This window comes from Oncorhynchus clarkii, chromosome 32, assembly GCF_045791955.1.
Source record: "Oncorhynchus clarkii lewisi isolate Uvic-CL-2024 chromosome 32, UVic_Ocla_1.0, whole genome shotgun sequence".
Classification (NCBI taxonomy): Eukaryota; Metazoa; Chordata; class Actinopteri; order Salmoniformes; family Salmonidae; genus Oncorhynchus; species Oncorhynchus clarkii.
The window spans coordinates 18,545,989-18,665,640 of record NC_092178.1 but is presented as its reverse complement, the minus strand read 5'-3'; the positions used below and the strand labels follow the sequence as shown (position 1 = coordinate 18,665,640).

Here is a 119,652-nt window from a genome sequence, read left to right as displayed (position 1 = left end):
TCTCTGGTACAAGTGGGACGGTAGCGTCCCACCTCGACAAGAGCCAGTGAAATTGCACGGCGCCAAATTCAAAAAACAGAAATCCCATAATGAAAAAATTCCTCAAACATACAAGTATTATCCACCATTTTAAAGATAAACGTATTGTAAATCCAACCACATTGTCCGATTTCAAAAAGGCTTTACTGCGAAAGCACATCATGCGATTATGTTAGTTAGTCATACCTAGTCACAGAAAACCATACAGCCATTTTTCCAGCCAAAGAGAGGAGTCACAAAAAGCAGAAATAGAGATCAAATTAATCACTAACCTTTGATGATCTTCATCTCCATTTCACTGGCTGTTGGCGAGGTGGGACGCTACCGTCCCACATATCCCAGAGAGGTTTTAAGGCGCGTGCACTAAGTCCAGACGAAAAGTTTTAAAAAGTAAAACATGCCAAACAATGTTTAAAATCAATCCTCCAGTTGTTTTTGTCATAAATAATCAATAATATTTCAACCGGACAAAAGCTTTGTCAATAGGAAAGGAGAAACAAGAAAGGCGCGTTCCCGATCAGGGGCATGGCTGATGAATGTAAATTTTCACTGGCCACTGATTGAAAGTGCTGCATCTCCCTCATTTTTTAGGAGTAAAAGCCTGACACAATGCCTAAAGACTGGCCACATGTAGAGGAAGCCATAGAGACCGTAACTGGGTCCTAAGTCTTTCAATGGAAAAACAGCCTCTCAAAATAATAGTACTTCCCGGTTGGATTTTTCTCGGGTTTTCACCTGCCATATCAGTTCTGTTATACTCACAGACATTATGTTAAGTTTTGACAACTTTAGAGTGTTTTCTATCCAAGTCTACGAATTATATGCATATCCTATCTTCTGGGCCTGAGTAGCAGGCAGTTTAATTTGGGCATGCTTCACATCCAAAATTCCAAATGCTGCCCCCTACCCTAGTGAAGTTAAAATAAAATAAAAAAGTGTTCATTCAGTATTGTTGTAATTGTCATTACTTTAAATAAATTAAATAAAAAATTACAAAACGGCCGATTAATCGGTATCGGCTTTTTCTGGTCCTGGTCGACCTTTAACATCTCCCTCATTGTCCACCCAATCAAAGGATCTGAGAATGAATCTAGTACCGAAAGCATCAACTACAGCTAGCTAGCGCTGCATAAAATGTGGTGAGTAGTTGACTCAACGAGAGAGAAAGATAATTTGTTCAAAACTGACAAACTAATTCCTTCAAAAATTAGCTAGCTAGCTAGTTTAGCCTATTCAAACAGAGAGGGATGCTATATTAGCTAGCTGGCTCTGGCTATCCAACACTGGAACTATTCCAAGTCAAGGTAAGCTTTTGGTTTTTATTAGATTATTGCCACCGGGGCCCGCCACTTTAACTGCTAAACTGCTTTTTGATTGTAATACATGATTGTAGCGGGTTTACGAACGCATTAGATCTAGTAGCTATGTTGACTATAACGTTAGCTAATATGGTGACAACAGTGTAAGGCTGTGTGTAGTAGTTACCAGCTATGATATGAAGGTTTGGCTTGAAAGTTTTTTTTTCCTGGTCACAGACAGCTGAGGTGCTATGCACTTAGGTGCACAAGTGAAGGGATAAGGTGAGAGGAGATTGCGTAGATGCGAGAAGGAATAATACAATGAGCAAATGATCATGCTGTTTGTATGTGGCTGCCATAAAAGTGAACTGTATGTGTGTGTGGGTGATCAAGGGTGTCTTCATTCCGCCGAGTCGGTTGAAAAGACACAACCGGAACGGGGGTAAACATACCTGAATTTGTCCAATAGAAACTTTAGTTTGCAACTGCTGGGCTAATGATTACACCCTAGATTAGATAGATGCAGGCAAGAGTGTGCAAGGCGGTATTGAATGTCACTGTCTGTCACCTTGATTACTCTAAATTTCTCTCTCGACCTACGTTGTAAACTTTAATTTGTAGACTAGGTTGTAACAACCTCATGATGGGTATAGGGAAAATTAGAGTATCATGTAGTAGCTTAACCTATCGATGTTACATTGAACTGGGGGAATGGAATATGAATGACAGTCATCCAATATGCTCTAATAGAAATAAGGCTGTGTTCATTAAAAAAAAAAGTTGTAATCTTAAAAACAGAAATGCTTTGGTTATATTACATCATCTGGTGTACAATGTGTAGCCTAACCTTGTGTAATGGAAAACACTAGCAGTAATGTTAACCTCTCTCAGAATTAAAAAAAAATGTAACTTGACAAAACTTGGCAGTTCTGCCTGTTAGAAAGGGTTGAAGGTGCAGTTTCAGAATAGTGATCTGTCCAAATGTTGACAAGTAAGACATAGGCTACAGGGTTTCCGTTAGGAAAATGTGAGTGGCACCGGACATTTGCAATATTTAAATTGACCGGACATTTGAGAAATCTCCCGTACCCATTTGCATTGGATGCGTAACCTGATCAGGAATCACATTTCAATTATGGTAATTAATATTAACAGAACATGCAAGTTGAGAATGCAATGATGTGCTGTCCTTCTTACTGAAATCTGAACTTTGAAGATGTTAGAATAACTGTCCACATGAACTTTTCCTCAGCCAGCAAGACGAGTGACAAACAGCAAAATCACTAGTCTATGTCAATCTACTATCCCCCATAGTAGAAAAGTTTACATATAGTATTGGTCAGCTTGTTGAGAAATAGCCTATTCCAAAACAGACTGTGGTGGGAAGATAGAGTCCAAATTCATACTAACAGTTGGCCTAGGCTACAAACATACAATTATTTTAGAAAGCAATTGGTCTGATGCAACAGATCAGAACCGTTAGCTTAAAATGTTGATAAACTATAATTTCTTCACATTATAAGCGCAGCAAGGCAGTAGTATGTGCAAATGTTTGTTCCATAATGCAATTAGCAGGAAAACACAATTGTCAAAAGAGCACTGCAGATGTGAGCAGTTTCATGTGACAGATGAAAATATCCCTTCGAAATGTAGAAAGAGAGGAGATCTAATTGGCTACTTTAAAGCAAGGTACAACATGCCTCATGATATGTATTAATACATTCAGGTTTAAAAATAAATAAAGTATATGTTTTCAAAAATGCATAGCCTACTGCCTCCAGATCATTACAAAGTGGTGTGCGACACGCTCATGAAGCCTGCCTTCCGTTGCCATTTGAGAAGCTGCAGCAGCTCTCGCCTGTCTGACAGATATTCCACTCAGACTGTATGGGTGTGATAAATAAGATACATAATCAATATACTGTAGCCTAAACACACACCAATTTAATTCCACTAAATTATGCAAATTGACCTATAAGCATGACCCGTCAAATGTATTTACATCGACTGGTATTTCCACAATTGAATAGGCTAAAAAGCAGTAATACCAAATGCTAATTTTATTTACCGGCTTTCCTATTTCTGTATTGGCCAAAATCCGACTATTACTGCCTTATGGAAACCCTGGCACTTTACTACATGCATGACATCAAAAGATGGGTCTTAAAATATGATTTTCCAAATATAAACTTGGCTATGGAGCCCTAATATACAGTACATACAGTATAGTCCAGGGGTGCCAAACATAGAGCCCGGTACAATCAGGCCCCTCGGTGGCTTGAGTAAAGCGTATTTTAATTAACTCGGCTCTTTCTGAGTCCTCCTCCTTGGTAGTGTGACAGTCAGTGTGACACTGGTCATTCTAGTTTTCAGGTATGTCGTAGGGGTGTGCCTCATAGAGCTTGCTGATAAGGGGATATTTATAGTCTCCTGACAGATAGACAGATCATTGTCCTAATCTATAAGAGCATGTAGACATCTCATTGAAGACGTGTCATTTTAAACTTAAGAACACAACAAGGGAAAAGGTGATTACATTATATACGACAGCATACGCTGCATTCAGCTTTGACAATACTCAAATGTTGTAAAGTACTTAAGTAAAAAAATACTTTAAAGAACTACTTAAATAGTTTTTTGGGGTATCTATACTTTTCTTTACTATTTATATTTGACAACTTTTACTCCACTACACTCCTAAAGAAAATAAAGTACTTCTTACTCCATACATTTTCCACGACACCCAAAAGTACTCATTACATTTTGAATGCTTCGCAGGACAGGAACATGGTCCAATTCACACACTTATCAAGAGAATATCCCTGGTCATCCCTACTGATCTGGCAGACTCACTAAACACACATGGTTTGTTTGTAAATGATGTCTGAACTGTGAGATGTAGTAGGGAGTTATAGTTTCCAACAGGCCAATATTTGACCGTTCAGAGCATAACACATGGTAATTGCCTACAATGAACATAATCCATTGTGCATCTACACTACATGACCAAAAGTATGCAGACACCTGCTCGTCAAAAATCTCATTCCAAAATCATGGGCATTAACATGGAGTTGGTCCCCCCTTTGCTGCTAAAACAGCCTCCACCCTTTCCACTAGATGTTGTAACATTGCTGCAGGGACTTGCTTCCATTCAGCCACAAGATCACTAGTGAGGTCGGGCACTGACGTTGGGTGATTAGCAGTCAGCGTTCCAATTCATCCCAAAGGTGTTCTTAAGGTTTGAGGTCAGGGCTCTGTGCAGGCCAGTCAAGTTCTTCCACACCAATTTCAACAAACCAGTTCTGTATGGACATTGCTTTGTGCATGGGGGAATTTGCTGAAACAGGAAATGGCCTTTCCCAAATTGTTGCCAAAGTTGGAAGCACAGAATATCATTGTATGCAGTAGCGTTAAGACTTTCCTTCACTGGAACTAAGGGGCCTAGCCGGAACGATGAAATACAGCCCCAGACCAGTATTCCTCCTCCATCAAACTTTACAGTTGCACTATGCATTGGGGCAGGTAGTGTTCTCCTGCCATCCAACAAACCCAGATTTACCCATCGAACTGCCAGATGTGATTCATCACGTTTCCACTGCTCCAGAGTCTAATGGTGGCGAGCTTTACATCACTCCAGCCGATGCTTGGCATTGCGCACAGTGATCTTAGGCTTGTGTGCGGCTGATCGGCCATGGAAACCCATTTCATGAAGCTCCTGACTAACAGTTCTTGCACTTCCCTTGCTTCCAGAAGCAGTTTGAAATTCGGAGTATTGCAACCGAGGACAGACGATTTTTACGAGCTTCAGCACTTAGTGGTCCCGTTCTGTGAACTTTTGTGGCCTAACATTTTGCGGCTGAGCCGTTGTTACTCCTAGATGTTTCCACTTCACAATAATAGCACACAAATACAGTTGACCGGGCCAGCTCTAGCAGGGCAGAAATTTTATGAACTGACTTGTTGGAAAGGTGGCATCCTATGACAGTACCACGTTGAAAGTCACTGTGCTCTTTAGTAAGGCCATTCTACTGTTCTAATGTTTGCATGGCTGTGTGCTCGATTTTATACACCTGTCAGCAATGGGTGTGGCTGAAATAGCCGAATCCACTAATTTGAAGGGGTGTCCACATATTCAAAACTGATAGAGACATACCCCAAGCGACTTACAGCTGTAATCGCAGCAACAGGTGGCGCTACAAAGTATTAACTTAAGGGGGCTGAATAATTTTGCACGCCCAATTTTTCAGTTTTTGATTTGTTAAAAAAGTTTGAAATATCCAATAAATGTCGTTCCACTTCATGATTGTGTCCCACTTGTTGTTGATTCTTCACAAAAAAATACAGTTTTATATCTTTATGTTTGAAGCCTGAAATGTGGCAAAAGGTCGCAAAGTTCAAGGGGGCCGAATACTTTCGCAAGGCACTGTATGGTGTACTTCTCCGGTCTGTGTTTCTTTTACCTCTGCTACGTTAGGTTAGTGTGGGGCAGACATGGAGAGAAGAAAGCGCGATCGTGAGGGCATATAGAGAGCAGCTGTTGCTTCAGAAGGTATTTCTACCTGACAATACATGATCTAAGTGATTGATAGTTGCAAATCAGTAGTCATAAAAGTACGCCTTATGTACTCTGAAGAACTACAAAACGGCCTATTTCTCAGGACCAGATGCTAGAATATGCATATAATTGACAGCTTAGGATAGAAAAAACTCTAAAGTTTCCAAAACTGTCAAAATATTGTCTGTGAGTATAACAGAACTGCTATTGCAGGCGAAACCCTGAGGAAAATCAAATCAGGAAGTGCCTCTTATTTTGAAACCGTTGTGTTCCTATGCATCCCTATTGGCCATTGAAAGGTATATCAACCAGATTCCTTTTTCTACATATTCCCTAAGGTGTCTAGAGCCTTTAGACGTAGTTTCACACCTTTATGTTGAAGAATGAGCGTAAACGACTACATTCCGTAAGTGGACAGCTGAGGGCTCTCAAGAGTGATTCTTGCGTAAAAGACAGAGGTAGTCATTTTTCCTCTAGCTCCTACTGAAAAGCCAATTGTCCCGGTTGATATATTATCGAATAGATATTTGAAAAACACCTTGAGGATTGATTATAAAAAACCTTTGCCATGTTTCTGTCGATATTATGGATATAATTATTTTTTTTTTGTTGCCGTTGTCGTGACCGCTATTTTCGGTGGATTTCTCAACATAACGTGTCCAACATACGGAGGTATTTTGGGTATAAAAATAATAACATAACATTTGCTGTCTAACTGGGAGTCTCGTGAGTGAAAACATCCGAAGATCAAAGGTATTTGATTAATTTGATTGCTTTTCTGATTTTCATGACCAAGCTTCCTGCTGCTAGCTGGACATAATGCTATGCTAGGCTATCGATAAACTTACACAAACGCTTGTCTTGCTTTGGCAGTAAAGCCTAATTTCAAAATCTGAGATGACAGGGTGATTAACAAAAGGCTAAACTGTGTTTCACTATATTTCACTTGTGATTTCATGAATATTAATATTTTCTAGTAATATTTTTTTGACCGTTGCGCGATGCTAATTATTGTAGTTGATGACAATTCTCCCGGACCCGGGATGGGTAGTTCCAAGAAGTTTTAAGCAGCAATGGGCAGTCACTACTAGAGGTTGACCAATTAAATCGGAATGGCCGATTAATTAGGGCTGATTTCAAGTTTTCATAACAATCGGAAATCGTTATTTTTGGACACCGATTTGGCAGATTTTTTTTTTTTTTTTACACCTTTATTCCATCTTTATTTAACTAGGCAAGTCAATTAAGAACACATTCTTATTTTCAATGACGGCCTAGGAATGGTGGGTTAACTGCCTCGTTCAGGGGCAGAACGACAGATTTTCACCGTGTCAGCTCGGGGGATTCAATCTTGCGACCTTATAGTTAACTAGTCCAACGCTCTAACCATCTGATTACATTGCACTCCACGAGGAGACTGCCTGTTACGCGAATGTAGTAAGCCAAGGTAACTTGCTAGCTAGCATTAAACTTATCTTATGAAAAACAATCAATCATAATCACTAGTTAACTACACATGGTTGATGATATTACTAGTTTATCTAGCGTGTCCTGCGTTGCATATAATCGACGCAGTGCGTATCGTTGCTCCAATGTGTACCTAACCATAAACATCAACGCCTTTCTTAAAATCAATACACAGAAGTATATATTTTTAAACCTGCATATTTAGCTAAAAGAAATCCAGGTTAGCAGGCAATATTAACCAGGTGAAATTGTGTCACTTCTCTTGCGTTCATTGCACGCAGAGTCAGTGTATATGCAACAGTTTGGGCCGCCTAATTTGCCAGAATTTTACGTAATTATGACATAACATTGAAGGTTGTGCAATGTAACAGGAATATTTAGACTTATGGATGCCACCCGTTAGATAAAATACAAAACGGTTCTGTATTTCACTGAAAGAAAACGTCTTGTTTTCGAGATGATGGTTTCTGGATTCAACCATATTAATGACGTAAGGCTCGTATTTCTGTGTGTTATCATGTTATAACTAAGTCTATGATTTGATAGTGCAGTCTGAGCGATGGTAGGCAGCAGCAGGCTCGTAAGCATTCATTCAAACAGCACTTTTGTGCGTTTGCCAACAGCTGTTTATGACTTCACTCCCGAGATTAGGCTTGTGTAAGCGATGTGAAATGGCTAGCTAGTTAGCGGGGTGCGCGCTAATAGCGTTTCAAACGTCACTCGCTCTGAGACTTGGAGCAGTTATTCCCCTTGCTCTGCATGGGTAACGCTGCTTCGGGGGTGGCTGTTGTCGTTGTATTCCTGGTTCGAGCCCAGATAGGAGCGAGGAGAGGGACGGAAGCTATACTGTTACACGGGCAATACTAAAGTGCCTATAAGAACATCCAATAGTCAAAGGTTAATGAAATACAAATGGTAGAGAGAGAAATAGTCCTATAATTCTTATAATAACTACAACCTAAAACTTCTTACCTGGGAATATTGAAGACTCCTGTTAAAAGGAAGCACCAGCTTTCATATGTTCTCATGTTCTGAGCAAGGAACTTAAACGTTAGCTTTCTTACATAGCACATATTGCACTTTTACTTTCTTCTACAACACTTTGTTTTTTTATTATTTAAACCAAATTGAAAAATTTTCATAATTTATTTGAGGCTAAATTGATTTTATTGATGTATTATATTAAGTTAAAATAAGTGTTCATTCAGTATTGTTGTAATTGTCATTATTACAAATAAATAAATACAAATCGGCCGATTAATCGGTATCGGCTCTTGTTGGTCCTCCAATAATCGGTATCGGTGTTGAAAAATCATAATCGGTCGACCTCTAGTCACTACCATCATGGAACTTTTAGGTAGTTTTATCCTGTGTTACAGCAAAAAGCACTAATAGCTCAGCAGGGTTAGGGGAAAGATTAGCTAACATGTAATTTAGTAGTTGCAAAGTAGCAAGTAGTTGAAAAGTTAGTAATGAGCTAAAATTTTAAAAAAATGTCCGTGATGAGATTCAAACATAACCTTTGGGTTGTTAGAGATTCGAGTTATACGCCCACTCGTCCACTCCGACTTACCACCCTCTCGTTTTTGCTTTAAGTAACCCCTCTTATGTAACCATCCCAAAAATAACACATCATACTAATTTGGTTAATCCAGATTTACTTTTACTATGTTACGTCTATTCTGAGACTAGGCTGGACTATCAGTGACTGACAGAAAAACTGCTAATGCACAACCAAATTTCGAAATGCCACATTCTGTAGTATAATGACGTTATTCTAACTCGCAACAGTAAGTTGAGAGCCCAATTGAGTTCCTAAAAAACAAGAGAGAGAAAAGGGCAACCACCAGTTGCCCATCCCTGCAATAGGGTTTATATATAAAATATAACATAACATATAGTTAGCTAGCTGAATAAAATCAACTCCATAGTGAAGGAAGCAGGAGTTGAGTTTAATCAGCGAACATATAGCTAACAAGCTAACGCTTTTATGGCACGTGTAGAAAACACAAGACATCACCAACCTCTATTCAATCGGTTATTTTTCATCTGTGTCTTTGTTGGAGAAATAACGAAGGCGTCAAATCCTGCTTAATTGGGGATAACCTGCACACGTAGCTCTACACAGCTCGCCGACAATTCCACCAGTGAATAGTCGTTCGCGAACGAACGGCTATTCTTGAGTGGCTCTTTTGTGGTGAATGTCTCGAAGCGAATCGCATTGGCGAAAGAGCCGTGTATTTGACTCCCTGATGTGCATACTGCTACTACTGCTTTTTTGAGCTCAAAACGTTTTTCTGCAGATAAGTTAGAACATAATGATCTAAAAATAGTGAATCCTCACTGCAGAAACAATAAATAGTTGAGCAGCGCTCAATCAGGTCCACGCTGATTTGTTTCAGTGCGTAAAAAATATGTACTTGTTTTTTTTTGCAGGCCATATAATAATTTGGCCAGGTGAGTTACCATTTTATTTGAGCGCGCATTTCACTATCTGACATAATGGTATCCTACCTTTTGGGCTTTACATTGGAGATTTGCTCATTTTTCTTCGTTCCAGCAAAGATTTGTATAACTAAGCCAAGATAGACCGGAGCCTGTAGTTTCCAATGGGAGAAAAGTAATCATAGGGCAGACCCAACCACGAGCTAGTAAGATCCTATTGGCGTGTTCTAGCATTTATTTGCATATTTCAGTTATGGAACGCCTACTCTGTGAAGTGCACATGTGCAATAACTCAATTCCCCTTGCACTCCTTCTAAACAACGCAATTTTATTTTTACTTTGTCAAAGGATACAGTCTAAAAAACGCAGTCCCCTATTTGTTACAGAGTCTATATTTTTAAACAGACAGCTGTATGGAGATTAAATGTTTAATCGATGAGAAAATGTGCAGAATGTCAGCCAAAATCTTCTCTCACTCCCGGCAACTGTGCTTCCTCTCATCACCATATTTGGTAGTGAGTGGAAATGCCAACCGGATGCTTCACATTTAAACATCCGGTGATGTGTTGATCTAGATCGATTTTTAAGCGTTTTGAACCAACAGCGGTTTGGGAGCCAAATGAGCCGGCTCTTTTACGTGAGCGGAGCCGGATGAGCTGCATTGACTCCTATAGCAGGATTAATTTACGCTCCTCCTGCTCAGCGGATGCTCGCAGGAAAATACATAATGAGCATAGAGAAGAACAATACATGTTGAGAACTGATCATTGATGGCATGATGCATGAATGACTGCAATTAATTGATTATTTAATGTACTGATGGACACAGCTTTGTAGAACCAAAACATACACAGCCTCTGCTCAATAAACTCTAGAGCAGTGGTTCTTAACCTGGGTTCGATCGAACCCAGTCAGTCTCAGGGGTTCGGCGGAGGTCAAAGACACACATCCGACTCATATGATTCATGATGACACGCCCGCTTGGCCATCATTGGTTGCAGGTGATCACGCTACATCGCTTGGCCTATCTGTGCTGCAGGGAATTTGGTGCGCTCAGTAGTCGACTTGTGACTGTCGTGATGGTACGTCTTGTGATTTCTTTCTTAATATTTTAATCCCTTCATACTTACTATGTCGAGCAAAAAAAGAAAGTGGTTGGACGAATATGTACAATATGGATTCACATGTATAACGGAACGTGATGGGAGTCAGCGTCCTAACTGCATGATTTGCAATGCCAAGTTGAGCAATTCTAGTCTAGCCTCGGCAAAACTAAGAGAACACTTCCTTAAGCTACATGGAGATAGATGGAAAATACAAGAACACAACGCTCGCTGAATTCAAGGTGAAGAGAGCCAGATTCGATGAAAAGGCTACTCTGCCTGTTCTTGGCTTTGTACCCATCAACAAACCGATCCTCACAGCATCGTAGGAAGTTGCTTACCTGATCGCAAACCAGCTGTGTTGAAGATGGCGAATATCATGCTGGGAAAAGAGGCTGAAGTTAAGTTATCCCAAATTCCTCTTTCAAATGACACCATCAGCGACAGAATAGAGGACATGAGCAAAGACATCTTGGCTCAAGTAGTTGTGTAACGGATGTGAAACGGCTAGCTAGTTAGCGGTGTTCGCGCTAAATAGCGTTTCAATCGGTGACGTCACTTGCTCTGAAAACCTTGAAGTAGTAGTTCCCATTGCTCTGCAAGGGCCGCGGCTTTTGTGGAGCGATGGGTAACGATGCTTCGAGGGGTGACTGTTGTTGATGTGTGCAGAGGGTCCCTGGTTCGCGCCCGGGTATGGGCGAGGGGACGGTCTAAAGTTATACTGTTACAGTTGCAGATCTGATTTCAAGCCCGGCAAAATTCAGCCTTCAACTCGATGAGACCACAGACGTTTCCAATCTAAGCCAGCTTGCTGTATTCGGGCGGTATGTGAAAGACGACGTGATAAAGGAAGATTTTTTATTTTGTAAGCCTCTTACAACAACAACTAAGGCAGCCGATGTGAAGAAACTTGTGGATGACTTCTTCAAAGACAACAATCTTTCGTGGGATATGGTTTCTGCAGTTTGTTCGGACGGAGCTACAGTCATGCTGGGAAGAAAGTCTGGTTTTGGTGCGCTGGTGAAAGCCGATGCACCACACATCATTGTTACGCATTGTATTCTGCACAGGCATGCGTTGGCAACAAAAACCTTGCCTCCAAAACTGGCAGAAGTATTAAAAATTGTAGTGGAATGCGTGAACTATGTGCGAACTAGTGCTCTGAGGCACCGCATCTTCAGTGCGCTGTGTAAAGAAATGGGCTCTGAATTCGAGGTACTTCTGTACCATTCTAACGTTTGGTGGTTATCCCGGGGACAGGTGCTGAATCGTGATTTTGCCTTGCGTGTGGAATTAGCCCTGTTTTTGCAAGAGCACCAACATTGTCATGCAGATTGCTACAAAAATTCTGAGTTCATTCTCATTTTAGCGTACATGGCTGATATCTTTGCAGCTCTCAATCATCTCAATCAAAAGATGCAGGGCGGTGGAGTCAACATCATCGAAGCGGAGGAAAACCTGAAGGCTTTTAAAAAAAAGCTACCGTTATGGAAACAACGAACAGAGAACGATAACTTCGCAAACTTTCCCCTGCTGGACGACTGTGTAAGTAAGATCGAAGATGTATCTGGAATCGGAGACATTTCTGTACCCGCGGCTTAGATGAGCTTGCAAAGTCTCTCGGCGGATACTTCCCTACAACAGAGTCATATCCAGCATGGGTGAGACAGCCATTCACATTTAGTGTTGAGACAACAGATGTCAATGATGAATACCTCGATGAAATCATTGAAATTCAGCAGAGCCAGGTTCAACAGCAGCTCTTCAGAACAACAACGCTTTCAACGTTTTGGTGTCAACAAATGGTAACGTACCCTGTTATTGCTAAGAAAGCTCTGGAGATTTTCATACCGTTTGTTACAACATATCTTTGCGAGCAATCCTTTTCGAGGATGCTGGACATAAAAACGAAGAAAAGGAACAGACTTTGTTGCGAAAATGACACGAGAGTGGCACTTGCCAAGGTGAAGCTGCGCATTTCTGAACTGGTCTCTGAAAGGCAACAGCAGAAGTTACACTGATTTGCAGCAAATATTCATTATTATGTTTTTGTTTTTGTGTGAAAATCATGTTTTGATGATTTTGTTCTTTGAACACAGTGATGTTGATGCACGGTTCATTTTGTGCACCAGTAAAATATATACCTATGTTTTGAATTTGAAAAAAACACATTTTATTTTTCCAATTAAGAAGGGTTCGGTGAATGCGCATATGAAACTGGTGGGGTTTAGTACCTCCAACAAGGTTAAGAAGCACTGCTCTAGAGCGAATTGTTTGGGGGGCTGCAGTTCGTGAACAACTGCTTATCGTATTGCCTGGCAACACAAACTCCTATTTCCCAAACACTACACCACGCTCACGGACGTTAGTTTTTTTTCTGCGAGAAGTATCAAAGATAGAACACATAGAGACCCAGATAACCTGCGCCTGTTTGGGTGATAAAAAAATACTATTAACATTTAAATGAAATTATTTAAGAGTCCTGTGTAATATTTTAGAATGTTGATACTTTGTGCAAGGCAATTGATAAGCATTAAAAACTTTGTGGATGGAACTTCCCGAGTGGTGCAGAATTTCTACAGATGCTGGTTCGAGACCCGCACAATTGGCCCAGCGTCGTCAGAGTTAGGGTAGGGTTTGGCCGACGGGATGTCCTTCTCCCTCAGCAATGTCCTTCTCCCTCAGCGCTGTAGCAACTCCTGTGGCGGGCTAGGCGCATGCACGCTGACATGGTCACCAGGTGTTTCCTCCGAAATAAAATGTTTTTTTGTGGATGGATATAATTTGTATTTATAAAATGTGTAATAGTAATATTACAAATGATTAAATCGGGTAATTTTGTATACATTTATTTAAATTTGCATTGGGCCGCTTCTGGGGGGATTCTGGTAAGATGCCGGCAAAGTAGGCTGAATTTTGGTAGACGGAAATGGCCCAATATACTTGGGCCGATTCTGTGCTGTCATTCATTTTGATTAAGGGCCGAGTCCGACACCCGATTCTGGGCCGATTCAATCAGTTTCGGTCCCCCTAATGAGGGCCGCTTCTGGACCGATTCCTCATTGCTAGCTGGGTGTGCAGTATTTTTTTATGTATTATTTCTTACATTGTTAGGCCAGAAAATCTTAAGTGTTAATTCATACAGCCGGGAAGAACTATTGGATATCAGAGAGACGTCACCAGCACAACCAGCACTACGACCAAGAATACAACTTTTCCAAAGCGGATCCTTTGTCTCTACCTCCCAGGGCATTTGAACTGATTCCAGAGGTCAACCCAAAACAATGCCGTCGGAGGAGAGGATGCCAGAGCGGTCTTCTAGTGAGGCTTTGGATGCGCGCACACCACCCACCCTTACCGAGTATATTACTCGCTAATGTCCAGGCCCTAGTTAACAAAGTCAACAAAATTAGGACAAGAGTTGCTTTCCAAAGAGATATCCTGGATTGTAACATACTCTGTTTCACAGAGACATGGCTAGCTGGGGACATGCACTCAGAGTCCAGACAGCCAACAGGATTTTCAGTGCATCGCGCGGACAGGAACAAACATCTCTCTGGTAAGAAGAACGGCAGGGGTGCATGTTTCATGATTAACGACTCATGGTGTAATTGTAACAACATACAAGAACTCAAGTTATTTTGATAACCTGACAAAGAATTCCTCACAATCAAATGCCCATCTCCTCGGTTATCGACACAGCCGTGTATATCCCCCCACAAGCAGATACCAAGATGGCCATCAAGGAACTTCACTGGACTTTATGCAAACTGGAAACCATATATCCTGAGATTGCATTTATTGTAGCTGGGGATTTTAACAAAGCTAATCTGAGTAAAAGGCAACCTAAATTTTATCAGCATATTGATTGCAGTACACGAGCGAGTAACACACTCGTCCACTGCTACTCTAACTTCCACGATGCATACAAGGCCCTCCACCGCCCTCCTTTTGGCAAATCTGACCATGACTCCATCTTGTTGCTTCCCTCCTATAGGCAGAAACTTTAACAGGAAGCACCTTCTTAAACAGGTCTGACCAATCGGATTCCACGCTTCAAGATTGCTTCGATCACGTGGACTGGGATATGTTCCGGGTAGCCTCAGACAATAACATTGACGTATACGCTGTCTCGGTGAGTGAGTTTATAAGGAGGTGTATAGGAGATGTTGTACCCACTGTAACTATTAACACCTTCCCTAACCAGAAACCCGTGGATTTATGGCAGCATTTGCGCAAAACTGACAGCACGTACCACCGCATTTAATCATGGCAAGGTGACTGGAAACATGACCGAATACAAACAGTGTAGTTATTCCCTCCATAAGTCAATCAAACAAGCAAAGACTCAGTATAGAGACAAAGTGGAGTCACAATTCAACGGCTCAAACACGAGACTGTCTGTAGACCCTGACACATACAATCACGGATTACAAAAAGAAAACCAGCCCCGTTGCGAACATCGACGTCATGCTCCCAGACAAATTAAACAACTTCTTTGCACGCTTTGAGGACAATACAGTGCCACGGCCCGCTACCAAAGACTGTGGGCTCTCCTTCTCCTTGGCCGATGTAAGTAAAACATTTAAACGTGTTAAACCTCACAAGGTGTGTTTACGGACATATTCAATCAATCCCTATCCCAATCTGCTGTCCCCACATTCTTCAAGATGGCCACCATTGTTCCTGTACCCAAGAAGGCAAAGGTAAGTGAACTAAATGACTATCGCCCCTTTCATTATGAAGTGCTTTGAGAGACTAGTCTAAGATCATGTCACCTCCACCTTACCTGGCACCCTAGACCCACTGAAATTTGCAAACTGTTTCAATAGGTCCACACACAATGCAAAAGCCATCACACTGCACACTGCCATATCCCATCTGGACAAGAGGAATACCCATGTAAGAATACAGTTCATTGACTACAGCGCACCATTCAACACCATAGTACCCTCCAAGCTCATCATTAAGCTAGAGGCCATTGGTCTCAACCTCACCCTGTGCGACTGGATCCTGGACTTCCTGACGGGCCGCCCCCAGGTGGTGAGGGTAGGAAACAACATCTCCACCCCACTGACCCTCAACACTGGGGCCCCACAAGGGTGCGTGCTCAATCCCCTCCTGTACTCCCTGTTCAGCCTGCCTGTGTGACCATGCACACCTCTAACTCGATCATCAAGTTTGCCGATGACACAACAATAGTAGGCTTGATCACCAACAGCGACGAGACAGCCTATAGGGAGGAGGTGAGGGCACTCGCAGTGTGGTGTCAGGAAAACAACCTCTCACTCAATGTCAACAAAACAAAGGAGATGATCGTGGACTTCAGGAAACAACTAGAAGTAGAACTAGAAACACAAGCATTTCGCTAAACTCGCATTAACATCTGCTAACCATGTGTATGTGACCAATAAAACTTGATTTGATTGAAACAGCCATCACTAACACAGAGAGGCTGCTGCCTACATACAGACTTGAAATCATTGGCCACTAACACTTTATTATTCATGCCACTTTAATAATGATGTTTACATATCTTGCATTACTCATCCCATATGTATATTGTATTTTATACCATCTATTCCATCTTGCACATGCAGCTCGGTCATTGCTCATCCATATATATGTATGTATATATGTACATAGTAGCAAAATGCTTGTGCTTCTAGTTCCGGCCATGCAGTAATATCTAACAAGTAATCTAACAATTTCACAACAACGACCTTATACACACAAGTGTAAAGGAATGAATAAGAATATGTACATAAAAATACATATGGATGAGCGATGGCCGAACGACATAGGCAAGATGCAGTAGATGGTATAGAGTACAGTATATAAATATGAGATGAGTAGTGTAGGGTATGTAAACATTTTATAAAGTGGCATAGTTTAAAGTGACTAGTGATACATTTATTACATCCAATTTTTTATTATTAAAGTGGCTAGAGATTTGAGTCAGTATGTTGGCAGCAGCCACTCAATGTTAGTGATGTCTGTTTAACAGTCTGATGGCCTTGAGATAGAAGCTGTTTTTCAGTCTCTCGGCCCCAGCTTTGATGCACCTGTACTGACCTCGCCTTCTGGATGATAGCGGGGTGAACAGGCAGTGGCTCGGGTGGTTGTTGTCCTTGATTATCTTTTTGGCCTTCCTGTGACATCGGGTGGTGTAGGTGTCCTGGAGAGCAGGTAGTTTGTCCCCAGTGATGCGTTGTGCAGACCTCACTACCCTCTGGAGAGCCTTACGGTTGTGGGTGGAGCAGTTGCCGTACCAGGCGGTGATACAGCCCGACAGGATGCTCGCGATTGTGCATCTGTAAAAGTCTGAGAGTGATTTTGGTGACAAGCCAAATTTCTTCAGCCTACTGAGGTTGAAGAAGCACTGTTGCACCTTCTTCACCACGCTGTCTGTGTGGGCGGACCATTTCAGTTTGTCCGTGATGTGTACGCTGAGGAACTTAAAACTTTCCACCTTCTCCACTACTGTCCCGTCGATGTGGATAAGGGGGTGCTCCCTCTGCTGTTTCCTGAAGTCCACAATCAACTCCTTTGTTTTGTTGACGTTGAGTGTGAGGTTATTTCCCTGACACCACACTCCGAGGGCCCTCACCTCCTCCCTGTAGGCCGTCTCGTCGTTGTTGGTAATCAAGCCTACCACTGTAGTGTTGTCTGCAAACTTGATGATTGAGTTGGAGGCGTGCATGGCCACACAGTCATGGATGAATAGGGAGTACAGGAGAGGGTTGAGAACGCCCCCTTGTGGGGCCCCAGTGTTGAGGATCAGTGGGGTGGAGATGTTGTTTCCTACCCTCACCACCTGGGGGATAGCCCATCAGTCAGGAAGTCCAGGACCCAGTTGCACAGGGCGGGGTCGAGACCCAGGGTCACAAATAACAGCTCCAATATTCTCATGACTCTTTCGAGTTTTCAGTTCCTTGTTCGACGGTAGGTGGCCATGTGTGCTCTGGGCATTACTGACTCAAATTAACAAAATTAGTCTAATGATTCGTTATTTTTACTGAACAAGTCGAAAAGATCAGAGTCAGTAAAAAGACCTGAACTTCCCATCACTAGCTCAAGTGAAGCAAAAGTACCACCGCTTGCTGGTGCTGGTTCTTCTTCTTTGATAATTTGGCAGTCCGCAAACAAACGTTACAGCTGCATGCCGCCACCTACCGTACTGGAGTGTGTTAATCACAGTTCACAGACTAAATTAATAAAGAACCAAACAGAATCACACTACTACACGGGCAGCTACTATTGGCAACAGTTCAACAGAGTATACTGAGAGTTCTTCTGTTAGTCTTTGACATATCTCCATATCAAATTGAGGAATGTAAACGCCTGCTTCTGTATGACCACTATCGGTTGCTGGCTCCATACAACTTCCTGGTAAAAAGGCCTACGCAGATTTAAATTGGATTCAGGAGTAATAGCCTATGTATGCTGACAGACAACTAATTGAAATCAAACGTGTTAAAAATGTATTGCGATTCCATTGAGTGTTCTATTGTAGGCTACAACTACAATCCTATGTTACAATTAAGATGACTATAATAAGAATGTATAGGACTGCTGGTTGCTATGCAGTTAAACTTGACCATCCAGCGGCAAGAAAAACAAATGAAATACAGAATAGTATCCAGTGGTGAGAAATGTAACAGTACATCACCACAAGGTGGCAGCCTTGTATAAGGGACTGTTGACAACATTCACAGACAAGTGGACATTTTTGTCCTCAAGGTGTCGTGTACATTATGTATGGTAGATATGATTTTATGTCCAAGTCATAGTATTCCAGTCTGGTAGATTTCCAGTAAAAATTCTTTAGCAAATACCCATTGGTTCAAGAAGTATTATAAATTGGGTGGTTCAAGATCTGAATGCTGATTGACTGACAGCCGTGGCATATCAGACATTATATACAACTAATGTAGCCTATGACAACAACTTTCACCTTATCAGAAGCAAACATGCTCTTACAGAGCGTGGCTTTAATTGAAAGAGGAAGCTGTGGTTAGCTCACTTTGCCTATCTATCAGTGGGATTGACCTGTGGTTTGACCTCAGTGATGGGCCCTTAAGTGACTAAGACTTTACTATTGTGGGACTGGAATATGGTGTGGTGGTGTCACTATTCCCACTCCCAGTTTGTATTCATTTGATTTCCCCTGATAACTGATGTTGTTGTGTCGCTTCATTTGTCCGTCTAATGCACTGATAGCTGTTGTGTCCGCTTCTTCATCTACAAGACCTTCGGACTTACTCACGTTGACCTAAAAACAAACCACCCTCTAACGTTAACATGACTTTATATTACGCTGGTACAGTTTTTCAGAGATGCTGGTGATGCAGTTTATCAGTATGTGTGTAGATACATATCTAATATTTAGTCTTCAAAATGCCATGTATGAAAGTGGAGTTTAATAATAAAGAGACAGAAGCTCTTTGGTTATTAAGAGTTTTTTTTAAAGGTGCATTCAATACAGTGTTCTTCCATACTTCTACATATGAAGGCTCAAGCATATTTACACAACGTATATAGTACTTAAAAAAACCCTAATACAAATAATCAGCTTTTTTATAGCAGCAAAATAAACTAAAATAATATTTACAACTTTCATGACAAGGTATATAGTACACTGAAAACACTCTGTTTTCCCCATGACTAAATCTTTAAAGTAACATACATGATTCATTTCATTAACAGAAAAAAATACGTATATGCAACTCACATTGTCCTAAAATCAGATGATCTTATAAAAGGTATCTTTAACATAATGAGAGATGAATAATAGCATTTTCCAATCAAAAGCAACAACAGGGAAATTGATTTTAAGAACTAGGCCTATACGTATTCAAAGATATTTCTGTGTAAAAATATGTACAATTAAATGTTGGTAATGCAGCGCGATCTCAAGCTTTGAAAGTAAAGTGAATTGTAAACCAGATGATTGTGGAGACGTAGGAACAGGAAAAACTGAGGTGAGATTGAAATCTAACACGCACACACACACACACTCATTCGCACACACTCATGTGTTTCAAACACATTCCAGTCCTCGGATTATTGTAACATGCCTCTCTTGCATTTGTTACAACTGTAAATATCTCTCTCTTTATTTGTATATCTTTAAATAAAGTGAAAGTGTCCATTTAACAAGAAAATATCTAAAAATAAATATCCACAGTTTAGATTTTTTTTCTTTTGCAAGATTATTCTTTTTTTTTCTTCAAACTTTGTATGTGCAAGTTCTGTGCAATGTAAGACCCTCTACCCATCACAAAACAACAAAGATTTTACATTCATTACTTTTTCATTGTCACCTGATGGAATCAAGGAAACTCCAACTCCCAGCAGGCCTTTCAACATAGGCCACTATCTTAACATTCCAGAGTCAACGGCAAGAGGTTCAGGAAAACTTTCATACACTTCCTTGTATCTTAGAAACACTCAAGTTGCACTTCAAGTATTCAACAATGTGTGATTCTCTTAAAAACCAAACCAATACTATGCTTCTTTAGCTACGAGTACATGGTTGTTGCTTTTCTTTTTCATATAACTATGATACACATAGGCTACATCCACCCAGGCAGTCTAAAAGTTCACCTGACCCCAGTCTTAACACTTCCACCCTTGCTTACTGAGGCAGAAAACATTATTGCAACGATTGACAGATTTGTCAAAAAACTTGATGCTCCGTTTGTTTTCACTTCAAGTTTGGTATAAATCTCCTCGACACTGAAAAGATGTCAGCTTATTGTTTTTCAGTTTTACACTTATTAATACAGGTTAAATTACACTTGCACAAATCTACCTCTATGGATTAACATGTATCCTAAACGAGAGACGACAGAGCGATGTACTCTAACTGTCTAATATAATAAACACGTAGTAGAAGGAAGCCATATCTCGTATACGGTAAGTATTCCTGTAGAAACACAGCCAACCTGGATAGTTTTTGGGTCGTCCCAGCTCTAGAGAGCCCTAAGAAGGCTCTGGTTAAACCTCCTGGGACCTGTCACAGCAGAGACACATGGACCTGTAAAGCCATAACCAGCATATACGCTCAATGCAACAGACACACCAGCTGGACATTTAACCCCAATGAGTTTTACAGTGGAGCTCTACTTCCTCCACTTGCTTCCACCCTCAGCCCACCATGTCTTCTATACAAGAATGAAACTGAGCCCCCATTCCAGCTCAGGGTATACAGTGCATTTGGAAAGTATTCTGACCCCTTGACTTTTTCTACATTTTGTTGTTACACTCATCAATCTATACACAATACCTAACAATGACAAAGCATTTTTGCAAATGTATAAACCCCCCCTGGAAATATCACGTTTACATAAGTATTCAGAACTTTTACTCAGTACTTTGTTGAAGCACCTTTGGCAGCGATTACAGCCTCAAGTCTTCTTGGGTTTGATGCTACAAGCTTGGCACACCTGTATTTTGGGAGTTTCTCCCATTCTTCTCTACAGATCCTCTCAAGCTCTGTCAAGTTGGATTGGAAGCGTTGCTGCACAGCTATTTTCAGGTCTCTCCGGGGATGTTCAATCGGGTTCAAGTCCGGGCTCTGGCTACTTAAGGACATTCAGAGACTTGTCCCAAAGCCACTCCTGCATTGTCTTGGCTGTGTGCTTAGGGTCGTTGTCCTGTTGGAAGGTGAACCTTCGCCCCAGTCTGAGGTCCTGAGCGCTCTGGAGCAGATTTTCATCAAGGATCTCGCTGTACTTTGCTCCGCTCATATTTCCCTCGATCCTGACTATTCTCGCAGTCCCTGCCTCTAAAAAACATCCCCACAGCATAATGCTGCAACCATAATTCTTCACTGTAGGGATGGTGCCAGGCTTCCACCAGGCATGAGATTTGGCATTCAGGCCAAAGAAGTCAATCTTGGCTTCATCAGACCAGAGAATCTTGTTTCTCATGGCCTGAGAATCCTTTAAGTGCCTTTTAGCAAACTCCAAGCAGGCTGTCATGTGCCTTTTAGTGAGGAGTGGCTTCCGTCTAGCCACTCTACCATAAAGGCCTGATTGGTGGAGTGCTGCAGAGATGGTTGTCCTTCTGGAAGGTTCTCCCATCTCCACAGAGGAACTCTGTCAGAATGACCATAGGGTCACTGCCCTTCTCCCCCAATTGCTAAGTTTGGCCGGGCGACCAGCTCTGGGAAGAGTCTTGGTGGTTACAGACTCCTTCCATTTTAAGAGTGATGGAGGCCACTGTGTTCTTGGGGACCTTCAATGCTGCAGACATATTTTGGTACCCTTCCCCAGATAAGTGCCTCGACACAATCCTGTCTCGGAGCTCTACGAACAATTTGTTCAACCTCATGGCTTGGTTTTTGCTCTGACATGCACTGTCAACTGTAGGACCTTATATAGACAAGTGTGTGCCTTTCAAATCATGTCCAATCAATTGAATTTACCACAGGTGGACTCCAATCAAGTTGTAGAAACATCTCAAGGATGATCAACGGAAACAGGATGCACCGGAGCTCAATTTTGAGTTTCATAGCAAAGGGTCTGAATACTTATGTAAATAAGGTATTTCTGTTTTTTATTTTTAATACATTTTCAAAAATGTCTAAACCTGTTTTCGGCTTTGTCATTGTGGGGTATTTTATTTAGATTGATAAGGAAAAAACTCAATTTAATCAATTTTAGAATAAGGCTGTAATGTAACAAAATGTGGAAAAATTAAAGGGGTCTGAATACTTTCCCAATGCACTGTATGTAGGCCATGCAGAGCCAACATGGCAGGTTAGCATTTAGCTAGGGCTGCTTCCGAGCACAGCCCAACTCGCCACATGGCCCAAACTATGCAGCAACCAGGTTTCTAAAATGTAAACAGACTACAAAAGTGAGAGGATATTACTCTTCTTTTAAGACCCATTACTTCGTTTTCAATCAGTTAGAAACTGAAAATAGAAGACCTATGTGGTAGGAAAAGAGCCAACTTCAATTCCTGCACAGTTTAAGTTCTGCTTAGGGGCTCCTCCCCCAACCCTCCATCTAACCGCACTCCCACATTTGACAAACATCTAGCTAGTTTTAGTAACATCCTCAAAAAAAGGACAACAGCTGAAATTGTGCAGCGAGTGACACAATCCATTAACATTGCTTTTGAAACAAGAGAAAGAAAAATAAGTAGTAGTAAGGGAAATTAAGCGCAAAATCTGTTTCTTCTCACTGAGACAGAAAAGCGCTCCTCAGCTTCTCTCCTTTGTTTGGTATGCACTCCTTCGTAACTCCAACGCAGCACTTAGATTCTTTCTCTTGAGCATTTTCTTAAAGTGTTTCTGTTCTCCGTCAATGGTAATGCCCTTGAGGACGTGATCTCCGAAGGATTTATACTGAAAGGTGGAAAATAGGATCCTTAGTATAAATTACTAAAGAGGATAAAGATATCTATGTGTAGATATAGTGTAACTGGTCTTAGTATGTGACAACTTAGTATGTGCTAAAATAAAATAAATAAGATAACTATTTACCAAACAATGCCTTCTTTCGCTCCTCACTTTGGAGATGCTCTCCTAAAGAAGAAATCTCCTCCTTATACCTGTGCCGTTTCCTCTTAAAGCCACTAAAAACCTTTAAAGTCAAAAAGTAAAACATCAACCCTGTAAATTATACCGGGCCTGGCCACATTTGGTGATTACAATGTCCTTCTGCAATATCATGTCAAAAATATATAGAGTAAAATAAACTAAATAAAATGTTCAATCAAAAGGAAGAGCAATTTTCAGTATTTTCAAATGATTCACTTATTAGAAGAATAAAATATCTCTTAAACTATTTTTGACCCATGAATGGAAGTGCAAGAGTGAAGTGCATGTCTTTTCGAGAGATCCCAGTTCAGCGTGTGAACGACGGTCGGTCGCGTGTGTATCCATTGTCCCCTGATCTGTCCTATCCAGTCGGACCGCCTTGATGGCGGCTCCTGGTGGCCCTGAGAGGGAGAGATGATTGTCCTCTCCTCGCCACACCACAGTCCTGAGACCGCGACACATATTAAATGAAAAAAGTAAAAATGAAACTTTAAAACATCCTGGCCCATGTGTCTCAGAGAAAGAGCAGGTCGGTCAAGCCCATGCCATGCAGCACAGTCTTCGGTGGCGGAAAAGGGAATGTCAGTTTTTATTTATATTTTTTGTTGATGTCGTTTGCATTGCTATGGTAACAGTAACCCCCTCCATCACAGAGTGGATTCGCACTCCACTTTACACGTAGTGGTGGCGGCGCCTTTCTTGGTCAGTTTTAGAACACTGGGTTTCTCTGTGCTGCTGTTATCAGAGGAGGACCCTGTTAAAGCTTTCTGCTCACCCTTGGCCTCCGCATCGCCGTGGCTCGGGTAGATGACCAGGAACCAGGCGGTGAGGAAACCCAGGAAGGAGCCGCCGGACGCCACCATAGGGATGACCCGCACGCTACCTGTGGCGTCCACCGCCGCGCCCAGTGCCGATGCCACTAGGATCTGGGAGATGTACACCTGGCATGACAGGATGGCACAGTCGATGCCGAAGCCCCGCTTGGAGTTCCCTGGGCTGTGGTGGATGTACTGGGAGAGGGGGAAAGAGAGAGGGGAAAGGGGGGAAGAGAGAGGGGAAAGGGGGGAAGAGAGAGGGGAAAGGAGGGAAGAGAGCAGGAGAGAAGGGGGAAGAGAGCAGGAGAGAAGAGACATGGTATCAAATAATTGCCAAGTTGTCATTGTAAAATACAATGTTTTTTTAACTGACTGACTTGTACCTGGTTAAATAAATTATAAAACATTCTTTAGAGATTTGTATATAATGGAGCTATGATATTAACCTGTATAACCTGTTCCGGCATGTTCTGATGGAATCTGGCCTTTAAATGCTCTATTAGTCTTGGCATAGTGACATAAAGGTTTACGTTTCTGGATCTTTTTATGGCTTGACACCACAGCATACAGCCTGGAGGTTATCATAACAGTCAGCAGATGAAACATTACCACTTTCTGTTGGCATCTTCAAATCTGTCCTCTTGGATGTGGGCCTGCAATAACGTCCTTCAGCAGATGTTACCTCTAATGTCTAGTGTATGTGATTTAAAGTGTATCTAATGAGACATCAACTACGTACCCTATGTATACTAAACAACATCTTGGAACATGTGGTTTAAAAAAATCTTGACACCAAATGTTGTATGGATTGCTGCCAATGATTTGATTAACCTGATTTTAATTCACACTGTGTGAAAAGTGAATAGCATTTCTTCTGAACATCATCTGTTATATAATTGATCCAGTCTACTAACTAACCTGTTATCAGCATGTTACTAACTAACTAACCTGTTAGTGTGTAACTAACTAAGTATAAGTAACCTGTTATATCAGTGTGTTACTAACTAACTAACTAGCTAACCTGTTATATATGTGTGTTACTAACTAACCTGTTATTTCAGTGTGTAACTAACTAACTAACCTGTTATATATGTGTGTGTTACTAACTAACCTGTTATATCAGTGTGTAACTAACTAACTAACCTGTTATATCAGTGTGTAACTAACTAACTAACCTGTTATATCACTGTGTAATTAACCTGTTATATCAGTATGTTACTAACTAATTAACTAACCTGTTATATCAGTGTGTAACTAGCTAACCTGTTATCTCAGTGTGTTACTTTATAACTAACCTGTTATATCAGTGTGTAACTAACTAGTTATATCAGTGTGCAACTAACTAACCTGTTATATCAGTGTGCAAGTAACTAAACTGTTATATCAGTGTGTAACTAACTAGTTATATCAGTGTGCAAATAACTAACCTGTTATATCAGTGTGTCACTAACTAACCTGTTATATCAGTGTGTAACTAACTAGTTATATCAGTGTGCAACTAACTAACCTGTTATATCAGTGTGTAACAAACTAACTAACTAACCTGTTATATCAGTGTGTAATTAACCTGTTATATCAGTGTGTAACTAACTAACTAACTAACCTGTTATATCAGTGTGTAACTAACTAACTAACTAACCTGTTATTTCAGTGTGTAACTAACTAACTAACCTGTTATATCAGTGTGTTACTAACTAATTAACTAACCTGTTATATCAGTGTGTAACTAGCTAACCTGTTATATCAGTGTGTAACTAGCTAACCTGTTATATCAGTGTGTAACTAACCTGTTATATCAGTGTGCAACTACCTAACCTGTTATATCAGTGTGTAACTAACCTGTTATATCAGTGTGCAACTACCTAACCTGTTATATCAGTGTGTAACTAACTAACCTGTTATCTCAGTGTGTTACTAACTAACTAACCTGTTATATCAGTGTGCAACTAACTAACCTGTTATATCAGTGTGCAACTAACTAACCTGTTATATCAGTGTGTCACTAACTAACATGTTATATCAGTGTGTTACTAACTAACCTGTTATATCAGTGTGTAATTAACCTGTTATATCAGTGTGTAACTAACTAACTAACTAACCTGTTATATCAGTGTGTAACTAACTAACTAACTAACCTGTTATATCAGTGTGTAACTAACTAACTAACTAACCTGTTATATCAGTGTGTAACTAACTAGTTATATCAGTGTGCAACTAACTAACCTGTTATATCAGTGTACAACTAACTAACTAACCTGTTATATCAGTGTGTAACTTATTAACTGTTATATCAGTGTGTAACTAACTAACCTGTTATATCAGTGTGTAACTAATTAACTGTTATATCAGTGTGTAACTAACTAACTAACCTGTTATATCAGTGTGTAACTAATTAACTGTTATATCAGTGTGTAACTAACTAACTAACCTGTTATATCAGTGTGTAACTAACTAACCTGTTATCTCAGTGTGTTACTAACTAACTAACCTGTTATATCAGTGTGCAACTAACTAACCTGTTATATCAGTGTGCAACTAACTAACCTGTTATATCAGTGTGTCACTAACTAACATGTTATATCAGTGTGTTACTAACTAACCTGTTATATCAGTGTGTAATTAACCTGTTATATCAGTGTGTAACTAACTAACTAACTAACTAACCTGTTATATCAGTGTGTAACTAACTAACTAACTAACCTGTTATATCAGTGTGTAACTAACTAGTTATATCAGTGTGCAACTAACTAACCTGTTATATCAGTGTACAACTAACTAACTAACCTGTTATATCAGTGTGTAACTTATTAACTGTTATATCAGTGTGTAACTAACTAACCTGTTATATCAGTGTGTAACTAATTAACTGTTATATCAGTGTGTAACTAACTAACTAACCTGTTATATCAGTGTGTAACTAATTAACTGTTATATCAGTGTGTAACTAACTAACTAACCTGTTATATCAGTGTGTAACTAATTAACTGTTATATCAGTGTGTAACTAACCTGTTATATCAGTGTGTAACTAATTAACTGTTATATCAGTGTGTAACTAACTAACTAACCTGTTATATCAGTGTGTAACTAATTAACCTGTTATATCAGTCTGTAACTAACTAACCTGTTATATCAGTGTGTAACTAACTAACCTGTTATATCAGTGTGTGTACTAACTATTATAGATCCTTACCTCTTTCATCTCATGGTATTGTCCCAGGAGTACTAACTAGTATAGACCCTTACCTCTTTCATCTCATGGTATTGTCCCAGGAGTACTATCTAGTATAGATCCTTACCTCTTTCATCTCATGGTATTGTCCCAGGAGTACTATCTAGTATAGATCCTTACCTCTTTCATCTCATGGTATTGTCCCAGTAGGGCATAAGGGCAGTAGGAGATGCTCATGGAGATGATGCCCATGCTGCTGATCATCACCATGGAGACATAGACGTTGGGGAAGATGGCCATGACGGCCGTACCGATGGAGAAGCCCAGCGTACCCAGGACGTAGATAACCTTGATGCTCAGGTCAAAGTTGTCCAGGTACTTCTGCAGTAAGGCTGAAATAATACAATATAATAGTTTATAAACAAGGGGAGGCCAAATCATTTTATAAAGCCCTTTTTACATCAGCAGTTGTCACAAAGTGCTTTAAAGATACTTAGCCTAAACCCACAAAGAGCAAGCAATGCAGATCAGAAGCACAGTGGCCAAGGCCTGAACCTACAAAGATGCCTAGATTTCATATGGCCTCGTATAAAAGTTGGTTTATTTACAAGAGAGGCGACTCCTGTAAGTCTTATCCACGCTGTGGTTCAACTAGACGACATTCACCATGATTAAGTGACCAGCAATTAGTAAAGATTTCCTCTTGTGACTTACGCTGGGTGTTTAGGTGCTGGGTTGCTGTGCAGTTCTTTGTGAATAGTCCAATTATAAAAAGCACTACAATTTATTTTGACTAATTGAGTGACTATCACTTGCGCAGATCATCTCAGCTCACTGGCTTGTCATAGTCTAACCGTCCAGCATGCGAACAGAGCGACAGATAGCACATCGACTGCAGACTGAACACATTGTTTAGAAAGGACTTTATGGCTGCCTCAAAGCACACAGACCTGCACAAGCCTGTGTCTGGGCCCTGTGCGCTCAGCCTGGTCTCATAGACTAGACGCAACATAGTAAAAGTTAATCCAGGACACTCAACTTAGTATGATATGTTATGTTTGGTATGGTTACATAAGACAGATGGTTACTTAAAGGAAAAAAAAGTAGCGTGGGTGGGCGTATAACGCGAACGTCTAGCAACCCAAAGGTTGCAAGTTCGAATCTCATCACGGACAACTTTAGCATTTGCGCTAATTAGCTACTTTGCAACTACTTATCGTGTTTTAGCTAAGCCTTCAACCTAACTCCTAAACTTAACCCTAACCTTAACCCTAGCCTAGCTAACGTTAACCAGCTAGCTAACGTTAGCCACCTAGCTCAAATTCCTAACATACTGTAGTTTTTGCAAATTTGTAACATATTGTACATTTTGCACATTTGTAACGCTTACCATACGAAATGTAACATATCATAGTAAATGGAGTGTCTCAGATTTACATACAGAATAAAACAAAATGCTCTGAGACCAGGTTGGTGCACTCAGTTATTGGTCACTTAATTCATTTGTTAGTTTATTAGTTAGTTAGTTCATTTGTCCATCCTTCCATTCATTCATCCATCCATTCATTCTACTCAATGACTGGTCAGTGACCTGAGCAGGAGGCAGCGGTCAAGGCATAGATGACCAGCCCCCAGCAGCCCATCTGAACTCCTTTGTGGTAGTTCTGCAGTTCCGTGGAGTTAGCGGGAGCCTGGAGAGAGGAGGGAAAACAACAGCTTTAGTTAGGGATAGAGAATGGGAGGCCGGTATCCCAGAGGTTAGAGAGAGGCGGGCCAGCAACCAGAGGGTATCCGGTTCAAATCCCAGGTCGGCAAAAAATATCTGGTGGGGAGTGAACTGGCAACCGGAGATTGAGTTTGTGTGATTAATAGTTATTTATTTGCAGAAGACATCAAAAAAAGACATGTACATTTATGTCCAAATAAATACTTTGCCCACATAAATACAACAGGCTATATAATAACGTGGCATATTGGTCCTTGGCGTCCCAGTAGCCTTACCGTGGGGTCGCCGTGATAGATGACCTGGCCCATGAAGTCAGTGTAGAAGACGGCCTCAGCGATGATGGAGAACCAGGTGAGGAGATGACAGACACAGAGCCTCATCAGCTCTGGAGGCATCTTCAGCATGGACAGCCACAGCAGCCTGACCGTGGTCTCCGTCTCCCCCTCCTCACTCTCTGTGTCCCCGCTGGAGTTGGTGTTGCCTGACTGGTGTCGCGCTCTGGGGTTCTGCTGTCTCCTCTTCTGTCTCCGCTGCACCTCGTAGATGTCGTTCAAGCTGCGCGAGGGCTTGATGAGCAGCGCGGCGTTGGCTCGCCGGTAGCGGTAGCGGTGGGAGCCCACGCGGCCGTAGTAGGAGAAGGTGCAGGACGGCTGGCGGTAGAAGATGTGTCGGCGGTGCCGCATGGAAGCGTTTGTGCTGGCCGAGTTCTTCATGACCATGTGGGCATGCCCGTTGGCGCCCTGGCCCAAGCCGTTGGCATGCGCCCGGCCATTTGGCGTCTTCTGCTCGTTGAGCTGGTTGTTGAGAAGCGCCTCTTCCCCATCGCGGTCCTGCTCCTGCAGGAACTGTGACAGCCGGCAGATCTTTTTGGAGGTTTTGAGGAGGTCCTGGCTGCCTGTGCTGCTGCTGCGGCGTGGTGGAGAGCCGTGGTAGGACGACAGGCGGTCAGCAAAGATGGAGGGCTCGATGTGAAGCAGGGACAGAGCGTCGTGGTCAAGGTGATCCAGTGTGGCGTCGGCCATTTGCAGCACTGAGTCCGACTTGGACCTCACCATCTCCACATCCAGGAAGTCCATGTCCATGTCGTGCAATGAGCGCCCATCCTCTTCCCCATCACCATCCCTGTAGAACTCATAACGGTCGTAACGATCACAAGGGTCGTAGATGTCGTCCTCTCCAATGAGCTCCATGTGGGGGGTGTTGTGGCCATGAAGCTTCCCTGGGGAGCAGTTGGCCTTGTGGGCCGTGGAAGAAGCGGCGTCGGCCTCCTCGTCCAGCCGGTCCTGCTGGGGGCTGTACCGCTGCTCTTCAATGCTGAACAGATGCAGCGCCACAGAGATAGTGAACAAGATGGCGGCAAAGAAGAAGAGGATCTGCTCCTGGGACTTGAAGATTGAGCCCAGGAATGTGTGGGTCCAGTCCAGACCGCCTAGCGCGTAGCCCACTGCTCCCCCACAACCTGGCCCAGGCACACACATGCAAAATACACAAACACACAATTAGCATCTCTAATAACACAACATAGCATGGATCTCCGTTTCAGCTGAATTTCCTGTTTGAGAATATTCAATTTCTTAAAACTTTCACAGACATCACAGACAAAGGTATGGGCATGGAAACATCCTGAAATACAAGGTGAGTGCTACTAAGACGTGTGCTGTACCAGAGGAGAAGGCGTGGATGTTGAGGGCCATGTCTTGTTCTTCAGTGTCTGCCACATCTAGTAGGTAGGCCCTTATGGGACCCTCTGTTGCGTCTGCACTGAAGTCCAGCACTACTACACCGAGCACCGTCAGAACAATCCCTATGGGCTGGTTATTTGGCACGTCGCCGACGGCAAGTCCTGGAACACAACCAGAGACAGAGTTAGTATCCTAGCTGGTACAACACCTTCAGAAAACCATAGGCCTAATTCACAGACAGAAAGTTCGCCACAGAGACCACCACATCCTGCCAATCCAGTATACATATTGATAAGATATATCCATCCTAGTTACTTTGCAGCTCTGCAACTATGAGAACACAGCTGGATCGAGATATTCACATGTGAATCAATACCCGAATGGTGGATTACAATTATGGCATGCAACTGCCTTCTAACACACACACACACACACACCACACACACACACACACACACACACACACACACACACACAAAGGTCAATCGTAGCCGTATATGGTATATTCCACCTCAGAGGCCAGGAAGAACACAATAAGGTTGATTGGATGATCACCCTCAGGGCTACAGCGAATATCTAGATTGTTGCAGTGTGATGAAAACCTAACTCCATGTATTGAAAGCAGTAACCCCCTCAACATACTCTCAACATTTCATGACTAGAACCAAGGAAATGTTTTCAAAATAGCTTCTGAACTTTTGAAAATGGTATGTTCGTTAATGGTAAAATATGGCAAGTTTTTTTTCTTAATTTCCTGAAAATGTTCTGTTTTGTAAATAAGAGGTTTTCATCCAACAGCGACAATATGATACCTTGTCAGTGTATACTCTTTAAAGAGACTCCTACACTGGTTCACGCCAATGCAGAGTTATCAGTACAAGCTGCACGCGTGAATCAAATGTATCAAAATATCCTCTAAAAATAAACACTAGCCAGAAAGGTTGTGCTTCACTGGTGTAAAACATTGTTCCTGTAATGTAAGTGTCATTAGTGTCATTGCAAATCTGGCCTACTGTGAATTATTTCACTGGGAATCTACACTCTTAGTTGTAAACTCCCATTTACTACTTCCATCAAAACATTGAGCCCAGAGGAACTCCCCATTGCCAGGACACAACAACAAACAAGTCATTATTCCAACTTTCTCATTAAAGGGACAACGCTCTTTGGAAAATATTTAGCCAATTAACAACGACCACAGAGGAAGAGAAGTGTAAAAGTTGAAGGGAAAAAAGAGGTGTAGTACTGAAGTCTGTACTGTCTGAGTCAGTGTGTATGTAGTAAGCAAAGACTTTCTTCCTGACAATGGAGTGGCTGACGGACCGACGAGCAGCGTGCTAGCGCTGGAGACAGGAAGCGGCTCCAGATAGGCAATGAAAGGTAAGAAAGGGGGCACAACAGGAAACGTTTCCCTGTGAACTGGTTCCTAGTCCTTTCCCATGTCACAGAGACTGACAGGGTTCACACACACCGTTCGGCCCAGCAGGTCAGCGTACACCGGAGTCTGTAGCCTATGACCCACAGCACTGAGACCTGAGCTGGGGGTGATGACGCACAAATAGCCACTCTGGTAGGGCTATAATGAGGGCACTGCTCCCTTCCACTACTACCAGACTCTTCAGTACTAATTGGTTGACTATCCTGAAGCCGGCAGCAAATCAACTCTACGGGATATCTATTGATCTTCCCCTCTGCTGTGCCTTTCAAGCACGGAGCAAACTGGAACCCTTCTCTCCCCCTCTTCCGCCTGCACAGATAGTGGCACTTAGGATCACTTCCACTGATAATGACAATGAGGAGCCAGTAGGTTAATGTAGGACGTGAAACTCCTGATAGAAGTGGAACTTGATGTGTGTGTGTTGCATTAGAACACTTGACGTTATAGAAGCAGGCTCTCTTTTTACTCTGGTTTCTACTCAGGAGAACCACATTAGTGAGACACAGCCAGAGATAATTTTTGATTCAATATGCTTCATATCACAACTCACACTTCAGAAGACTGCTTATTAGGTGAGGCTAAAAGATTGACTGACTGGCTGACTGATTGACCGGCTGGCTGGCTGGCTGGCCGGCTGACTGGATGACATCATGGATAACAACAGAGGATGTCATTAGCCTATTCTGTGAACTCAATCACTTTCCTGTCACACACACAGGCAACAAGGGTTTAAACTGCCAGATAGGACTTGACGGGTAATTTGAGATGGTTTTAGAAGGTATTGTATTGTATTGTATCTCAGTTGGTGTGTATGTGTGGGTGGGAGTGTGCCTGTCATGTTTTTCAACTCCCGAAGTCTATAGGGTTAGTGTGAATTCCTGTCCCGAATAGAGGATGTGGCTGTGTAGCGGGGTCTCAGATGACGTCGCGTCCTCTGCTCCAGCAGGTGACTGCCAGTGCTTCTGTAAAGTGAGGCCTTTCATCTCAACACAATTGTGTAAAAACAGCAAATGCAGCTGAGGATGGTTGAATCTAATAACCTAACTTCTCTAAACTGGCAAGCTGCCCAACTGAATAGATTTGATCAATCATTGATCAATCATTTATGTTTTAACGATCAAACTTTTGACCTTAACCTATAGTGACAATGTAACAATGTAGTAACAATTTCGGGTATTGAATTCCTGGTGGAGTACACAGCAGCTCTTTCTACAGGCCTCGTCTCACCTTTCTCCCGCCGCCCCCCAACTCCCAGTCTCACCTATGAGTGACCCGTTGAGGAAGAGTGCTACTCCAAACAACACCCCCACACACAGGGCCAGGATGAAAGGGCGTCGCCGGCCCCATTTCAGGGTGCAGCGATCGCTGGCGGAGCCAATCAGAGGTGTGAAGATCAGACCCAGAATGGGGCTCAGGAACCACGTCAGACTGTAATACTGTTCTGGAAGACCTGGAGAGGAGATAGACAGGAAGGAAACAAGGGGTATAAGGTTATGGTTTATCATAATCATCATCATCCAAACAGGCAGCACTTTGGAACTGTGTGGAGCATAGATGCATATAGGATCACTGTTCTGGACGTGTAGTACACAGGATCAAAAAATAGAACATGTACTTTACGAGCTAGTATCCCAGACTAAAACCACACCCGATGGAGATTCTCTACTGGACTGCACGTACACTATATACACATGAAAGTATGTGGACACCCCTTCAAAATAGTGGATTTGGCAATTGCACCCACACCCGTTGCTGACAGGTGTATAAAATCGAGCACACAGCCATGCAATCTCCATAGACAAACATTGGCAGTAGAATGGCCTTACTGAAGAGCTCAGTGACTTTCAACGTGGCACCGTCATAAGATGCCACCTTTCCAACAAGTCACTTCGTCAAATTTCTGCCCTACTAGAGCAGCCCCGGTCAACTGTAAGAGCTGTTATTGTGAAGTGGAAATGTCTAGGAGCAACAACGGCTCAGCCCCGAAGTGGTAGGCCACACAAGCTCACAGAACGGGACCGCCGAGTGCTTAAAGCACGTAGCACGTAAAAATCATCTGTCCTTGGTTGCAACACTAACTACAGAATTCCAAGCTGCTTCTGGAAGCAGTCAGTACAAAAACTGTTTCTTCGGGAGCTTCATGAAATGGGTTTCCATGGCCGAGCAGCTGCACACAAGCTTAAGATCACCATGCACAATGCCAAGCGTCGGCTGGAGTGGTGAAAAGCTCGCCGCCATTGGACTCTGGAGCAATGGAAATGCGTTCTCTGGAGTGATGAATCACGCTTCACAATCTAGCAGTCCGACGGATGAATCTGGGTTTGGCGGATGCCAGGAAAACGCTACCTGCCTCAATGCATAGTGCCAACAGTTTGATGGAGGAGGAATAATGGTCTGGGGCTGTTTTTCATGGTTCATGCTAGGCCCCTTAGTTCCAATTAAGGTAAATCTTAATGCTACAGCATACAATTTGATTCTGTGCTTCCAATTTTGTGGCAACAGTTTGGGGAAGGCCCTTTCATGTTTCAGTATGACAATGCCCCCATGCACAAAGCAAGGTCCATAAAGAAATGGTTTTTCAAGATGGTTGTGAAAGAACTTGACTGGCCTGCACAGAGCCCTGACCTCAATCCCATCTAACACGTTTGGGATGAATTGGAACTCAGACTGCGAGCCAGGCCTAATCACCCAACATCAGTACCCAACCTCGCGAATGCTCTCGTTGCTGAATGGAAGCAAGTTGCCACAGCAATGTTCCATCATCTAGTGCAGTGGTTCTCAATCCTGGTCCTGGGGACCCAAAGGGCTGCACATTTTTGTTTTTGCCCTAACACTACACACCTGATTCAAATCATCAAAGCCTTTTGATGAGTTGATCATTTTAATCAGCTGTGTAGTATTAGGGCAAAAACAAATAAGGTGCAGTCCTTTGGGTCGCCAGGACCAGGATTGAGAACCAGTGATCTAGTGGAAAGCCTTCCCAGAAAAGTGGAGGCGGTTCTAGCAGCAAATGGGGGACCTACTCCATATTAATAAGATGTTCAATGAGTAGGTGTCCACATACTTTTGGTCATGTAGTGTATTTTTTAGTCCAGGCCCTAGATTAACTTTTTGTGACAGTGTGAACTGTTTGTGACCATATTGACCTAGACTAGGTGATCTAGGCTATGGTCTAGCCAGAAGAGAGAAGTAGAAACCCAAACAGGTGTAATATTTGGCACTGTGTGGACATACATGAGTGGGGACAACATCAGGCTGGTATAGCCTTACCTCAGACCAGGAAGGATTGAAGCAAGCTTGGTCTTTATACCCAGACTGATTTTATTCCCTTTTCTGAATTCCAATAGGCTCCAATAAGAAGCTAACAGTAAATAAAGCTATTTGGTACACAGTCCAGTGCAGCCCAGTTGTACTTGTAGTAATCCTGATCCTCTCTGTGTGGCTGGCTATGCTGGCAGACTTCCCTCCGGCTGGCTCTGACCAGCCCAGCCACAATACACCTTTCATTGTTAGGGGGGGAACAGTGTGTGTTTGTTTCCTGCTGCTCTGAGAGAGGTGACCTATATAGGAGAGAGGGCAGGCCTCTGACATGTGCCCACGTCTGGCTCTGGGAAGCAGCCAATACACAGTACAGTACTATACAGTAAACTGATAGAATCAGCTGAGCAGGGTTGTGAGAGAAACATGGCGGAATGAGATCAGCAGTTTTACATGAATGTGTGTGTGAAATAAGTGTTGTGTGTGTGTCTTCGATCACAGCAGTGTGTATACTTATGAACCCAGTCATAAGCCTTATATGGAGCTCAGGTCATGAGAATAAATCCACACAAACATAGATACTGGTGAGAGGCTGTCTCTAGGTGAAATGAGGTAGAGGTCATATGATAATAAGGATCATCAGGGCTGTGAAGCTCTCATCCCTCGATTATACACGCATGTTAAATGCACATACACACAGGCACGCACACACAGTATAGGCCTAATGATAATATCACAATTGTAAAAGACAATAACATAATAATAAATTAATACAACCACAGGCAAATGATCAAATAAGGAAATAGGCTTTTTAACATTATCCTCAAGATACCTAAAAGGGATACTTCAGGATTTAGGAAATGAATCAGATGAACTCATGGATACCATCTTTATGTCTCTGCATCCAGTATTAAGGAAGTTAGAGGTAGTTCCACAAGCCAATGCTAACTTGCGTTTGCAGAACTAGCATGCTAGCAGTTATAATAGACTTCCAGTCATTGTACTAACGCTGGTTAAAAACTTCCTTTCAAACTGCACGCAGAGACATACAAATGGTATCCATGAGTTCATCCGACTCTGGGGAAGTAGATAAAGGGCTTCATTGACAAAATCCTGATGTATCACTTTAAGATACCCAAGATTACCCTCTCTTTTCACAACTAGCCCAGGGACTACAGATAAAAAGCTGGTGCAATGGCATTGTGTACATGGTCCCTTAGAAATAAACAAATCAAATACAAACACAGGGGATTACAGGTTATAGCTCCCAATGATTCCACACTTCGGAATTCCTCAAGTCCTGTCACCTCAGTCCAGACACACAAACACATATTACGTAACCCCTAAACAGCACGTAGCTGGTGATTAAGGTTATGTAAAAGGGGAAGAGATTGGGGACGTCTTAAAGGAGGTAAAGTCAGACTGATGGACACAACCCAAGAACCTGAGATCCACATTCAAACAACACACCGTCAGTAACACTGAATCTGAACGGACTAAACCTCAGCAAAGCCAATTATACCCATTAGACACTGTCATATGTATAGACACCTTTCAGACACCTTTCACCTTCAGTCTTGTAGGCATCTTTTTTGCACAATTCACACACCCCTAGTCAGGCTATGCATGCCATACTCATAGTCAATTTGCTTCACATACTCTTTTCATTGGTCACACCATTGTAATTATCCAATAAAACAACAGGTAAATCAATGAAGACAGACAAAAGCCTAGCCTCAGGCCATATTTCCATAGGAAACCAATGAACTGAATGGAGGGGCTATCCAGAGGTGTGTAGTGCACTGACTGTTGAGGGTGTAAGACATGAGATCAACACCCTCTATATATAGATGCTGATTAGGCTCAGGGGGGGGGACCAGGGTGGAGGTTGTTGAGAGGAAGGACAGGGACAGGGAGCCTGGCCAGAGAATCAGTCCACAGGCTGGACGACACAGAGCCACGTTGCTCTTTAATCCTCCCATCGGTCTGGTCATAACAGAATTGAGGCGCGGGACAGGACAGGGATGGCACGAACACATGCACATACACTCTCTCATCTTTTCTGGGCTATTAAAGGCTAACTGTCATCTCACTGACTGACGTCGGCCAAAGTATCCCTGTTACGTAGTGTGATTGCTGAATGACAAGGCAGCTTTGGTGATGTGGGCCAAATCATTAGTTACTGGCCAGGCACAGAATGGAGTCCTGGTGTATACAAATCGTAGTATGCTAGTAATATGCATGCAATATGTTGATGGCCACGGCATGATTTTCATTCATCCATCATCTTATCCAACAAATTTGATATTTGGAAACATTTTGTCACACTGAATTATACCAGCTATCCATTCTTAGTTTAGGTTCCGCAAAACAACGTAAACAAAGTTAGACGAGGCCACGCCCCCTCATCGTGTTAGACGAGGCCACAACCCCTCATCATGCCCTCTCCACAGATAGGTTGTTTTGCAAGTGTGTATTCCTGTGCAGTGACCCATGTTTTGGGCACTGGAATGCTACAATAGCAGATGAACACTTTAGACACTAGGCTAGTTAAAGGTTCTGATCATTCTAATGACAGATGGATTGACCAGAGAGAAACAGTAAGAGTAGGGTGTTTTCACACTTGGACCCATTCAGCAAATTTTTGGAAACTCAGTGCGGTGTGCTTAATTTTTGGTGCAGTATGAACACTCCACAGGAACTTGGACCCCTCAAAAGAGCCCCCAAAGTGAACCGAACTAAGACCATCTCGAGAAGTGGTCGGAGTTCGGTTCGCTTGAATTCCAGGATCCGGTTCCCTTTTTTAGGGCAATGTGAAAACCAAGCTACCCAGGTTCGCTTGACACTATTCCCGCACCATACTCTACTGCAACACTGTTCCCCCTGACATAACCTCTCACATTTCTGCCACAAGAGAGATGATGTGCAGGTTAGCATAAAAATCACTTTTTGGATGTTGATTAGCGATTGTCAAGGACACACAGAAATGACTGAATTGTGATTTTACTTCAGATTATTTGTTTGCAACATCTGATCTATAGGCTAAGATAGCTTCATAAACTGTATATTCGATTGAAGGGTTTGAATAGTGTGAGAGGGCAACCTATTTGTTGAGAAATCTATTCTAGCTTTTAAAGAGGCAGTAGCCTACATTGGGTGTACAATTTTCAATTAGAGCATTATATAATCTTCAGTTATTCTTCTGCTATTTGTTCTGCTACCAATAATATTTATGTTAATAGAATCTTCTGATTACAATTATTATGTCTAATATTTTAACAAAAATGCAAGTAAGTATATCTAGCTGTCCAATCACAAGTTATGATGAAATGGCTTGTCCCAGAATGCATTGAATGTTAGAAAAAGATCTTGGTTCCTTTCTAAATATAGCAATGTGAATGGGTGAGGTGAACTGACAAAAGAGTTGAGTCTTCACTCAAAGGCAAGGGCAGTGTGAATAAAAATAGAAGGTATTTAGCTCTTTTTTTTTGACCCCAGAGTTCACTTTAAAGAGGACTGAGATTGGCCCTCCTGAAAGACTACGCAGAAATAGAGAAAAAGAGAGAGATTGATAGAGAAAAGAGAGATTCCAGATTCGCACCTTGGCTCTGAATGTGCAGTATTAACATGAACCAGACCTGCAACAACGTCAGTTCTGCAAAGTGCTCATGTTCTCTCACGACAAGCCCTAAGTCACAGGCAACCCTGTCCCAAAACCTCAGGGACAGGCTCGTAAAGGCTTTAACCTCACCATGGTGCAGGCCTGCCCTGCGCCACAGGCCCACAGAGGGAGAACCAGCTAGCCAAGTCTGCGCAAGGCTCAAGGCTAGGCAGTACTTTTCCATTCATCTGCCCTGCTTTGCTATGTGGGTTAGAGAGTCAGGCTGCAGGGTGCACTTACAAACCGACAGTCACTCTATGGAGTGAACGGAGTGAAACGTTTCAAGTGTAAAAAAAATGAACTCTGACAATGTTTAATAGAAAATTACCAACAAATTGACAAAGGGAGCATTTATAATGCAGTGCCTTGCAAAAGTATTTAGACCCCTTGGATTTCTTCACATTTTGTGTTACAAAGTACAAAATACACAAAAAAATATAAATACAAATTAAATAACTAAAATATAGTCGTTGCATAAGTTTTCAGCTCCCTGGTGAATACATGTTAGAAACAACTTTGACAGAGTCTTCTTGGGTAAGTCTCTAAAAGCTTACTTTGCACACCTGGCAAAGTGCAATATTTGCCCATTAGTCTTTAAAAAAAATCTTCAAGCTCTGTCAAAATGTTGGGGGTCATGGCTAAACAGCAATTTTCAAGTCTTGTCATAGATTTTAAAGCAGATTTAAGTCAAAACTGTAACTTGGCCACTCAGGAACATTCACTGTCTTCTTGGTATGAAACTCCAGTGTAGATTTGGCCTTATATTGTAGGTTATTGTCCTGCTGAAAGGTAAATTCCTCTCCCAGTGTCATTTGTAAAGCAGATTTTGCCTGTGTTTAACTCTTCCGTTTTTTTTATCCTGAAAAACTACCCAATATTTGCAGATGTCAAGCATACCAATACCATGATGCAGCCACCACCATGCTTGAAAATAAGGAGGAAGTTACTCAGTGATACATTTTGTTGGATTTGCCCGAAACATAAGGCTTTGCATTTAGGCCAAAAGTTATATTATTTTGCCTTGTTTTGTTGTTGTTGCAGTATTACTTTAATGACTTGTTGCATACAAGATGCATGTTTTGGAATATTCTGTATATTTGTATTATTTTCACTCTGTCATTTAGGTCATTATTGTGGAGTCGCTACAATGTGTTGATCCAGCCTCAGTTCTCACAGCCATTGAACTCTGTAGCTGTTTTAAAATCACCAATGGCCTCATAGTAACATCCCTGACCAGTTTCTTCCTGTCCTGCAGCTCAGGACGACTATATTTGATGTGTCTGGGTGGTTTAATACATAGTCCACAGCATAATTATTAACTTGGCCATGCTTAACATATTCAATGTCTGATTTGTTATTGTTACCCATCTAACAATCACAATCTACAATCTGAACAATCTTCATGAGGCTTTTGAAAAGCTCATTGGTCTTTGTAGTTGAATATGTGCTTGAAATACAATTCTTGACTGAGGGACCTTACATATGTTGCATGTATGGGGGACAGAGGAAGGGTTAGTCCTACAAAAATCATGTCAAACCCTATTATTTCAAACCCTAGTTATTACATTTTTATTCACCTTTAGAGAATGTTCTTTTTCTTCCACTTTGAAAGAGTATTTTGTTGACAAAAAAATGACAATGAAATCCATTTGAATCCCACTTTGTAACACAATAAAACGTGAAGAAATCCAAGGGGTCTGAGTACTTTTGCAAGGCTCTGTATAAAGTGTTGCTTTGCCAGTAGGAACGAGTGACACGTCTCACATTATATTCTAACCAGGTTAAATCAATAAAATAGTACACTTATACCAGCTTACAACATAAATGGTATAACCTTGTTTAGAAAAACATCTCTCCGGTATGGAGATGTAACTGCTCAGTCCAACCAGCGTGGGAGGTGTGTGTGGGAGGTGTGTGTGGGAAGTGTGAGAAGAGAAGACCCCAGTGGTTCCATGGTCTTATCAGTCATAGAGTGTACACTAGACAGGATCACACAGTGACTGAAGCCCTGGTCACATTCTGGTTCACATGAACCTGATCATTGCTGATGGCCATGACCCAGGTGGCTTGGGAACCCAGAGCTCCACAGTGGCCCAAACCCAACTACTTCCTGTTGCCTGTAGACTGTCTTCCTGTAGACATGTCCACATGACCACTCAATGACCAATCAATGAGTCAACTTCTTCCTGCAGGTTTTTGTTGAGGTTACTCACAGGGCCCCCAAAAAAGTGTTTTTGTTCATTTATCTATCAATGGTTGTTCTGTTCGCGACCTGCAGTCTGTCAGACACACAAACACAAAATGTCGCAAACAGATTTAAATCTGTCGGTAAGCAGTTTGTTTCTTTGGGAAAGCGGCCGGGGTAATCATCCAAACAGGACGTCAGATTATAGTAAATAAAGACCCGTTTTTTTCTTCACCGGTTCAAAAATGGCGAACAATAGGCCCACTGAGAGCAAAGTGACTCGTGCCACTTCAGGAAATATTTACCGTGGTATAGCGAGATTGAGAAGAGGGGTTTACACCAGGTCAGAAAGAGCACTCACAAAACTAGTGAGTTGCAAAACTAAACAGAGGGAAGAGGAATAGAGAGAGAGAGAGAGAGAGAGCAAGTAAGAAAGAGGGAGAGAGAGCAAGCGGAAGAGAGAGAAATATGGAGAGAGAGCTAGAGAGAGACTGAAGACAACCCACAGTGGGTTATAACGACATGGCAAGGGGGCAACTCACAATCAACAAGGTTGATTTATACACACCATTACCATTTGACACACAATGGCTTCCCATGTGTAAGAGTACAGATGTCTCATTAGTCTATTCTGTATACATATAGTCCTTGCTAGGGCTGTAACCAACAACAAAAACATCTTAGTCAACCGAGTCGTCTGTCCTGTGCAAGAAACTTGTAACATTGTATAAAATATTCTGGGCCCTCAGAGTTTCCCACACCAGTGAGCTCCAGACAGACAGACACAGCTGTAGACAAGGGATAAGAGGTAAATCAGGTAGGTCTATTTTATGACGTTTCCACTGGATCAGAGCATGACATTTTTTCCCCCTTTCATGCTGAGTGGTCATTAGGGTTGCAAAGGGTCAGAAACCTTCCCAGATATTTTCCATGGGAAGTTAAGCGTGGAAATCTGGGATCTTTAACTTTAATTCATTAAAAAGTTAGTTTATAACAGTGAACCTTACACAAGGTAATTCTAGGTCTTGTGGCATATTTTGGTTACACTATCCCCAATTCAATGGAATTGCATGCACAGTGCATTCTTCCATCACATGCACAGCTGATTCTCAAGATCTTACACACTAATGAGATGTTATTGAGCCCACACTACTATACTGTCTGAGCCAAGGATTACATGCCTTCTGGTAAGTTTTGATTACAATACTATGTGGGGTGAATATATTGTATATGACATACATGATTTTTTGTTAACTAGTAAATAGTGTACAGCAAAGTGTGTTTAAATCATTTCTGACTTGTTAACAATTTCTGCTAGTTAGTTTTTGCTAACATGTGGGTTTTAGCTTGCTTGAGCCTGCTAACTGAGGAGTATTAATTCACCTGTTTCCATACATGTTTAATTTTAAAACATTTATCTTACAAAGGAGTTGTTTAATCTAACTGCTTAACTATTTATCTGTACATGGAATTGTATGTTTTTGTTTACTAATTTTTTTCTAATCTTTACAGGAAAATGCCACGGGAACGATCTGATGTGTAGAGACATTTCACTGCAGCTAAAGTAGAAGGAAAAGCTGTGTACATTTGCAAATACTGTGCCAAATCATATGTGAAGAATGCAACAAAGATGCAGAATCATCTGGCCAAGTGCATAAAGTTCCCTCAGCGCTCACAACAAGCAACCTCTGACAAGAGTCCCTCTACTTCTATTTAAGGTGAAAATGATGAATCAGACACCTTATCGATAGCAACAGCTCATGGTCCTCCTGGAATCAGTAGTTTTTTTGACTCAATGGAGGAACGTAGTCAGAGAAATGCTGATGAATGTCTTACTCAAGCTGTGTATGCAACTGGTTCACCTCTGATGCTCACAGGCAATGTGTATTAGAAGAGATTTCTGAATATTCTTCACCCAGCATACACCCCTCCAACCAGACATGCTTTATCTACTCATTTGCTGGATGCAGAGTTCAACAGAGTTCAAGTGAAGGTCAAGAAAATCATAGAGAAAGCAAACTGTATTGCAATCATCTCTGATGGGTGGGCAAATGTTCGTGGGCAAGGAATAATTAACTAGATCATCTACACCCCTCAACCAGTATTCTACAAGAGCACAGAAACAAGGTACACCAGACACACCAGTCTCTACATTGCAGATGAGCTGAAGGCAGTCATCAATGACCTTGGACCACAGAAGGTATTTGCACTGGTGACAGACAATGCTGCGAACATGAAGGCTGCTTGGTCTAAAGTGGAGGAGTCCTACCCTCACATCACACCCATTGGCTGTGCTGCTCATGCATTGAATCTGCTCCTCAAGGACAACATGGCACTGAAAACAATGGATACACTCTACAAGATAGCCAAGGAAATGGTTAGGTATGTGAAGGGTCATAAAGTTATAGCAGCAATCTACCTCACCAAGGAAAGTGAGAAGAATAAGAGCACCACATTAAAGCTGCCCAGTAACACCCGTTGGGGTGGTGTTGTCAATCATGTTTGACAGCCTCCTGGAGGGGAAGGAGTCTCTCCAAGAAATGGCCATATCACAGTCTGCCGATATGGACAGCCCCATCAAGAGGATCCTCCTGGATGATGTATTTTGGGAGAGAGTGGTAAGCAGCCTGAAACTCCTGAAACCTATAGCAGTCGCCATTGCACGGATTGAGGGAGACAATGCCATCCTGTCTGATGTTCAGACTCTGCTTGTAGATGTAAGAGAAGAAATCCGTACCACCCTATCCGCTTCACTGTTGCTCCAAGCAGAGGAAACTGCAGTTCAAAATACATCAAAAAACATAAAGACTTCTGGCTGAAGCCCAAACACGCCACAGCGTACATGTTGGACCCCAAGTATGCTGGCAAGAGCATCCTGTCTGGTGCAGAGATCAACAAGGCCTATGGTGTCATTACTACCATGTCTCGTCACCTCGGCCTGGATGAGGGCAAGGTTCTTGGCAGTCTGGCGAAGTACACTTCCAAGCAAGGGCTTTGGGATGGTGATGCAATATGACAGTTTTGCCAACATATCGCATCAGCCACCTGGTGGAAGGGACTATGTAGATCCGAAGTTCTGTCCCCTGTTGCCTCCATCATCCTCCAAATCCCACCAACATCAGCCGCCTCAGCACACAACTGGTCCTTGTGTGGGAACACACACACCAAAGCAACATGCTGACCAATGTAAGGGTTGAAACATTGGTGGCCATCCGGGCAAATTTTTGGCTTTTTGAGCCTAACAATGAGCGATCCTCAACAAGGTTGGAAAGTGACATTGAAGATGAGGCCTCAGAGTCTGATGTTCAAGAGCTGGACATTGAGGAGGTCCAAGGAGAAGACATGGAAGCTTTAGAGGAGACAACCAAAGCTTTAGTTTCTAGACCAGAATTTTACAGATGTTGAAAACGTTTTTGGGAGATGCGATGGATCATTGTGATCATTCATTATTCCCTTTCTTTTGTTGTTCAGTGAAATCATCCCATGTAAAGAGTCAACTCATTTAATTAAAGTTCAATTCGTAACTAAATGTTTTGTTTTTTCTATTGGAAGGATTTAATCATTTGCAATTATGTCTACTTACGATAAGGTAAAAGGTTTATGTTTTTCTGTCACCATATGATATGGTAAATATATCCAATACAAAAAAAACATCTACATTTAAACAGTATTAATATTCATTTGCATATATTTCCATTCATTCCCATATATCCCCAAGGCAAGTTTCCACCTCTGAATATTCCCCAAAATGCGCAACCCTAGTGGTTATCAAAAGGGAGCGCGCTGGAAAGACTTTTCAAATAGGCTACATTGAGGAACTATTGTCATTCTCAATGGATGTAAAAACAGACTTAGTTTACTTGCTGTTTGAGGCTTAGAAAAAAATTACTTTGAGGAGCTACACAGTGATGGTGAGTAAAGGCCATCAGAAATACTATCCGATCCCCAAATGTGCACATTTATAAGCCTACATTTGCACGCAGACCAGGTAGACTAGAGGCCTACCTGTATGCATAATCAGGTGTGTGTCTTTACTTAAGATTGTCTTTTGTTTGGAGCGATCCTGTCAATGAATACATTGACAACGTGTAAATGGAATGAAATAAACCAAAACTTTTTTCTCACAAGTCAAATCAAATCACATGTCAATTCAAGTCGCATGCGCCGAATACAACAGGTGTAGCAGACCTTACCGTGAAATGCTTTCTGACAAGCCTTTAACCAACAATGCAGTTCAAGAAATTGAGTTACGAAAATATTTACTAAATAAACTAAAGTAAAAAATGTAATAAAAAGTACTACAATAAAATAACAGGCTATATACAGGGGTACCAGTACCGACTCAATGTGCGGGGGGGAACAGGTTAGTCGAGGTCATGTGTACATGTAGGTAGGTGAGTGTAGCATAGGTAGTAGCTCTGCAAACAAAGTGTCCACTCCTACAATGACAACTCTAATAATAATAATATATCGAATGCATTAACAGAAATGACCAAACATTCTAGATTAGAAATGATGGGAATTAACAGTAAATGTACCACTGGTGATACTGGTGTGCCATCCCTGCGGCCTCTGCAATGGATGAGTCCACTGAGACAGGTGTGAATCAGACAGGTGTCTCGTGTGCCATAAATCTTCATATATATGCCACTTCTTGACTAAACAAAATATTGGGTCGACAAGCAGCCTATCGACCAAACAATCGACCAGTCAACTAAATGGGGACAGCCGTAGTCCTTGCTATCCGGGATCCTTGGGACATCCATACCACCCATTGAAGTTGACATTTAAAATGGTCAAGGTACGGATTACGGTAAGGGTTAAGGTTAGGGACCGTCGTGAGGTTCCGGATAGCACAAACCATACATAGCGGATCCCAGATAGCACTAACCAGTCCAGGCCTTACTGTGCGTTTAGTCAGTCTAGGTTATGGTTGCAACATTCCTAAAATCCCAGTTGGACAATTTCCTGCCTATTCCCTCCTGATTCCGGGAATCTTCCAAAAAGGTACAAATAAAAAAGTTATTGAAGTTATTAACTAGACTTTGGATGGTGTATCAATACGCCCAGTCACTACAAACATACAGGTGTCCATTCTAACTCAGTTGCCGGAGAGGAAGGAAACCGCTCAGGGATTTCACAATGAGGCCAAAGGTGACTTTAAAACAGTTAGAGTTTAATGCCTGTGATGGGATGAAACAACACCATTGTAGTAACTCCACAATACTAATCTAAATGACAGAGTTAAAAGAAGGAAGCCTATACAGAATAAAATATTCCAAAACATGCATCCTGTTTGCATTAAGGAACTAAAGTAAAACTGCAAAAAATGTGGCAATGACAAACTATTTCCTGAATATATATGTTATGCGTTATGTTTGGGGCAAATTCACTACAACACATCACAGAGTACCACTCTTCATATTTTCAAGCATGGTGGCTGCATCATGTTATAGGTATGCTCGTCATCGGCAAAGACTAAGTCGTTTTTTTTTAGGATAAACAGAAACTGAATAGAGCTAAGCACAGGCAAAATCCTAGAGGAAAACCTGGTTCAGTCTGCTTTCCTACAAACACTGGGAGACAAATTCCCCTTTCAGCAGGTCAATAACCTAAAACACAAGGTAAAATCTACACTGGAGTTGCTTACCAAGACAACATAGAAATGTTCCTGAGTGGCCTAGCTACAGTTTTGACTTAAATCAGCTTGAACATCTATGGCAAGTCTTGAATATGGCTGTCTAACAATGATCAACAACCAATAATACAAAGATGGAAGAATTTGTCAAATAATAATGTGCAAATATTGTACAATCCAGGTGTGCAAAGCTCTTAGAGAAAGACTAATAACTGTAAATCGCTGCCAAAGGTGATTCTAGCATGTATTGACTCAGGGGATTAAATACTTATGTAATCAAGGTGTTATTTAATTATTATTATTATTTTTTACAAATGTTCAATCTTTTTCTTCCACTTTAACATTTTAGTATTTGGTGTCGATCGTCGACAAGAAGTTACAATTAAATACATTTTAATCCCACCTTTTAATACAACAACATGGAAAAACATTGGAAAAAGTCAAGGGGTGTGAATGTTTTCTGAAGGCACTGTTCCACAATGGAGTCATTAGACAAATGCTTTCATTGCATCTTGGGTAAGCAATGTGCCTGGTCAGTTTACCCTCAACCCAGTAAAGTAACCATTAGGCTCCAGTCAATAATAATGACATTTACACCTGGCTGAGACACTTAGAGGTGATTGAACTATGGTTCATGTCTGGAAGTGGATGGGACATGAAGAAGAACAAAGGTTTTTATAACTTCTTCGAAGATGTTCTGAGGAATGGAGTGCTTAAGTGTCTAGAGGCTAGCACGTCTCGTGTCATAACACCTTATATAGAAATGCCATGGGCTGCGTTAGCTGTTCAGGTATGTACTGAAATGCACATTGAATGCACCCGGCAATCAAAACGAGTGTCAAGGCCTAAGCATGCACATATGCACGCTATGCACACACACACAAAAAAACACAAACAAAAACAAACAAATAAAACACACAAAACAAAAGCACACAAAACAAACAAAAACACACACACACACGCATGCACACACAAAATGACTCACGCAGGCCAATCGAACTACCTATACATAACTTTAGGATCCCATGACTCAGCTTTCTGCCTGACTCATTTCTCCCTCCTTCCATTTCGCATAAAACAATGTCATCCGCTCCTCACCGCTCCCATCCAACCAATTTAACTTCAGGGCTTTCATGTGAAAATTAAACTGCCAAGAAACTGTGTTCCGGTCCTGATGGTTGGTGTGAAAAGTGAAAGCAGGTCAGGGAGTGTAGGAAAGAGGGAGAGGGGAGGGGAAGGGCTTGGGGGTTAAGTGAAGTAGCCACAGGCTGCAGGCTGGATGATAGAGGAACCACAGGAAACAGGTGCTTTCTGGGGCTGTGCTGCTGCCAGACAGACTTGGTCAGGTGCATAACAGTGTGCCTGGCCTCAACACGGCGAGACTGGCCTCAGACTAGGTTTACAATACAAATCATTGGACACGTCCCAAATGGCACCCTATTCCCTAAATAGTAGGGCACTGTATAGGGTATAGGTTGTCATTTGGGATGTAACCATTAACAACTGCTAACAAAGCCCTCTTCAAGAAAAACACCTTGACAACAAGCAATGTATAGCCTAGCTGGGATGGCAGTTTAAAATCATTTGCAACAGGGACAGAGAGAAGGGTCGATCTTGGCTAGCAGATGAATGTTCTGGATGAAAAATGTTCATGATCATTTCACAACATTCACTGTGTCTCCAACAATAGGGACAGCTGCTCTGCAAGCAGTGGTCTCAGCCAATGAATAATTCAGTGATGCTCAACAAAGAAAAATATTGAGTGAAGATGTAGAAGAGAGATAAGCAGAGAGAGAGAGAGAGAGCGAACTAAAAGAGAGAGATGACAATTCTCTAGCAGAGTCCCTGAGAGGTGAGAGCGGTGGAGAGAGGAGTGGCGGAGGGGGGGGGGGGGGGAGTGGCCTACAGGGTCGTGGGATGTGAGTCATAGTGTTTGCTGCTTCCCAGCAGTGTGAGGGGGAGTGTGAGTGAGGAAACTATTTTATGAAAATGCTTTCTCATCCGAAAAGAGATGGGTTCCCACTACAACACAACATTTGATGGATGGTGGCAACAGAGCACTCGTTTCCCAGACTGCAGAGCGGTATGGAGCAGTGGTTAGAGCCACCGCTTCTGACAAACAATTAGAACGTTACCAACCTCAGCTTCCCTGAGGAGAGAAAATGTAACTTATGCTGTAGCTTAGCTAGATCACTATCAGCAACAGACAACTACATATCCTGTCCTCCAAAAAAACTCTACAGAAAATGGAAGAATCTAAACAAACTGTATCAACTACATTTGATTTGGTTAAGGAGTGAAACGGTGAAATATGACGACAGGCGGAGAAGACTGCTCCTGCCAATAAAGCCATCAGTGGCACATCTGCCTGCCTGGACTCAGCATTACATGATTTCATTACTTAGGACGGTTTAAAGTGCACCCCGTGATTAAGAGATTTGTCAGGCTCCGCCGACCGAGTGGAGGATCTGACTCTCAATGAAGAGGACCAGAGTCAGACGGATAGAGCACCCACACGGCAGCTCGTTTGTTTGCCACGCTAAGTGTATGTGCATGTCTCTCTCTCTCTCTCTGTGTGTGTGTGTGTGTGTGTGTGTGTGTGTGTGTGTGTGTGTGTGTGTGAGAGAGAGAAATAGAGAGAGTGAGAGAGAAAAAGTAATATGGGGGGGTTGGGTTTATGATTTGCGTGGTAGAGAAACATTATGATGATCATTTGTGTTGGTGCAATCATTATGAAGACAAAGGAGATGTTCAGGATTCAGGACAGGTGGGTACTGCCCAGGATAGAATACAGCCAGAACAAGAGTTAGTAGCTCCGCAGTACCGCAGTACGTGCAGAAAACAAACACACACACAGCCGTCTGTTCCCTTTCTCAGGACACACATAGAACAGTAGTGCTGTCAAGGTCATTTGCTCTGTGCCAGCTAAGATGCAGTATGGTGTGTTAGCAGTGTGTGCGCCTAGGAGAGAGTGGGCAGTCCTCAGCTCTGATTGTTGGATTCTGAGCTGACTTCTAATATAACAGGATATTTTTTTTACGCGGCATCCACCCGGCTAATTTTCCACCTCCTGAAGGGGACAATTAAAACTGCATGAATCTCACACACACCCACCTGCTAGTCGGCAGTGTTACATAACACTGCAGTAGTCAGTAACCAGCCACCTAGTCCTGGGACAGTGCAGGATCATAGCGGTAGAGAGGATTCTACTTCCAACCACACAGCACAAAGACATGGGTGACTTTAACACAAAGTCAGCTTATTAACATAGTTAAAAATAAAATCTGAAGATTTAAATAAAAATGATACATTTCCTATAGTAGTGTCGTTATTTTTTTTTACAACTGGCAGTAAACCACAGCAGTAGCAACGTTCTGCGCCAACACAACAACCCTGCACAGAGCCATGATCGTCAAGACACTACACCTCATTACCCATTGTCTATTAAATCTCATTCAGACAATTTAGGATCCCAACGGGCTGAACCCAACGAGCTGTTCTCAACGGGCTCCTGGAACGAAATGGGTCACAGTGTGGGGGTTTCCTGCTTTTGTAGACACAGATGGTTCAAGGTTTGGAGAGAGATGACGATGGCTATACTGAAATAATACAAACCCAAAATGAATAGGTCTCTCTCTAGCCAAAGGGTCTGGGTTCACCCGGCACCGATTGTTTTGGGGAAACTGAAGAAAAGCCTCACAGACCACGAAACAATGCTAAACGCACTGGGGGATAAGCAGAGGGAGAAAAAAGGTTGATTGTAAAGAGCATGGTAATGTTTATGATATTAAAAACAAAAGAGGCCAACATGGACCATGTACCACATAACGGTTCCCATCCCTTGTTTCATTTCTACTTGGTCTGTTATAGTTCATCTATTTAACTTCTAGGAACAAGACGTAAGTATAGAGTCAAACTTAACATTAACAACGTGCATGCACCACTCACCTGAGGCTGTGTCTTTTCAGACATCTGTTTCCTGTGTTTGAAGGGTGAAAAATCCACGTCACTTAAATCTCGCTGGATTAATTGCTTTAATTTTACTCATGCAACTCCTTCATACTCTTGCTTGTGCCTGTCGTTTCTTGACATTAACGTTACGACCGTGGAAATGTTTGTAATGATCTGTCAAACACACCCTGGTAATGGCTGAAATGGGCTCAATGGAATACATTGTCTTTCTGTTGCATCTATAAGAACACTCCATCTGGGATTTAATGCATCATCTAGACACTTACATCACAAGAAAGAGAAGAAAGATAACTTTATTTGGATGGGTGTTCATTTTTTGTGGACATTAAAAAAAGTTATAATTAAATACAGTTGAAATGTTTACAAATTAGATGCTCTGAAATGAAAGCAACTTTCAAAAATGAAGACTCAGATTATAGTGATATTATGTCTGATCTCACAAGCAATGTAAAGCCTGTTGATTTTTAATCTGAGAGTATCCTGCTATTGGCACACTTGTTGAATTATGCAACAGAACGTGACAACAACAGTAATTAATTAATGAGGCAGTCTAGACAGAGCAGGTGAGTACAGGTAGACCTAAACAGAGCGGTTGAGTACAGGTAGACCTAGACCATCATGTTATAGGTATGCCCGTCATCGGCAAGGACTAAGTCGTTTTTTTTAGGATAAACAGAAACTGAATAGAGCTAAGTACAGGCAAAATCCTAGAGGAAAACCTGGTTCAGTCTGCTTTCCAACAGACACTGGGAGACAAATTCCCCTTTCAGCAGGTCAATAACCTAAAACACAAGGTCAAATTTACACTGGAGTTGCTTACCAAGACGACATTGAAATGTTCCTGAGTGGCCTAGACAGAGCAGGTGAGTACAGGTAGACCTAGACAGAGCAGGTGAGTACAGGTAGACCTAGACAGAACAGGTGAGTACAGGTAGACCTAGACAGAACAGGTGAGTACAGGTAGACCTAGACAGAGCAGGTGAGTACAGGTAGACCTAGACAGAGCAGGTGAGTACAGGTAGACCTAGACAGAGCAGGTGAGTACAGGTAGACCTAGACAGAGCAGGTGAGTACAGGTAGACCTAGACAGAGCAGGTGAGTACAGGTAGACCTAGACAGAGCAGGTGAGTACAGGTAGACCTAGACAGAGCAGGTGAGTACAGGTAGACCTAGACAGAGCAGGTGAGTACAGGTAGACCTAGACAGAGCAAGTTTTTCGTGGTTGCAGCCCTGTTCCAACCATTCATGTTAATTTATTCATATATGCAAACTAACCCAGTGTATTTATGCAAATATTACACTTACAATTCTTTATTTTAACACAAACTATTAAAACTGTACCTATTACCATTAGAAAGTGTATGAGATTTTTTTCATAATTATTTGTAAACATTTGACGATACATTTAATACCTGAATTCCCACCAACATCCCTGAACTCCATTAATTATTTGTTTGTGCCCGTAAAATGTTGTGCACTATAATTCAATCAATATCTGATGGATTTAAAAATAAAAGAAAGTTTGGAGTATCTTTATCCATTGTACAGGTAGACTATTGCATTCATTAGAAATGTTTTTAAAACCATTTAACAATTTTAATGACTGTTGCTACTCACATTGCCGATCATTAAAGCTATTATGAAAGACAGTGTGTGTGTGTGTGTGTGTCTCAGCGTCATCTAATGTGTGAGATGTGACGTACCCAAGACACAGTGATTGATGGCTGGGGGCTGGCAGCAGGCTGTGAGCTGCGTTGGAGCAGTCTCTCAAAGCCTCTATTAGTTAGCGCACACGCACACACACACACGTTAAAGAAAGGAGAACCACCCAGCTTAATATGAACTAAAGCAAGTGACAGAACTGATCTGAAGGTGATGAGATTAGTCTACCGCACACCCTCCCTCGCTTTACCTGAGCTGCACAGAGAGAGAACAGCAGTTAGAGAAATGACACAATCTCTCCTTGCTGTCTAACTAACTGGGAGAGGGAAAGGCAAGCAGACAAAAGGCCCACTATCTAGTCTACCCATAGATAGATGCCATAGATACCATTACCTCATTTCATTTATCCACAGAGTACCCTAATGGAAAAGGATCTTAACCTTCTAGACACTGCATGTATTGACAGAGGGGGGCAGAGAGCTGGCAGTAATGGATGCCCTGAGGGGGCTGTATGTGGTGTGTGTGTGTGTGTGTGTGTGTGTGTGTGTGTGTGTGTGAGTGAGTGAGTGAGTGAGTGAGTGTAGCATAGCAGTATAGATTCCTGAGATCTATTGCCATTGCATGCGGTTTCGATTGTACATTGGACATAAGGTATGTATGTATTGTTCAGCAAGATCATCTAAAAACATATTGGCCATCTAGACTATACTACACTCACTGGTACAATGTCCAACCAGTGTTGTGGAAGCTACTCTGAAATTATAGTTTACCCAACACTTCACACTAGAAGAAGTTATGTTTCTTGTTTAATCAAAAATTTGAAATATCATAGACTATACATTGCAAGGCGTTACTAGAAGCAAAAGCACAAGCATTTCGCTAAACTCGCATTAACATCTGCTAACCATGTGTATGTGACCAATACAATTGGATTTAATTTGATTAAAATGTGTAATTTAGCCTATTAATAAAGACAAGGCTCATCTGATCCTGAAAAAGAAAGGGAATTATTGTCTATTTCACCCATATTTTAAAAATATTTTTTCAAAAAAAGTAGTAAAGGGGGAGACCTAGTCATTTGTCTAACTGAATGTATTCAACTGAAATGTGTCTTCCACATTTAACCCATCCCCTCTGAATCAGAGAGGTGCGGGGGGCTGCCTTAATCCACATCCACGTCTTCGGTGCCCGGGGAACAGTGGGTTAACTGCCTTGCTCAGGGGCAGAATGACAGATTTTTACCTTGTCAGCTCGGGGATTCAATCCAGCAACCCTTCGGTTACTGGCCCAACGCTCTAACCACTAGGCTACCTGCCATAGAGTGTAGTTCCAGTAGTTAGATACACCAACACCTGGCAAAAAAGTAATTAACTAGTGGAAACACTACCTAGATTTGAATTTAGTTCAACTATGACCAAGCTACTGCAAAATGTAGTTTAATTACTAGTTGCACTACACGTAGTTCACTACTCCCCAACTAATTATTTTTCCTAGAATTCAATGTCCAACTAACTATGTCCTACGAACCTAATTCCAGTGGTGGAAAAAGTACCCAATTGTCATACTTGAGTAAAAGTGAAGATAGATAGAAAATGACTCAAGTAAAAGTCATCCAGTAAAATTCTACTTGAGTAAAAGTCTAAAATTATTTGGTGTTAAATATACTTAAGTATCAAAAGTAAATGTAATTGCTAAAATATACTTAAGTATCAAAAGATGAATCATTTCAAATTCCTTAGATTAAGCAAAAAATGAAGGCACCATTTTCTTGTTTTTTTTATTTACGGATAGCCAGGGGCAAACGCCAACACTCAAATATCATTACAAATTAAGCATGTGTGTTCAGTGAGTCTGCCAGATCAGAGGTAGTAGGGATGACCAGGGATGTTCTCTTGATAAGTGTGAATTGGATCATTTTCCTGTCCTGCTAAGCATTCAAAATGTAATGAGTACTTTTGGGTGTCAGGGAAAATGTATGGAGTAAAAAGTACATACTTTTAATTAGGAATGTAGTGAAGCAAAAGTAGTAAAAAATATAAATAGTAAAGTAGAGTACAGGTACCCCAAAAAACTACTTAAGTAAAAATACTTTAAAAGTACTTTACACCACTGCCTAATACTTTCCCAGAATACAATCTGCATGGTATGCAGGAATGTTGGATGGGGATTGTGGAAAGAAAACTGGTGGAAACTATATTGACATAGAACCACAACAACATAGCCTTGCAATTCCACAAATTCCAGCCTCATTAGAAACAGCACCTGTCCCCCCACCCCCCCTCCCATCATCAGCTGAGAGTTTGGGGTTTGTCAGTAACCTCACCCCCAAAAATTCTTCTGCAGAGAAAAACAGGGGAGGGGGTGAAAAAAAAAATGTGCCAGCTCACACATTCCCACCATACCTAGCAAACCTCCCAGTCTCCATCTCTTTGTTGTGATTCTTCTTATTCAGCATAGGGAGGTAAACACGGATGGAAACATAGAAGCCTCCTTGCTGCCATTGCAAATAGTTGGCATTTCTGGACAACATGCCATAGGGCAGGGATACCAGGGATTAGCCAATGGCGTGGTGTTATAACCGATCATACGATATGCCTACTGTTCATTCAAGGGGCAGACGAAAAACCTGCGAGGTACTCATTTCACACTGGATGTGGAAAATATCACAGACACACAAATGTGCTGTTTTTTTGTTGTTGGGGTATATCAAATATTCTGCCTCAATTGAAGTATACACTAGGTGACTTTTTGCATACTAGGCAGCATGATGGTTGTATTAATAAATCACAAGTTCTGCTGCAGCTATTACGCAATAATAAAAACCTATAAATAGGCACGTTTGACTGTCCACAGAGTTCATGCTGGCAATCTAAAATGCCTGCTGTTTTATGGACTGCTCACACACTCACACCGACACCATTCCATGGCACTGCACTGCGGAGGGAGAGTTCAGACGTAAACAGAACAATTTTCTAGTGCTGGGTTCCATAGAGAGGTGCATGGACATATAGCAGATATTGAAGCACCCATTATAAATAGCTAGTCTGGATGCCTCTTAGGCAACAAACACCTGTCCAACAACGTAACAACACGACAGATGGCCCACCACTCGTTATGACATAGTACCAACTGTGAGACAGAGAACACTGATGAATTAAAACATATTCTATCAGATAACAGAGATCCTGACTAATTCATTGATATGGACTGTATACTTCATATTAGGTCTAGACAAAAAACATTTCCAGATACGTTTGAAACACTCCATGTGCTGAAAATGTACGTTTAAATGATTGAAACGAAAGCATACAACAATCTTAACCCGAGGCACAAGGCAAAATTGGTTGTAATGACATCATCTCAACCCGGCTTTGCCTGCAGGAAAAACTGGGATTGGAAAAGGAAGAAAGTTGTATTGGATTTCATCTGGACAACCCAGGATGCATCCCAAATGTCACCCTATTCCCTGTAGTGCACAATATTTTATTTGTTTTGCACTTGTCAAATGTATTGCACTATAAAGGGAATAGAGTGACATTTAGGACACAGTCCTCGTCACCTGTTTTGAACTAAGAGACGCTTCCTCCCTGTGTTAACACTGAAAGCTGCAATTTGTGCCTCACCACCTGGATTCGGTCTTATGTAGCAACATTTGAAATTGTGTTTTTTACATTGGATAAAAGTAGAGACTCAGAGCTACAAAATGGAATATCATACACTACATTTGAGGAACAATGGGAAAGTAATTATTCTTTGAAAGTTGATCAACTTGTAAACTCACTTTCGATAAAATGTTCTTTGAATGTTTTGGTATCTAGTGAAGAGCTCTTCTTTGTCTACACCCATTCAGCATCGTTCACACCTTCTTAAACTTTAGCCCCACCCATCTTGTTTCGCTCTCGGAGCGATGATTTGTTTACCTATAGATAACAAGAAAACAGCCTAACCTGCTCTGCTGCAACAATTTCATTACGCTTTTTTGCAGACGTTTACTGACACCGGCCATATTCAATGGGTGCTGTACACAGCCAGCTAACGTTAGCTAGTCAAACAACAATGAACAGTGTCACAGCGCTGGGAGCGAACCAACCAGGTTCAATGTTATCTAGTTATCATTAGGCTCTAACTAGAAAAGCAAACGGCTCTGGGATACGAATAATAACATCAGCTAGGCAGCCAGGCAGCTAACGTTAGCTAGCTAGCTAACAGTACACTTTAGCTTGAAATGAAACCACTTTGTCAAAATTAGAAACGTGTAATATCTGAAATGTCAACGCTAGACTATCATCATGCATCATGAACGCGTCTCCCTGTCAGGAATGCCATACCACGGTTGCCCTTTGACGATATAATCCGGAGACAGGTGTTTTCTCCATCTCTTTAGCTATCATACTCTAATTCCACTGATCCTCCAGAAAGTGGAGCGCAACCATTTTGCAGCTCCACTACACAATAAATTTTTTTAAAGCCGCGCTCGACAGGATAACCAACACAGATTGACGAGCTCAAATAGACAGACACCTTCTATATAGCAGACCTGAACTCATCTCTCGGCATGTCCAGCCCAGTCATTATCTCAGCCAATCATGGCTAGTGGGAAGGTTACTGACTTTTTCCTGTGGCTTAACCAACAAGGTAACTTAACATTTTTTTATTCATATTTACAGATGGCATACAAGTTTGCCATTAAGGCACATGAAAGTTCACATGTTCGAGAAGGCATTTCTGCCAAAAATCGCATTTTGATCCCAACATTTTTTTTTACCTTCAAACGGCTCTCCTGTGAAGTCATGACTTGCGACATACCTATGTGACCCGATTCAGGAAACTAGGCGTAACTTTTTAGGCAACCCAACCAAATTCACATAGAAATGTGTGTTATACTGTAGATCTGTCATTCTCATTGAAGGCACATCTAAGTGGTAGGTAGATCTGTTCTATGTGCACAATTTCTAAGCTTCCCGTTCTTAAGTTTCGTTTTTGCGTCTTTTACTTTCGGTTTTGTACACCAGTTTCAAAGAGCTGAAAACACAATATTTTTGCTTATGGATAATATATATGTCACAGTGGTTTAGATGGTACAATGATTCTCTACACTATACTAGCTTGTTTTGTCACAAACTGAAATTAGGAAATTAATATTTTAGCAACCAGGAAATTGCAGAGTAATTTTGGCATAGTGCATCTTTAAGTCACATAATCTTGATCCATCTAAACTAACACTCAGCATCCCAACATCTTTAAGTCACAATCTTGATCCATCTAAACTAACACTCAGCATCCCAACATCCCAAAACACTGTCAAGCAAGCCTGGCTTCATGCAGATTAGAGCACAAATCCACAACCTTAAGCCATTCTTTTATATAACAGAACAAGATTAAATTGAGGACGGATGTCATGTATACTGGTATTATTAATACACATTGAGTGGACAAAACATTAGGAACACCTTTCTAATATTGTGTTGCACCCCATATAATCCTCAGAACAGCCTCTATTTGTCAGGGCATGGACTCTACAAGGAGTCAAAAGCCTTCCACAGGGATGATGGGCCCATATTGACTCCAATGATTCTCATAGTTGTGTCAAGTTGGCTGGATGTCTTTTGGGTGGTGGACATTTCTTGATACACAAGGGAAACTGTTGAGCATGAAAAACCCAGCAGCGTTGCAGTTTATGACACAAACCAGTGTGCCTGAGACCTACTACCATACCCTGTTCAAAGGCACTTAAATATTTTGTCTTGCCCATTCACCCTCTGAATGGCACACAGACAATCCATGTCTCAATTGTCAAGACTTAAAAATCATTTTTTAACCTGTCTCCTCCCCTTTCATCTACACTGATTGTAGTGGATTTAACAAGTGTCAATAAGGGATCAGAGACCTGGTCAGTCTATGTCATGGAAACAGTAGTGTTCTTAATGTTTTGTACACTTGGTGTATGTATGTATGTGCTCAAGGGCTTATTTAGGTAGACTGTAATACTAGCTATATTCTCATGTACTGTGTAGTTCTCATATATTGTCTGGTTCAGTTGTGAGCTAGGCTTATTCATATAAACAAATGTCACATTGTGGTCATTAACCTTCTGTGAAGAAAATAATAAACAATGAATGTGTTAAAAAATAAAACTAGTGAAAAGCCCTGAAACAGGGTTATTATTCTCCTGTGAATGTCCTGTTCCCACGTTGAGGTTCCTGTTGGGAAAAGCCGCAGCTCTGTTGAGTTGCCAGCCAAACATTCACAGGAGACTCAGACCACAAACACTTATCAATGGTATTACCAACATTACGAAGCAGTGGACCTGCCATTTTCCTTTTTAATTCTGTACCTTTTAGAAGCTAAAAAAACTAAATTCCCAACAATGTTAATTAGAGTATTATTCCAACATCCCAACATCTTCGTCTGAAGAGGAGTAAGGATCGGACCAAGATGCAGCGTGGTAAGTGTCCATAATGATTTATTACGAAAACAACTGAACACTCAAACAAAACAAAAATAACATGCATCAACGAAACAGTTCCGTGTGGTGACAAACACTGACTCGGAAAACAAACACCCACAAACCAACAATGAAACCCAGGCTACCTAAGTATGATTCCCAATCAGAGACAACTAATGACACCTGCCTCTGATTGAGAACCATACTAGGCCAAAACAGAAACCAAACATAGAAAAAGAAACATAGACTGCCCACCCCAACTCACGCCGACCACACAAATAAAGACAAAACAAAGAAAATAAAGGTCAGAACGTGACACATCTCTGCTGAGGTAGTTCCCTGTGTTAAGAGACAACAAAGGGTGGGGGACTGTGGGAAAGGGGCACACACACAAACACAACCACACACCTTTGTGTACTGAGGGAATCAACAGCCTGGGCATACATTTAAAAAATGTTGATTTGTTCCATAAACCTTGCGTGTGTCCTACCCTCCCTCTCCCCTTCTCCCTACCTCTTGTTATCACTATCCCCCTCTCTTCTTTCCCCCTCCCTCTCTCCCTTGCATTCCTCCTTCCCTTACTCTGAGTGCTATAATGTCTTTGAAATGGCATGAAGGTCCTGACAGGGAAAGTCCCCCGATGAAAAATTCAGGCCTACTGTACATCTTACTGTATAAAGTATTGTTAAAAACAAGTCGCTGTTAAAATACATCTATGCATAATTAATTAGTTTATTCTGACCTGGAATAAACTGATTGATCAAATCACACAGGTTTAATTTTTCAACAAGCATGTCTATTCTGCACTGAGGTCATACTCAGCATTGCAATTGTTTCTGTACTTGTTTTTTAAGTATGTCAGAGTTGAGAACCCTGACTTGCATAGATATGTGGTGCCAAACTGGACCAGAACATCTACTGCTTTCTCAGTCAGGAGACCACTTCCTGCTGTAGATGAAAAACCAGAACTGTGTGAGTGTGTTTGCCTCAAAAAGCATCTTGCTTCAATCAGTTTATTCCAGTTGAGAATAAACAATGATTACTTGTATTTTAACAGCAACAGTTCCAATCTAGATTTGTTTTCAACAATAATTTATACAGTAAGATGCACAGTAGGTCTCATAATTTGTAATCTTCATCTGTATTTACTGTTACACTATCAGTAGCGAGCTAGCTTGCTTTGGCTAATGTTAGTTATTAGCTGTGTACAAGGCCAGGGGATTGTTTGAAAGAGAAACTCACATCTACTACTATGAGAGATATTACTCCCTTATTTCTGCCTGTTATAAAATGACAACAATGCCTTGCTAGCTGACTTTTCCACTGTCGAAACACTGTTTCCTGAAGCATTCTGCCCTGTTCTGAAAGAACTCCCTGGGTTTACCGTCATGCTGGGGATTTTTGGTCAGGACCTGTCGTTATATTAATTTGTTAGTTTTGAGAGACTCATTACTAAGCACTTCCCCGCACAAAACACATTGTGGGCGCTCCTCGTTATTTCTCAAAGTTTGTATGAAACCAAGTGAGAGAAACTCATCGCTGTATTTATTTATTATTATTATTTTTTTGAATTTTACCCCTTTATCTCCCCAATTTCGTGGTATCCAATTGTTGTAGTAGCTAATATCTTGTCTCATTGCTACAACTCCCGTACGGGCTCGGGAGAGACGAAGGCTGAATGTCATGCGTCCTCCGATACACAACCCAACCAGCCGTACTGCTTCTTAACACAGCGCGCGTCCAACCCGGAAGCCAGCCGCACCAATGTGTCGGAGGCTACACCGTGCCCCTGGCAACCTTGGCTAGCGCGCACTGCGCCCGGCCCGCCACAGGAGTCGCTGGTGCGCGATGAGACAAGGAGATCCCTACCGACCAATCCCTCCCTAACCCGGACGACGCTAGGCCAATTGTGCGTCGCCCCACGGACCTCCCGGTCGCGGCCGGTTACGACAGAGCCTGGGCGCGAACCCAGGGACTCTGATGGCACAGCTGGCGCTGCAGTACAGCGCCCTTAACCACTGCGCCACCCAGGAGGCCTCTCATCGCTGTATTTACGTTTGATGACGATTGAGCTCAGTCAGAACTGTGGCTAGCTTGAGTCCCTTTGATGACAGTGGGGAGTGATGGCGAGTGGGAATGACAAGTCAGTGGCTGACAGCGCATCATCTGCTGCTGAACGACAGCGCTGCATCGTGTGGGTCGCGGAATGATCTTCAAGAAAACTGACGGGGAAAAAAAGATCCGGTACACTGCGAAGCACACTGCCAAACAGCTGTGTGAAACTGCTGCTGCGAAGAGAGCGCACTGAACAGTGAGAGCAGTTGCACTTAGCCAAATCTATTACAGTAATCAATTAAATAATGATACATTTACTCTGACACGTTGCGGCCCATACTTTAACAGGTCTGCGACCCATACTTTAAGGCTGATGTAGAACCATCAGTGGGAAAAAAAGGTGCTAAGGCGAGACCTCAATCACTCAAACAGTGACATTATTAGAATGCTGAACAGCAATCAAAACTACCAGAGACTAAGGAGTTGAGGTGTCTTAAATTGTATCAGTTCAATTGAATCTGACTCTCACCATCCTACAGTGATGTTTGTTGACATATGAATAAGTGTATTTGAACCGTCGTAGTGGAACATCCCATTTCCCTTCACTACAGTGGGTTGTGTCAACATCACCTATGAGACCTGCCTGTTGATGGCTGAACAGCCGAGGTGCAGTTACACAGGAGTTTACATCAGGAGGCCATCCTGACCTCCACATCAACAACAATACAACTCCTCTGTGTTTCTCAAAACAATGTGAGGAAACTGATGGTCAGAATGCAGGGGACAGGGTAGTCGGGCACCTAGGTTATTCCCTGGGGGGGCCCCATCTAGTTGGACAAGTGCCTATGTCTGCATATTGCTATGGAGAAGAGTAACTGAGTCGGCATCTTAAACGGCACCCATAGGGGTCTGATCAAAAGTAGTGTACTATATTAGGCACTATATAGGGAATAGGGTGTCATTTGGGATGCACCTGATAATGTACAATGGTATTTATTGAATTTAAACAAGGGTAGGATATTGGGTTATCATGTGGCCAACCAAACAAACAAAAAAACAAACTAGTGTGATATTGTCTGACTGCATATTCTACAAGAGAGAATGAAGGGACATTTTAACAAATCGTAATGACGGATGACAAGGCATCGTCTCACCCTATGATGAACACTACCAGACATTACTCAAGTCAAACACTAATTCACTTAGACAGGGGTGTTTCCCTGGACTGGACTCAGCTCCAGTACCATGGCCGACTTACGTAACCCAGAATAAAATGTCACTTCTCCACACCATCATTGAAACGCAGTATGTCTGAGTGAGGATGTCTGGTAAAAGGTAGTGCCTTATATAGGAAATAGGGTGCCATTTAAGACGTAGCGTGAGAGCGGCTGCCAGGGAACACATACGGCTCCAGGATTGCTGAAGATGTGACTTTGTTAGAGTTGTAAACAAGGTTAGCGCCCAGTCAGAGCTTTGGCCAGAGAATGCTGAGCCCTCTCTCTCTCCCTCTTTCCACCTCACCCTTTATATCTCTCTTCATCTCTTCCTTCACACCCCTCCCGTGAGGTCGGTAGGGCGTCTTTCTGAGGCTACGGACAGGAAGGATTGTGGTGTTGCTGAGAGCTGTAATCCCCAAGCAGACGTAACAGCGAGCTTAGAGGAGAGGACAGAACAGCCAGCTAGTTACACCTTCAAAACACTGGCATCAATGGCATCAACACTGACGTCAGCCATGATGGAATACAGCTCGGCCTACTGTAAGAGGGGGCTCAGAGGGGTCCTCTGCCTTCTCCCCACTTACCTGATGTTCTAACACTTGATAATAGCATGGTATGATTTCCTTTAAATTTACTTCATGCTTGCAATTGAAAATATTGAATTAAGTAGAATGCACAATACTTAAAAACACCACAACAACTAACACACCGACACGGTTAGGTCCCAAGAAGTAGGTTTGTTTCGTCAACTGAGTGGCATCAATCACAGATTATTTATTTGATCTGTATAGACTCAATGGCATTAATAATAGATGAATGGAAGCTAGAGGAATGGAAACACAGCCCCTCCCCCTCACTAGATTAGAAAAATTATTTATCATTTGGAGATCTCTTTTATCTACAGCTGTAGCTCACTGTCATTAGTCAAGAACATCGCTGGTGTATCACTGCATCCCCCCGCATGGTTATTCTAATCCTCTGCTAAATCACACATCCATTGTCTATACACTGCTGCCCAAACAGATGCCCCTTGGCCAGTCGAACAGTATGATTTACTGTTTACAGCACTGATAGCATCTAATCTGAAAGTCTACTCAGCTGTAAAAGGACCTCAGCTAGGGCTGTTGCAGTGACCATATTACCGCCACACCAGCAGTCATGAGTCATGGCCGCAGTAAAATGCCACGTGACCGGTGAGTCACTGTAATGTCCTTTTATGCACTCTGGACATGCTTTGGTAGAACCTAACTGCTAACGACCATCAGGTCCTGATGGCCTGGTACTCAGGCGTCTATTGTCCCTCTAACCACTGACAGCAATGCAAATACAATCAAAAATCACATCAAAACAGTATAGTGCTTTTTTTTCTTTTAACACCTCAATCTGGTGATCAATTTGAAGACAGCAGGTTGTTAAACATGGTCGTTGTGGATGTTATTTCAAAGCCTAACAATGAAACGGACAAGGGGATGATTAATTCAAAACACCCATGCTCATATTAGAGCTAATGAATACGTATAGACTTATGAGCCCAAACCCCAAAATACCCTGAATTAAAATGTATTGTGCCGTTACACAATACATTGACCGAAATAAGTGTTGTTATATGTATTTCTCAGCAGCTCATATTAAGCACAGCTCCGCTGTAAAACCGAAGTAGCCTACCAGGCATCGTTGAAAAACGGACCGGCGGGAAAGCGCGCAGCCTCCATTCGCTATTCGAGTGAAAACAGATGTCTTTTTCCCCTGCCCATGTTCCTGCCCATTTGATAATAGGCCATTCTAAATCGAAACAAATATTACTAAAGACAAGATAAAATTGAGAATACTACGATGGCTGAAAATATGACGACTTGATGAGAAAACAGCTGTGCAGCCTGAGGCAAGGAACAGAGTGCGAGCTTTGCAACTTTCTCAAATCATTACAGCCTATAGTCGCATCATGCAGCCCAAATATGTTTTGATTTCTAAGACATTCTAAGGTTTGTATCATTCACAACTAATGTTGCCAAATAACTCAATCTAGCATATAGGACATGTTTCAAATGAACACTTTTATGCTCAATATAACCACTTCATATTTGTACTCGTTCCTCAATGGGAAAACTATCCTTTCTATTTTATTCAGCTAAGTACAATTCTATTATTGTTACTATAAAATCATATAATGTAAACTAATGTCATGGGATTTAGAAGCATATTCTGTCTGCTAAAATGAAAAAGCCTACAGCCTATGGCATGCGCCCTAGCCAGAAAACATACAGTAGGCCAACTCATATTCTGTTCCTCTGAAATACATTTTCTTCATATCATAATGTTTCTTTAGACCTGACTAAAATAAATAATGGATTTATTGTGATGGTTTATATTCAATTGATTTCTTAGACTTTTTTAAATGTAGATGTTCCAAAGGGGAGCATCAGATGCAAAATGTGTTTATGTTAATTAACAGTCAATTACTGCAATACCGGCAGGCTTTTGCATGACAATAACCGGCTGACAAAATGTCATGTTCGTCACCGCCCTGACCTCAGCCTTCTCTGTCCTAGGCAGGCCTGTTATTAGGGCTGTGGATGTGACAGGGACACAGGAAGGGAGCAGGAATGATGACGACATGCCTTGAATTGTTATCCAGTGTTTACGATGGTTGGGATGTGCTGTCTTTACAGCTTCAACAACATGTGTACAGTATGGGAACTCACCTACCTGTCACGCGGGTCGTCCCTATAATTCATGATTCTGTGTGTGTGTGTGTGTGCATGTTTTTCCATGTGTTTACAATGTTCATGCTTCTGCACAGTGCCGTCTCATATCTCTCTCACCTATTTGCAGCAGTACAGGCGTAACCAAGGCCGTTTCCATGGCGTAGCAGAACTCTCGTCCGAACATGACGGCTCCATGCATCACCCACTGCTGCAGGGGGATCCGGTCTATAGACCCCTCGCTCACCGACTCCTCCTGGCATGACTCCAGCACCACACCTCCTCCTCCTCCTCCTCCTCTATCCCCTGTGGCAGCAGAGTCTGTGGTGGTTTTCTTAGCAGTAGGGACCACCATCACCCCCTGCACTTGCATAGCATCTGCCTCAGAGTTCTGGGGAGCCATTCTCTTCTTCTTCGGCATGCACACAGCCAAACGCACAGCACTTCAGGCTCCAGAGAAAAACAATATATATATCTTTTTTAAATGTAAAAAAGAATCTGTATGCTCACACTGGTGGCTTGGTGGCACCTGGTGTGAGAGCTGGTCCTCAAAGTATAGCTCCCTCTGCCGTCGATGTCCTCAAATGAGGTAATCAGGTAGGAAGAAGAATCTCTCAAAGCGTACGATACATTCCTCGTGTTTTCCAGAGAGGTGTTGTTTTCAGGGAGGGCCTGTGCAGGCAGCCTAGAACAGCACCCCACAGGCAGGTTTATTTGGTGTAAAGAAGGACGTGTGAAAATGAGATATGGCTTTTCCTCCCTTTTTGTGTTTTTGTTGCTTCACAGTCTACTGGAATCAGTAAAAATCCATATCAATTGCCATTCAGTTAATACCAGTTTCATGATGTGTGTGGAGGAGGTGCAGAAGAGGGAGGGCAGGCGGCGGGGCGGAGGGCAGGAGGCGACACAGGTGAGAGCTCCTCGGTGAATCCCCATCGAGTGGCTGATCATTCTGCAGTACCCAGGGTGCACCGAGGGAAGCCAGGGCCATCCAGCAAAAGAGAGAGAGAGAGAGAGAGAGAGAACGAGAGAGTGAAAGATACAGAGAGAGATGGGGACAGAGAGACAGTTATTAAAATGGCGGCCGGCAGAGTGTGTGGACAGTAATACTTTTAAAACTTCCAGTAAGGCAGTGGAAAACTGAACCATACTAGCCTAATACAGAAGAATATGGGTCAGCTTGGGCTGATTGTGGAAAAGGTGCAAACAGATTCTCAATATTTTTACAACTCTGAGGTGAATAAAAGATTTGAAAATGGACCATGTATAGGCCAATCTGGCTCTTAGGAATGCTTCAACCCCAGGCCAGAGACGTGTGCATACAGGGTAAATTAGGCCTATGTAAAGGGAGAGGGCCCACGTTTCACTCACACACCTCCCGGAGGCATTCCATTCCTCTCCTTTATCCTCTAAGTCAAGGCATGAATAAAGCACTTGAGGGGCCATTACTGCACAGTTGGGTAGGGCTTGCAAGTTTAGCATTTCACTGTACTTGTGCATGTGACAAATAAAACGGAACTTGAAAAAACAACCCCCCGTGTGTGTATGTGTGTCCACATGTGCTCTTCTGCTATGAACAAACAGCTAGGCATTAGCATGACTCAGAGGATTGGGGCTGGGACCCCTGGAGAGATTAAGACGGGGAAACAGCAGGCTACAGAGGCAGGACTACAACACCCTGTAAAGACTTGACACGTGAAACTTTATAATACCACACAAACAATAGGCCTACTATTACAGGTAAAGCTCTTTCTGTGAGACTCTTAGAAGTAATTGACAGACAGAAAACAGACCACATGGGTTTGGGTGGGAGGGGGCTGATGAGAGCCGATATTGAGATTCCTGAGGCAAAAGAGAAAGAAAGAACTCTGATTAACTTTCAATTAACGCAATGCTGTATGGTAATGAGAGTTGTGTTAGTCTTTCTTATGTGTTATTCTTTATCTTTCCTTTTTTCTGCTGAATGATGAGAAGGAATCCCTTCAAAACGCAATTATCAACATTAGTCCGTCTCACTCAGCTCACTGAACTAGCCAGGAGCTAGGCCTAATCGATCCAGTAAGGCACTGACTCTGACACCAACATTCCCATGCTCCTCAAACAAGCTCCCCCAGACGACAAATCAATCAGCTAATTTATCACATTGTCATCCATTCGCCAGAACCATTCAGAACATTGATTACACGCTTCAGGACATTTTTACAGTTATAGGGTTACAGCTGCCTTGGGGGTTACAGTACCACTGCTATACAAGTGAGCCTTGCTATTCAACCTATTTTCATTTATATACAGAGGAGACCTGAGAAGGAGCCCGGTGAGAGATTGTAGTGCATTATAGGCTTTCATCTTATGAGTCTTTGGAGGAGTTTCCTCACTTGATGCAATAAGAAAACACAAGCTGGGAGGAAGAGAGTTTGTTAGTTCAGTTTAACAGTTTTGTTTCTTTGCTGCACTAAGCAGGATCAGGGCTGTTACTCCCCCCTCCTTGTGTCCTGTCCAATCGGCAGTGAGCAGAAGTGTGTTGTGAATTTGACCCGTGTGGTCAGGGGAGGGCTGGTTTCAGTGAACCACACAGGCAGGCTACGGCTCTACGATTAATCATTCAGGGTAGGAATGAGTCTCTCGCTCTCTCTCTCTCCCCAAAGCACAGTCGACGGGGCTGTAGTGGAACAGGTTGAGAGCTTCAAGTTCCTTAGTGTCCACATCAACAACAAATTAACATGGTCCAAACACACCAACACAGCCGTGAAGAGGGCACAACAAAACCTATTCCCCTTCAGGAGACGGAAAATATTTGGCATGGGTCCTCAGATCCTCAAAAGGTTCTACAGCTGCACCATCGAGAGCATCCTGACTGATTGCATCACTGCCTCGTATGGCAACTGCTCGGCCTCTGACCACAAGGCACTACAGAGGATAGTGCGTACGGCCCAGGACGTCACTGGGGCCAAGCTTCCTGCCATCCAGGACCTATATAGTAGGCGGTGTCAGAGGAAGGCCCTAAAAATGGTCAAAGACTCCAGCCACCCTAGTCATAGACTGTTCTCTCTGCTACTGCATGGCAAGCGGTACCAGAGCGCCAAGTCTAGGACCAAGAGGCTTCTAAACAGCTTCTACCACCAAGCCATAAGAATCCTGAACATCTAATCAAATGGCTACCCAGACTATTTGCATTGCCCCCCCCCCCCCCTTTATACTTCTGCTACTCTGTTCTAATCTATGCATAGTCACTTTAATATCCCTACGTACATGTACATATTACCTCAATTACTTCGACTAACCAGTGCCCCCCCACTTTGACTCTACTGGTACTCTACTGGTACCCCTGTATATAGCCCTGCTATTGTTATTTTACTGCTGCTCTTTAATTATTTCTTACTTTTATTTTTTATTCTTATACATGTTTTTTCTTTTTTACTGCATTGTTGGTTAAGGGCTTGTTCACAGTAAGGTCTACCTACACCTGTTGTATTCGGCGCATGGGACAAATATAATTTTATTTGGAATGGTAAAAAAAAAACTCTTAGAATAAAAATATACTCTTAGAATAAAAATACACTCTTAAAAATACACTCTTAGCACCTTTTAATTATATCAAGAACCTAAAAGGGTTAACCCTAAAAGGGAGAACCCTTTGAATAACCTTTTCCACAGAGGGTTCTACATGGAAGCCTTTTTTTCTAAGAGTGTATCAGATGAGTGTCAATAGAAACATTTAGCATTAGCCCACAACCGCCCCGTTCTGTGGTAACCTGACCACTGAATGCCTCTGCTCCTTACCAAATTACATATGTATCTACCCAGGTGACACTCGCAAAGAAAATAGACCATTATTTTTGTATACTCACTTGAGAGTCTGTCAAAAAGGGATTGAGAGAACGAGTGAGGGTATGAGAAAATGAGTGGTATAAAGGGAAGGAAAGAGATATGTAGATGCCTGTAAAGTTCAAGGTTGGGAACAAATTATGATGTTGCAGTCTGTCGCCTCCTGTGACTAGCTTTAGCCCTCCACACATGCTCAACATATAGGGCAGCTAGGGGGACTATTTTGATGGTTGTTTATTTACAGTACATCGCTGAAATTGGATTCCCTATGCAACTCCACTCATCCCAAACATGGATAGAAAATCAATGCTTTTCCAAGGAGATAATCAGTACTGTATAATCCATACCGTTCTGAAGAGATTCACTGTCTGTACATCACTATCAATTATGATACTCAAAAAATCTATTCATTATGACTCAATGTGACTATGCTTCCAATCAAATCAATTTTCACAGTTGTGAAAGGTCAGAGTCCTCAAGGTCAAAACTGAAGCGTTTGGTTGTGTAAGAAAAGCTAATGAGAAATATTTTGGTTATATAGCCTAGGTCTAGTGAGATCAAAGGGCCAAGACAAAATTACATTGTGACTAGGGCTTTTACAGTGACCATATTAATGAATCTTCCAGTTGAGGACTTGTGAGGCGTCTGTTTCTTAAACTAGACACTCTAATGTACTTGTCCTCTTGCTCAGTTGTGCACCACTACTCTTTCTATTCTGGTTAGAGCCAGTTTGCACTGTTCTGTGAAGGGAGTAGCAAACAGCGTTGTACGAGATCTTTAGTTTCTGTCAGGTTGGGCGCTACTGGTAAGAAGTCAGGTGCAGGAGAGCGGAGTTGTGATCAGGCACACACTTTAATTGGCAGAAGTAACAACAGAGGGACGCAACTGCGTCAAAAACCTCCAGCCAAATGGCAAAAGTGCAAAGTGCGACAACAGTCACAATAATGCATAAGTTAAACAATTAAACACACTCGGGTTCAACACGGTACCCGGGGAAAAACCAGCCTGGCGCGCAACACGAAACATGTAACAAAAACAATTCCACACAAAGACATAGGGGAAACAGAGGGAATATATATGTAGTGTGATTAGGGAATGTAAACCAGGTGTGCGGGGAAACAAGACAAATTAAATGGAAAAATGACAAGTAGCGCGGCCATGGCTAGAAGACCGGTGACGTCGACGCCGAACGCCGCCCGAACAAGGAGAGGAGCCGACTTTGGAGGAAGTCGTGACAGTTTCTTGACAATTTCTCGAATGGAATGGCCTTCATTTCTCAGAACAAGAATAGACTGACGAGTTTCAGAAGAAAGGTATTCTGACCATTTTGAGCCTGTAATCGAACCCACAAATGCTGATGCTCCAGATACTAAACTAGTCTAAAGAAGGCTAGTATTGCTTCTTTAATCAGGAAAACAGTTTTCAGCTGTGCTAACATAATTGCAAAAGGGTTTTCTAATGATCAATTAGCCTTTTAAAATGATAAACTTGGATTAGCTAACACAACGTGTCATTGGAACACGGTAGTGATGGTTGCTGATAGTGGGCCTCTGTACGCCTATTGTGACGACCCTCCCACTCTGTCTGCCGTATTCTCTCTCTTTGCTCTTGTTTCCTTATTAGGATGCTGGTGGGCGGAGGTGGAAGGGTCGTCAGCTACATGGGAAACACCTGGGCCCGGGTTTGTCCCAGGATAAATAGACCTCTTCCAGATTCATTGGGGAGTCTCTCCATGCAGACACCTTCATAGATTTTGTTGTGGTATTTTTGTGGCCTTTTGGTTGTTTGCTTTGGTACCTTTCAACACCCCGCATTATCACATTTATGCATGCAAAACACTCACTTACACACACCATTGTTAATTGCATTTAGGTTACCTTAGTTAATAAATATATGTTGTTATTCCTTATCTCCACGTTGTCTCCCTTCTGTTACGGGCTTCGAGCCGGTTCGTGACACTATGTAGATATTCCATAAAAAATCTGCCGTTTCCAGCTACAATAGTCATTTACAACATTAAAAAGTCTACACTGTATTTCTGATCAATTTTATGTTATTTTAATGGCAACAAAAAAAATGCTCTTCTTTCAAAAACAAGGACGTTTCTAAGTGACCCCCAACTTTTGAACGGTAGTGTAGATGTTCCAAAAGGTCTGCATTAGTGCTGTGTGGAAGCCAGGAGATGCTAAATGTGCTTATGTTAATTAACAGTCAAATACCGTGAGACCAACAGTTGTTTGCTTGACAATCACCAGCTGACAACATTTCATGACAGTCAGAGCCCCAATTGTGACCAAACGTGATATTTTGTCAAGTTCACAGTCTTGAGTGACAAAATGGGTCTGGAGAAGGGACCTTCTGTTTTAGGATACTGGAAGAGATAGCTTTCACTGCCAGGCCACCCAACATCAGCAATCATAGAAGTTCTAATATTATAACCATATAACCGTCTATGTTACCCAACTCAAAACAACAAGTTAGGATAAGGATAAACTGTTGTTCTCATGCAGCTACAAAACAGAAGTTGTAACATGTTCTCTCAGGAAGGGAAATAAGATCAGTGTGATGATAATGTCTTTAGAACAGACCCGACACTATATACAGTTGAAGTCAGAAGTTTACATACACCTTAGTCATATACATTGAAACTCAGTTTTTCCACAATTCCTGACATTTAATTATAGTAAAAATCCCTGTCTTAGGTCAGCTAGGATCACCACTTTATTTTAAGGATGTGAAATATCAGAATAATAGTAGAGAGAATTATTTATTTCAGCTTTAATTTCTTGCATCACATTCCCAGTGGGTCAGAAGTTTACATACACTCAAAGAGCATTTGGTGGCATTACCTTTAAATTGTTTAACTTGGGTCAAACGTTGCAGGTAGCCTTCCTCAAGCTTCCCACAATAAGTTGGGTGAATTTTGTCCCATTCCTCCTGACAGAGCTGGTGTAACTGAGTCAGGTTTGTAGGCCTCCTTACTCGCAAAAACATTTTCAGTTCTGCCCACACATTTTCTATAGGAATGAGGTCAGGGCTTTGTGATGGCTACTCCAATACCTTGACTTTGTTGCCCTTAAGCCATTTTGCCACAACTTTGGAAGTATGCTTGGGGTCATTGTCCATTTGGAAGACCCATTTGCGACCAAGCTTTAACTTCCTGACTGATGTCTTGAGATGTTACTTCAATATATCCACATAATTTTCCTTACTCGTGATGCCATCTATTTTGTGAAGTGCACCAGTCCCTCTTGCAGCAAAGCACCCCCACAACATGAAGCTGTGCTTCATGGTGTTCTTCGTCTTGCAAGCCTCCCCTTTTCCCTCCAAACATAACAATGTTCATTATGGCCAAACAGTTCTATTTTTGTTTCATCAGACCAGAGGACATTTCTCCAAAAAGTATGATCTTTGTCCCCATGTGCAGTTGCAAACCGTAGTCTGGCTTTTTTATGGCGGTTTTGGAGCAATGGCTTCTTCCTTGCTGAGTGGCATGTCGATATAGAACTCATTTAACTGTGGATATAGATACTTTTGTAGCTGTTTCTTCCAGCATCTTCACAAGGTCCTTTGCTGTTGTTCTGGGATTGATTTGCACTTTTCGCACCAAAGTACGTTCATCTCTAGGAAACAGAACGCGTCTCCTTCCTGAGCGTTATGACGGCTGCGTGGTCCCATGGTGTTTATACTTGCGTACTATTGTTTGTACAGATGAACGTGGTACCTTCAGGCATTTGAAATTGCTCCCAAGGATGAACCAGACTTCTGGAGGTCTACAATTTATTTTCTGAGGTCTTGGGTGATTTCTTTTGATTTTCACATTATGTCAAGCAGAGTTTGAAGGTAGGCCTTGAAATACATCCACAGGTACACCTCCAATTGACTCAAATTATGTCAATCAGCCTATCAGAAGATTCTAAAGCCATCACATCATTTTCTGGAATTTTCCAAGCTGTTTAAAAGGCACATTCAACTTAGTGCATGTAAACTTCTGACCCACTGGAATTGTGATACAGTGAATTATAAGTAAAATAATCTGTCTGTAAACAATTGTTGGAAAAATTACTTGTGTCATGTCCTAACTGACTTGACAAAACTATAGTTTGTTAACAAGAAATGTGTGTAGTGGTTGAAAAATTAGTTTTAATGATCCCAACCTAAGTGTATGTAAACTTCCAACTTCCAACCTGACCTAACCTCATCTCCACCCTCTCTGGATGTTGTTTGTGATTGTGAGTATGTAGGCTATATGTGAGTGTGTGTATATGTGAATGTGTATACACTGTGTACTGCTTGGCTAACCGAAATAGAGGCCCAGATATGGATTACATTGGTGGTGTTGGGAGGCCAGCTGACTGAGTGAGGGCGACAGGCTATCAGGTTTAAATTTGTGCCAACCATGCAGGCACATAAACAACCGCTACCGACAACACCCTGGGAGAGCTGGGCTGTGTGCACGGTGACGCCTTAAGCCAGTGGTCACCAACCTTTTCTGAGCCGAGATCACTTTTTTTCTTAAAAAAATATTTTTTTTTAAAAATAAAAAAACATTAATCTCAATACATTATCACTGCATATTGGGTATTCTTAAATTGCCCCACCAATGGTTGTTCTTCTCAGACCATTTTAAAATGATATTTAAAATTAGAGTTATATGATCACATTGTATTACTGGTGAGTCACAGATTTAAATCATTAGCTTTTTTTTTACTGGGCTGATGGTGACTGCATCTGATGGTCAGTCCCAGCTGATGGTGACTGCATCTGATGGTCAGTCCCAGCTGATGGTGACTACATCTGATGGTCAGTCCCAGCTGATGGTGACTACATCTGATGGTCAGTCCCAGCTGATGGTGACTGCATCTGATGGTCAGTCCCAGCTGATGGTGACTACATCTGCTGGTCAGTCCCAGCTGATGGTGACTGCATCTGATGGTCAGTCCCAGCTGATGGTGACTGCATCTGATGGTCAGTCCCAGCTGATGGTGACAGCATCTGATGGTCAGTACCAGCTGATGGTGACTGCATCTGATGGTCAGTCCCAGCTGATGGTGACTGCATCTGATGGTCAGTCCCAGCTGATGGTGACTGCATCTGATGGTCAGTCCCAGCTGATGGTGACTACATCTGATGGTCAGTCCCAGCTGATGGTGACTACATCTGATGGTCAGTCCCAGCTGATGGTGACTGCATCTGATGGTCAGTCCCAGCTGATGGTGACTACATCTGCTGGTCAGTCCCAGCTGATGGTGACTGCATCTGATGGTCAGTCCCAGCTGATGGTGACTGCATCTGATGGTCAGTCCCAGCTGATGGTGACAGCATCTGATGGTCAGTCCCAGCTGATGGTGACTGCATCTGATGGTCAGTACCAGCTGATGGTGACTGCATCTGATGGTCAGTACCAGCTGATGGTGACTGCATCTGATGGTCAGTCCCAGCTGATGGTGACTGCATCTGATGGTCAGTCCCAGCTGATGGTGACTGCATCTGATGGTCAGTCCCAGCTGATGGTGACTGCATCTGATGGTCAGTACCAGCTGATGGTGACTGCATCTGATGGTCAGTCCCAGCAGATGGTGACTACATCTGATGGTCAGTCCCAGCAGATGGAGGGAGGGAGAGGGCGAGCGAGAGAGAGGTTGCCTCTCACCCTCCCTCAGCTCTTCCTCCCTCTGCAGACTGACCAAAAAGGGAACACTGTCTTCCAGCTGATGGCAAAACACAAGCCGCACTTCATTGTTTCTGACTCATGCACCAATTCATGTTGTTACTCGTATGACCAGAACGTTAAATACTCCTCGATATTAGAAAGACAAGCCGTAATAACAATGCAAGCATATCAATACACTTTGTAGCGCGAGTGATTAGCGAGAGGGAGTTTTAAGGATTATAAAACAGTTGAATAAAGTGTTGACAGTGCTGAATAAAATCCTAAACATGAACTCCTAAAAAAAAACAGCTATTTTCTGTAGTCTCTCTAGTCATGGTTTTTAAAAAGTTGTGAAATATCACAGTTGAATATCAATTTCACTGTGGGATTGTGGAAGCTGCAGACACAGTAATCTGAGCTATCGGATTGGCCAGCGGTAGGCCTATAGGTGAACTTGATTTTCTCTCTGGGCCTGCAGGGTAGGCAGAGTTAGTATTTTCAGACACAAGGAATAGTTCAATATGGGAAAACGTTGAATACAGGACAGCTGCAGGACAGCTGAATCAAGTGCACATGCTGCAAACAGCGTGAAGCTAGGACTAGGGAAGCCTTGGAGATGGACCGATCGGTTGGTGACCACTGCCTGAAGCACTCATAAAAGTCCCCAAAAATGTAGGTCTACATGTCCGCACAGTAGTGGTTTAGAATATTGGACCGTTGGCTTTAAGAACTGGAATTCTCAGCGCGGCTCAAGCAATTTTTCCAACCGCCACCCCATTCAAATGAATAGAAGATGTTAAGGCGGAGCTGTGCTGGTTGGGAATCTTGGGGAGGTGCGCAGTAGAGTTGTGCGCCCCCCACGGACGGTGGTCTCAGAGCCGCGTAGCCATGTCACAATGAGCCATCAATGGACTCTGAATTACACCTTACTCAGGATTGGAGGTTTGTATTTGAATCGTTGCCTTTGAACTCACATACACGCCAATGGCATTGATTAGTGCAGTCTGCCTACCTATTGATCGCTTCATCCATCATGGAGTCTGAGCGATCCTGCTCCATGCCATGGCCCATCTGACCTATTGTTGCATGGCGGCCATTTTGTAGACTGGATGACTCACTGACCGTCCATTTAAATTGTGTTTGTCGAGCTACCAAGGTTAGATTGTTGGCTTAGGTGGTTGACCTGCTGTAACGTTCTGGTCACAGGTTCAGTTACAACTCACTGCACCGCATACCACATCTCTAGGTCAGGAATACAAGTCCTGATCATATACAGTTATTTTGGAAAGTATTCAGACCTTTCTCTACATTTTCTTATGTTACAGCCTTGTTCTAAAATTGATTCAATATTTTTTTCCCTCATCAATCTACACACAAAACGTTTATAAATGTTTATAAATGTATACTTATTTACATAAGTATTCCTCCTGTTTTCATTGATCATCATTGAGTTTGTTTCTACAAGTCCACCTGTGGAAAATTAAATTGATTGGACATGATTTGGAAAGGCACACACCTGTCTATATAAGGTCCCGCAGTTGACAGTGCTTGTCTGAGCAAAAACCAAGCCATGAGGTCAAAGGAATTTTCCTAAGAGCTCCAAGACAGGTTTGTGTTTAGGTACAGATCTGGGGAAGTATACTAAAAAATGTCTGCAGCATTGGAGGTCCCCAAGAATACAGGGGTCTCCATCACTCTCAAAATGGAAGAAGTTTAGAACCACCAAGACTCATCCTAGAGCTGGCTGCCTGGCCAAACTGAGCAATCGGGGGAGAAGGGCCTTGGTCAGGGAGGTGACCAAGAACCCAATGGTCACTCTGACAGAGCTCCAGGGTTCCTCTGTGGAGGTGGGGGATCCTTCCAGAAGGACAACCGTCTCTGCAGCACTCCACCAATCAGGCCTTTATAGTTTCCCCAAAAGGCACCTAAGGACTCTCAGACCATGATAAACAATATTCTCTGGTCTGATGAAATTGAGACTCAGACTCGGGCAAAGAAGGTTCACCTTCCAACAAGACAACGACCCAAAGCACACATCCAAGACAACGCAAGAGTGGCTTCGGGACAAGTCTTTGAATGTCCTTGAGTGGCCCAGACAGAGCCCGGAATTTAACATGTCTGGAGAAATCTGAAAATAGCTACGCTCCCCATCCAACCTGACAGTGCTTGAGAGGATCTGCAGAGAAGAATGGAAGAACCAAGCTTGTAGTGTCATACCCAAGAAGACTCGAGGCTGTAATCGCTAGCAAAGGTGCTGCAACAAAGTACTGTATAAAGGGTCTGAATAAAATAGCAAAAATCTACCTGTTTTTGCTTTGTCATTATGGTGTATTGTGTGTAGATTGATGAGGTAAATTTTTTTATTTAATCCATTTTAGAATAAGGCTGTAATGTAACAAAATGTGGAACAAGTCAAGGGGTCTGAATACTTTCCGAATACACTGTATATTATTTTTTAAATCATTAAATTATTTCCTCGTCCTATTCCCTCGACTGCTAGGTATCTCAAAGCCCTGAGAAGGGAGAATCCCAGGGCAGTGTGTAGCTGTGTGTGTACAGTATTCCATCATTCATAACAGTATCCAGCTCAGACAGACAGATCAGATCCCGCCCTGCTTAGAGAAGTGGTAGTTCAGAAGAAAAATGTATGGATTTGTTGCGACTCACTGCCCCACTGCAGCCTGATAATACAATAGGACAAAGTGGCAGGGGTGATGATTGTGTGTGTGTGTGTGTGTGTGTATAGCACTTCTGCAGCAGAGGGAGAGTGTGTAAGGCCGGGACAGAAGGCGTATGTGAACAGGGAGTATGACAAATCCCCCTCACACACACACTCACTTGAACACACTTTCTCTCAATCCCACATATATGGCCATACACACACCCATGTGCGGAGACTCTGCACGCACGCACACAGCCACAATGTGCTATGTAGATCACCACATCAGCAGGTTTACCAGCTTGAGGTCTGACCACAGCAACAACCCTGCCTTGGGATGTATAATGGTGGAATTACCTTACAGAAAGCAGTGGAAGAAACTGCTGCGTCAACAATCCAGACATTTTGAGCTGTAAACAAGGGAGGCCAGTTCATTTGTAAGACAAAAAAAAATGAAGCACATTCCCAAGTCAAGTGTTAGTAATTTATGCAGGTATGCCGGTGCTACCAAAGAGCGCTGTGGGAATGGAGTGCTTGTCTGAGTAAATGGACAGGCTACTAGAAGTCTTCAAAAATAGGGCAGAAGTCAGCAACACCCAATAATGGACTGCAACTATGATATTTGTCAGAGGTCCATTCTTGGGACTTGTCTTTCTCCAAATGTTTTTGGTAAACACAACATTCTCTGCTTTGAGTGGCATATTTTGAGTAACTTGCATAACAGAGCATGCTTTTCTAGATAGGGAGGTGGTGACAGGATGAAATGTCAAAACGTACAAAACTATGGTTACAGCAGGTAAACAACACATGCTCCAGGGCATTTTGGCTGTTCAATGTCAAATGTGTGAGGTCATGCTATGCAAAGTCACCAGCTGTAAGGGTTAGAGTGGACCTATGACCTATCTTGGATACTAACCATACTGTTCCACTCTGTGTTGTAGGCCTATGTAGCTAACAACATGGCTGAGACGGCATGGAGCCTGACTGCCAAGTCAATTACCTATTCTCTTGTTGTTGCAAGGTACGAGGCAGCTTACAGGACAACTATTATAAGGCTATCATCCCTAGCTTTATATTTAGCAGACGGACGCTGGCCACCCTAATTCCATGTGGGCCTCCTCTGCCTGCCCGTCCTTCTCCTAGCTTGTCAGCACCTCACTAAGCACAGCTAGCTAGGCCTATACAATCATGAGGGTCATATAGTGGCCTTTCCTAGAAGGCCTTTCGTCTTTGGAAAATAGGTAGTGTTACCATGTATTTCCGAGTCTTACTTTAAGAGGGAAGACTACATTCTTTCAGTGGATGATACAGCATTGCTGAATGCCTCCCTGGGGTGTTGGTCAGGGCAGCTCGTTGAGTCCCTCATCAAAATGGTTCACAAATCATCCTTATTTCCCCTCGAAGGAAAACAAGTCATAAACATTAGTCTTGCAATGTCAGCCTACATCTTGTAATGCACAAATCAATTGAGGGAAAAGAGGAATTTAGGCCTGGTCAGGGTATTTGATACCCTTAGGGGTGTGTACCTAAGTGTGATCAACCACAGCTGAAAGAAGGGCCCTGAAGCAAAATGAGAGGGATATTCAAAGACCACAGAAATAACAAGCGGGAAAACAAGAAAATACATTTCATAGATCCCTCTCATTGGTGCAATGTCAGTTATCTTGATTAAGACCACAGTAGATTCTCACACCACCGCAACAATTAACTCAAAACAATCCAACGGCAAACCTCCTACACCACAGTCTTTTGGTTCAGAAAGGAAACAGCCCTGACCTTCACGTTACACATACATGCAGTGATCAATTGCACTGAAACGTAAAAACAAGCAGGCGTGCCAGGCTCATTCAAGGTGATGCAGCAGTCTTTCCATGACAACGTAACAACCACATCCCCAAAAAAACACCACGAGTTAGGCTGGACGGGGCCTAAGCCTAACGAGGACAGAATATTCTGGACAGCGTGCATGAACAGCACCCCATGGTCTGCTCTGATAGCTATTGATACACACACCTGCACTTCTGATAAAGGTCAAACCAAAACCTCCAGCTCAGCATTGGCTTGACCTAACGGACACACATGCATGAACACACACTAGCATCTGCCGAGTCCCCAATGACCAGATGTTTTGGTTGAGGGGAAATGGAAAGAGCCTGTAGCTAGGTTTCCATCCAATTGGTGACAGAATGTATGCGAATATTCTAGAAATATGCGCATTTTCCCACCCGTGGTATGTTTCCACCAAATGGACTTGTTCCAGATAAAAATCAGTGCGTAATGAAGTTGTGAACACAAAATATAACTTTCCACTTAAGCTTTCAAGAATCAAATAAAAATGTAAGTTCAATGTGTTTCCATCGCATTTGCAACTCTACCTATAGTTTTGTCACAAAAACTGTTGCGTTAAATAGCTAAATGTGCCTACTCTGCCCTTGGCTCCTGCGCTCTAGCTAACAGCTCGCAGATACAGTGCGGGTAGGCTGTGCGGGTTGTCTAGTCCAGTGGTTCCCAAACTGTGGGGCGGCAGCCCAGCTTTGAACTTACTCTTGAAAGTTGTAATAGTAGAATGCACAAGGTGCAACTTCGACATTGGGTGGTGCATCAGTTCCTCTTGTCATGTTAGTCATTGCAGACCTGTGTTCGAATACTCATAACCATACTATTTGTGATGTGAATTGAGTATGTAGTATGCTTATTGGTCATAGTATGGATATAGTTAATATGCCAAAAGTTCCCGGATGTCATACTAAATTCGCCTAAATACAAAGTATACATGCAATGGACACTATTTCCCTGCTTTTATGGACCATAAAGCAATTCTTCAGAAAATGGGCGTGGCTTCGTAACTTTTCAGATTTGAAGAAAATGGCAGAAAATATGCAGCCGAAGTCCGACGAGAGCGGATACAAATTCATTGCTTTAACTAATTATGATAAATGTTAAGAACATGCTGAGCAAAGTATTAAAGTAATAACTTTTCAAATAAGTTACGTTACACGTTATGTTGGCTGACAATTTGTTAGCTACACTATCCTTACGAAGCACATAGCTTTACAGCAGTATGTACTTTACTGGTACGTTAGCTAGTTACCTATGCATCGAACTTGCCAGGCAGGATATTAACTAACTACCCAACATTTATTGACTTGATTATTCACATCCTTCTTAGCTAAGTGGTATAGTTGTTGTGCGTTTCAAATGAACATTGTAAATTATGTATCTACTCAGATTTCAAAGCACCCGTTGAATATGGCCAGTGTCAGTAAACGTTAGCAAATTTTTATTTTATTTTAAGTGTGATATAAATTTTTGCCAGCAGGACAGATACCAACGCTCTGGATAACATGAAAACAGCCTAACCAGCACGAGTAAAACGGTCAGAGTTAAGTGTTCTATAATTTGTGTCCGGAAGAAGCTAGCCAACGTTAGTCAGTTAGCTTGGGTGCTTGACTGCCGTTGAACGCTCGGCTCAACCCTACTCCTCTGCCAGAGCGTTCAGTGTGCGCTCTGAATGCTCCGAGAGCGAAATGCTCTCAATTTACGAATGGACAATCTGACAACGCTCTGAATTTACAAATGGACAATCTGACAACGCTCTGGATTTACGAATGGACAATCTGACAACGCTCTGGATTTACGAATGGACAATCTGACAACGCTCTGGATTTACGAATGGACAATCTGACAACGCTCTGAATTTACAAACGCCCATAGCGCACTCTGGCACTCCAGATTGAATTTACAAACACCTGAAATTAGAAAATGTTTAGCTAGTAATTTGTTATGCTAACAAACTAGCAAGAGGTTGCATAGCAACAGCATCAACATCCAGTAGACAGGAGAAGTTCTAGTACGCTCAACTGAAAGGTTACCATTCGTTTACAGTATACTAAAATGAACTAATAGTATGTAGTATATACACTCATAAGTATGTAGTAGTCAGTATGGGTATTCAAACACAGCTTTAGTTTTTTTAGCCCATAGATTTTTTTGTCACTGAAATATCACATGAATACAAATTAGACATGGCAAAATGTATAAAATGAGCTTTAAAACAGCTAAATGTTCTTTGCACCCCATGACAAAATGTGTAGAATTGCAGGAAATTAGCTTTAAAACCTGTAGAATTAGACAAGAGGGGTGGGAACAGTTTGTGTCAAGAACAGTGCTTGTGCCCATAGAAATAGACGTGGTGTGTGTGCACTCGTACAAAGCGGATGGGGGGCCCTGAGTGAAAAAGTATGGGAACCCCTGGTCTAATCTACATGATGAGATTATTATGGATAAGAGCGAGAATATTTTTTAAATTTATCAAGCATCTATCATCCTCATCATCACCAGAATAAGACCCTCAATATTTATTGGAAAAGAGCATCAAGCTCTTCACCGTGCACTTTCACCACCCTGCAAAGTTCATCATAACTTATTTCATCTGTAGCCTAATAAACTTCATGGTTTCCGAGTCGTAGTGGGAGGACCACATACTATATCATCGCATGACTCCAAATTGACTCTGATATGTTGTTTATTATATAAATATTTGCGCATAAAGGCGTTTCCACCTCCATTTCCCACATAACTAATTTTACCGACACAAAAAGATACCACCATGTCGAACAAATAAATGATTTGTATTGCTTGCAGGCTAACATACAGCCACCTGCAAGCAATACAGGAACAGCTTGGAGTGAAAAGGAAAAGGCTTAAGCAAGACGTTTCCACCAGATGGAACAGTACTTTACATGATGGAGATCCTGCTGGAACAAAAACGAGTGCTTGGCGTGTACGCAGCCGACTAGGAGTTACAGTGCCTTGCGAAAGTATTCGGCCCCCTTGAACTTTGCGACCTTTTGCCACATTTCAGGCTTCAAACATAAAGATATAAAACTGTATTTTTTTGTGAAGAATCAACAACAAGTGGGACACAATCATGAAGTGGAACGACATTTATTGGATATTTCAAACTTTTTTAACAAATCAAAAACTGAAAAATTGGGCGTGCAAAATTATTCAGCCCCCTTAAGTTAATACTTTGTAGCGCCACCTTTTGCTGCGATTACAGCTAGCTGTAAGTCGCTTGGGGTATGTCTCTATCAGTTTTGCACATCGAGAGACTGACATTTTTTCCCATTCCTCCTTGCAAAACAGCTCAAGCTCAGTGAGGTTGGATGGAGAGCATTTGTGAACAGCAGTTTTCAGTTCTTTCCACAGATTCTCGATTGGATTCAGGTCTGGACTTTGACTTGGCCATTCTAACACCTGGATATGTTTATTTTTGAACCATTCCATTGTAGATTTTGCTTTATGTTTTGGATCATTGTCTTGTTAGAAGACAAATCTCCGTCCAAGTCTCAGGTCTTTTGCAGACTCCATCAGGTTCTTCCAGAATGGTCCTGTATTTGGCTCCATCCATCTTCCAATCAATTTTAACCATCTTCCCTGTCCCTGCTGAAGAAAAGCAGGCCCAAACCATGATGCTGCCACCACCATGTTTGACAGTGGGGATGGTGTGTTCAGGGTGATGAGCAGTGTTGCTTTTACGCCAAACATAACGTTTTGCATTGTTGCCAAAAAGTTCAATTTTGGTTTCATCTGACCAGAGCACCTTCTTCCACATGTTTGGTGTGTCTCCCAGGTGGCTTGTGGCAAACTTTAAACGACACTTTTTATGAATATCTTTAAGAAATGGCTTTCTTCTTGCCACTCTTCCATAAAGGCCAGATTTGTGCAATATACGACTGATTGTTGTCCTATGGACAGAGTTTCCCACCTCAGCTGTAGATCTCTGCAGTTCATCCAGAGTGATCGTGGGCCTCTTGGCTGCATCTCTGATCAGTCTTCTCCTTGTATGAGCTGAAAGTTTAGAGGGACGGCCAGGTCTTGGTAGATTTGCAGTGGTCTGATACTCCTTCCATTTCAATATTATCGCTTGCACAGTGCTCCTTGCACAGTGCTCGGACCTGCCTGGTGTGTTCCTTGTTCTTCATGATGTTCTCTGCGCTTTTAACGGACCTCTGAGACTATCACAGTGCAGGTGCATTTAGACGGAGACTTGATTACACACAGGTGGATTGTATTTATCATCATTAGTCATTTAGGTCAACATTGGATCATTCAGAGATCCTCACTGAACTTCTGGAGAGAGTTTGCTGCACTGAAAGTAAAGGGGCTGAATAATTTTGCACGCCCAATTTTTCCGTTTTTGATTTGTTAAAAAAAGTTTGAAATATCCAATAAATGTCGTTCCACTTCATGATTGTGTCCCACTTGTTGTTGATTCTTCACAAAAAAATACAGTTTTATATCTTTACGTTTGAAGCCTGAAATGTGGCAAAAGGTCGCAAAGTTCAAGGGGGCCGAATACTTTCGCAAGGCACTGTACCTGCAACAATCAGTACAAACCAGTGGATTCTCATTGAAAACATGAGCACACTCCATTGAACAACTCGAGAAATAAGCTCATCAACTGCGTCTGCAGCAGACGTGATACCCTCTGTCATGGCATTGAAACGCCTGCTCAACAAAACTGCCGACACTTACAAAAGTACACTAGAGAGAATTCCACCGAATCACTTGTTCACAATGTCTAGTAAAGTACTTTGCAAGTTAACCCCACGGTCTGTGTCGGCAGTTTTGTTTAGCAGGCGTTTCAATGCCATGACAGAGGGTATCATGTCTGCTGCAGACGCTAGGTACAAGGACCGCTACTTCGATGCAGACAAGAAACAGGGTTTACGTGAAATGTTACAGAGACAGCTGGACAAGATGGAAACGGACACAGTGACAGTGCGCACCGGGGAAGAGAGGCCACGGACAGATAGAGCTGAAACACTTCTTGACATGTATGATGAAATCCTGGTTGAGAATGAAACAACTGAACAACGAAACAGCACAGCAAGTAAGTGAAAGAAATAGGTTTTGATTATGTTTTACTGGTAATGGGGCAATACATAAATGCCAACAAAATAACTTTTTGGTCTGTGTGTGTGTGTGTGTGTGTGTGTGTGTGTGTGTGTGTGTGTGAGAGAGAGAGAAGAGTTGTATTTTTAATTTTCTGTTACTACATCGGCCAACATTTGCCAATGTTGATCTATGCCTAATGATCATTTGGAATGCAAGAATAACGCAATATGTTGTATTAAATGTACTAACCCCCCCTCCCCCAGCCCTTATTTGCAGATCCTAGGATACGTGACAGAACCTACCAGGAATGAAGATGCACTTAGATACTGGAGAAGTAACAAGCACCGTTTCCCCATCCTAGCTAAAGCTGTGCACAAGTATCTTGGTTCTCCTTGTACTAGTGTGGACAGTGAGCGCCTTTTCAGTGCAGCTTCACACATTGTAGACGAAAAAAGAAACAGACTCTTGTGACAAAGCCGAGCAGGTCCTCTTTGTGAAGAAAAACCTCCCCCCAAATGTTAAAATTGTAAATGGGCAGTCACTTTGTAACCCAGCCATCTAATGGCACTGGAAAAAATTGACTAAGCCCAGTTGCTTTTCTGTTGTTCATTCATGGCTGGTATAATAGATTTTCATTTCATTTAAAACAAAGCAGTTGTGTTTTTTTATTTGTTTATTTCCTAAATGAAAGATGAGCTGTGTTGTAAATTTCTCTCATTTTACTTGTTGAGCACATTTGAAAAGTTGAAGCCATTTATAGCAGTTTATGACAGCCTAGAGACAGTTTATGACAGCCTAGAGACAGTTTATGACAGACTAGAGACAGTTTATGACAGCCTACAGACAGTTTATGACAGCCTACAGACAGTTTATGACAGCCTACAGACAGTTTATGACAGCCTAGAGACAGTTTATGACAGCCTAGAGACAGTTTATGACAGCCTAGAGACAGTACTTTTATCAAGCAGGTAAAGCTAAAATTATTAACTGCATTTTAGTTTCAACCAATATTTCTTTCAAAACATTGTGAAGTTTCTCCATCCAGTCAAGATGGGATAGTAAGAAGAGCCACCAACAACTTAACCATCTTTGTAATGCGGGGCAGCTAAAATATGTGTCTGTTATGCGATAAAATACATTCATGGATATGTAATTTTTCAAATGTACAAGTTTTTAAACAATCTGTTCCTAACTGAACAAATGACACTTTGTTTAAACTATTTAACTGCACTAGAACGCTTAAAAGGCTGCTAAAATGTCAAATATCGGTATCAGGGTTTTTTTGGCAAGGAAAATATCAGAATCGGCCAAAAATGTAATATCGGTGCATCCCTACTCCATATTAACTCCTCCTCCATTAAACAGTGCAGAAGAGAATCTCACGACCGTTTTGTTTCTTCTCGTCAAGACCAGTATGTAGGGGATCTACTTGCCGGCGTTTATTTTACTCCTGCTACGTTAGGTTACGCATACACAGACGTGAGAATCAACTGCAGCCTGTGTATTGAAACAGCTACTAGCTACCTACAACAACAAATACAACGGCCCGGCAGGAGTCTCACATAGCCTGCCTTCAAAATCAACATGTAATTGACATAGTGGGACTATAGATTCTTCAAATCAAAATATTTTATATACACAGTATATAAAAGTCTACCAAACATCAGGAACACCTTCCTAATATGGAGTTGTACACCCCCCTTTTGCCCTCAGAACAACCTCAATTTGTTGGGCGTGGACACTACAACGTGTTGAAAGCGTTCCATAGGTATGCTGGCCCATTTTGACTCCAATGCTTGGCTGGATGTCCTTTGAGAGATAGACCATTCTTGATACACATGGGAAACTGTTGAGTGTGAAAAAACCAGCAGCGTTGCAGTTCTTGGCACAAACCAGTGCGCCTGGCACCTACTACCATATCCCGTTGAAAGGCACTTAAATATTTTGTCTTGCCCATTCACCATCTGTATGGCACACATACACAATCCATGTCTCAAGGCTTAAATATCCTTCTTTAACCTGTCTCCTCCCACTCATCTACACTGATGTGAAGTGGATTTACCAGGTGACATCAATAAGGGATCATAGCTTTCACCTGGATTCACCTGGTTAGTCTATGTCATGGAAAGAGCAGGTGTTCCTAATGTTTTATATTCTCAGCGTAGAGTAAGACTATAAAGATTAACACTAAAGTGGTGTTACTGCATGCAACTTCCCATCTCAATGCAACTTCCCATCTCATGCTGGCTATTTAGTATGGTGAAAGGTACCTTAACTGGTTTTCCCAGAGCCTGGTGGTGACAACAACTCCAGGAACTTCAGCTACAGATAACCCTTTTTCTCTATGCTAATACCCTCTGCGCTGCTTAATCCCAGTTGTCCAGACATGCTCTACACAGGACAACACCTATCCAATTCTAGCCTGTTGAGGTCCAGAGTGTTACATAATGGCTGACAAACAGACAAGGCACACTGTAATACGTACAGTAGGTGCAACCAGGAAACAAGATAGATACAGAGCTCTTGAAGTTAGATTCATAGATTGTGACTATTTGTCTGAGGAGGTTGAAATAACAGCATATTTAAACCAATATCATATATTTGTTGATAAACTGGTTCTTATAAACTCCCACTGAACAAGAATATGTAAAAAAAAACATAATGCAGCTAATATATATGGCGACAGTGGTTAGAGCTTTGGGTCGGTAACCGGAAGGTTGCTGGATTGAATCCCCGAGCTGACAAGGTAAAAATCTGTCATTCTGCCCCTGAGCAAGGCAGTTAACCCACTGTTCCCCGGGCGCCGAAGACGTGGATGTTGATTTTAAGGCAGCCCCCCGCACATCTCTGATTCAGAGGGGTTGGGTTAAATGCGGAAGACACATTTCAGTTGAATACATTCAATTGGACAACTGACTAGGTATCCCCTTTCCCTTATATAACATACATGTATATGGCAATTATTAGACACTCCTATATAAAGCAACCTAAAGTCGTATGGGTGGTCCTGGGAGTTGAACCCACTATCCTGGCATTTATTTTATTATTTAAGAACAAGTGATAGGCAACAACAGAGATAAAAACAAATAAAAACCCAAAACGGTGTGCAGGTGTGGTTGGAAGCCCATGGGCTTATAGGATAACCACACCACAAAAAAACAGTATACAATACATGCTCTACCAACTGAGTTACAGTAAATCTAATGCTCGACCAACTGAGTTACAGTAAATCTAATGCTCGACCAACTGAGTTACAGTAAATCTAATGCTCGACCAACTGAGTTACAGTAAATCTAATGCTCGACCAACTGAGTTACAGTAAATCTAATGCTCGACCAACTGAGTTACAGTAAATCTAATGCTCGACCAACTGAGTTACAGTAAATCTAATGCTCGACCAACTGAGTTACAGTAAATCTAATGCTCGACCAACTGAGTTACAGTAAATCTAATGCTCGACCAACTGAGTTACAGTAAATCTAATGCTCGACCAACTGAGTTACAGTAAATCTAATGCTTGAGTTACACTAAATCTAATGCTCGACCAACTGAGTTACAGTAAATCTAATGCTCGACCAACTGAGTTACAGTAAATCTAATGCTTGAGTTACAGTAAATCTAATGCTCGACCAACTGAGTTACAGTAAATCTAATGCTCGACCAACTGAGTTACAGTAAATCTAATGCTCGACCAACTGAGTTACAGTAAATCTAATGCTCGACCAACTGAGTTACAGTAAATCTAATGCTCGACCAACTGAGTTACAGTAAATCTAATGCTCGACCAACTGAGTTACAGTAAATCTAATGCTCGACCAACTGAGTTACAGTAAATCTAATGCTCGACCAACTGAGTTACAGTAAATCTAATGCTCGACCAACTGAGTTACAGTAAATCTAATGCTCGACCAACTGAGTTACAGTAAATCTAATGCTTGAGTTACAGTAAATCTAATGCTCTACCAACTGAGTTACAGTAAATCTAATGCTCTACCAACTGAGTTACAGTAAATCTAATGCTCTACCAACTGAGTTACAGTAAATCTAATGCTCTACCAACTGAGTTACAGTAAATCTAATGTCTACCAACTGAGTTACAGTAAATCTAATGCTCTACCAAATGAGTTACAGTAAATCTAATGCTCTACCAACTGAGTTACAGTAAATCTTAAGACCAGAAGAGAAATGCAACCGAGGTCAGGTTATTAGAAAACCAAGCCCACGGATCACTAAATAAACACAAATGTTGACTTCCATCCTCAGTTGACATAGCAGGAGACAGCTGGCAAAGCTGTGAGTGGTAAGGCAGGAAAGAGATTAGTAAAATCCATATTTAATTTCTTAAAATCAGTCCTCAGAGTATGCTGCCCTGGTGCTCCCCGTGACAATGTTCCGTGACAGATCCATGTCAAACCTGGCAGACATCACACTCAGGTGCATGGAAATAGATTATATCTCCATGCTCAGATGTCTGTGTGAAAACTGTCATCTTCACATCCTATCTATTCCTCTAAACCATGGACAGTTGACAATGCTCAACACAAAAATAATTATGGTTATCCTATCTCACTAACAATTGCACATTCAACTGAATTACAAAGCAAAACCAGTATCTTGAAAATCATCCATTCATCACTAAATGAACAGTGACCCACCTGTGTGGAAAGATGGTGACGGCACGTCTCATCTCAACCGCATCCAAACAGATCTGGCTCAGTCATTTCCAAACACTACAAGGGAGCCTTTCTGCCAACCAAACCAGCCACAGTGCATGTGTGTTGTCTGAGAGGAGAAGTCCGTCCTCAGTCCCTAGCTGGCTGCTGCCTTAATGTTGTTCTACTACTGCCAAGTCCTGTCACCCAAGCTTCTGAGAGAGCTACCTGGGTTGGAGAAACTGTTTATGGGAGGGAGGAAATGGAAAGGAGGGGATACAGGAGAGGAGGGGGCAAAACCTCCCACTTCTCTCCTTACAAAAGGGGCATGAGAGAAGAAAAGCTGCCAGTATCTGAATGGTTTATAATCAACAATACTCAGGTATCACCAGACACAACAAAGAAAACCAACTGGGCCCTGTAGATAGTTTCTTGTTTGGAGGGCCCTCTCCTTACAAAAGGGGCATGAGAGAAGAAAAGCTGCCAGTATCTGAATGGTTTATAATCAACAATACTCAGGTATCACCAGACACAACAAAGAAAACCAACTGGGCCCTGTAGATAGTTTCTTGTTTGGAGGGCCCTCCCTAGCTACTCAGTGTGAAGAGAGGACCTATACCTATTGTACAGTTCTGTAGTACACAGCACCGGTGGCTTCATACTTGGGGAGGCCAGGCTCACAGTAATGGATGGAATTAAATGGTTTCAAACACATTGTTTCCATGTGTTTGACACCCGTCCATTCCAAACAGTATTATGAGCCATCTTCCCCTCAGCAGCCTCCTGTGGTACAGGTAGACGGACGTCTCAAACATGAGTGAAATAGCTGAAAAACATCACAGCCCTGAGTACCAGAGAACATGAATCAAGGTTGAGCTCAGATAGGAACAACGCGAAATGCACTCTCTCCTCTCAGACTTTCACACTCAGTTGAGGCAGAATCCTCCTGCTGCAGGGCAGGCTCCATAGAAGGAGCTGGACTGGCTGAGTTTGTGTTGTGATGCAGTAACATAACTACAGCTTTGGCCATCTTATGAGCAGGCAGCAGCAGTGTGAAGGGGTGGAGAGAGGGAAAAGCGAGCACATCGAGAGAGAGAGAGAGAGAGAGAGAGAGAGGGAGGAGAAAAGATGGTGAAAATGAGGCTCGTCCTGAAAGGGCTCCTTCACTGTGACCTAGTCTATTATTAGCAGGCGTTGTGCATTATTGAGAGGTCCTTTAAATATCATTAGAGGAGCACCCAGCCAGGAAGGCAGCCCAGGGATCAGGCAGAGCCTCTGCTCTGTAGAGACGCCTGCTAACTTGTCATATGGAGAGGAAAGGAGAAAGCAATGTCATTGATCACGTGCACACAATGTGGAATAAACAAAACACACCAACACAATTGTGAGGAGGGCACAGCAACGCCTCTTCCCCCCCAAGAGGCTGAAAATATTTGGCATGGGCCCTCAGATCCTCAAAAAGTTCTACAGCTGCACGATAGAGACCATGTAGACGGACTGAATCAAGGCTTGGTATGGCAACTGCTCGGCATCTGGGTAGTGCGTACGGCCCAGTACATCACTGGGGCTAAGCTCCCTGTCATCCAGGACTTCAATACCACGCGGTGTCAGAGGAAGGCCCTAAAAATTGTCAAAGAATCCAGCCACCCTAGTCATAGACTGTTCTCTCTGCTACCAAAAGGGCAAGTGGTGGCGGAGAACCAAGTCTGGGACCAAGAGGCTCCTGAACAGCTTCTACCCCAAAACCATGACTGCTAAACAGTTAATCAAATGGCTACCTGTATTTTCTGCTTTTCACCCCCTAGCTACATGTACATAGCACTGCAATCTATCACCTAACCAAACCTACATGTACATATTACCGCAATCAATCACCCCAACTACCTCATACCCCAGTACACCGACTTGGAACTGGTACTCCTTGTATATAGCCTATATATAGCCTCGTTATTGTTATTTTGGTATGTAACTATTTTCTTACCTGGTTTGATTCCAGGCTGTATCACAACCGGCCGTGATTGGGAGTCCCATAGGGCGGCGCACAATTGGCCCAGCGTCGTCCGGGTTTGGCCGGTGTAGGCCGCCATTGTAAATAAGAATTTGTTCTTAAACTGACTTGCCTAGTTAAATAAAGGCTCAATTTAAAAAAAATGTTGGTGCCTGTGACCAATAAAATGTGATTTGATCTCTGTGGCAATGCCTCAACTCATGTTGAATTTGAATACTTGTTCATCTGTCAAACTCATCAAAACTGACTATGGTGTATAAACCTCAAATGTTTATCTGGACCTCGAAGCCAGTTCCAATGCTTTTTATTATTATCTCCCTCTAATCAGGGAGTGATTTAGACCTGGGAGACCAGGTGGGTGCAATTATGCATTTTCATCAGGTAGAACAGAAAACCAGCAGTAGTCTGGACATCGTAGGGTAAGATTTGAATACCCCTGGTCTATAACATGGTCTATAATAACTATATACCTAGTTTTATAATAACTATTACAGACCAAGGTCTATAACTACTGTGTGACAATACCACTTGCAAACAGTACAAAGCATGACACTCAATGAAGTAGTTGCCATGGCAGACAGGACAGAGCAGGAGCATAGTGTAGCTGCCCTCTGCATTAGAACCAGGGCTATTATTAAACCTCAGTTGCATCATACTGCATGCATGTTATCTGATATCGATTTAGATATTGAATGTGCTCGAGCTCCAACAATGTGGCTGCCTGGCCGGAGTCAGATCTGCTCTCCCTCAGCCGTCACTGTGACATGAACAGTAAACAAAATGATATTTTTTTTGCCTGACTTTAATCCAATATTCTATTGTGGTTGAACAACATCCCATATAAGGCCTACTGAGCCTAGAGTGGACTAGAATGACGTCACACAACTTCACAAGAAAAAGCCGACAAGGATAAAAGAAGACTGTTGAGAAGAACTCAGACCACACTGCACAAATAGACTGTGTAATTCAAGACACACAGTGTCCTGTACTTGGAAGCTCTGTCGGGATCTCAGTGAGGAGGGTGGGGTTATCTGTGGTCAATATCTTTGTTAATGACAAAGCTGGGATTCACACTGATGTGTGTGTTATGATGTCAGAATGACACGCACAACAACACTGACCTGATACTGTCATAATTATGATTCTTATAATAATTATAATATTGTAATCATCTGGACGACATGGTCGTAATATCTGATGTCGTTCCACATCAAACAAGTAGTAAAATATTCAAAATATAGGCCTAGGGCTACTTTTCCTAAACTCACTGTCAATGTATGAATCTGATCAAATGATATAGTCACACCCTTAAATCAAAGGTATTAGGCCTTGTCTGAAGCAAACTACCAAAGACAACATAAGATAGCCAAAACTGAAATGTAGAATTGTTTTTAAGAGCTGTGTTTCACCCATTTAAGGTGATTTCACAAGCCTCAGCATGGAGCAGTCAGCCAGAAAGTTTTAATCAGCAGTTGTAAGCTGCAATAGGAAACACAGAGCTGGAGGGACAAGCTGTGTGTGAGTGCAGTCCAGTGATCTTTGGGGTTATGAAAGGAAGAACATTTCAACTTTAGTAGCCTATGCTAATGCTCCAATGTAACCTTTCTGTCTTGTGTCGTAGTTTGCTTTATTCAGGGGTGTTGACGCAACATAGACAGTCTGCAACGAATAAGAACAAGGGTATGTGGTTCCCCGTCTCTCTGCGGCGTTGTGAGACCGACTGCTGAGCCAGTGGGAGTGTTTAGTGATCAATACCATTAATGGGAAGTAAAGGTTTCTCTTCATGACTAGCGTCCACACGCAGTCACGAGCTGAAACCAGATCGGACCAGATTAGCGCTCAGGAGAGTGTCTGAAAGGGTGTTTGTAGGTGTGTAGGTGTGTGTGTGTGTGTGTGTCTCTTGTGTGTGTGTGTGTGTGTGTGTATCTACATGGTCTACATCTTGTATCTAACCTGAATCATCTAAAAATGAATGAGTTATAAAAACATCCACACAGACTCACCAAAAAGGCCTTAAAAGCTTCATACAGTAACCTCTGCAGATGACTGCATGCAACAGCAGTTGTTCCAAAGACGTTGTGCGCCTCGTCCTTTTGGAAAAGAGGAGCAGCTGTCTTCTTGGCACCTGCAAAAGACAAATTATCCACAGTGGCAAGGTTAGCTAACACACATTTCAGGAAAGCAAAGTGAAAAGCAAAGAGCACCTGGTGCACCACCACCCTTGGGGCACTTGGGTAATCCTCATAAGAGATAAACATACCACAGGCCCTCTCTACCCTTCTGGTTTGCATCTCACTCAGCAAAGAGCGATTTACATCAGATTTGAATATCAACCACTTCCCTGACATGAACCTGGTCTCTGCAGTAAATACAGAGACACATGATATCGACTCACATTCAGTTACGCTGAAGAGTAAAAGCTAGCGATACCACTGTATTTCGACAAACTGGTCGACAAACACACTTGGTTGCTATTACTGTATTATTAACTATGAAAATGGCTATGTACTTTGCTAATAAATTGCTTCAAACCTCCTGACACATGCATCATGCTAAATTGATTGATTGCATAACATAATTTCAACCAAAATAATGGCCAGCAAACCATTTTTTCTGGTGCATCTTTGTATTAATTCCATGCCAAAACATTACTCTCAATTTCAAATTATATTCTTAATGTATGAAAAAAACTTTTGCAAATGCAAAACATTGCCTTTACGTTTCACAGGCGCACCGGACCTGTACAGTTGAAATAGATGCCACGGTAGAAAAGAGTAACAGGTCTCGTGGAATAATGAACAAGTGCTTTTGAAATAATTACATCAAAAAGTTTAACATGACAATTTGTAATTGCAACTGCCCAATTATGCAACCTACCCTCTAGTGCTACTGTCAAGAGCATCCATCGTCAACAGTTGCACGAGCACTCAAATGTGGGATCGCTGTCTATTCAATGTTATCAACAAACTTGAGGTCGTCAGTTCATTATAGTACAGTGTAGTAATAATACTACTACATATGGAAACGCGTTTATTATAGCCTACCACGGAACTTGCAGGCATTTCGATGTTGCTTTTTACACAAGTGCATAACATAGCTGACGGTTAGTCGAGCGAAACCTTCTGATGCAGCAAGCAAACTGAGATGCTTAGTAACTTGAGCTTGTAAATTATAATAATGTCATCTGTTAAAACATGCACTATGCTTACCCAGTTATCGGTATCTCTTTCCTTCGTTCGTTACTGTTGTGATATAATGTTTACGTCCACTCGAAAGGTATTTTGTATTGGTGCATCGACTGGATCCTCTGGGACGTCTTGCAGTCAAGCCACAGCTTTAAAGGAATATCTGTCGGAAATAAGCTTACAGCCAGCTTCCGCTGACGGGATGAGTGATTTGCATAAAGGGCTGGGGTTTTCGATTTAAAGGAGAAAATAAAAACATAGTGGGCGTTATCGCACGTTATTTGCATATGCATGAATGTACTCTGTACTCTGTACTTGCATTAACAGTCTAAATACTATAACATTCTTAATAACACTTTTAGTAATTTGTTATGAATGTCATTTTTTTACCCTTATTTTACCAGGTAAATTGACCGAGACACATTCTCATTTATGGCAATGAACTGGGGAATGATTACAGGGGAGAAGATGATTAGGTGGCTATGATGGTACGATGGCCAGATTGGGAATTTAGCCAGAACAACAGGTTAACAGCCCTACTCTTTAAGTGACCACAGAGAGTCTAAACACCTGTTTATATTGACATCTAAAAGACTGCACTTTACACAGGGCAATGTCCCCAATCCATGCAATATTTTTTAAGACCAGAGGAAAGAGTGTCTCCTACTGGCCCTCCAACACCACTTCTAGCAGCATCTGGTCTCCCTTCCAAGTACAACACTGCTTAGCTTCATGGGCAATCCAGCAGTGAGATGCAGGGTAGTATGCTGCTGTTTATTAATTCTGAAATTATTTGAATAATTAATAAACATTATTTCAAAAAACCTGCAGAGAATTCGGTGTTTCTATGTCAAACTGTTTTTGTTATATTTCAGTCTTCTGTGATGTATATAAAGTGTAATATTGGGATGCAAACTCAAAATGTAATACATTGCAACTCTATATCTGACATGGTACAGGTGTCTTCATTTCTCTAAGTCCATAACCATGTGTGTGAGGTGTACACTTTTGTTTCAAATAGATTGTTTTAAGACTACCAAGAAATTCTCTGTGTGACCCTGATTTAGCCCACTGAAGTAAAAGGTTTGTAAATATATGTCTTATGTAACCATACTAAACGCAACATATCATACTAATTTGAGTGTTTACATTTACTATGTTACGTCTAGTCTATGAGACCAGGCTGGTATTCTGTGCTAATGACCATACACATAGTTTTTTTTTACTGAGAGCAATATACAATTCAGCGAACTTAGCAAAACGAAAAATGTGTGTTAAGTGCATGGGGGTGGCACTTCCGCTATTGTTTCATCCAGAGTAGAGCAGCAGGTCCCAGTCATGCCAAGGATCAATAGCGGTCAGCATGGAATGCTGGGTTGTATTTTTCTAGTGGCGCAAACATAAAGTAGGTCAATTAGTTGTTACAATAGCCTGCTACTAATGACACAAAAGCCTAATTATGGAATTGTGTTGCAAAATACTTTCATATGTTATGCACCGGGCACCACTGGGCTCAAAATAATTTGTACAATATATTTTTGATTTTCAAAAATCCTGTCTTGGGGACCTAGTCCTACCACAGGCCTACTACACAGGGGGTGAAGACGAGGTGGAGGTGCTCTTTGTGTAATGAAATTGAAAATGTTATGGTGAGAATCAAATAGTGTAACCTGGAGGTGAAAGGGGAAGGGGGAAATAAAAGACTACTCACTAGGCCTATCTGATGTAAGCAGTAAGGATGAGGTATGAGTATCTGGGAACAGGAAGATAAGGTTTTCTGTAGACAGGACAGGGGGGGAAATTAAAACAAAATGAGTCAAGGACGCCAGGTATGAGTTTCCTGGTGTAATATACACATAAGAAAAACAAAACAGTGGGAAATCTCACAAAAGACTTCCTGCTTGACAGTTAGCTAAAGCACAACATGACCACACAGTCGATTGCTGCCTGCTGGCTGGAGTCTGAATGCCAGGGTTACACATCCTAAAATCTCTCGTAATTTGGTCGGTCTGTCCACGAGAGATTACCTGAGATAGTTTCAAAACTTTTCCACCATCATTCTTTACTGTATACATCAAAACACATGGTTTGTTTCTCAGCTTTTAGCTACAGTAAGACAAAGTTCCCAGAAGAAAAAATCAAGAGATAAGTCGTCTATGTATGACACTGTGTACTGAAAAGAGATGATGGTTAACACAGGAGAATAAAGGTCAAGGAAGGTCACTGGGAGCCAAACACCTCCTAACTGCAGTGTCTGGGACACAGACAGACAGACAGACAGACAGACAGACAGACAGACAGACAGACAGACAGACAGACTGGTCTCACAGACACACAGACACACACACACACACACACACACACACACACACACACACACACACACACACACACACACACACACACACACACACACACACACACACACACACACACACACACACACACACACACACACACACACACACACACACACACCAGAGAGTGTGAGGACAGGAAGGCCACAGTGCTCCTGGAGACCCTGGATTGGCTGTTTTACAGAATCCTATTGTTCCTCTCTGTCAAGTAGACAACTATCTCCAGTGTCCATTTCTTCTCAGTCACTTTCACACCCAGCGGAACAATAAAGCAGCCCATTGAGAAGACAAGAGCCAAACAGGAAATTCTAACTATCTGCTTCTCTCTCCCTCTCTGCTTCTCTCTCTCTCTTCTTCTCTCTCTCTCTGCTTCTCTCTCTCTCTTTCTGATTATCTCTCTCTCTACTTCTCTCTTTGCTTCTCTTTCTCTTCTCGCTCTTTCTGATTCTCTCTCTCTTCTTCTCTCTCTCCCTGCTTCTCTCTCTCCCTTTCTGCTTCTCTCTCTCTCTGCTTCTCTCTTTCTGCTTCTCTCTCTTTCTGCTTCTCTCGCTCTCTGCTTCTCTCTCTCTGCTTCTCTCGCTCTCTGCTTCTCTCTCTCCCTGATTGTCTGTCTGTCTGTCTGTCTGTCCGTCCGTCCGTCCGTCCGTAATAAATAAAATAAAAATGAAATGGTATTTACAATGGTGTTTGTTCTTCACTGGTTGACCTTTTCTTGTGGCAACAGGTCACAAATCTTGCTGCTGTGTCACACTGTGGTATTTCACCCAGTAGATATGGGAGAATATCAAAATTGGGTTGTTTTCGAATTCTTTGTGGACCTGTGTAATCTGAGGGAAATATGTGTCTCTAATATGGTCATACATTTGGCAGGAGGTTAGGAAGTGCAGCTCAATTTCCACCTCATTTTGTGGGCAGTGTGTACATCGACTGTTTTCTCTTGAGAGCCAGGTCTGCCTACGGCGGCCTTTCTCAATAGCAAGGCTATGCTCACTGAGTCTGTACATTGTCAAAGCTTTCCTTACGTTTGGGTCAGTCACAGTGGTCAGGTATTCTGCTACTGTGTACTCTCTGTTTAGGGCCAAATATCATTCTAGCATTCAAATAGCACACTGTTTTTTGTTAATTCTTTCCAATGTGTCAAGTAATCATCTTTTTGTTTTCTCATGATTTGGTTGGGTCTAATTGTGTTTCTGTCCTGGGGCTCTGTGGAGTCTGTTTGTGTTTGTAAACAGAGCCAGGACCAGCTTGCTTCGGGGACTCTTCTCCAGGTTCATCTCTCTGTAGGTAATGGCTTTGTTATGGAAGGTTTGGAAATCGCATCCTTTTAGGTGGTGGTAGAATTTAACGTCTCTTTTCTTCATTTCGATAATTAGCGGCTATCGGCCTAATTCTGCTCTGCAGAATTCTGCTTGCAGAGTCTCAATTTGGTGTTTGTCCCATTTTGTGAATTCTTGGTTGGTGAGCGGACCCCAGACCTCACAACCACAAAGGGCAGTGGGTTCTATACATTTATTCTATAAGTATTTTTAGCCAGATCCTAATTGGTATGTCAAAATGTATGTTCCTTTTGATGGCATAGAATTCCCTTCTTGCCTTATCTCTCAGATTGTTCAAAGCTTAGAGTTGAAGTCGGATGTTTACATACACTTAGGTTGCAGTCATTAAAACTTGTTTTTCAATCACTCCACAAATTTCTTGTTAACAAACTATAGTATTGGGAAATCGGTTAGGACATCTAGTTTGTGCATGACACAAGTCATTTTTCCAACTATTGTTTACAGACAGATTATTTCACTTATAACTCACTGTATCACAATTCCAGTGGGTTAGAAGTTTACATACACTAAGTTGAATGTGCCTTTAAACAGCTTGGAAAATTCCAGAAAATGATGTCATGGCTTTAGAATCTTCTGATAGGCTAATTGACATAATTTGAGTCAATTGGAGGTGTACCTGTGGATGTATTTCAAGGCCTACCTTCAAACTCAGTGCCTCTTTGCTTGACATCATGGGAAAATCAAAAGAAATCAGCCAAGACCTCAGAAAAATATTGTAGACCTCCACAAGTCTGGATCATCCTTGGGAGCAATTTCCAAATGTCTGAAGGTACCACGTTCATCTCTACAAACAATAGTGCGCAAGTATAAACACCATGGGACCACGAAGCTGTCATAACGCTCAGGAAGGAGATGCGTTCTGTCTCCTAGAGATGAACGTACGTTGGTGCGAAAAGTGCAAATCAATCAGAAATGTCCTCTGGTCTGCTGTAACAAAAATATAACATTTTGGCCATAACGACCATCGTTGTGTTTGGAGGAAAAATAGGGTGGCTTGCAAGATGAAGAACACCATCCCATCCGTGAATCACGAGGCTGGCAGCATCATGTTGTGGTGTGCTTTGCTTCAGGAGGGACTGGTGCACTTCACAAAATAGATGGCTTCATGAGGAAGGAAAAGTATGTGGATATATTGAAGCAACATCTCAAGACATCAGTCAGGAAGCTAAAGCTTGGTCGCAAATGGGTCTTCCAAATGGACAATGACCCCAAGCATACTTCCAAAGTTGTGGCAAAATGGCTTAAGGACAACAAAGTCAAGGTATTGGAATGGATATCACAAAACCTTGACCGCATTTCTATAGAATATTTGTGGGCAGAACTGAAAAAGCGTGTGCGATTAAGGAGGCCTACAAACCTGAGTCAGTTACACCAGCTCTGTCAGGAGGAATGGGCCAAAATTCACCCAACGTATTGTGGGAAGCTTGTGGAAGGCTACCCGAAACGTTTGAACCAAGTTAAACAATTTAAAGGCAATGCTACCAAATACTAATTGAGTGTAAACTTATGACCCACTGGGAATGTGATGAAAGAAATAAAAGCTGAAATAAATCATTCTCTCAACTAATATTCTGACATTTCACATTCTTAAAAGAAAGTAGTGATCCTAACTGACCTAAAACAGGGATTTTTTACTAGGATTAAATGTCAGGAATTGTGAAAAACTGAGTTTAAATGTATTTTGCTGAGGTGTATGTAAACTTTTGACTTCAACTGTACCTACGGTGCTGATGTTTAGGCCAAGCTATGTATAGTTTGTGTGATCTTGGGCAATGGTGTCTAGATTGAATTTGTATTTCTGGTCCTGGCGACTGGACCTTTTTTGGAACACCATTATTTTTTGTCTTACTGAGATTTACTGTCAGGGCCCAGGTCTAGTAAAATCTGTGCAGAAGATCTAGGTGCTGCTGTATGCACTCCTTGGTTGGTGACAGAAGCACCAGATCATCAGCAAACAGTAGACATTTGACTTCAGATTCTAGTAGGGTGAGGCCGGGTGCTGCAGACTGTTCTAGTGCCCTCGCCAATTCGTTGAAATATATGTTGAAGAGGGTGGGGCTTAAGCTGCATCCCTGTCTCACCCCATGTCCATGTGGGAAGAAATGTGTGTGTTTTTGCCTATTTTAACCGCACACTTGTTGTTTGTGTACATGGATTTTATCATGCTGTATCTTTTTCCCCCAACACCACTTTCCATCAATTTGTATAGCAGACCCTCATGCCAAATTGAGTCTAAGGGCTTTTTGAAATCAACAAAGCGTGAGAAGACTTTACCTTTGTTTTGGTTTGTTTGTTTGTATATTAGGGTGTGCAGGGTGAATACCTTGGTCTGTCGTACAATCATTTGGTAAAAATCCAATATGACATTTGCTCAGTACATTGTTTTCACCGAGGAAATGTACGAGTCTGCTGTTAATGATAATGCGGAGGATTTTCCCAAGGTTGCTGTTCAAGCATATACCACGGTAGTTATTGGGGTCAAATTTGTCTCCACTTTTGTGGATTGGGGTGGTTTTGGTTCCAAATATTGGGGAAGATGCCAGAGCTAAGGATGATGTTAAAGAGTTTCAGTTTAGCCCATTGGAATTTGTTGTCTGTATATTTTAACATTTCAATGAGGATACCATCAACACCACAGGCCTTTGTGTTTTGTCCTGTAGTTCATTCAAGGTAATTGGAGAATCCAGTGGGTTCTGGTAGTCTTTAAAAGTTGATTCTAAGATTTATATTCGATCATGTATATGTTTTTGCTGTTTGTTCTTTGTTATAGAGCCAAAAAGATTAGAGAAGTGTTTTACCCAATCAATTACATTTTGGATAGATAATTCTTCGTGTTGTTGTTTGTTTAGTGTTTTCCAAGTGATTAGAGGCTATGGATTCTTCAGTTACATTGAGCTGATTTCTAACGTGCTGTGAAGGCGTAGACTCAGGTTTATGTTTTTGTTTGGATAAGGTTTCTCAATTTCCTCTTAGGCTTTTGCATTCTTCATCAAACCATTTGTCATTGTTGTTCATTTTCTTCGGTTTTCTGTTTGGAATTTGTAGATTTGATAGGGAAGCTGAGAGGTCAAATATACTGTTAAGATTACACCTTCACTATTACAGTGAAATGTTTTGTCCAGGAAGTTGTCACGAAAGTGATTGAATTTGTTGTTGCCTAATAGTTTTTTTGGTAGGTTTGCATGGTAGGTTTTCACTACATTCCTTCCATCTATAGCATTTCCTAATATTACTCAGTTCTTTTGGCTTTGATGCTTCAGAATTGAGTATCGCTCTGCTCAAGTAAACTGTGATTTTGCTGTGATCTGATAGGGGTGTCATTGGGCTGACTGTGAACGCTCTGAGAGACTCTGGGTTGAGGTCAGCGATAAATTAGTCTACAGTACTACTGCCAAGAGATGAGCTGTAGGTGTACCTACCATAGGAGTCCCCTTGAAGCCTACCATTGACTATGTACATACCCAGTGTGCGACATAGCTGCAGGACTTGTGACCCGTTTTTGTTGTTTATGTTGTCATAGTTGTGCCTAGGGGGGCATATGGGGGAGGAAATGCTGTCACATCCAGGCAGGTATTTGTCCCCCTGTGTGCTGAGGGTGTCGGGTTCTTGTCCGGTTCTGGCATTTAGGTCGCCACAGACTATTACATGTCCCTGGGCCTGGAAATTATTGATTTCCCCCTCCAGGATGGAGAAGCTGTTTTCATTGAAGTATGGGAATTCTAGTGGGGGGTTATAGGTAGCACACAGGAGGACATGTTTTGTCTGTTAAGCTCATTTCCTTTTGAATGTCTAGCCAAATGTAAAATGTTCCTGTTTTGATTCATTTAATGGAGTGAGTTAAGTCTGTTCTATACCAAATTAGCATACCCCCTGAGTCCCTTCCCTGTTTCACACCTGGTAGTTTGGTGGATGGGACTACCAGCTCTCTGTAACATAGAGGGCAACCAGTGGGTCCATCTCCTCTATACCATGTTTCTTGTCAGATGACAATGTCTGTATTTCCAATTTATTTTTCCTTTATTTAACTAGGCAAGTCAGTTAAGAACAAATTCTTAATTTTGATGACAGCCTAGGAACAGTGGGTTAACTGCCTTGTTCATGGCCAACGACAGCTTTTTACCTTGTCTGCTCAGGGATTTGATCTTGCAACCTTTCGGTTACTACTCCAACGAGCTAACCACTAAGCTACCTGCCACCCTTTCTCATCAAGTCCAGGTTCCTGCTCTTTAGGCCAAAGGCAGATGACCTCAGGTCTTGGATATTCCAGGATGAGATAGTGAAGGCTTTGTGTTCCATAAAGTGTCCAATGTTGTTGGTCGTGTGGTTTGGCCTCAGGCCAGGAAGTGTGAGCAGAGCCCGCTGAACATCTGGTACATGCCATTGGCTCGGGCTAGTGTAAGAGTGGGGGTTGGGCCTGTTTTCCTGCCCACGGCCTGGGCGTATGTGTGACTTCCATGTGACTTCCATGTTAAGGCCTTCTTTGCTGGGGTGGGGTACATGGGGCCTAAATGGGGTGTGGGAATGGTTGACTTGGGGGGGGGCTGGGGGGCTGGTGATGTTGTGGTCTGGATGTAGGTCCTCTCAGGGTGGGTCCTCTATGTGTAGGTCCGGGGGGGGTCCAGCAGGTATGGAATAGTGTCTAGCTGGTCTGGGCGGGGTGTCTATTGATCTGTTGCTCCTGTGTGAAGTGTTGGGGCTGTGTTTGAGAGCGATGTCCTTTAGGATCCGGGCGAAGGTGGGAACTGCTGCCTTGTATAGGTGGACCTGGTTATAAAGGCTGTCCAGGGTGGAGTGGTGGGCCAGGTAAACATTTGGTTTTGAGGTACAGTCACGGGAAATACTTGCGTTTACCTGCTGTATGGTAGCAGGGTGGAAGTATTTTCGTGGTAGCAGGGTGGAGATAACCACTTGTGTGTTGGGGAAAGTAGAAGAAGCTTTTTCAATCACTCCCTTGAGTACTGTGGCCACCCTTTCCTGCTGTGCTCTCAGGTCGTTTGTGCCTGTGTGGATTATTATGTGGCTAGGAGAACCTAGTTGGTCCTCAAACAGAAGGTCTAGGGCACGCTGGGTGTTTGGACACCGGAGATTAGACACACTGTGTTTGGGGAAACGTTTTCTTAATTGTATATATTTCCTGTTCGAGTCCATAAGGAGTACAATCTGTGTCTTGTGTATGTCCTCAGTGGGAGTGGAGGGGTTGTCAGGAAGGCAATCAGGGTGGCTCACAGGGGGGGGGGTGCTCAGAGGGGGGTGAGATCCCCTGGGCTTGGGGTTCTTCATTTGTCTATCCCACTGTGGTCTGGGTCTGGGGTGGACTGTTCTGCTGTGGTCTGGGTCTGGGGTGGACTGTTCTGCTGTGGTGTCGAGACTTTTGGTGGGAGCTGAGGTGAGCTGTTCTGCTGGCTTCTCTGTGGGGGTGGCCACCTCTAGTGCTCTGTTCTTCTCCTGCTCCTGCTTTTTCTCCTGTTGAAGTTGTCTCACCACAGTCCAGAGTGCAGATATGTCTCTCACCTCCAGCTCTCCAGGTCTGGTTAAGGGGGTGTTGTTGTGCTGGACTGTTGTCTGGGTCTGTGCTGACTGGAACCTGCTGTTCCAGCTCCACCTACCTTACCTCCAGCTGGATAAATGTATCCTTCATTTCAATGAGGGAGTAGTACTGTATGCTGGGAGGTTGACTTTCCGCTTGGGGTTGCTCATTTGTGGCGTTGGATAATGAAGAGGTCTGTACTGATCCGCTCAGGGTGGGGGTATCTTTCTCAAGGGAGAGCTTCTCCTGCTGAGCTAATTCTTTGATTAGGTGAAAGTCCAGCTGAAACTGTCTGGGGTTGCCCTGTACCAATACTGTTCCAGACTTATATAGATTTATATTAGCTGACTCAGAGTCCTCGTTGTCTAGTATCCTGAGTTTCCACCCCTTGGTAACACCCCCCCCCCCCTCTTAACAGAGGAGTAATGTGCTAATATAGCATGTGTGTCATGCCAGGGGATGGACTATGTGGAAGATAAGGTTGCTGATGTTCCCATTTGTATAATAGTCAGCAAAAAGTGTCTTTTGAAAAAATAATCATAGGGAGCTTCATTTTGTGCTCTTTTCGTGTGTGTTATCATTCTTTACATAAACAGGCTACTGTATTTTAATTACCTCTGAACAGCGGGAGGCAGCGTCTAAGGCCTCTACATTTGTTTGGAGTAGATTGTGAGAATCTCCTGCCATTATTGGGCTAAAAGGCTTTGACACCTCTCACTTGACACATCAGTGCTAATTGAGGTTGTATCAAGCTTGGCTGCCTTAATTTAGCATTCAGTCCTTATGAAGTAATGTCATGTATTTTTCTTCTTGGCTTTTGGAAATCAAATATATCTTCAGACTAAACATTACTCCCTCAATTCCAGGTTGGATGGTGTTTTCAGGTTTCTGTTTTTTTCCAGAACATTTGCTGTATAGCTTTGGAATAATAATCTTTGGTAGTAAATCTTCCAGGTGATTCTGTAATTCCATCTAAAATCAGGTTGTAGGTTTTGAGTTTTGATTTGGAGTGAAGGTTATGTTGTACAGGGTAACATCCTGTATATGTCCCTGACAAAAAAAAATCTAAGTTTATCTAATATTAAATCTATATTTTTTTAAGAACATGCTGAAAAATGCAGGAGCTCATCTGCTTATGACCTCTCCTCTCTCTCCTACCTCAGTCTCTCTCTCTCTCTCTCACTCTTTCTCGCTCTCTCTCTCTCTCTCTCATCAAAGTCAGTAGAGGTGTTTATGTTGTGTTTACAATTCCACACTCCTTTAGATGACTACTGGACTGTATGTGTACCCAACACAGAGGGGAAGTGAACAGTTGGAGTCATATTTCATGCCAGTACAGTATGCTAGCTCTCTAGTAAAAATAAATGGCCTAACCTTGACTCCGTTCATAGCAGAAACATAATTTGCTTTTTAACTAATAGACGATTGATGTCCTGAGATTGCTCATGAACACACCTCTTGCTTCCTGCCACATGGTCAGCTTAAAGAAATATAAAATATTTGGGATTTGGAGGCAAATAACAAATAAAGCCTGCTTTTGTGACTCTCTTAGTTTCCTAAGTCTACAAATACCTTAGTCTTTGGAATTAATGCATGCGACCACATTAAATGTGTCTGTAATGGTGAAAAGTAGTGCACTGTGTAGGGAATGGGGTGCCATTTGGGACGTTCTCATTAACAAACAATGAGACGACAAAGAAAACAAAAAGGGCATGAACAGGCTTGCATTCAGAAGATTATCTGCTAGCCTACTTATGCATTTATAGAACATTCACACAACAATGTCTGCTCAAAGCTCTTGCATAGTGGCTGTTACCTCGTTTGGCTTCCTATATTGACCCTGTTGAACCATGTGTAGCTAACTGAAGTCAATGAAGCAGGAGGAATGAGTGTTCTTTTTAAACAGTGATGTTTATTTGATTGTTTGTGTTGTGTAAGCCGGTGTGTGTGCGTGTGTGTGTGTGTGTGTGTGTGTGTGTGTGTGTGTGTGTGTGTGTGTGTGTGTGTAGTAGAAAAAGTACCCAAATGTCATACTTGAGTAAAAGTGAAGATACCTTAATAGAAAATAACTTAAGTAAAAGTGAAAGTCACCCAGTAAAATACTACTTGAGTGAAAGTCAAACTATTTGGTTTAAAATATATTTAAGTATCAAAAGTAAAAGTATAATCATTTCAAATTCCTTATATTAAGCAAACAACAAACCATTTTTTAATTTATTTTAAATTTACGGATAGCCAGGGGCACGCTCCAACACTCAAACATCATTACAAATGAAGCAGGTGTGTTTGGTGAGTCTGCCAGATCAGAGGCAGTAGGGATGACCAGGGATGTTTTTCTGATAAGTGCGTGAATTGGACCATTTCCCTGTCCTGCTATATCGTCTGCTTCCAACTCACACCCTCAAACACATAGATCCCCTGAACGCAGCCCACTTTCCAGCTCACACTCTCAAACACCTAGATCCCCTGAACGCAGCTCACTCTCCAGATCCCAATCACCTGAATTCTGATCACCTGTATGTCATTATCACACACTATTTAGTTCAGTTCTTTGCACCCCATCACTGTGCGGTATTGTTTGATTTGTGACACACATCTTTCAGCGCTCTGGGTTGCCCTGTGATTTATGCCTCCTGTGTATGATAGTTTTTGCTTGCCTCACTAATGATGCCTTTTTGCTTATTCCCTGCCTGTACTTTAGCCTTTTGGATTTCCTGTTATCTACCTATTGCCTGATCTCCCGGACTACGTTACTAGCCTTTTCCCTGCCTGTATTGTTGCCTTTGGACCCCCTGTGTATGACCTTCTGCCTGCCCCTGGACCCAGCTACCTGCCTCCTCCTGTGTATGACCTTCTGCCTGCCCCTGGACCCAGCTACCTGCCTCCTCCTGTGTATGACCTTCTGCCTGCCGCTGAACCCAACTACCTGCCTCCTCCTGTGGTCCTTTACAATAAACACCTGCTGCACCCTGCGCTCGAAACCAGCTCTCTGTCTCCCCTCGTGTTCATTACACCTGCTTAGCCATCAAAATGTAACAAGTACTTTTTATTGTCAGGGAAAATGCATGGATTGTCTTATTGAAATGTCTTATTAATGTAGTGAAGTAAAAGTAGTCAAGTACAGTAATCCCCAAAAATTACTTAGTAGTACTTTATAGTATTTTTACTTAAGTACTATACACCCGTGTGTGTGTGTGCATGTGTGAGTGAATCTCACTGATTTTTAATTTTTAATTTCACCTTTATTTAACCAGATAGGCTAGTTGAGAACAAGTTCTAATTTGCAACTGCGACCTGGTCAAGACAAAGCATAGCAATTCTACACATACAACAACACAGTTACACATGGAATAAACAAAAGTCAATAATACAGTAGAACAAAAGAAAACAAAGTCTATATACAGTGAGTGCAAATGAGGTAAGATAAGGGAGTTAAGGCAATAAATAGGCCATGGTGGCAAAGTAATTACAATATAGCAATTAAACACTGGAATGGTAGATGTGCAGAAGATGAATGTGTAAGTAGAGATACTGGGGTGCAAAAGTGTCACGTTCTTTCAAAATCGAACCCAGAAGCAGACCAGGACAAGGAGAGTAGGAAGAAGGTGAGTATTTATTTACAAGTGAATGTGAATGGGTAGATATATCCAGGTGGCGTAGCGGGCAGCGGTGGTGAGTTGATGGGAGTAAATAGGTGGATCCAATGGGGTAGCGGAATCCTCCGACGACCAGGCGGGAATGGGGTAAATGATCCGGGTGAGTAACTGAAGACAGAACAAACGGAGGTAAGTTTAAGGCAAGCAATACGTAAAAAAACAACAAAACAAATTCTATCCAACTTGAGGCTGATACTATGGCACAACATACTGTTCATGGCTAACGATCCGGCAGGGAATGGATGTCAGGTCCGGGCTTATGAAGAGGAGAGATGATGATCAGGACCAGGTGTGCAGATAGCTGATGGGATACAGATGCGGGTAATCAGAACTCCCAACTGGCTACATTGCCCGGCAACCAGACAGGGTGCGTTCCAGGACGCCGGAAAAAACACTCCAGGACAGAACACAGGCAAAAAACAGACTCAGGAAACGGGATTCGTGACAAAAAGAGCAAGATAAATAAATAAATACAGTATGGGGATGAGGTAGTTGCATGGGCTGTTTACAGATGGGCTATGTACAGGTGCAGTGATCTGTGAGCTGCTCTGACAGCTGGTGCTTAAAGTTAGTGAGGGAGACATGAGTCTCCAGCTTCAGAGATTTTTGCAGTTTGTTCCAGTCATTGGCAGCAGAGATCTGGAAGGAAAGACGACCAAAGGAGGAATTGGCTTTGGGGGTGACCAGTGAGATATACCTGCTGGAGTGCGTGCTACGAGTGGGTGCTGCTATGGTGACCAGTGAGCTGAGATAAGGTGGGGCTTTACCTAGCAAAGACTTGTAGATGACATGGAGCCAGTGGGTTTAGCGACGAGTATGAAGCGAGGGTCAACCAACGAGAGCGTACAGGTCGCAATGGTGGGTAGTGTATGGGGCTTTGGTGATAAAACATATGGCACTGTGATAGACTGCATCCATTTTGTTGAGTAGAGTGTTGGAGGTTATTTTATAGATGACATCACCGAAGTCGAGGATCGGTAGGATGGTCAGTTTTACGAGGGTATGTTTGTCAGCGTGAGTGAAGGATGCTTTGTTGTGATATAGGAAGCCAATTCTAGATTTAATTTTGGATTGGAGATACTTAATGTGAGTCTGGAAGGAGAGTTTACAGTCTAATCAGACAACTAGGTATTTGTAGTCGTCCACATATTCTAAGTCAGAACCGTCCAGAGTAGTGATGCTGGACGGGCGAGCAGGTGTGGGCAGAGATCAGTTGAAGAGCATGCATTTAGTTTTACTTGCGTTTAAGAGCAGTTGGAGGCCACGGAAGGAGAGTTGTATGGCATTGAAGCTCGTCTGGAGGTTAGTTAACACAGTATCCAAAGAAGGGCCAGAAGTATACAGAATGGTGTCGTGATCTACTGCAGCTTTGTAAATAAACTTGAGTAAAACAATTGACTTCCTCTCTGTTAGAAACTGTCAGCTTCATTTGAAGTGTGTGATTCTGATTGACACTCCTCAGGGGGATGAAAAACAATCAAATTATTTTTTAATGACCCTGAAGTTAATTACTCATTAAGGTAATGCTGTCTAATTAGTGGAGGCACTAATCTTCAGAAATGTTCCCTTCAAGGCAGCTGTAGGCCATAGGCTGAGGAAACACGATTGAGACACTTCCAGAGACCGTTCTCATTCATGGCAACTTTACTATGTTCTTGCATACTAGAAGGTACTTAATACCTTTTACAGTTTTAATGCAATTAATGGTTTTTTTTTTGTTGCAAAATTGAATATTTACAGTAAAACCATACTAGTATTTATGCTACTCTTAATTTAGTAGTGTAGGTAACAGTCTCTCAAATCTTGTCATTAGGCCTATAGGTGTATGCCTGAGGCTCAAACCCTGAGCAGGTCTCATCAGGAATCATTCAACTTCATTTAATCTCATAACCTTTCATATCTAATAACGTCTCAATATATTTCTTCATGAAATCCATAAAGGACCATGTGATCATACATCATAGGGATGAATGTCCCTGATCTGAATTGTAATCACAATGGCCATAGGTCCAGCAAATAGCCTATGGTAGACTTACTTTACAATGATGGTTTAGGAGGAGTCAAACATTGGCTTTACACATAAATAAGATATGCTGAAGGGTTCCTTCCTTGGAAATCGAAGGAATAATCTGGCCCAGTAGGTCAGATCACATAAAAGAGGTACTGATATGGCCTGCTGAGATTAATACTAGTGTGTCATAATGTTGGGAACACTGCAATATACTGCAGAGCCTCTGCACTGCATAGCCTGCAGTCAACACTGTTTGCTATCTTTCACTTGAGTCAGATACCAACAACTCAGCAATAAACCCTGCAGCTTTCTACTTCCCCCACACACACACGTTCCAGATCCCAACCTGTACAATGACTGGCTGCATCACCACTTGGTATGGCAACTCCTCGGCATCCGACCCCAAGGCGCTACATAGGGTAGTGTGTACGACCCAGTTCATCACTGGGACCGAGCTTCCTGTCATACAGGACCTCAATACCAGGCGGTGTCAGTGGAAGCATCTAACAATTGTCAAAGACTCCAGCCATCCAAGTCCCACTCTGTTCTTTCTACTACCGCATGGCAAGCGGTACCGAAGCGCCAAGTCTGGCACCAAAAGGCTCCTGAACTGCTTCTACCCCAAAGCCATAAGACTGCTGAACAGTTAATTAAACGGCTACCCGGACTTTCTGCTTTTCACCTACATGTACAGTACATACCACTTCAATCAATCACCTAACCAAACCTAAATGTTCAAATTACCTCCATCAATCACCCCAACTACCTCATACATGTACAGTACATACCACTTCAATCAATCACCTAACCAAACCTAAATGTTCATATTACCTCCATCAATCACCCCAACTACCTCATACCCCAGTACACTGACTCAGAACTGGTACTCCTTGTATATAGCCTATATGTAGCCTCGCTATTATTTTATTGTGTTACTATTTATATTTGTATCTATTTGTAAATGTGCTTACTTTTTAACTGTATTGTTGGGTAAGGGCTCGTAAGTAAGCATTTCACGGTAAAGTCTACAGTTGTTGTATTTGGCGCATGTGACAAATAACATTTGATTTGACTCACTAATCCTGTTTCACAAGTTCAGGGTTGTTGCACTCCTTGTGAAGAGAAAGGCTCTTTCTAGAGATACCAGTCTGAAGAAAGATAAACTGTCAGAAGATAATAAGCAGTACACAATACAGCGTCACACAGAGTTCACATTATACCACAGGAGGTTGGTGCCACCTTAATTGGGTAGGATGAGCTCGTGGTAATGGCTGGAGAGGAATTAGTGGAATGGTTTCTATGTGTTTGATGACATTCCATTGACTCTGTTCCGGTATGGCTCATGACATGAAAGCTCATCACTGCACAATGAACACAGTATGCTGTTACTCAGTTGGCCCCTGAAACGGCTTTAGCTGGTTTCATGAGAGTGCTATAAAATAACATTGTAACGATTTAGTGAGGTCAGTAGGATAGCTGTCGAACACCTGAATAAAATAAGACTGGTGCACAGGAAGTGCATGTCAGAGGAGGATGGTGGGAGGAGCTATAGGAGGATGAGCTCATTGTAATGGCTGGAGAGGAATTAATGGAACGGTATCAGACACGTCAAACATGGAAACCACACGTTTTACTCAATTCCATTCATTTCATTCCAGCCAATACAATGATACCGTCCTCCCATAGCTCCTCCCACCAGCTTCTACTGGTGTGTGTGTGTGTGTGTGTGTGTGTGTGTGTGTGTGTGTGTGTGTGTGTGTGTGTGTGTGTGTGTGTGTGTGTGTGTGTGTGTGTGTGTGCATGTTGATTTACACACAGTAAAGTAACTCAGACCTGTAGTGAAGGGTAAGGAAACCTTGAAGAAGCGTTCAAATGCATTCCTCTTCTTAGAAAACTTCCCCATCAATACATGCCGAGCAGTTGTCATACCAAGTGTTGATGCAGCCAGTCATAGTACAGGTTCAATCACACTCCACACTGCCCTTTCCCACCTGGACAAAATGAACAACTATGTGAGAATGCTGTTCATTGACTACAGCTCAGCGTTCAACACCATAGTGCCCACAAAGCTCATCACTAAGCTAAGGACCCTGGGACTAAACACCTCCCTCTGCAACTGGATCCTGGACTTCCTACCCAAATGGTAAGGGGAGGCAACAACACGTCTGCCACGCTGATCCTCAATACTCGGGCCCCTCAGGGGTGTGTGCTTAGTTCCCTCCTGTACTCCCTGTTCACCCACAACTGCGTAGCCAAATACATCTCCAACACCATCATTAAGTTTGCTGACAACAGTTTTAGGGCTGATCACCGACAACGATGATACAGCCTATAGGGAGGAGGTCAGAGACCTGGGAGTGTGGTGCCAGGACAACAACCTCTCCCTCAATGTGAGCAAGACAAAGGAGCTGATCGTGGACTACAAGAAAAGGCTGGCCGAGCAGGCCCCCATTAACATTGACGGGGCTGTAGTGGAGCGGGTCGAGAGTTTCCACATCACCAACAAACTATCATGGTCCAAACTATCACACCAAGACCGTCGTGAAGAGGGCACGACAACACCTTTACCGCCTCAAGAGACTGAAAAGATTTGGCATGGGTCCCCAGATCCTCAAAAAGTTCTACAGCTGCACCATTGAGAGTATCCTGACTGGTTGGATCACTGCCTGGTTTGGCAACTGCTCGGTATCTGACTGTAAGGCGCTACAGAGGGTAGTGCGAACAGCACAGTACATCACTGGGGCCAAGCTTCCTGCCATCCAGGACCAATATATTAGGCGTGTCAGAGGAAAGGGCAAAACATTGTCAAAGACTCCAGTCACCACAGTCTCTCTGCTACCGCACGGCAAGCGGTACCAGAGCTCCAAGTCTATCATATAGTCTATCATATTGGACTATTTACCCCGCTAACTCTTTCTTGAACTGCACTGTTGGTTAAGGGCTTGTAAGTAAGCATTTCACGGTAAGGTCTACCTGTTGTATTTGGCACATGTGGCAAATAAAGTACGATTTGAATAACAACCTGACCTGTCATTTATTATTTGGATATAGGCTATACAGTGTCCTTACTTCAGTTTTTCCATACTCCAGGTAGCCTTAGGGCCTAACCTCCTCTGTTCTGAATGCAGAGAATATTTAAAGGACTTCAATTAGAATTGACCGCAACCCTGCTGTCCAGGCCTTTGTGTCAGACCCCCAGTCACCCCAGCCAAACCCCCTGGCCACGGGCTACAGCCAGGGGAGGGGTGGTAATACTCACACTGTAGGACCTAGGTGTGAACAACGCCAAAGCCCAGACTGAGCCTTGTTCACATCCTGTGGAAGAATGTCACAAATACAAACCTGACCAGCACACACAGACTGAATGCGACATATGGTTTATAAGTCTGTGTGTTCCAGATAGTAGAGGATGATTGGGAATGTAACATGGATAATTCTTCACAGGAAAGCATTATACTGCAGGATTTAGTGGAACATTAGATATGTGTGGAAGTGTGTGTTAAAGGAATAAAATAGTACTACTATGAAGGTTCAAATGCAGAGACGTGACCAAAGGTTATTCTCACAATGACAAGCCACAGGAAGAAACCATCCAAGTCTCATGCTACCCCCTTGTGGCAAAATAAATACAAACAAATCATTCAAAAAGACAATCTGCTGGCCTACAGCCTTTTCCCTTAAACCAGGGATGTCAAAGTCATTCCATGGAGGGCCTAGTGTCTGCTGGTTTTTATTATTTATTTTCAATTAAGACCTAGACAACCAGGTGAGGAGAGTTCCTTACCAATCAGTGGCCTTAATCAATCAAGGACTGGGGAGGAGCGAAAATCCGCAGACATTCGGCCCTCTGTGGAATGAGTTTAACACTTGCACTAAATGGAGAAATGCCCCAAACACATCCTGAAAGGGTTTACCTTTAGAATACCACATTAAATTTTCTGACTCAGTGACAGTTAAAGGGGCAATCTGGGATTGGAATATCCATTTTTATAATTTTAAGTGAATTACATACCCATTGATTATTGAAGAATATAAAGTATAAATCACAAGTTTTGTTTGTCAGAATTCCAAAATATAAGCATGCTTGTAAACAAAGTGTATAGCCTCAAAACCGTTATAACTATAATTTTGATATCATGGAGATGCAACTCTGTGGTTGCATTTATCCAGTCCCATCTCTCAACTGTTTACCAAAACAGTGGCTGGGCTGCCATTGTGTTGTTTTCCAATCCCAGACTCTAGCCTTAAGGGAGATGTTATTCAAGGAGAACATTAACGTTGTTTGTGGTGGGCATGCACTTGTAAGGCAAGTGTTTTAAAGATCATTCAACATTATGCCTATCATGAAACTGCATGGGGATGGTGACATCATGGTTTGAGAATAGTTCCTATTTTGTCAAATGCTGTATTTTGGGGATAGAACAGATAGAACAGATAGAACAGATAGAACAGATAGAACAGAAGTGACCAATAATAATGAAAAAAACCTATTGAAACTCAAAGTAAAAAGTTCAAATGTAGCATTTGACACCAGCATGAAAATAAACAGCTGATAATGTTCTGGAAAAAGCTCTGCTACTGTTCAATTCCAATCCTTTTAGTCCCTATTAGTGATTCAGATCAATCACATATCCTGTCCAGGTTCATTATCGCTGCACAAAGTACTGTGTGAGACTTCATCAGTGGAGGCTGCTAATGGCTGGAACGAAGCAAATGGAATAGCAACAGCATATTTTATGTATTTGATACCATTCCACCTTTTCCGCTCCAGCCATTACCACGAGCCCGTCCTCCCCAATTAAGGTGCCATCAACCTCCTGTGGTCTTCATAGCCCAGGCACAAGGGTGTATATTTTAGGTTTCATAAACTCAACTGCTTAGAAGTCCAACTGCAGTGTTCAATACCCTCTCGCCTGGCCATTATTGTAAAAAACACACTCTTTCTTCCCTTCTTTCTGTTTACCTACCTCCATCTCACACCTCTCTTTATGCAGACATCTCCATCTGTTGCAGGGTGCAGGGGGTGAGAGTCAGTGTGGCCACACTGTGATCAAATAGCCATTGCTGTCCCTGATCCTTTCAAACTCCTTAGTCCACTGGCCACGTCCCCTCCTCTGGTCCTCTCCATCTCCACTACATCCCCTGCCATCTTCCAGCAGGTCTGGCGCATGGCCGAGCGGAAGCTGTCTATCACAAAGCAGTAGACCACGGGGTCCAGGCAGCTGTTGAGACTACTGAAGGTCACGTGGCGTGGTACGCCACCTCCTGCTGTGACCAAGTTTCTTGATGAGTATGCATTGATGGTTAAGGGCTTGTAAGTTAGCATTTCCTGGTATGGTCTACACCTGTTGTATTCGGCGCATGTGACAAATAAAATTAGATTTGCTCCATAGAAATGTAATTACAAGAAATGGCTAAGGCCCTCAGATCACTGAAATTGACTGGACATTTGTGTAATCCTATGTCTATGGCATGCTCAATGGTGACATTTCTGCTTTATACTGAAGATGATGACCTAAGGGCCGGAGATATTTTCTACCTTAGATACACATTGGAAGAACGTTAGAGCACCGTATGTGTCTTTATCTTGGCCCTACATGAAGGGGCTGTGCTGACTTTGTAAATCTGTGCAGGAACAGGGGATTAGACCCAGTGAGTCTGCATGCATGGTGATGTACAGGGATGGTACTGTGTGTCCCCAATCACACACTGTAGATAAACACACTAAATGAACTAATATAGAGTCAGGATGAAAAGTGGTCAACACTAGTTTTAGATAAACTCTGTTGGTTTGTAAATGGTGGTTTATAAATCCCACTTTATATAGCCTGTATATAGCCTGTAATCATACTGGGGTTATTGTTAATGATAAATGAATGTAGTTAATACATTTTTGATGGCAGAGACTGTGCCCTTAATATTACCTGATACCATTTTTTTCTGTGTTGTGTGGAATTAGTGAGCTGTGATGTGGAAAGGTAAAGGCGTTTAATTGCATATTAAGCTTATTAACACAGCACTATGTTCTACAACGTGATAAATGTTTTAGTTACATGAGCATGCCAGACACTTACGTCGTCAGTGCAAGTGCTCATAGCTTCCATTGGCTATAATACAAATCCTAATGGTCTGCTGTCATACCTCCCACATGTATTATTATTCACACTTTACACAGTATTTGTATTGGAATATTCTAGAATCATGATACACTGAAATGGTGCTTAAAAGTTCTGCCAAGCTCCTTATCACTGCAATGTTATAGAAGAGTTATCAGCAACACTTATAGAGCTTAGAGGAAAGCTTACTTCATTGGCAGTTTACAAATTGCACTTAATCCTTACCAAAAAGTCTTGTTTCTCAAACCATCTTTGTAAAGACACACTGCCCCCCTGTATGGTCTGGGGAGTAAGAGTTCATAGTACAAGATTAAATGGACTACTATTCAAAGCCTTCCGAAAAATGGTAAGTGCGGGTAGCCAATCTGTTTGGTGAGAAAGTCTGTGATATCATTATTCTATGCTTTCTCTCTCTTTCTTTCCACCTGGGATGTTTCTACAATTTCACAAACAGTCCAAGAAAGAACTTTCCCGGAGCACTGATCAGAAAAACATGCGTAGTAAAAAAGAACAATAAAGGATTTCTCTAGCTACATTCTAGAATATTTTTTACATTCTGACGCACCTACATCACCATGAGCCACATTCAAACAGTATCAATATGATACAGCATCATCGACTTTCGGACAACAGAAAACTCTTCCCAACTTACCTATTTCAAGGATAGAATCATGTGACAACCTGCCAGGTCTTGGACGAAAAACTGACATGGGGAAAGTGTGTTTGTGAAAACAAAAGAGCAATAAAAAACAATTCAAATCTAATTTTATTGGTCACATACACATGGTTAGCAGATGTTATTGGTCACACACATGGTTAGCAGATGTTATTGGTCACATACACATGGTTAGCAAATGTTATTGGTCACATACACATGGTTAGCAGATGTTATTTGTCACATATACATGGTTAGCAGATGTTATTGGTCACATACACATGGTTAGCAGATGTTATTGGTCACATACACATGGTTAGCAGATGTTATTGGTCACATATACATGGTTAGCAGATGTTATTGGTCACATACACATGGTTAGCAGATGTTATTGGTCACATACACATGGTTAGCAGATGTTATTGGTCACATACACATGGTTAGCAGATGTTATTGGTCACATATACATGGTTAGCAGATGTTATTGGTCACATACACATGGTTAGCAGATGTTATTGGTCACATACACATGGTTAGCAGATGTTATTGGTCACATACACATGGTTAGCAGATGTTATTGGTCACATACACATGGTTAGCAGATGTTATTGGTCACATACACATGGTTAGCAGATGTTATTGGTCACATACACATGGTTAGCAGATGTTATTGTGAGTGTAGTGAAATGCTTGTGCTTTTATATCTAACAATTCCACAACAAAACCTAATATCTAACAAATTTCACAACAAAACCTAATACACACCATCTAGTAAAGGAATGGGATGACAATATATAAGTGTAAAATGTATGGATGAGCAGTGATAGAGCGGCTAAGATGCAATAGATGGTAAAGAATAGAGGGTGAAGGACACAGTATATACAGTGCCTTGCGAAAGTATTCGGCCCCCTTGAACTTTGCGACCTTTTGCCACATTTCAGGCTTCAAACATAAAGATATAAAACTGTATTTTTTTGTGAAGAATCAACAACAAGTGGGACACAATCATGAAGTGGAACGACATTTATTGGATATTTCAAACTTTTTTAACAAATCAAAAACTGAAAAAATTGGGCGTGCAAAATTATTCAGCCCCCTTAAGTTAATACTTTGTAGCGCCACCTTTTGCTGCGATTACAGCTGTAAGTCGCTTGGGGTATGTCTCTATCAGTTTTGCACATCGAGAGACTGAAATTATTTCCCATTCCTCCTTTCAAAACAGCTCGAGCTCAGTGAGGTTGGATGGAGAGCATTTGTGAACAGCAGTTTTCAGTTCTTTCCACAGATTCTCGATTGGATTCAGGTCTGGACTTTGACTTGGCCATTCTAACACCTGGATATGTTTATTTTTTAACCATTCCATTGTAGATTTTGCTTTATGTTTTGGATCATTGTCTTGTTGGAAGACAAATCTCCGTCCCAGTCTCAGGTCTTTTGCAGACTCCATCAGGTTTTCTTCCAGAATGGTCCTGTATTTGGCTCCATCCATCTTCCCATCAATTTTAACCATCTTCCCTGTCCCTGCTGAAGAAAAGCAGGCCCAAACAATGATGCTGCCACCACCATGTTTGACAGTGGGGATGGTGTGTTCAGCTGTGTTGCTTTTACGCCAAACATAACGTTTTGCATTGTTGCCAAAAAGTTCAATTTTGGTTTCATCTGACCAGATCACCTTCTTCCACATGTTTGGTGTGTCTCCCAGGTGGCTTGTGGCAAACTTTAAACTACACTTTTTATGGATATCTTTAAGAAATGGCTTTCTTCTTGCCACTCTTCCATAAAGGCCAGATTTGTGCAATATACGACTGATTGTTGTCCTATGGACAGAGTCTCCCACCTCAGCTGTAGATCTCTGCAGTTCATCCAGAGTGATCGTGGGCCTCTTGGCTGCATCTCTGATCAGTCTTCTCCTTGTATGAGCTGAAAGTTTAGAGGGACGGCCAGGAGTCATCATGTCAGGTATTCCTGGGGCATGGTCCTAGAGACAGGAGGGGTCAGGAGACACTGTGGCCCCATCCGAGGACACCCCCGGACAGGGCCAAACAGGAAGGATATAACCCCACCCACTTTGCCAAAGCACAGCCCCCACAACACTAGAGGGATATCTTCAACCACCAACTTACCATCCTGAGACAAGGCTGAGTATAGCCCACAAAGACCTCCGCCACGGCACAACCCAAGGGGGGGGGGGGGGGGGGGGGGGCGCCAACCCAGACAGGATGACCACATCAGTGACTCAACCCACTCAGGTGACGCACCCCCTCCAGGGACGGCATGAGAGAGCCCCAGTAAAGCCAGTGACTCAGCCCCTGTAATAGGGTTAGAGGCAGAGAATCCCAGTGGAAAGAGGGGAACCGGCCAGGCAGAGACAGCAAGGGCGGTTCGTTGCTCCAGAGCCTTTCCGTTCACCCTCCCACTCCTGGGCCAGACTACACTCAATCATATGACCCACTGAAGAGATGAGTCTTCGGTAGAGACTTAAAGGTTGAGACCGAGTTTGCGTCTCTGACATGGGTAGGCAGACCGTTCCATAAAAATGGAGCTCTATAGGAGAAAGCCCTGCCTCCAGCTGTTTGCTTAAAAATTCTAGGGACAATTAGGAGGCCTGCGTCTTGTGACCGTAGCGTACGTGTAGGTATGTACGGCAGGACCAAATCAGAGAGATAGGTAGGAGCAAGCCCATGTAATGCTTTGTAGGTTAGCAGTAAAACCTTGAAATCAGCCCTTGCTTTGACAGGAAGCCAGTGTAGAGAGGCTAGCACTGGAGTAATATGATCAAATTTTTTGGTTCTAGTCAGCCGTATTTAGCACTAACTGAAGTTTATTTAGTGCTTTATCCGGGTAGCCGGAAAGTAGAGCATTGCAGTAGTCTAACCTGGAAGTGACAAAAGCATGGATTAATTTTTCTGCGTCATTTTTGGACAGAAAGTTTCTGATTTTTGCAATGTTACGTAGATGGAAAAAAGCTGTCCTTGAAATGGTCTTGATATGTTCTTCAAAAGAGAGATCAGGGTCCAGAGTAACGCCGAGGTCCTTCACAGTTTTATTTGAGACGACTGTACAACCATTAAGATTAATTGTCAGATTCAACAGAAGATCTCTTTGTTTCTTGGGACCTAGAACAAGCATCTCTGTTTTGTCCGAGTTTAAAAGTAGAAAGTTTGCAGCCATCCACTTCCTTATGTCTGAAACACATTCTTCTAGCAAGGGCAATTTTGGGGCTTCACCATGTTTAATTGAAATGTACAGCTGTGTGTCATCCGCATAGCAGTGAAATCATAGACCTAATTATAACATAATAGCACACAGAAATACGAGCCTTAGGTCATTAATATGGTAAAATCCGGAAACTATAATTTTGAAAACTAAACGTTTATTCTTTCAGTGAAATACAGAACTGTTCTGTATTTGATCTAACAGGTGGCATCCATAAATCTAAATATTCCTGTTACATTGCACAACCTTCAATGTTATGTCATAATTACGTAAAATTCTGGCAAATTAGTTCGCAACGAGCTAGGCGGCCGAAACGGTTGCATATACCCTGACTCTGCGTGCAATGAACGCAAGAGAAGTGACACAATTTCCCTAGTTCAATATTGCCTGCTAACCTAGATCGCTTTTAACTAAATATGCGGGTTTACATTTTTTTACTTCTGTTTGGTGATTTTAAGAAAGGCATTGATGTTTATGGTTACGTACTTTCGTGTAACGATTGTGCTTTTTTCGCAAATGCGCTTTTGTTAAATCACCTGTTTGGCGAAGTTGGCTGTCTTTGTTAGGAAGAAATGCTCTTCACACAGTTCGCAACAAGCCAGGTGGCCCAAACTGCTGCAAATAGCCTGACTCTGCACAGAACGCAAGAGAAAGTTAAAAGAAATTCATGTTAGCAGGCACTCTTAACTAAATATGCAGGTTTAAGAATATCTACTTGTTTATTGATTTTAAGAAAGGCGTTGATGTTTATGGTTAGGTACACATTGGTGCAACAACAGTGCTTTTTTTTCGCAAATACCTT

The 119,652-nt window shown here is 42.2% G+C and overlaps 2 protein-coding genes across 6 annotated transcripts in view; both read right to left on the bottom strand.

The window, feature by feature from the left end:
* The window catches only part of LOC139392033 (DENN domain-containing protein 3-like), a 49,752-nt gene extending 39,812 nt beyond the window's left edge, over positions 1-9,940 (bottom strand). Inside the window, exon 1 of one of the 4 annotated variants that reach the window (XR_011629633.1) lies at positions 9,384-9,508. The gene's annotated coding sequence lies outside the window, so the exon portion shown is untranslated. Of the gene's footprint in view, positions 1-9,383; positions 9,545-9,873 lie in introns of those variants that run through there. The other 3 variants (XM_071139682.1, XM_071139683.1, XM_071139681.1) reach the window with 3 other exon arrangements.
* A 9,413-nt stretch (positions 9,941-19,353) lies between these two features.
* Positions 19,354-94,142, bottom strand: LOC139391807 (solute carrier family 45 member 4-like). 2 transcript variants are annotated; one of them, XR_011629609.1, is made up of 10 exons: positions 94,000-94,142; positions 92,794-92,915; positions 65,211-66,042; positions 33,557-33,745; positions 30,839-31,018; positions 29,451-30,634; positions 29,041-29,140; positions 27,630-27,841; positions 23,407-24,473; positions 19,354-23,268 (listed from the first exon to the last, which is right to left on the bottom strand). XR_011629609.1 is itself a non-coding variant. In XM_071139364.1 (9 exons), exons 3-9 carry the CDS (start codon positions 65,509-65,511, stop codon positions 24,111-24,113), a joined length of 2,529 nt encoding a protein of 842 aa, XP_070995465.1. In that variant the 5' UTR covers positions 65,512-66,042; positions 92,794-92,915; positions 94,000-94,142; the 3' UTR covers positions 19,354-24,110. The 2 variants fall into 2 exon arrangements, 1 of the variants encoding a protein (XP_070995465.1); XM_071139364.1 differs by having other exon boundaries at positions 19,354-24,473.
* Positions 94,143-119,652: the final 25,510 nt, after the last annotated feature.

What these genes read in the sequence shown, in the direction of transcription:
- LOC139391807 (XM_071139364.1), bottom strand. Translation starts at nt 65,511, where the DNA reads ATGCCGAAGAAGAAGAGAATGGCTCCCCAGAACTCTGAGGCAGATGCT. An exon ending in GCCTGTACTGCTGCAAATAG is followed by an intron (nt 33,746 to 65,210) that starts GTGAGAGAGATA and finishes TCTCCTCTCCAG; the next exon opens with GTCTTCCAGAACAGTATTAC. An exon ending in CCTCAACGGGTCACTCATAG is followed by an intron (nt 31,019 to 33,556) that starts GTGAGACTGGGA and finishes GTTGTGTTCCAG; the next exon opens with GACTTGCCGTCGGCGACGTG.